Below are 143,714 nucleotides of genomic sequence, written 5' to 3'. Positions count from 1 at the left end.
CCACATTTCCGAATGACAAGCTGCCGACACGAAGTGCCCGATTCCTCCATCGACAAGACTGATCCCCGCACGAGTGCTGACATTATACTTCCCAGGTCTACTACTCACGTTTGTGCGGGTTCTTCTTTGCTTCCTTCTTTTTCTTCTTCAAGTGCTGCCGTACCTGAAATAATACTCTGCGTAAATCGCGATGACAACGTCGTCAAACTTCCAGAAATGAGCATCTACCTTCTTTTCTACTTTGTAGCGCTGCCGGCACGACACCCGCTTGCTCATTTTGTCTGAAAATGCATGAATGCAACCAATGAAATCCCAGATCAATAAATTTCATACAGTTCCGGGGTTTAACTCTTGACAAAGCAAAATAAAGCTGTGGCTTATTCCGGACTTACTCTTCATGTTAGGCATGTTTCCGTCGTCGTAACTACACCACCAACACTACACAACACTACACCAGTGTCTTGACAGGGTCCTTAGCACCTCCTGCCAGCAGAAGATCGGCTGTCCACGCAAATCGCAACAAGCGCTTCGCGATTTTAAACGTAGACAACTACAGCACTTCGCCAACTTCACTTTCACGTGGTGCTCCGCACTACGCAAACTTAAATCGACGGGCACGACGGGCACCGTGAAAAGAGCTGAACCTTGCTCCTTGTGCTATTTCGACGGATTACAACAGCAAAAATACGCCACTCACAAACACATTACTGTATTTACGTAACATTTTTTTTATACGTAAGAATTGTAAGTTACTACGTATTTGTGGTTTAAATTTGAGGCATCGTTTCTATCAGGTGGCGTTACTTACTGAGGCGCGCTTTTTGAACCAATTGGCGCAACCTTGGTTCTGTGCAGGTCGTCTGCGTCTTTATTTAAAGAGCGAGGAAAGAAAAATTATCTTTATATAAAATTACAGGCCGAATGAAACAGCCTGCGTGCGAGGCCCAGACGCAGCATGTGCTCCTGATATCAGCGCTTGTCCTGGTTTCCTTGCGCCTCGCTGTATCGCGAATTAGCCCAGTTTTCCAACTTTTTGTCCTACACTGTCCTACACTAGCCTTAACAGATGCTTATAGTGCTGCAAGTGCCACTGTGCAATGCGGTGACAGTATGCGGCGACAGTGACCGACTGTGATTGTGTATCTGTGCTCCTTTCTTTCTCTATATCTCTGCTTTCCTGTCACTTTACCTCTCCCTCCCCTCTCCCCCCGAGTAGGGTAGCATACAGGATCTTCCCATCTAGTTAACCTCCCGGCCTTTCCCCTTTCTTCTCTCTCTCTCTCTCTCTACACTGAGCCTCAATGTTTATATTTGTCAAACTTTACATACAATATATAATATATATATTTCATGCTGCGTCCACATTTTACTGCTTCCTCAATCTTTTCCACGTTATAATTTCGGATATCCCTTACTTTCTTCTTGTTGATCAGTTTTGACAGTATATATATATATATATATATATATATATATATATATATATATAATTTCGGATATCCCTTACTTTCTTCTTGTTGATCAGGGATATCCGAAATTATAACGTGGAAAAAATTGAGGAAGCAGTAAAATATGGACGCAGCATGAAATCAATGAGAAGAAAACTTGGCATACGACAAGGCAAATTGTATGCACTGAAAGATAAGCAGGGTAATATCATCAGCAATTTCTATGACATAGTAAAAGCAGCGGAAGAATTCTATACTGACCTGTACAGTCCCCAGAGCAGCCAAGCTACTTTCATTCGAAGTAGTGATGAACAGGATACAGAGGCTCCTTCTATAACTAGCGATGAAGTTAGAAGGGCCTTGCAAGATATGACCAGGGGAAAAGCTGCTGGAGAAGATGGAATAACAGTCGATTTAATCAAAGATGGAGGAGATATGCTATGAAAAGCTTGCGGCCCTTTATACGCAATGCCTCACGACTTCAAGTGTACCAGAAAGCTGGAAGAACGCCAACATTATACTCATCCATAAGAAGGGAGACGTTAAAGAATTGAAGAATTATAGACCCGTTAGCTTTCTTTCAGTATTGTATAAAATATTCACCAAGATAATTTCAAATAGAATCAGGGCAACACTTGACTTCAGCCAACCAAGAGAACAGGTTGGCTTCAGCAAGGGATATTCTACGATGGATCATATCCATGTCATCAATCAGGTAATAGAGAAATCTGCGGAGTACAATCAACCTCTCTATATGGTTCTTATAGCATTTGATTCAGTAGAGATACCAGTAGCCATAGAGGCATTATGTAATCAAGGAGTACAGGAGGCATACGTGAATATCTTGACAAATATCTACAAGGATTGCACAGCAACCTTGGTTCTCCACAAGAAAAATAGGCTGGGAAGGCTTAGGAGTGAGGATCAACGGCGAATATCTCAGCAACCTTCGGTTTGCAGATGACATTATCCTATTCAGCAACAATGGGGACGAATTACAGCAAATGATTGAGGACCTTAACCGAGAAAGTGTAAGAGTGGGGTTGAATATTAATATGCAGAAGTAGCCTGGCAAGGGAACAAGAATTCAGGATCGCCAGTCAGCCTCTTGAGCCTGTAAAAAGAGTAGTACGTTTATCTAGGTCAATTAGTCACAGGGGACCCTGATCACAAGAAGGAAATTACAGAAGAATAAAATTGGGTTGGAGTGCATACGGCAGGCATTGCCAAATCCTGATTGGGAGCTTACCACTGTCGTTAAAAAAAAAAATGTACAATCATTGCATTCTACCACCGGTGCTGACATATGGGGCAGAAACTTGGAGGTTAAGAAAGAAGCTCGAGGACAAGTTAAGGACCGCACAAAGCGATGGAACGAAAAATCTTAGGACTAACGTTAAGAGACAGGAAGACAGCGGTGTGGATCGGAGAACAAACGGGAATAGCCAATATTCTAGTTGACATTAAGCGGAAAAAATGGAGCTGGGCAGGCCATGTAATGCGTAGGATGGATAACCGGTGGACCATTAGAGTTACAGAATGGATACCAAGAGAAGGGAAGCGCAGTCGAGGACGGCAGAAAACTAGGTGGGGTGATGAAGTTAGGAAATTTGCAGGCACAAGTTGGAATCAGCTAGCGCAAGACAGGGGTAATTGGAGATCGCAGGGAGAGTCCTTCGTCCTGCACTGGACATAAATATAGGCTTAATATGTGTGTGTGTCAGAGAGAAAATAAATGAATGAAACAAATACACGTTTAACAACAACACATTCCGAAACACCGATGAATGCCGGGCCGCCGGCCGAAACGTTAGTAAAACAATGCAGTAGCGCACCCAGGATCTCTGCCAGGGGGGGTGACAGTTTGCCAATACCATCTAAACAGCACTAATTTCGATTTCTTTACGGGAAATTGTCAAAAAATGCGCTTTTTGCAAGTGTGCAGACGATTGCGCGTCTTACATCTTAGTTGCAGTACTCAAATGCGTAAGGAAAGAAAAGGGGTTAAAAAAAGGGGGGTTAAGTCGGCCTCAGGGGGGGGTTACAACCCCCGAATTCCCCCCCCCCCCCCCCCCCTTCGTCGGTGCGCCACTGAAACAATGGTATTTTTGTTGTTGCAAAGGTGTGAGTCTATATGTCATGATTATTTCTCCTGGTTCAGCGCACACTGTCCTAATCGACAGTGAGCGACAGTGTATATATATATATATATATATATATATATATATATATATATTCAAATAAAGAAAATATAGATCAACCGTCTTTTCTTATTTGGAAATGTGACTCAGACATGACCTATACCCGGGAACAAATTAAGCTAGCAAAATACCGAGCCCTCCGCCACGCCCGCCGTAAGACCAGTCTGGAAAGAGAGTGGCTTTAATAAGAAATGCTACTAAGCGTTAATAAGAGATCCAACGCACTCGACGGCACTTGGCACCCAACGCCTTCTCCGGCAGTTGCGAGGAGGATGCCGCATCGACTTGAAAGCTTAATTTTGAACACCCGGTATATTTAATGTGTACAAGAGTAATTTGTGCGTATATTTGATTTCTAAAATGCTCGTTGAATTTTGTCACTTGTGGCATATTGCACTTAGTATAATTTTGCGTAATGTTGTGAAATAACATCCTAATGGGTATCCCGAGTATTCCAAATGTCTTCTGCGGTTTTCCCGCGCGCTGCATTGTGTGCAGTTTTTGGTGTTGAGTCCTTTCTTCTTTGAAGCGGTACAAATAAAGTAACTATTCGATAAATATTAGCAAACGCAGTAACCTTATACTTATCAATAATCCTGACACTATTGACGACCGTTTAGAACTCGAAGAACTGTGGTGCGAAAAATTTCCTTCGGTTCGAACCGAATCGCAGCCAAACACGTCCTTGTGATGCGATCAATCGCAGATAGAGCACGGGCGAAATGTCTCCCCGGCGTCAATGGGCCCGTTCAAGTGACCGTTACCTTGTGTGACGAAGATAAAAAGCCCTGACGTCTGCGAAAAGAAACGCAATAGGCTCCACGACGCCTTCGCCAAACTTTGCAGTCGCTCGACTATCAGCGGACGCTGATCTTGAAACCACTACAAAGAGAGCGCATCACAGACACCGCCGGCCAGTAGATATCAAGCCGCCCAGACCTCAGCATCTCGTAAGTATAGCGCATCTTAGCGAGATGTCTCCGGAGAAAGTCGTACCGCCTGATGTACCAGATGCATTCCACAGGTTTATGCATATATACCTTTACTATTTTCATCTCGCACGCTTTTTTTTTTTCTATAAATAGACAAATCTTAGTTACTTTTTTTTCCACATCAATATAGCTGTTAGAGGTACTTCTGACAAATTTTGTGTCGGCTACCGCGGTTATCATCACATTTATTCTGAATATGCATCCTTGGTAGAAGTTACCGGAAAAGAAAAGCACATTTGTCCTCCCCAATTACGCGCGATACGTGTGAGTGGTCGTGCCGTCATTGTGCATGTCTTGCTGTCGTCGTGCGGCCATCGTACGCCGCAGTTGCGCCGTCATTGTCTGCGGGGAAGACAGCTACCGCCGTTTTATGCGGCATTTGATCGACCAATACTGTACAATTTGTTCTCTTTTAAATGGACGTCATGGACGTGACGTCATGGATTTTGACGGCGTCTGATAACATTTATACCGGTAAAGATGGGCTCCATTGCATTCTAAAGGAGCCAAAGACTGAAGTCTCGAGAACATTTACTGGGCCCCTTTTGGGGCCCTGTAATTAATGCAAGATATATACTTTGAAATCCATTTGAAATACTTTGAAATCATTTTCGCTTCTTGTAATCAACCCGCTGTAATGGTAATCAACCCATTATAACAAAATTAACGAAAATGGATTTTTTTTTTTTTTGTATAGAAACGTACGCAGTGAGTGCCTCAATTCGATCCTATAGCGAAAGGTTTGAAACGAAGTCACTTTTCTTTCTTTACTTGCAGGAGATCAAAATGTCCGCACGCATTGCAGCCGTGCTTTTGTTTGCAGGTAAGTTCAATATTCAGCTCATAAATGACATGTTGCATTGAAAAGATAGGTCCCAATTTATATAAACTCTTTTAAGGATTTGGCAAGCGTGGTGTTTATAAGCGGTAAATTTTATTGCGATTGTTAACGACGAGGAAATGAGATAAATAGTGCCCGTGTTGAGAGGGAATGCCGGTTGAAGGCGACCTTTGCGGCATTTCAGTAGCACGTATAAATACTTTCACAGAGACTAATTACTCAATGCGACGAATGCACGTAACCTAGATATTAAAACGCGACGAAGAATTCTCTACTGAAATTCGTGCAAATAACAAGTGACAAATTATGGGCGAACTAAAACGCGGTGCATCGTTAATCTTGCTTGCATTTACGAAAACTTTCCGCCCACTTCCCGTAAACTTTCAACCGGCAACATACACAAGAGAATCATTTGTTAAGTTCCTTATATAAAGATGTGTTGAACACTGCAGCGTATATGGGATTACGCGGATGGTCATATGAGTGAATGAGGTGAACTCTACAATTTCGGAGCCTTAATTTCCACAAAGTATCGCATTCGCTTATACCCTCGTTGACAGTCTCAAAGCAAGCCAACAAATGACAATGGACCATTCTCACGATTGGTCTGTGTTTTCTGTCCTTGTTGTGCCGTATACCTTTAGCAAACGGAATTAAACTGCACGCTGTCAATTTCATAACGGTTAGCACGCACAACTTTAGTTTTAAACAGGAAGCTCTAAATATAACCGATCCCGGTGGAAAAGCCAGGTATCACAAACGGACCTCCCTGAGGCTCCCTCAAGGGTTATAATCTTCCAAAACACCGGAGAAAGTGCTTGACCCTTGCGGTCCTATCAGATACATTGACCTGCGCTGTCACAAGTGGTGTGCTTGTGGTTTAAAGGTCTCTAAGCAATATTTTAGAAAGATACTCCAGAAGATTCCGCACTTAAGAGGAACTTCTCGTTTATTGCTCCCTTTCACTTCCAGACATAGGCACCGACTACGGGGGGGGGGGGGGGGGGGAGGGGGGGCGAGGGGAGGGGAGGGGAGGGCTCCGGGGCTCGAGCCCCCTCCGGAGTTTTCCCAAGGGGGGGGGGGGGGGGCTGAGCGCCCCCCCCCCCCCCCCCAGCGAAATGCGAAAACACCCGTGTACTTAGATTTAGGTGCACGTTAAAAACCCCAGGTGGTCCAAATTTGCGGAGTCCTCCACTACGGCGTGCCTCATAATCAGATCGTGGTTTTGGCCCGTAAAACCCCATAATTCAGTGGCGCACCGACGGGGGGGGGGGGGATTCGGGGGTTGTAACCCCCCCCCCCCCCCCCGAGGCCGACTTAACCCCCCCTTTTGTTTAACCCCTTTTCTTTCCTTACGTATTTGAGTGCTGCAACTAAGATGTAAGATGCGCAATCGTCTGCACACTCGCAAAAAGCGCATTTTTTGACAATTTCCCGTGAAAAAAAAATCGAAATTAGTGCTGTTTAGATGGTATTGGCAAACTGTCAACCCCCCCCCCCCCCCCCCCACCCTGGCAGAGATCCTGGATGCGCTACTGCCATAATTTGATTTTTAATTTTAAATTTACAAATTATAGCCATGGAGTTCGCAAGGCGGATGCACTAGGAACTAATTCTCAGGATGGTACCAGTTCCGAGATATTAATTCCCGAACATTGCGGAGAAATGCATTGGCGTTCCACTTACTTTTGTGCTTACCAGCCGTGGTTGCTTAGTAGCTGTGGTGTTGGGCTGCTAAGCATGAGGTCGCGGGATCAAATAACGGCTTCGGCGGCTGCATATCGATGGGGGCGAAATGCTAGAACAGCCGTATACTTTGATTTAGGTGCACGTTAAAGAACCCCAGGAGGTCTAAATTATTCTAGAGTCCTCCACTACGGCGTGCCTCATAATCAGATCGTGGTTTTGGCACGTAAAACCCCTTAATTTATTTATCTATTTATACTTTTGTGCTTCAATGCATAAAACGACGTTTTGTTAAGAAAGTGACTGGCACGCCAATGCATTTCTCCGCAAAGTTAGAGAATTAATATCTGGACACTGGTGTCAGCCTGATAATTAGTTCCAAGTGGATCCAAAGTCCACGGCAAGAATTCGTAAATTGCAACATGAGCCATAAGGTAATTAGCTAAAAACTTAATTGGTTAATTAGTCAATTATGCATTTCAATTTTTTGTGCAAATAATGCCCACCTCTTCAAGTAGACGAGCTCATGAACTAGAATTGTGCTAGCTGCCACAGGCAACCTTTAAACATTTTTGAAAGTGTTTGCTGAAACACCTTGTATATAGAATTCACTCAGTAACCGAAATGATTCCAAGCCGGATTCACTCGAAATCAGAATAAATAGAACTCTAGAAGTCATGCGCAACAGTGCAGTTTGGCCGGGAAGGCGAAGCAGTATTAGTGATAGCGAAGTATAAAACAATTGCACGAAGGAAGATTCTTACTGTGTAAATCCGTGTAACGACCGCACCCATCTAAGGGTCGCACCCAGAATTTGACAGCCAATATTTAAAAAAAAGACATCAAACCGAGAAGCAATCGCGTTCCCTGCGCTGATTCTGATCGGGCTCAACAGCAAGTTGTCGCGCGCAGCGTACTTTCGCTCGTCGCTACTGGATGTCGAGAGGAGGCGATCGCGGAGGTTTACGGTGGATTTCATACTCGTAGTTGGAAAAATGAGGTTAAATGTACTAGTCCCATGAAAGGCCCGTCAAAATCGCGACAGAAGAGTGCGGCCCTTACACGAGTCTATACCTTAGTTACAGTGGCCATATAAATTGTAGTAAACATTGATATAAAATTAAAATAGCAAGCATAGTGTAATGCACGGACCATGTAAACCTGTAAATACCTCACTGGATGACCTCGAGCACTCGCTTTCACAACGCAAGCTTTATGAAGAACGCCGGCAGCGGAGGCGAATGGTTCGTACAGCCGCGCGATTCACCGCAGCTCCGAAAATTAGATTCATCATCATTATCTGCCTATTTTTATGTCCACTACAGACGGCCTCTATCAGTGACCTGCAATGACCTCTGTCTCTTAACTCTGCAACACTAGGGACGCGGAAACACAGCCAAGCAAGGAATACAGTGCACATGAAGTTAGCAACCATCCCTGCTCGCCATTTATCATTGCACCCCGCAATTATATCATTATTATTATACCAACAATTAGATATGGCACGCGGGCCGCATAAGCGTCAGCCGCGCACAGTCATTCACAGCTACGGCAGGGCTAGAGGAGAATACGCGTGATCTCCTTCCCATCCGCGTTTGATTACGTGACCTACAACTAACTCGAATATTGAGCGCGCGGGAAGATAATGCCCATCAAGCCGCCATCCTTTTCAGCTCATTGTTACGTGCTTTTTCCCGCACCCAGTGTATGGGTCGCTCATTGGTATGGCTTTTAGATTTAATACGGAACATCACGGCGACGACAACGCCGAAAATTTGCCTGGAGTGTCGATTTAATTTCTTTCGCCAGAAAGCGACAAATACAAATTTTTTAGCAACGGGTGTATACATATATCCATACTCATGTATATGTGTACCTACCCATATACATGGGTAGGTACACATATACATGGGTAGGTTTCGGAATGAATTCACGAAGTTGCGTGCTCTTCGTGTACGTGTTTTCATCGCGCAGTTTGCGCGTGTGCAAGTCCCGGGCACATTGACTTCGTGTTGGACCAGCTCCTGTCGAGCGCCGGCGTCGACGTGCTTCCGCTTCCAGACATCTCATTCGACGTGGACAACCAGGGAAACTGGACGTTCTCGGGGTACGTCGAGTTCCACCTGCAAAACGGGACACTGGTCAACTTGCGCAGAAGGGTGAGTACATGGACACACCTCTATACCGACGCACCGAGTGCCGTCTGACAAACCTATATACAACCTTTTATAGGTTGTAATTTTGCCACAATACAAAAATCGTCACCATGAAATCTAGGTTCACTTCCTCTCTTTAACGCTTCGCGCCTAGGAATTTCGTGCCAGTAACACCATACGCTTGCAAGCTGTTCCTTTTGCATGGCGTTGATTCATGAACAAAATATTGATCTCTTTGACCGGATTGCACACTGAAGGGCGTGTATAAAAAATGGCGCTCTGGAAAATTCCTTTCACGGGAGTTACTGCTAGATTCCTATCATAACTACGTCTTCGAGAGTTCGCGCAAGAGTCACGTTCACCCTGAGTGGGCGACAGGACTCAAGTAAACGAAACCGATAAAGCTCGGCGTCAGTAGCGCACCCAGGATCTCTGCCAGGGGGGGTGGGGGGAGGGGAAAGCAAACACTTTGCATAGTATGCAATTTTCTCGCTTTAGTCAGATGAATCCAACAGCAAATGAAATGCGCTGTTGACACCGAGGATGATGAAATGAAACGTTGATGACACCAAGGATGATGATAGCCGCCGGGGTTGTTTAGTGGCTATGGTGTTGGGCTGCTGAGCACGAGGTCGCGGGATCGAATCCCGGCCACGGCGGCCGCATTTCGATGGGGGCGAAATGCGAAAACACCCGTGTACTTAGATTTAGGTGCACGTTAAAGAACCCCAGGAGGTCCAAATTTCCGGAGTCCCCCACTACGGCGTGTCTCATAATCAGATCGTGGTTTTGGCACGTAAAACCCCATAATTAAAAAAAAAAGATGATGACGATGTTTATTTTTTCAGCGTTTTACTCAAAGTCTTGAAAGAGCTTGATATAGGGCCAAGAAGCCGGTCTGCAGAGCAGTGCACGTGGTCATCCATTGAAGCTCTTACCTAAACGGTCGTGGCAGCAATGAGTGGTGGCATTGTCTGCGGAGGTCACTTAATATATTTTATGACCGATGGAGTGGGAGAACTCAGTAATGTACGTAATAGCGTGGATGGAGCACCAAAATAAAAATGTGTATGTTACAAGCTGTCACTCGTGCGTCGTCAGCGTGAACTCACTCGGATTAACTTGGCCTCAGGGGGGTGAGGTTAGAACCCCCGACCCCCCCTTCGGTGCGCCACTGCCCAGCGTACAGGAACTCGCGCAAGTGGCACTTGATTTGGAACAATATACACTATAAGAAAGGTATGCACCCTTTGGGGCCTATTTTACCCTAAAAGATATTCTGCATCATATCTTGTGTACATTTCCTTTTTTTTTTAACGCTGTGCGCCCGGTATACTTTCAGCTAAGCCTACGGTGGCTAGGCCACTAACGGCATGCGCGAATCAGCGCGAGGCGTCTTGCGCTGAAGTTTGAGGGATAGTAGCGGCGCCTGGTGGCGGCGAAAAACGTCATCTGGGTAGTACCAGCTTGGATAGTATTGAGCCCTGGCTGTGGCGAAGCACGTTTCTAGCCCGCGTTTTGCGTCGATTCGCACTTTTTTATGCCCTGTTTCGAGTGCGAAAAGGCTCGTCACTTCTCACAGACCATGGCGACCAGGCTGCGAGCTGGCCGCAGCCTATAGTTTTACGAAAACGGACTCTCCGTGTGCCGTACGTGAGACGTAATGCTGGAAGCAGAAGACATCGGCGACGCCGATCCGGAGAGACCTAGCTCAGCCTCGAAAAAGCGTCACTGTCGTTACTGCTGCGTCGTGGGCTGCCATGAACAAGAAGGCCGGAATCCAAACATCAGATTCTACCGTTTTCCTTCAAGGCCTCACGCTGCGGAGCGTCGGGCGCGCTGGATAACTGCAGTTCGTCGCGCTGGGTAAGCGAAATGGAAGACCGACATAGCAGCAGGCATGGCTGGTGATTCACGATTCGAGACCCGGCCACAGCGACAATTAACAATTCGACCGGTGCGAAGTGGTGAAGTGACCAGGTGTGTGCAAATGGCCACAAATGGTCGGGCTGATTCGGTGACAATTCACTACCCCACTACGAGCAGCACAGGTTAGAGAGTTGAATGTGCTCATCCTTGACCTCAAGCCAGCACGTTGAGGCAGCACAGCAAGGTAGTATTGATTACAGCACATCGATGTTCGAGCGCTCTCATTAAAAGCTACATATCAAGTGAGCAGTGCACGAGCGTGCGCTGCAGCGCGATTCGCAAGTGCGTACGTTACTGCGAGCTTATATGCATCGCATCAGTTATTTATCAATTGCTAGACAGATGGCCGCTACTACAGCGCAGGCATAACTACTTGTCTAGCGGCATGCAGGAGACCCGCCGTTTCGCGGCATGTCGAAAGACCGCTGCCGTCGCGGCGCGTACGATAGTGCGCTCGAGCAGTTCGTACACCGCGGCATGCTGAAGACCGCTGCCGTCGCGGCGCGTACCGTCGTGCGCTCGAGCAATTCCGTACACATGTCTGCTTATCGCTGCTGTGAATTCATTTATAGAAAGCATTTCCTCGCGTTTGTGCGCCTGAATCTAGCAGCGTGCAAACCTTACCTGAAGTTCAACTTCGCACGTGCGTGACTCGCTTCACTTGCGATTGACACCACGCGAAAACTTCGCCGCTTATTTCTTGAACGGCGTACACGCATTCGGCGTTGCATAATTTCTTACCTTTACGCAGCATGCCACCCATGGAAAAATCTTCGGCTCCCGATATTCGCTGCAAGCCGTGGTACAACACAACCGAAAGTGGCAGGTCCATATTGTAAACGTGCTTCCCGAAGCAGACGACCGAGCTTGGTACTACCCAGTTTCGGATTGAGGGCGCTTTTTAGCACCATTTTTGCAGCGCCCCCTGGGCAACGCAAGAGCAGAGCAGAGAGCTGAAGAAATAGTATGTAAGATAGATGACGATTGGTTATCTTTGAAACGAGTCAAGGTTCTGGTTTTCGCTTACACTACATATATAGACTATAATGACCCTCCTTATGGTGTAATTTTGTCACTAAATGGAGTACAACTGTTAAGAGTCTAGCGTATACATCCCACATGAAACAATTTTAGGACATCTATGCAGCCTTTAGGGTGCCATTTCGTAACAACCGTAATTAATCGTCATCAACCTGAAGTCTGTGTAGTTCATTTACGTACCGTCCAGTCAGCGTTCGATCCATGGCGCTCCTGACAGGAAAGTAGAAGGCACTGCGCGCAAAATTGATGGCAGTTAAAGTTGTGTGACAAAAGTGCTGGTTATGATGACGATGATGGTAATGAGGGGATTTACTGTTGAAACGGAGCGATGACATGTGCTACCACACTCCAGCATCCATTCTAGTTTTATGCAACTTTACCGTCATTATATTCCACTCCTTATTTTCTATGATAAGCGAATGGTTTATACGCTGTTCTGTGGTAATTTGCACAATTATTTGTTTCGGCGTCACTGTTCTTTCTCTGCTTATGTGACATCAATATTTCAAACATCCATTGCTTGTATTCACCGCACCATGTCTAAATACCCTATATATATATATATATATATATATATATATATATATATATATGGCCTCATGAAGAATGAGCAAGTTTCTATTTTTGGATATTAAGCACTAAGCCATGCTGAAAAGGTGTGCAATTGTCTCGACTAAATTTGCACAGCGTAAAACGATCTTTGCCGATGCAGGTACGACGAGTAGGTGACTGCGGCCTGCGCGGCGACCAGGATAACGGCTCCCCTTTTGTCGAGATTTGGTGCAACTTGAACGTCCGGGGTGTGGTCGCCCGTTACGAAGTCGAGGTCATCGCCGACGACCGATCGAACACAGTGGTCGCCGAACTGCTCGTCGACACCGGCAACATCTACTTCAAGCTCGAGGCGCGCCAGGACAACTGCACGGAATGTATGCGGCGCATATAACCTCTGAGCTATAGGGGATGATTACTCAATCCTGTCAGGTTTCGACACAACCATTTAATTTCGCGGCGTCTGAGTCAATTAAATCCGCTCGGAGTCCAAGTGAGTGAGTGAGTGAGTGAGTGAGTGAGTGAGTGAGTGAGTGAGTGAGTGAGTGAGTGAGTGAGTGAGTGAGTGAGTGAGTGAGTGAGTGAGTGAGTGAGTGAGTGAGTGAGTGAGTGAGTGAGTGAGTGAGTGAGTGAGTGAGTGAGTGAGTGAGTGAGTGAGTGAGTGAGTGAGTGAGTGAGTGAGTGAGCGAGCGAGCGAGCGAGCGAGCAGCACTCTCCAACAGTTCACAAGGTATTTGGCGCTATTTTTTTTTTTTTCAATGAATTCCAGAAATGGCTGTCACACAAATGGTAGAGGTTGTTTTTCTCTCTTTCGATACTTACATGTGCGTTTGAGGAGAGGTCCGGCCACCAATGTTTTTTTTGACAGGCACATTTTTGGAAAGAGTCCACAGGTTAAAAATAACGAACGTGCACCACCTTACAAATACTGAGAGCACAGGATTGTGCTGCGCGCCGCAAGAATTACCTTCGCGTATGAAAACACACTTAGCGTGGTTCGCTGTAAGGCAGGGACATATATAGCCACACGTGCTTCGAAAAATTATGTGTGTTAATGTAGTTTCCCTCTCGTTGTCTTCTTCACACGTGTGTGCGCAGGTTCGCAAATAACGGATTTCCAGGTGACCGAAGTTACAGCCCGGATGAAGCCTCTGGCACAGTACATGGACTACATCGCCGAAGTTGTGCAGAAATTCGAAAGTGAAGTAGTCTCTCGGGCACCGAGGCACATATCCTACGCATTTAGCACGGCTTACAAGCGGGCACTGGCTGAGAGGATCTCTCCGCTGAAAGCCACAGACTTCACGGATCTTGCCTAGACGAAAGCAGCAAAACCAAGTTTGAAATGTAATATGAAATGTAATAAACACACCGCTGAGATGGCGAATAAAGACACTGTATTTTACCATCACTGTTTCGCTGCGATTATATTTCCTTTGAATGTGGGTCAGTCTTACCATGATCGGAAAGATTGTAGGCCAGAAAGGACGCAAAAACGATATACCTTGAAATTCCCGACTATTTTTGCACCAGCTCCTTGTGACGTCATGCATTTCGACAACGCTTGTTCGGAGCCGAACATTGTACTTACGTATACGCAATTGCTAGTCGCACACATGGTATGGGCGCGAAACGGAATCCTTCACTTAGCTAATGATTATTTTAGCACCAAATAAGAACAAATGGTATATTTAATTAAAGCAAATCTTGAAGTTGTAAAAATCGTAGGGGTGTTCGAATAACGCTATATTTATTGCGACAGCAAATTGGACACTCCAGGCGCATTTCCGCCGCCGCCGTCGGCGTCGGCATGATGTTCCGTATATAGTCCAAGTGCGATAACATCGGTGCCGCGCCCCGTATGCTGCGTGCGTGACTGAAAGTGTGCGAGGGTGAGCCGAGGATGGGGGGCTTGATCACGCTCGATCTTGTGCAAGGGAGGAAGCACGCCGTCTTCCACTGCGCTCAACGCACCGCGGGGAGGGGGGTATGTTACTCTGGCGACGACTGAGCATGGCACGCCTGATCGCAGACGCTGGGCCCTACCCTGAAAGCAATCTACAGAGTCTATTCACGCCGATAGCTTCGCCGCTCAGTTCACGTTGAAGCGAGAGCTTGGAACACGAAGGCAATTCGCTTACGACTGCTGCCGCGCTTCCTCACGCCAGCGTTTTGGCAGCAAGTGTCTGCATGCAGTCATCGAGTGAGATGTGTTCATGTTTGCCTGTGCGCGCGTGATACCATGTTTGTTAATTTAGTTAGTATAAGCGAATGTTTACAACGTTTTACGGCCGATAAAACTACTATCCTTACTTTGTATAGCTGTCTAATAAATTGCTATCACAATCGATGCTTCGCCTTTCGGCGAAACTGAGGCATTTTTAATCGAATCGAATGCGAATATTTGAAAAACGATTTCCGAATATCGAAGCGAGTACCAAATATTTCCAAACTGTAATGTGGGAGTAGGACATGAAAAATGCCTGCAGTCCGTTTGGGGTGCAAAAGAAAAAACTATTTATTCTATTCGATACATCTCTAATGCAGGTGAACTGATCAGAAGCATGAAAGATGATCCGCATAGGCAGAAAGCTTTCATCATTCCGGGGGGGGGGGGGGGGGGTGCTGGGGCCCGACCAGCTTTCCGAAACCTACCCATATATATATATATATATATATATATATATATATATATATACCCTTTGCTAACAATTTTCTACTTCTCGCTTTATGGCGAAACCAATTATATCGACACTCCAGGCAAACTTTCGCTGTTGTCGTCGCCGTGATGTTCCGTATTAAATCCAAAATCCATATAAATGAGCGACCCATACACTGTGGGTGCGGGAAAAGCATGTAACAGTGAGCCGAAAAGGATGGCAGCTTGATGGGCATTATCTTCCCACGCGCTCAACATTCGGGTTAGTTGTAGGTCACGTAATCAAACGCGAATAGGAAGGAGAGCACGCGTCTTCTCCTCTAGCCTTGTCGTGCCTGTGAATGACTGTGCGCGGCTGATGCTTATGCGGCCCGCGTGCCATATCCCATTGTTGGTAATCATTGGTGGATGCAATGATAAGGATCGATCCTTATCATCATTAGCGCGCATGAAGTTAGCAGCCATCCCTGTTCGTCGACGAGCAGGGATGGCTGCTAACTTCATGCGCGCTGTCTTCCTTGTTGAGCTGTCTTTCCGCGCCCCTAGTGTTGCAGAGTTAAGAGACAGAGGTCATTGCAGATCACTGACAGAGGCCGTCTGTAGTGGACATAAAATAGGCAGATAATGATGATGAATCGAATTTTCGGAGTTGCGGTGAATCGCGCGGCTGTACGAATCGCTAGAATTTGTAAATTGCAACATGGGCCATAAGTTAATATGTTAAAAACCTAATTGGTGAATTTTGGTTTTTTAGTTGATTATTCATTTCAATTTTTTGTGCAAGTAATGTCCGCCTCTTCGAGTAGGCCAGCTCACGAACTAGAATTGTGCTATCTGCCACAGGCAACCTTTAAAAAAATTTTTGGAAGTGTTTGCTGAAACACTTCGTATTTATGGCCTCTGCATGCGAGAGGTGATAAATCCCATCCCATCGAATGCGTAAATGTTGTGAAGAATTAGAAAAGCTTCTTCTTTCTTTAGTAACAACTTGATGAGGGCTAGTTGGTTCATAGTTGAGCGAAGGTATGAAGTAACAGCGCGTAATGCGCTGTTACTAATAAACATTCAGTTGGCAGTCAGCGCTTGCAGTGGCGCACCGACGGGGGGGGGGGGGATTCGGGGGTTGTAACCCCCCCTTGAGGCCGACTTAACCCCCCCTTTTGTTTAACCCCTTTTCTTTCCTTACGCATTTGAGTACTGCAACTAAGATGTATAAGACGCGCAATTGTCTGCACACTCGCAAAAAGCGCATTTTTTGACAATTTTCCGTTAAGAAATCGAAATTAGTGCTGTTTAGATGGTATTGGCAAACTGTCAACCCCCCCCTGGCAGAGATCCTGGGTGCGCTACTGAGCGCTTGTCCTGTGGTCTTCGTTCCTTTCTCGTCCTTGTTCATTACGCGCTGTTACTTCATACTTTCTTTCTTTCTTTTCTTTTCTTTTTTTCGCTGGTCGTTAGCATTGCCTACGGCAAAGAGAATCAATATTGAGACACATATCACTCACGTGCTTTTCCCACGCCGTTGATAGACGACTCTGCCGAAGGGGTCACTGAAGCTAGCAGGTTTTTTTCAGGGCCAAAAAAGCACGCAAAGTAATTTGAAGTGAGGTGAACATACATCAACATATTCATTCTCTAGGCATAGGCTATCCATTTAGTTGGCTACCTCTTTCTCTTTCAAAAATATAACAAACTTTGTCCTGTGTATCCTATCGGTCTTCCTGTCGGTCTTCAAAAATTCCTCCTGTTCGCCCGGCCAGCATGCTTTAGGTAACTGTTGAAGGTGTTCCCGCGTCAGCTCTCATCGATACCGGTGCCGCCGTTTCTGTTCTTCGTAGTGATCTGTGTTCATGGTTACGGAAAGTAAAAACGCCTTATTTTGGACCTATTTTGCGTGGTGCTAATGATGCATTCATTCACCCCGACGGACAGTGTACTGCTTGTGATTTCATCGACGGCATTCGCCACCTCATTGAATTTATTGTCCTTCCAACGTGTATCCATGAACTTGTACTGGGTTGGGACTTCCTACATTCTGCTTCAGCCGTCATTTCACGCGTAGAGAGCAAGTTGTCCATATCACGGATACAGCGCTTGCACCTGTTACGGACTCTTCACCTTCACCCGTGAACTTGGCCCTCGCTGTAGACTACGTCCTGCGTCTTGGTCACAAAGACGTTGTAGCCGTAACATCCGGTCAGATCGCCGAGGGAGACGCTCTAGTCGCCCGTTCTTCCCGCTGTACTTCTCGCGGAATTCTCATTGCCGACTGTCTCGTCCGGTTTTCACGTGGCCGCGCCCTTCTGTCTGCCTGCAACACGACCCCAGATCCTGGGATGCTGCCCAAAGGGATGACTGTGGCAACCCTCGCCGACACTCAACCCATCTCTATATAGTCACGCTTTGCCCTTCTCAGCAGCACCAACCTCAGGTTTGGATGATTCTTGCGCTCCCCCAGCCGTCCCTGGTTCTGACCTAACAGCCGCGCAGTCCGAAGTATCCCTGACACACGGGCAAAAGTAAAGTCCTTTGCAGGACACCCCTTTTGTTACTCCGAATAAGGACCCTTTGCAGAAAGGAGTTGCGCCGATGACACACAGCAGCACACTAACTTCTTTAGATGGTTCCTCAAATGAACGCCGAAAAAAAAGAAGCGCTGCTTGTTAAAGCAGCAAGAGAGAAAATATTTACTATATAAGCTGCGCATGTCGATTACATGCGACTGTCCGTGTGTCAGGGGTATTACTGGTGGTCTTGGCGAAGCACAAAGCCTGTTTCGATAGCTGTTCCCCTGTGTTGAGCTAAACTTCTGTGGCTACACACCGCACCGAAACCGATGGTTCCGCTATAATAATACGACGACGCCCCTATCGTGTATCGCCGTCCGAACGGAAGGTCATTGAAAAACAGGTTGCTGACATAAAAAAGATGGCTTCGTTCGCTTTTGCGTCGATTATCGAGCGCTCAATAAGATCATACGCAAGGACGTATATTCAATACCTCGAATTGACGACGCTTCGGACACACTACAATAAGGGGCGGAGTATTTCTCCAGCCTTGATCTTCGATCAGGATATTGGCAAATTCCGATGAACGAGACTGACAAATAAAAGACCGCATTCGCTACACCAGACGGACTTTATGAATTTAACGTGATGCCTTTTGGCCTTTGTAACGCTCCCGCCACATTTGAGCGCATGATAGATAACGTACTTTGTGGACTAAAATGGAAGACCTGCCTCTGTTATCTGGACGATATTGTCATCTTTTCGTCTAACTTCAGCCAACACCTTCATCGATTAGACGAAGTTCTCACGTGCCTTGCAAATGTTGATCTCCAGATCAATACAAAAAAATGCAAATTTGCAAGCAAAACAATAAAAGTATTGGGCCACGTTGTCTCAAAAGATGGCATCCAGCCAGACACCGAAAATATTAGTGCTGTTCTCCAGTTTCCTCGCCCCCAACAGCAGAAAGATCTACGTAGTTTCCTCGGTTTGGCGTCATATTTTCGTCGATTTATACGCAACTTCGCTGCAATAGCAGCTCCTCTACACAAGCTACTGGTTACCGGTGCCTCTTTCACACGGACTAACGACTGAGAGTCGGCTTTTCAAGCTCTTAAGCAACATCTTACTTCCGGACCAGTGCTTCGCCACTTCGATGATGGAGCCCCCACCATACTCCATACTGACGCAAGCGCACAAGGTATTGCAGCAGTACTTCTGCAACGTAATGCAGCCTCTAAAGAGCAAGTCATAGCATATGCCAGCCGAACACTTTCTCCAGCTGAGCAGAGCTACACCATTACAGAGCAAGAGTGCCTGGCTATCGTTTGGTCTATTCTGCAGAAATTTCGCCCATACCTTTACGGCCGCCACTTCACTATCGTCACCGACCATCATGCTCTGTATTGGCTGTCATCAATGAAAAACATGTCAGGACGCTTAGGACGCTAGATACTCCGCTTGCAGGAATATGACTTTTTTACAATAAAATAATAACGTACAAGTCTGGAAAAAGTCATAATGATGCAGACGCATTGTCTCCTTGCCCACTCTCGCTCTCTCCCGGTAACGCGCCGTCGTCTTCCCCACCATGTCGTTCCGATGCTACGCCTGCCTCACACCAGCTCTTAATAATGCCCCTGGACCAAGTTACGCTTTCATCACGCTCTGATTTCGTCTTGCTTCAGTGGGCCGACTCCTACTGTCGACTCTCATGGATCGCCTTAGTGGGTTCGCCGAACCACCCAACAGCCACTTGCGACGCCAACTTCGACAATTCCGCCTTCAAGGTGGCGTGCTACACCGCTACGTTTACCACCCAACAGGTCACCGGTGGGTCCCAGTTCTACCTTGCTGCCTTCGCCTACGAGTATTATAGGCACTTCGTGACGACGTATCGGCTGGCCATTTAGGCTTCCACAAGACTTGCGACCGCATCACGAGTCGCTGCTTCTGGCCTGGCCTATCCACAACGGTGGCCAAATACGTTGCCTCTTGTGCGTCATGTCAGCACCGCAAACCCTCGACATCCCCTCCTGCCGGTTTACTACAACCTCTCCTTTGCCCGGACGCACCTTTTGAATTTTTTGGCATTGATATGGTCCCTTGCCTTTGACATCCTCCGGTAACCATTGGATTGTCACTTCGGTCGACCATTTAACAAGATATGCCGAGACTGCCCCTCTGCGATCCGGTACCGCTTCTGAGGTCGCTGACCTTTTCTTGCGCTCCATCGTCTTGCGCCAGGGGGCTCTTCGCGTTCTTCTGAGTGACCATGGCAATGCGTTTATTTCCCAAGTTCTCGAGGAAGTTATTCGGGCCGCTGATACCGTACACAAATCTCCTTCTACCTATCATCCGCAAACCAATGGCCTTACTGAACGCTTCCACCGTACGCTGTCTGACATGATTTCCATGTACGTCCGTCCTGACCACACTGACTGGGATAAAATTCTTCCTTTTGTGACATTCGCATATAATACTGCTATTCAACAGACTACCGCCTACAGCCCTTTCTTCCTTGTGTATGGACGATCTCCTTCCACCATATTCGACAGAGAATTCTTTTTAACACCTTCTTCGCCTAACGCGTCCCTTCCAGAAGATTTTGCTGCCCGAGTTGCACACTGCCGTCAAATCGCCCGGCAAAGCATGGAAGTTACCTCAAGCTGAGTGCAAACGTCGCTGCGACAACAAACGCCGCGACCTCCGTTTTCACCCTGGAGACCAAGTCCTGCTTTGGAATCCAGTCCGAACTCCAGGCCTCTGTGAGAAGTTCCTTCAATGCTACATTGGCCCATACACTGTTGTGCAACAAACATCTGCAGTGAACTACCTCGTCCGCCCAGTACACTCCGTCACTGACCGGCGCCGCCGGAATACCGAAATTGTTCACGTCTCGCGGATGAAGCCCTTCACTTCCCGTTTAGATAATCTCTAATCTGCGGCCAGGCTGGCCGCTTCCATGACAGGGGGAAGTTAGTGTAAGCACTATTAACGTACTTCGTCGTTTTTATTTGTACATAGTCATCCTCATCATCCCTGACCTTATACTTATTAGCGCATGAGCTGGGGCGTTTCCTTTTTGGAATAAAAAGCGCTTGACAGCTTGGTCGGTCTCGGTCTTATAATATTTAAATATATTGTGTCTGTGCATGGTGTTCTCAGCGGAAATTAAAAAAGAGAGATGTTGAAGTGGAGGAAACACGGATGAGGCAGCCGCCGCTTGTGCTTCTAATGCGCTTGTTCTCCTATTGTCCTAATTTGCCGAAATAAAGCGAAAGTATAAATTAAAAGGCGTGCACGTCCGTGCCAACAATGATGCCGTAAGCTTTTAGCCCAACAAAAGTGAAAAGGAAGAGGCAACGCAAAAGAATCCTCAAATTATGTGGGTAACAGAACACCGGTAATGACACTTTAGGGGCGGGGGGTAGTAGGCTACGGATGGAGAAATTCGATTTCATTCGGTTTCGATCGCGATCTAAAGGACCCCATGTGACTGGTACAGAAAAGCATAACGTATGACGTGTGTGACAACGTTACGTTGGGGCACGGTGTAAGAATAGTGTAAGACCTATTCTTAGGACCTATTCTTACACCGTGCGTTGGGGTACACTTATAGTTGGGGTATGATCATTTAACGGCCTCCAAGACCCAACGCTCTCGGCACGGCATATTTACTCTATGCTAGGGTGGCTAGAAGGGGAGGTGTGAATACCGGCGGCGCTTTCCTGCAGGCGCGCGTGACCCCCTTGCGCACCGATGCCACCAGGAGAAATATGGCGCTACCGCTCGCGGCGCGGGAAGCATAGCCGCGCCGGCCTGCCGGCCTCGCCTCGCCTCCGTGCCTTCGCCGTCAGTTTTGGTCTCGTCGCCTGTTTTGTGGTGTTTCTCGCGATACATAGCGTGTTGCACAGCGTCGTCGTGGCATTTCCAATTACCATCCTAGTATTATTCACGAGGCCTTTCACGCTAGCTCAATCTGATCACCACCGCCTTTTCTTCTTCTTTTTTTTTTTCCTGTTTCCTTAGGTTTATCGTTCGTGACTTTAGTAATGGAACTGCAGTCTTGATACCACGTCACATTCCTGCCCTCTCAGAAGATGCCGTGCCCACAGTACTTCCGAACTTGCCAAACTACATTAGAAGGACTCTGACGAAAGAAAGAAAACGAAGAGATGTCTCACACGCTCCACGGGTCCCAGGTTCGGCACGCAAACCACTCCGGTATAGGCAGTTCCGCCTACTATGACCCTGTATGCCTGGACTACATATTCGACTCTCTGAGTACGAATAAAGTATTATTATTATTATTATTATCTTACAAGAGAAGCGGCGCTTGTCTATTGACAAGACGGGGGAATACATGCCCACCGGCAGACGTGGAGGCTGTAAATATACAGCGGGATGGAATGCCCAGTCCAGTCGCAGAAGAATTGTTCATTGTCGAGCTTAAGCGACCTTTGGAACTGTGGTCAGTGCAAAAGTTTAAACAAAACATTGCTCGTTACTGGACTGCAGAGTTTGCATTGGACGAAATGCTGCGCCTGTTGTGTTAACCAAAATGGTAGTGTTCTTCATTGGAGAAGGACTTGCCAGGGCCGCTATTTTGTAGCGATGACTTTAAAGTAATAATGCCTTTTCGCGCTTTGTCAGTGGTCAGAGCGACGGTCCGCTCGCGTTATCAACGGGATCAGCCGGCCGTGAGCGGTGGATGATAAGACTATTCCAAAATAAGTCATAAGACATCGCTACAAAATCGCGGCCCAGCTGTAGCATCTACTTGGCTGGGCAGCTTCACAACGAAACCTTTGTGGAATCTAAAGAACAAACAGAAGGGACCTTGGGGGCCTTTTATATCTATCAGAACCATTCTACAAGCTGGTCAATTAATGCCCTTATTGAAAGAAAAGAAAGTCAAACTCACTCGTTTAATTGCATGCCAAAGCTGTGGCAAAGTTTATGCAGTTGATCAATTGGTGATGTGCCAAAAATTGGTTGCCTAGAGCATTCTGCTGCCCTGACAGCATCAGTTGTACGTTTTTATTGCGTAACAAGGATTCATTTTTTGCTTAAAGGTGTCATTCAGCAGGGCACTGAGAATAAACTAAAAGCACTGAAATATTGCGTATTGTAGATCAAATTTTCCCATAGTTGTTTTCCTCACTTAAATAAACTATTTTATGACCAGATCTGTTGCTGTCTGAAATCATAGTAAATTGCATATTTGAGCGTCGAAAGGACATGCTACACGTCTTCAAGCGCTGTCACAAAGTGGTTTGTACGTCGAGAAGTAATCGGGTAATGACTGCAGTTTACAGGTCGTACGTACGGCACGCTTAGGGTGATTACTGCTGACCTCGACGACGACGGTCGCATTTTGAGGGAGTCGAAATGCAAGGCACCTGTGTGCCGTAAGGTGTGAGTGCGCGTTAAAGAAACCGAAGTGGTCGAAATTATTCCAGAGCCCCCAGCCCCTATGATCCTGATCCGGAGGAAAAAAAAAAAAAAAAAACGCGTTTGAATCTATCGACGCAATGCGAACTGGGCCCGTAAAATCTCACAGGAGTAGTGATGTGGGCTGATAAAACGTTGATTTCATGGATAAAGACGTATATTCCATGACGCTCGCAGACAACGCGCGATACCCGAGGCTGGCGATGCGCTGATTTCGGATGCGTGCCTTCCCGATGGATGGATGGATGGATGGATGAGGCTGAACCCTTTAAATCGGGCGGTGGCATACGCCACCTAGCCATGGCTATTAACATAATTTGTACTTTGTGGTGGGTGAAATTTCACCCCTGCCTTAATTTTATCCACCAATCAGATAACCTCTGTTTGGTTATTTCTACCCGCTTAAAGTCTATTTTGCCTTCACTGTCCCTAAACCCCAATGCTTTGAAAAAATCAGCCCCGTTGCCTTGCACTGTAGGGTTAAGCCCCTTACAGAAAAGTACGAGGTGTTCAGCCGTTTCCTCTTCTTCTCCACACGCACAGCACAACGTGTCTATACCTTGGTACTTGACTCGGTACATCTTAGTCCGCAATACTCCCGTCCTGGCTTCAAACAACAAAGAGCTTCCCCTAGAATTATCGTAGATATTTTCTTTGGCAATTTCTTGCTTGAAAGTTCGGTATGTGCCCAGTGCTGATTTCGTCTGCATCCCTGTTTTCCACAGACCCCTCTCTGTTTCCTTAACCTTTTTCTTAACCGCTGTTTCCTGGTTTGCACCCCTCCTGCAGTCCAAATATTTGATTGACAGTTTTCTGGTCAGCTTCCTCCATTTTGTATCAACATTCCTCATGTACAAATAACTGAAAACTCTCCTTGCCCACCGCTTTTCTGCCATCTCTCTCAATCGCTCCTCAAATTCTATCTTGCTGCTGGCTTCCCGCGCCTCGGTCAACAGCGCCGCCCTGCGGCATCGGTGCGCTGAGGGGTCACGCTTGCGCCGCCGGTATTCACACCTCCCCTTCTAGCCACCCTATCTATGCGTCACGGCAGCCACGATCACCATCGGCATCAGTGCCCTGCTGCCTACGGATCTCTGGTGCACCCCTTGCGACCCGTGCAGTCCGGTGGTTCGGCTAGTTCGGCGCTAGAAAAGGACGTTTGTGCTATCAAGAAACTTTCTTTTTGCGTGTTTGTGAACATGGTGAGAAGTTTGCCCATGTGTTTTCTTTACTGCAGTTTGTGCTTAGAGTTGTGGCATGCTAGAGCACGAGAAAGCGGGTGTTTTTGACTGCTTGCTTCTCGGTTACGTTGACGAAACGTTCTTGCGTGTATAGTTTGCGTATGAACAAATTCAACCTGTTATTCATGTTTATGTAATATTTTTACAGTTGTTCTACTCGTTTTTCAAGTCCTTGGTCGGCAAGGATGTTGTCGTTGAGCTGAAAAACGACCTGAGGTGAGGCGTCTGTCAAGCTACCAACCATTTATGCGCTTTTGAAAGGGTTGTATTTATTTTTGTTTGTTTTCTTCTTGCCAGTATGTGCGGAACGCTCCACTCAGTGGACCAGTATCTAAACATAAAGCTCACAGACATCAGTGTGACTGAGCAGGACAAGTACCCCCACATGGTGAGTAACGTTCGCATATTGATCTTTCTCCGTGAAAGGGCGCGAACTATGACTGCACAGTTTGCTCGCACTGGTTGGTTGCCGCATGTCAGAGCTGACGCTGCTTTTGTGTGGCTAGCCAGGTATAGTTGATCAGTTGATCTTCCGCATGCGCGAAGGATACTGTAATGCGCCGTGTCACTTGCACATGGTAAAACAAGCCTTAATGGAGTATAGCTTAGACAAACAATACCTAAACGTCTATTCATTAAAATTGCCATAATAAGTAGGTGCAAATTTCAAAAAAAGTTGAATACCGAATGAATATCATAATAACATTAAAACACGTTCAATAAGCACCATCAGATATCAGCAAAAGTTGACTGCCATATGGATTACTTCAAGCAACACCATACTTTGAAAATCTCTTAGCATGACATGACATCCTTGATGTTGAGGAGAGAGTTAAAGAAGGCAGGAAGGTCAACCATTGTTGTGCTGTGTTGGCCAGCCGACACATGGGGAGGCGGGAAAGACAGATAAGAGTCATTGTGTACACAACCAGATTTTCACAGCAGTCATTGAGCCTTCTTAACAACTTTATCAAGCCCACTTCAAATTTTTCATAAGCTACTACTGCTTCCATGTGCAAGTTTTCCTGAGTTAATAACCCACTCCACATAGCAACATCGGCTCTTTATTACATCAATGCATCTAAAAAACTTTGTTGGTGATAGCAGTGTTCAGTGACGATTGGGAGCATTTGTTTGTGATGCCACTAGTATATATTGTGCTTATGTATTCGTTTTCATTGTCACATTTATATATGCTTTTTCAAGGTTATTGGCCATAGCTATTTAAGTTGCTGGCATTGTTACTTTGCTTACTACTTTAAATGGGAAGAAATGTGTGCTTTCAGCCACTTCACTTATGTCATTAACTAGATAAAGCACCACTAGATTACTAGTGACGATACAGTTTTAAAACTTTCGTTTATAGCATTTAAACCATTTTCAGCCCAATAAGCCAGGTTCGTCAGCAAACGAACAGGGCTAAAGAATTGTTCCTCTTTCCTCATTTTTTGCTTATTTTGTATATGAGCAATAACCAACCAGCCCCACTGTCAGCTTGCTACAGGCTCATCATATTCCTTTTATTTTTTTTTAGGATGGTGATCTTAGTAACAGTGGGCTCACGCAGTAAATCTGTGCTGGTCTATTTTAGTGCAAGTACCACTGACTTGGCATAGGTATGAAACAGTGAAGTGTTAAAAAAGAAAGGGAAAACATAATTTCTGCATTCTTTCTTTGTCAGACAGCGTGTGTGCTCATGTTACCAGCAAATATTTTTTATGCTGAAATGGTCATTTTGTCGTTCCAGCTCTCTGTCAAGAACTGCTTCATAAGAGGGTCCGTAGTGCGTTATGTTCAGCTGCCAGCAGATGAAGTGGACACACAGTTGCTCCAAGATGCTGCAAGGAAAGAAGCCTCGCAAAGCAAGCCATGAGTGGATGCATAGACATATGAAACGCGCAATGTTACCTTCATCTCTTTATTTTCATCATTTTATGTCATCATGCATTGTCACTACGATGTGTGCACAGTTGGTTTTGTTATTTGCTTAAGCTGTGTGTAAATAGAAAATCAAGAAAATAAACCTACTGCATGGGGCCCATGTTATGGAAGGAAATCACAAGTGCTGATTCTTGAAATCTGTGTTGTTCTGCAGATAAAAAGCAGCTTCAACTCCACAACTGTGGTGTTTGTTCAGTGGCTATGATCTGCTATTGAGCTTGAGGTCACAGGTTCAATTCCCAACATGATGACCACACTCATATGGGGGGCAGAATGCAGGAACACTCATATATTTAGATATAGGTGTACGTTGGACCCCTGGCAGTCAAAATTGATCCTAAGCCCTCCAATGCTGCATCTTTCATAGGCTAGGTTTCGCTACAGTCTGAATTCATTAGCTTCACGGCACGCAGCACATTTATCTTTGGTTCACTTGTCCTGTGTGCTGTTGCTGGTAGTTCTACTTGTTCTTTTGCGCACAGCGCTACTGATGTCGCTTGTAGCTTCCAGTATAAGCACATACTCACTTTACAAATGATTTGCATATCTGTTATGTAGAGGCATTAAGTTAAAAAATTTATGCACATCACTAACAGTTCGTCCACTTTGGGCTGTAAATGCTGAAGCCTGAGGTGCAAAGTGGATAGCGGATATTCTGCAACAGCCACAACACTAAAACATGCCTTTTAGCACCTCCTTTAATACCCATGACAGTGGCTTGGTGTTTTGCTGCTGAGCATGATGTTGTGGGTTAGATTCCTGACAGTGGCGGCTTCATTTTGATGAGGGTGGAATACAAGAACACCCGTGTACCATTCTTTGGGAAAGAACCTCAGATGGTCAAAATTAGTCCAAAGCCCTCCACTATGGCATCTGTCGCAACCCTCTGTGTATTTTCGATATGTTAAACCTCACAATTTTTTAGCCTCCCTCGTGAAAGTTTTGGAATGCATCTTGTATTGGAGGGTGCCTCCTGATAAATATCTTATTGTGAAATCTTTTTCAGTGTGAATTATCAGCAATCAAATGTTGCTTATGCTACATCCTTGTAGTCTTCTTTTATTTTTTCATATGAATGGCTCTTGAAGCTGTGAACTTTGTCATGCTTGTATCATCAGCGTGGCATCAAGAAGTAGTAGTTTAATGATTGGAAAATATAGAAAGGTCAGCTGGAAAATGGAGTATCTGGCCTGCTACTCTACGTAAGGGAAGGGGAAGAAAGAGGGTCACAATGGGGGATGATAATGGGAGGAACTAGGTGAAAGGACACATTGCATAAATGTTATCACAAGCGTGAGTCCGGGCCCATGTCGCCTAAGAAACGTGGCATCAAGTCTGTTGTGGTGTGACCCCATGTCACACTGCCTGATCTTGTAGTCCGTAGTATTGGTGAAGTGGTATCGTTCACCACCACAAGTTGTGCTGGCAGGCCCATTACTGGAGCATAGCCTCCTATATATTTCATGCCTGCCCATCGGCGCCGAGAACGCAGGGAACCGGTCGTTGCACCTAGTTCCGTCGCTCACCACCAGTTGGCGGTGCTACCCCAGAATAGAAATACAGGACGTTCTACCGCGGCGTGCGCTGTAGCATAACTATATATCACGTTATTTTTTTATCGATGCCGAATCTATCGTTTTACGACATCTGCAGGGTTTTAACGCCGACACAGACGCGTACAGGCCGCTGCGGAATTGCCTCTGCCGCAGAAAAAAAATATGATAAAAAGGGAAACCACATCTCTCATCAGCACTACTATGAAGCTTCATTTTCCTTCTGCTTATTATTGCATAAGTATTGTATGTCAGTGTGGAAAAAAACAATATCGGCTCTAATAACTGCACAATGAACACATTTATTGTCATCATTTGGATTTAAAGCTTGTGGAGCTTTCTTGACAGGGGCTTCTGTGAAAAAACTTTTGCGATGTCGTTCTTGTCCGTTACCTTCAGGGCAAAATTAGTGAATAGAGGGCGGAAGAACTTTGTCAGCATGATCTCCAACAGCTTCTCGTGATGGTCAGGCACTGAACACTTGAATAGTTCAAGCTCTCGCAGCACTTGAGCAGCATTCACGACAGTCTCCCTCAGCGGCTGCTTAAAATGTCTTCGCTTAACGAGCACTACTTCGACATACTTGTGCAAAGAGTTCAGCACAACTACGAGTTCGTCTGACGGATACAACAGACCGCCTCTGTCTTGAAGCCTAATCAGAGAATCTGACGGCGCCGAGGGCTTGGGCTTTGTCAGCAAACTGAGACATTCTTTGCAAGACACCCGCTCATTAACAGCTCTCGACAGGTATCCGCCAACCATCGCTAGTGCTGCACATTATGGCGAACGAAGAGTTTCTTTGTGTCGGGTAAGGTGGTTGACCAGCGCTGCTATCGCCTCTTTGGGAAATTCTTCGGATGGTTCTGGCGTGGTGCATACGCTCAGTTGCCGGCGTAGCGACGAGCACGAGCTTTCTTCCGTGTCCATCACGTTGCTGCTTTTCGATGTTGACGCAATGCCTGTCTTCAGAGACTTTTCTATTCCGCACAGAACTGCTCGTGCGTCTGTCTGGTCGTTGCTTCCAGCTGACCTCCTCAACCACCCAAAAAAAGATTCAATGGCGTCAGACGAGAACTTTCTAGTCAGAATAAATCGAAAGTGCATCTCTCTCAGCAAATATCTGACGCATTCCACGTTTGAGCGAGTGGTGATAAGCAAAGCTTCACATGTTTCTTTAGTGAGAAAATGTTTCACACTAGACTGGCACTTTAAGTCTTCCAGATATTGTACAAACTTTGTCTCCAGCCAGTGCAGACGCCCGTCATTTTCGCTGTCGAACTGTTTGAAGTCTGGGTTATTTTTGTGGACGTGCTGTGAACAATTGCTAATGTCCATCAGGACAAACCATCTGTGCATGGTTTCCATAAAGACCACCGTTTCTCCGACAGCCCCAAAACTAGCATCACAGGTGTGGCCCGCCTGTTCTTCCAATAACTTCAGCGCTGCCGTGACAGGAGGCGAGAGCAGCTGAACCGCTCTTTTGACATTCATTTTCTCAATATTGCTCGGGAAGACGTACTTCCTCGTGAGAAATCGAACAGGCTTAATGATGCTGTCTTGTTGCATCTTGTATAGCTCCTTCACGTATTTGGATGTTATGACGCCATCTCTACCAAGGTCACGTGCCAAGAATTGTGATCTCACGTTTTTGATCACATCACATTGATCAAAAGCCAAGAATAACTTGCGATCTGAGCTTTCAGGATGAGTTATACAGTGGACCATCTTTGCACCACACAGAATTTGAAACGCTGCCACATTAATCTTATGATTATCAGTGACGATGCGCACGACAAGAAAGCCGACGGATTCAATTTCCTTTAGCACGCGGCGCATAACTGTGTGAAGTTCTCCGCCAGTACAGTTCTTCGTGAAGAAGTACGCCACTGGAATTCTAAATCGAACTGAAAGTCCGTTCAGTACGAAGCACAGCAACGCATTCGCTAGCAAAGGCTCATTTGTGCTTTTCGGTGGAAGTACGTCTCCATAATCAACTTCACCGATGAAAGCGTCTTTTTGCTTGATGTACAGTAGCCGCTGCTTTATCCTCATTTCGTCAACTATGAGAGAGCACATGCGAGTCTGTGGCGAACTGTAATTGGCGAGTTCCGCGGACAGTCTTTCCTTTACCAGGTTAGTAATGCCGACTTCACCACCTGAAGATCCGAGGTAACGCTGCAGTGTACTTCGACTAGGCAGACGTAATATTCCTTCGCTCCTCATATGTTCGTACGCTCGTGTTGATATGTTGCGCATTACAACAGCATGACGTATAGTCAGTTCTGACCAAGTCGGCTTCACTTTGCAGTAATTTTTCACTTGTTCTAAGAGTACTGAAGCACCAAGGTCGTTTTCGTCAGCCTTTTTGGAGACTTCTAAAAATGCGCTGACGTTACAGTCTTCCTTCAGCTTCTGGAATTCTTCTTTGTACTTATACACACACTTTTTTAGTCCCTGTATCTGCGATTTGAGGTCACGTTCCCTACGTCTCCACTTCTGACGCTCAATGACTGAGACTGAGGTTCGGTAGGGCACCTGTGTTTGCACTGCTCGATGAACATTAATTTTGCATGTTGTGGCAGTCATACACGAGCTGCTTTCGGAAGGAGATTCCGCTTCACCTGCTTTCGCACTTCGCTGTTCGTCATTATTTGAAAGCGCATTGTCGCAATACGATTCTTCTGACACCTGCTCAAAATTTGCGCGTTTTCGTGCAGGAGCACAATCCAAAGAACCGCCCTCGCGTTTTTTTCAATGCTGCGTTACTCCTACTGGGTTTTATACATGGTTGCAAGTACGCTGGGTACTCGTCGAAAACACTGGGAACCACTCCTTTCTTCAGTTTTCTTATCTTGCACCCTTCTCTAAAATCAGACGCAACGAAGTGACGACTGCAGACTGTGGAGTAGCAGGAGGTGAAATTCGGAGTCCAATTGTCCCTAGATATAACTTTGAGCCACTTCCCTCGAAGTTCTTCATCGCTCGGAATTTCATGAAATGAAATGCCCGGGACCTTTCTCTTACTGTAGGAGGTGCACCCAGGCACACAACAATATGCCATACCACTGGGTATCAACTCGCAAAGCGCTCCATCAAATCACTTAAAGCAGCATAACTCACTCGCGACCACGATGTCTTCTTTCCGGCCAGAAGGCTCTCATTCGCGTTGCTGCTAGACGTCCTCAATGTGGCACCGACAGTAACCACATACACGGTCCTTCAATACCTTGCCGCCGCTCACCGCGACAATCGAAGGCAGAAGACAAGTTTTTTTTCCCCAACCGTGGACTGCTGCAGAAAGGTGGTGATCTCTCACCAAGCCAGCGAACTGTCGGCAAGCGAGGCAAATGCGTATTGTCTCGATTTGACACTAATGGAGACGCGCACACGCAATTTTTCGCGCCTTTAACCATGCATGGCGGCTAGCGAACTATTCTGGGGTAGCAGCGCCCCTAGCGGGCGACCTGCGAGGAGGTCAGGCAAGGAGGTTGAACGGCGCTCCGGGAGTGTGGGTAGAAGAGGAGGGCTGTCCTTCTCGATCCCTTCTTTCGCTCCCACTTACCCCTCCCCGTTGGCGCTGAGCCGTGCTCCCTCAAGGGCTGCAGAAGATAGCGCCAACCTTTCCCTTTCCCTCAAGAACCACTTATCTTATATCCGGGAGTGTTGGCGCTGAGCCGTGCTCCCTCAAGGGCTGCAGAAGATAGTGCCAACCTTTCCCTTTCCCTCAAGAACCACTTATCATCCGGGAGTGTCTGGCGCTGAGCCGTGCTCCCTCAAGGGCTGCAGAAGATAGCGCCAACCTTTCCCTTTCCCTCAAGAACCACTTATCCGGGAGTGATTGCGCGGGCACAGAAAGTATATAGGAGGCTATGACTGGAGTTCCCAGTAATGGTTAAAAAAAGTTTGATGCTGTGAATTCTTTGTATCTGTATGTTTTCTCAAAAATATAGGTAGGACATTAGGCAAAATAATAACTTGGTGGTGCAACCCATCACCCTGTTTCAAAGGGGACGCTCATATGGGGTCCAGGACCCCCTTCCCCATTTTTGATATCTGCCCCTGACCAGGTGGTGCTGTTACCTCATAGCTTCACCATCAGGATTTCCCTTTGTAACATTCAGAGCAAGTGTAATTCCCTGATTTAAATATTCCAGCAGAACCAGTCCCATGATGAATGTCAAGGTAAATGTGATCAGCATTAAATCAATGTAGCGACACACCATATTTCCACCACTGAAACTCGTCATGCATGAGGCGTGTACTTCAGCCGAACTGCTGTCGCGCTACTGGATTGGATTGAATTTATTGGCTTCGCCCTTTGTAACGGGCGGCCATCGCCTTGAAATAGTAGCGATGCCCAGGCGTGGCCTTGGTAGGTAACAAATATCAGGTATATGCACACATGAGCAGTCACACATACATTACTCACACTATCAATGTCAATATCAGACACACGCGAAGTTTGGCCGTTAATGTGTGCGCACTGCGGCCCACCACTCATTAAGTCGCTCTTGGGTCGTGGCCACTTCACCGCCGCCACCGTAGATGAAATGGGGGGGAGAGAAGCCGAGCGCTAGCTAAAGCCTATTTTTCAGAGGCTTTAGCGGTAGCGTGGTGCCATCTATAGGTGCTGGTGAGGCCCGCGCAGGGGTGCGACTGTTTTCACAACAAATCCGTGCAGGGGCGGGACCTCGCATCGATGACGTATCACCATTTTCTGTTTTTTTTTTTCCTCTCTGTTTGGCGGCGTTGGAACGGAGAACACGCTGGGCTGGTGGTGACTAGGCACAACTGTGGCTGCTGTTACAGTTTCCTCCCAAGGCGCTACGCGCGAGCCGGCGCGTTCAACACACTTCCCCATTCTAGCAACTGTAGCGATGGTATTCCTAAATAAACGCATCCGATCCAAATATAATCTCACTATCAGGGAGGGAGCAGTCTAGCCGACTGGAGCAGTATTTTTTTTTATTTGGGGTGTCGCTGCGCTCCGCAACACCCCAACGACCGCCGTTTCGCGTCGGTGCCCGGCACCGCGGCTTCCGCCGGGGCACAACCGACCGCGCCGCCAAACAGAGGAAAAAAAGAAAATGGTGATATGTAATCGAGGCGAGGCCCCGCCCCTGCACGGATTTGTTGTGAAAACAGTCGCACCCCCGCGCAGTGCAGGACCAAGTGTTCGATTGTCTCTTCGTCCGTATCACACACACTGCACATAGCGCTTCTCACGCTGTCGTCAAAGCGCCGGCGGTAAGCCAGAGTTCTGAGAGCTCCGGCTCGTGCCGCGAAGAGGAATCTGTTGGCTAAACTGTTGTCATAGAGGGGTTCCACACGGATTTCTTGTTTGTATTTTCAGTGTGGACTTCCCCTCCATGTCTCGCCGCCAAGTGTCAGCCTCCGTTTGTCGCACCAGGCAATGTTTATGGCACCAGGGTCTCGACTGCTTTGGCCCACTTTCGCTCGATCTCCTCCTGTACAGGGCTCGCGAAGAAGCCGTATTTCTTAGAGCTGCTGCAGCCTTTTCGTCCACCTGGTGCGGATGCCGTTGCGGTGTACGTAATCAAAACTAATTGGTGAGGGCTCGTGTGCATCCGCCTTTGAGGGGCAAATGCTGCTGCCTTCTAAAATTGTATCCGACTATAATCACCCACATAATCACCTCTACCCCGTGGACACGCTGCGTCATCTAGCGCCGCCGCCGCGAACTTTATGCGTGGCCTCCGAGATGCATTCTTGTTTGGGGTTCGTTCAAATGCTGAGGATTTTTGCCCCGCTGTCCACGCGCTTTCATGGCCCAGCGCCAAAGCGTAAAGCTGCTGTGCTTGGAGAACACGTGTGCCGTGGGTTCGGTTCCACCCAGCAATAGAAGAATATTAGAAGATTCGCTTTTTTTTTATGGAAGAGGCGGCGTGAACGGTTAGATATACGGCCGCACCCCATACATATATACCGCAACGTGGGTGATGTTCCTCAAGAATGCTAATCGCATTAAAATAAAATAATCTCTACAGAGCTAGTAACTATGATTAGGAAATGTAAAAACAGGAGTTAGGTTTTTCTTTTGAGCTGGACTGTGGTTTTATGAAAGGCGGGTGGCGGCGCTTCCTGAAGTTACCGCACCAGTTCGCCGTGACCAAAGTGCCAGGCCGGAACAAGTTAGCTTTCGGTAAACAAGGACCGCATTGTATTCCAAAAGAGCCAGAGTGAAAGTTGCAAAAGCTTTCGCGGTCCGGAAATGCTTTGAAATTCGCGATGTCATACAGACGTACTGGTGATAACGTTCCGGCGCGAAATTCAAGAGGGGAAGTTTGGCCTTCGTTTTCACCTGCCATAATCAACATTTTTGCGCCATATTATTGAAAATAGTGTTATAATACAATTAATAATTAGTATAAGCTACATTACTGATGCTTTTTAGTATCCCTTCAAAGAATGAGTGTCAATAATTGCTGCTGGGAATGGCCGGTGCACGCATCGGAATAATACTCGATCGATGACACCGCGCTGTTGACATCCCTCAAGAAGAAGAAATAAGGGGGGTAGGGGGGATCATAATAAACCCTCAGATATTTAGCATGAATACCATGAAACGACGGAACACGTACCATCGAGAGTGCAGGTAGCTCAGGTGTTTAACGATCCTTGGGATAGTGCGAGACTGGAACTAACCAAAAACTCCCTCCTCAATTAAAATCATTCATCAACACGGACCTTTATCTACATACTCTTTTCGTGGCAACATTGTCGTTGATCGGAGTAGCAAGTGTTCTAGATGCCTGTCGTCGTATGGTCTCAGAGGGCGCAGTTGGCGTTTCGGTTTCGGAACCTGTTTGCTAGCCCCATTGCCATAAACACTGTGCTGTGCGCTTCGCTTCGCTATGTCTGCTGCTGTGTGTGATTTGTGTCGCAGGAAGAGCGAGCTGTCGTGCATTTTGCGCAGATCAAAGACGCTTGATCGCTTTCGACTCGTCGCCATGTGTTGAGCAGCGTGCCACCCGAAGTGTGTCACTTGAAGTGTCGAATCGCTGTGTTGCTGAGCGCACGGTGCATCGCCAAGCAGCCGAGGAGGATGCCTTCGACGCGATGGTTGCGAGTCCTTGATGGACGCTGGCGCAATGAAACCCGTATGGCGCAGGCGTTTACTCCGCTGCTCTAGCGTCTGTGCAGCCGAGTCCACGACTCTGTGCTGGACTGGTTGGGACCGCGTGCAACGAAGATGTGTGTGCTCGTCGTTCGGGCCGAATCGAGATGACTGTAACGGAGCGCGCAGGCATTCGTCAGCTGCTGTTGTGTCTGATCACGTAAGGGCCTCGGGCCCCTACGCTAGCACGGCGAGCAGCAATGCAAAAGGAGGGTTCCCCCGTTTTTCTGCGGTACCACCAAGGTAGCGTACGCGGAGTCTCGTTCAGCCCCCGGGTAAGTTAATGCTAGCGTTGCTGTTCCTAACTCCAGTTTCCTGTAAGCACGCCTTGATTGCTGGGTCAGCTGTTTGAGGAACTGACACGTACCTTTTACAGCGATGCGTATTTAGCAACGTGCCAGTGTTTAGTTGATTTATAAAGCTGTTGGCCCAATCTGTCTACCGCACTTGCATAATTGAGTAGCATTGACAAGTGATTTAAGGTGCTTTTGTTTCGTCGGACGCGCGCTATGTTTCGCCAATATGTAAACAAATATATTTTGTTTCTGTAAACTAAAAATGGTACCCTCATTTTACTGGTACAGGTACTCCCGCTGGTAGAGAATACCAGGGGAGAGAGAAATTGCTACAATGCAGTCGCGTTTTGTCGTCGTATTGGTACTACCCACCTGTTAGCTTGCCCCCCCCCCCCCCCCTCCCTCTTCTTTCTTCTTGGTTTTATTTCTTTCTTTTTTTCTGTGATCGTTCGCGCAACGGTGTTTGCAAGGCAAAATTATGCCGGCAGTCAGCTTTGGAATTACGCCGCTACTTTCATACTTGCGTTCCCCTATAAGTAAGCAGTAAATAAGGGACAGTATTCCGAAACGTAAACATAAATATTTATTTTCATGCAGTAGTATTCCTGCATAACTGAGCCATTACGATTACATTTCTTTTTTTTTTTTTGCGATGGCATGTTTTCATTTTCATAAAGGAACTTGTGTTAGTTGATGGCGAGGAAACAAAACAATTAAATGCAAGTAAATTATTTTGATCTTAAAGAGGGAGTCTCATATAACATTTAAATGTTTTATATTTCGCTTAGGGGAACACTCCTTCCAGGCGTTCTGCACTGCTTGATACTGTCTTCACTGCATACTTACATGATTTGTTTCATTAAATGTTTCTTACTGCTGATACAGGACAGGTACTTGTTCTGCTCGGGTGCCTATGATGGAAAAGTCAATCTGTACACAGCACAGCATATGGAGCTGCTTATGTGTTACCAGGCAAGTATTAATTTCTGACAGTCGTTTCTTCCACTCCAGTCTCTTTACTTTAACTGAATTCAGTCTCAGATTAGCAGTACTATAGTTCATTATGAATGTGGAAGTTATCTTATTTAATAGTCATTGCTGTATTCCAGTTACATACTGGATCACTCAACTGCTGTGGCTGACTGTTTGATGCACATCTTTCTATAACAATAACTATTTGTTCACAGTGTGTATCTTATTATTTAGTGTAGTCCGTGATTCATTTGGCCGTTTCATGTTATTTCAAGCTGACTTAGAATATTTGTATGAATGAGGAGGAAATGCATATGTGTGGCAGAGTAATACCCTGAACTGTTGAATTGAAGGATTAATTGGGCTTGGAAATTAATCTTGCATGAGGTAGTTTAGGTTACAGCTTTAACATATCTTAGTGTATAATTTTATGTATGTCATGAGTGTGATGTAAAATTAAAATGTTAGGGTGTGTATTTTATGTGATTTACCTTTGTGACATCCAGATAGCATCCATGGGAATGACGCGCAACATCAATGCAGTTCGTTTCACCAGTGACGGCTCACGTGTAAGTGCAGAGGGATTTCATGCTGTTATCTTGTGCTTGGATAAAGTGTTGAATTTTAACATTTTGGTATGTTGTGCACATCTTTGTGGCAGAGCCTTACGAAAGGAACTATTTCATAAATCTGAGTTGATAGATAATCTAAGTGAATCTGAATTTATAGATCAGTGCTCCAAAATGTCTACTGTACCATTTCCCAATGAAAACAAATTTCGTAAGTGAGGATATTGCATAATTTGTGGTGGGATTTGCGACAGCATTGTAGAAATACGGAACACGATCCCAGTGATCTTATACCCGTGTCACACGGGCACGTTTGGAAGGCCTTCCAGTCGACGGCCTTCGAAACGCCACAACTCTATCGACTCAAAGGAGTTGTCGCGCTGCTACACGGCACATTTGAAAGGCCGTTGAGTGGTTCAGGCGTTTCTCGCAAAATTGTGTGGCGCTGCAGATCTTTATTTTCGTTTTCATGTCACCAAAAGTTAAACAACATTAAAAACACTTAGAAGCACTATGATTTCTTTTATGTTTGTTTATACGGCGAAATGGCAGCGATATGACGGCAGCCGGCAACACATGAAGTAGAGGGAGAGTGTACATGGAGGAAGGAATGAACACAAGCACGTCGCTGTTGTCGAGAGTATGTGCAGTTCACACATATCAAGTAGCAAAAATACTTTATTGAATAATTAATAACACTCACAGAATTTTTAGAGCATTTACGTTTGATTTGTTCTTTCTAACCATGAGTACGAGCACACTGTGAATGAGAGGGCATGTTCGTGCTGTTTCCGCTTCCGTAGCTCAAAGGCCATCGAGATTTCGATAGAGTTGTAGAGTGCTCCGTTGACTCGATAGACTATTGACTCGACGGCCTTCGAAACCGCTCGTGTAGCAGCTCGAACTTGACCTTTGAGTCAACTGACCATCGGTTGGAAGGCCTTCGAAACGCCCGTGTGACACGGGTATTAGTCTAGTTTGCAATTGGTAAACAGTGGCACATGAAACAGTATCACATGAAATATTTGTGTTTAATAATTTCTCACTAATGATATGAGGATCCAAACAAGACATAATATCATAGGAAGATGAAGGGTTTAAGTGATTAATAGTAGCCAAACAAGGCATGGCTGGAGCCCACATTTTAAAAAGACCTGTCTTTGTCATGCCCTGACAGGCACAGGTCTCCATGCCGAAACATTGGCTCTTGCCTGAGACACCTCTTTCGACCACTGTTTATCAATGGAACAGCGATGTTAGAATGTATTCCCAAGCAAAATGATCTGCTTAAATCACACTTATTATTTTTCTTGGAAACCTGCATAGCGACATTGTCAGCCCTAAAAATGTGAAAAATCAGTTTGAAGAGATGCATGCAAAATCTGCTCATTATTGTTGTGACTTTTCTGCTGTGCAGATTCTTGCTGCGACCACAGCCAGGAGGTTGGCTGTGATAGATGTGGAGCGTGGGGAGCAAGTTATGACCTATGACAATTGTGAGTACCTTTAACGAGGAGAGTGGCGGCAGTGTTTTTTTCTTTCTTCAAGCGGCCTTTTGCAGGACCCATTTGAATGACATTCATTGCTCAGCTGACGCAAGCCACTTGTAACATCATAGACATCAGGCTAGAGTGTCATTCATAGCCTGCACAGCTGCATGTAAATGGTTTAGATCAAACCTTTTTTCATCATACCATAGTGCTTCAGCATTAGTGGTCTCGACAGTCTTGTGGTGGGCCATTTGTCTGCAAGCTTCTCACAGTGTGTGCATAATCAGGTGGAACCTTCCTCAGATGCATAAAGGACAGCGAGACTACATAACACAGTCACCTACTAACAGATTTTGCTTCAGTTTGAGTGATGCTTTTTTTGCATGCAAAACTGCATGTAAGCAAGGCAATGTCCGTGGGCCGCTAACAGCTGTCTCAGCACCATGTCAGAGTACTTCGTTCATGCCAGTTCCTAAAGCTCCGCAATAAACTTTAGGTATCCTTGCATGCAAATCTGCCCGAATAAGCTGACTGAAAGGCCACCTGTGAGTGACAAGATAGAACTTTGCTTGAGGGCATTGTTGTCACATTTGCCTATACCAAAGAGAAAGTACTCAAAATGGCAGATCCTGCTGCAAAGAGCTGCTGATTGAAAAGGGTTGTTTAATTTACCTTGCCTTCTGTGCATAGGTTTTCACAACCTCCTTTCTTGTGCTTGAAGTGGTGGAATTTTGTGGACCTTGTGGCCAGTTTCTTTTGACCACAATTGAAGTGACGATCGGAGTATGTCTGCACTGTTAGCTGATTGATGTCTCTGGATCTGTGAGGATATTGGAACCAGGTGTTATTGAAGGAACTCTGAAACACTTGCATTACTAGTAGCTTCCATGTACACTGGAATCATTTCTGTCTCACCTGTGCTTTTAAGAGTCAATGGTGATATATTTATGCAGTGCAGGAACCACATTGTCTTTTTTTTAAGCTGTTTAAGCCAGCCGTAATTTGTGGTACATAGCAAGAAACTACCAAGAAAGAAAAGAAAATAAACTTTATTGCCGAGGCGGGATTTGAATTCGCGTACCCCCAGTCCCAAGGCGAGCATCATAACCACTAGGCTATACAGCCATGCCTGCAGAGCATGCATTTATGTGAACCATATGATTACCTTCGAGCGTCACCGTCTTCGTCCACAGCTGGCGCGTTCGTATGCTCGTGCTCTGCGAGGTGAAGAGGTTTTGTGCGCTATGAGAGCAAGAGAGAAACACATTCGCAGAGCGGGTCTCCTGGAATGCGGTATCGGTGTTGCAAGCTGCGCTATGCAATGCGCAGTGATGGCCGTAAGTCCGAGACGCGCGAAAAGAAATTATCATCATCATGAGTAACAAGATGATAAGTTCGTGCACACTTCCGGAAAATGCTGGGCTACGATTGCCCAGCTTTCGCTGTTTCAAGCGTTGCGTGGCCGAGGGCAAGGCTATTTCTTTCTTTCTTTCTTTTTTTTTTTTTTCACTGGATGTTTCATCTCATCATCTTTAAGCAGCATACTTGTCTTGCTGCATTAGCAAGTTTGTCCTAGACTTGCTGAGGTCCACACATTTGGAATTTTGAACTGACACTTCTTCCCAGTAACTTCTGCAACACAGATCACAGGGGCCAAATTGCCTTCCTTCAGCTGTAGCACATATTAAAGGTCTTCTGCTATTCAGAAATGCCACATTACTGTTATATGACTTAAGCTACAAAATAAGCCAATGGTTTCTGGAATCAAGGAAAACATAAATGAATTGAAATGTTTTCAAAGGGTGCAGAGCATCAGTGGCTTTTTATATATTTGTGATAAAAGGGAAGGGTAGAAGGGGGGCTGTCTGCAGATCCCAGATGCGGCATGTTTTGGTTGTGTAAGTGGTGGAGGCTCCTGCACGAAAATACCTTCATTATATCCAGTATTTGTTATAAGCATATATTTCTGACATTATAATATCACCAATTAACATTTTAGATTTACTTTGTTATATCCTATAATTCGTTCTTCGACGTTTGACTGTAAGTGAGTAAACAGACAGATAGATCAACGCAGCTGACACCTCCATTCTCCTATTACAGGTGCCTATGACACGAAGGACAGGGCAAGCCTGGCCGCTGACCCAATCTGCCCTAACATGGCCGTCTGCAGCTCGGCCAACGGAAAGGTGCAGATGAGATCCACATCATTGTCAGCCTGATAGAGGAGCATTACCAACCAGTGCCTCACAGCTTGTCATTTGAAAAGGCCCTGCTGTTGATCTAGTTCATTCTATAGCTAGTCCTTCTGCTACATTGACAGCTAAATAGAGAGTGACATGTGGCATAGGAACAGCATCCGAGGATCAAGAGAAGTTGCTTCATTTTTGTTCCTCCTTCATCATATGTTACATAAATTTTAATTTATTTAAGTTAGTTGATGTCCTAACTGTTGTTTCACGGTTCCTTTAGGTCGGACAATGAGGAGTACAAGATTTGACCAGAAGAGTAGATGAGAAATAGAAGATTGTTAGAGTGCTGACAGACTATAAAAATCGGCTAACAGTTTGGCAAGTTACTACCAGTGGATTGAAAAAGCTAATATCCGTAATGCTGTGCCTGTTATGACTCCCATTTTTTTCTGTGCAGGGGCTGACTCTGTTTGATCTTCGAATGCCACTGCCACTCGACTTTGTGTATGATGTAAGTCCTTCTTTATTCTAAATGATCACATTGGGACAACGATGGAAAGATATTGTCACAATGATATCTTTGTTATTAATATTGACTTGTGATGTAATATCATCACAATGTGACAATAGCTAATCATATCATCACATTGGGACGATATAGATGAATAAATGACACTATAAATGATAAATATGTAATGCGTAGGATGGATAACCGGTGGACCGTTAGAGTTACAGAATGGATACCAAGAGAATCGAAGTGCAGTCGAGGACAGCAGACAGCTAGGTGGAGTGATGAAGTTACGAAATTTGCAGGTGCAAGTTGAAATCAGCTAGCGCAAGACAGGGGTAATTGGAGATCGCAGGGAGAGGCCTTCGTCCTGCAGTAGACAAATATAGGCTGATGATGATAGAAATCTTACACAGTGCAAATACAAGGAATATTTTGGGTCTCCCTACTCCTGTAACAAGAGACGATGTGCCTAACAGATAACTACTGCTTGGTTTGCAGCTGCACGATAATGCCATCCGGGACCTGCTGTTCCTGCACAGTAGCTGGCCGTTTGTGCGTAGTCACCAGAGCACAGTGCTGTCACTCTCTGCTGATGGTGTCTGCAAGGTGAGCTGAGCACATGGCTGTTGCTGTCAAAGGGGCCCTGCCACACCTCTCCTTCAAAACTGAGAACACACACTGAAGTGAATGCCATGCCTTCCAACGAATATATTTCGTAGAATTTTTTAAAATGGCCTAATAAGAACGGGCACATAAGGAGTGCAATAATTACTTTCTCCCTTCCCCCTCAACACAATGTTCTCTCTCAGATGGTGTGGCACCAACAGCAATGCTTTCGCTCCGGAGTAATTTGTGGTCGTAAACAATTGGCCAATGACTGGCAACTGTGAGCTGTCATGCTGGTTATGATGTTGTTGACAGTGTCAAAAGGGAAGTGACCTCAAAAGCCCCAGGAAAAAAAAAAAAATCTATCTACTAGACTGTAGGCTCTCTCTGCTACATGTTCATGGTAGCATTGTCTTCAGAACGTGACTGTTTTCTTATCTTGTTAAAAAAAAGTGTTCCAGCGTTTTTCTAATCTGCAACTATCAACAATGGGTAATTACATCTGGCAGGGGCATATGAACAGTAAACAATTTTGAATGAAAAATCAAATATCTTGCTATTAAGTTTGGTACTCAAATCAAACAGTTAGTATTCACAATTTCAGACAGATATTTAATAGTACACACCGACGTAGCAATGATTGACAAGGAGATTTCAACGAAATGAGGAATTATCTCCCCTCTGAATTGCAAATTGGTGGGCCATAAATACAAAACAAACGAGCACAATTGTACAAATATCAGCCTCTTCAACTCGTAATTGATTAACCGAAACACAGAGCTGAAGGTAAGCAGCATTGGACTCTGTCAGTACTTGGGTTATGAGGGAGACCACCTGGAAACACGAGTGCTGATTGCACCCTTGTTTTATTTTCTTGGGGTAAAATGCAAAGATGCCCATGTACTGTGCATTGGGTAGACGGTAAAGAACCTCAGGTGGTCAAAATTACAGTGAAATCTCGATGATACGAATCTCACGGGGTCACGAAAAATATTCGTATTAGCCGAAATTCGTATCATGGAAACACAATTAAAGCTAGCTAAATTGAAGAGTCGGAGGTGAACTCACTCAGGCACGTGCACGTAAAAAGCATTTACAGTATAGATCACTTATAATGTAACTGTTTATAGTGCAGAAGTGGATACAACGCGGCCTTTTCCGACTCCCATTTACCCTCCCATAGAACTCCATGTATACGCATACCGCTTACAGTGCAGCCGCGCGAGACGAAATACCGGTTATAATGCGGCTTCCGCTGGAACATCTCGCCGACAAGGGCGGTAGCGAGCACGCTTCTCAACGAGGTGCGCCCACCGACGGGAGAGGAAATCAATAAAGGAGATGCGGAGGAGGAGCATGAGACGTGGAGCATGAGTCCAAGGGCGATATAATCGTCACCGCGCGCCGTATGTGCGAGTGAAAGTGCGCCTTTCGCACGGGGGACGGGCGCCTTCACGCACGGAGAGCAAACGCACAGCAGAGAGCACACGCGACTTCCGTCACGGCCAGGCGCTCCAGTCGAGCCTGGCCCTGCTTCCGTCGCGCGAAAGGCCGGGGGGGGGGGTATGGGAGGTAGGGAGGGGGGGGGGGCGACGCTGTGCTGCGGGGTACCAAATGCGTATCTTGCAACCGGGCGCAAGGGTAACTGGCGGCGCAATCTCCCACCGAAAGGAGCAAAGCGGGAAGGTAGCGCAGGAGGGAGGCAGGGAGGTGGGGGGGGGGCGGCTTCTACTCTGCCAACAAATGCGTTCTTGTACTTTGCGCCTGTGCCGGCTGTCGGGGTTGTCGCGCGCACCGTATCTTGAAAGCAATTGCCACACGGCTCTGACTTTTGTATGCGCAGTGCTTACGCCGCTCAGTTTCCGTTGAAGCGATAGACTGCACGAATCTGCGATCGCTGCGGCGGCCGCGCACAACAGCAAGAAAAGAGCCACCGCGTCAAACTCTTCGCACCCAGTCGCGGCCTCCGCGCTGTCCGCCGCCGCATCCGCGCCTCCGCACCAAAAGAGAAAGGGAGAAAGCGCGTGACTGCACGCTGTTCTTTTTCGCGGCCGTCGGTGGGGCGCCGTTTATTCGTATCAACCGACGTGGGTCGAAAATCGATTCGTAACAACCATTCTCTAGCACGTTGCAAAGTAATGGGGCTCAGCCGGGACCACAGAAAAATTCGTATCATCCGGAAATTTGTATTAGCCGTGATCGTATCATCGAGATTCCACTGTAATCTGGAGTCCCCCACTATGGCATGCCTCATAATCAGATTGTGGTTTTGGCACGTAAGACTCCAGAATGGAATTTTTAAGAACCAACTGGCACAATTCCACAAATATCAGAAAGGCTTGCACCATGCCCAGAAACCGCTAAAAAGGTTGTTTAAAGCTACTATGCAGTTCATGCTCGGTTGGGTACCATTTCTGTTTGATTTGTATTCTATTTGGTGTGTTTGATCTGTATTCAATCCAGTTTTTAAAAACCTCTGTTAGAACACTGTTGGACACAGAAAACTTGCACACCCAAGTCTGTATGTACGACTTACATTTTGATGGTAAAATGACCTTTCTTATTAAATTTTACTGTCATCTGCATGTTACTAATCAAACACTGAAGTTTTGTGTAGCTGTTGCAAGGAATTTCTTAACGGAAGCACATGAAATTTTTGCTCCTTGGAAGTTTCTTTCATGTAGGGGGGCATGAACATTATTATGGTGGTGGTGGTGGTGGTGAAACTTTATTTCCGAAAAGGGTCCTGAAGGAACATTATGACGGTGATGATTGTTTATTGGCATCCCCTTTGAAACGGTGCGGTGAGAAATAGTCACCCAGTCTGCTCGAGCTAATCAGGTATGCTATACATGATTTTCATTCTAGCATTTTTGTATACATCTCCTTAGTCTTCTTTCTCTTCATCAAAACTCCTCTATCTACCTTGTACCTTGTACCAATGCCTGTAACAGAGCCGGTTGTATCAATCAGCCACCATAGAACCGATGCTGTCATCTGGTAGTTCTATGCAATTGTACACATAGAATAGTGACATGAAAAGCGGCACCCTCACATGGTGCACAAAGGAGTGAACATTGCTCCTCTCCCCTGTTTCATCCAGGTGACCACGTTGGACGGCCGGTACTTGCACGGATTCGAAGTGGGCCACGGGGCGAACTCGGTGGCAGCTACACCAGAGGCCTATGGTTCGGCAGCCGAAGATGGCTTCCGCAGTGAGTGCTACCGTTTTTGTATTCAGGGGTTCTGCAATGGGTTATCTCGCAGATCACATCATTACCTTCAATCGCAACTTAATGTCTAGGTGCAACATGTTTCACTTACAACTGGGGGGGGGGGGGGGGGGGGCAGTGGCAACAGGGTAACTGAAGAGCTACCAAAGCCTGCTGTGCCCCTCTCTATCTTCCTCTGAACCTGTCCTGCTTGCATGTGAAATGAAAATATATTGTTCAATATACTTCTGTACTTTGCCTGCAGTATACTTTGTTAAGGGGGACTCTGCACTTCAAAATTATTTTCTATTTCTGGGTAGAATTTGATGAAACTCGCTGAAATTGTGCATTTTAATGTGCTAATTTAAGATATACATTCAGTTTTCTTGCAGAGTAAATAATGTTTTATAAATTACAAATTTTCAGTATCTTAACATAACTTGCTTGGAGGTGAGCTATTTACTAAACTATATGTGGTGTAATAAAGATTGACATGCAAAAATGATCAGGAACCAACAAAGAGTGCAAAACAGCAATAATAGTGTTCTAAGCCAATTTTATATCAAGTGAGAGCATGACAAACTTTTAAACGCATCTTTCATGATGAATCCCTACCAACTTGCTCAACTTTCTGTAGTTATGAACTTTTAAAGCAAGAACCCATAATAACACCCCAGGACAAATTATTACTTATTGAAAATTTCTGTAATATTATTTGTTCATATTATAGGCCTACTGCACTCTCTAATTTTCTACCTTTCTGACAGAAAAAATTATTGCGATAGGATAATTAGGAACCAGAGATATCATCGCGCCAGGACTGTGACACCATCAAAAATGCTGTCATGAGAAAATGAGAAAAAACATTTCACTACATGTTCTTAGTGATTGTGGCAAAGGCCAAATCAATCAAGGATAATGCAGGAGTCCAATCAAGCAAGAATAAATGCTATACACCAACCTGGAGCAAAAGAACATGGAGATATATATTTGGGCTAATTTCCGACTTCAAAGAGGTGTTTATGTTACCCTGTTTGATTTACCTAACCTTATGTTTATTACTACTTATTTTGCTTAGTGGTCTGCAGCCTGTGGTGCTGTAGCTATCAGTGTGAATGCTTTTTTTTTTTAAGCCTTCTGCCATTGTGTTGTGCAGGTGTGTTGCTGGTAGGGGGTGACACAGTATCGGGATACGTGCCAGACATCGGAGTCCAAGAGAGGCTGTGCGAACATGGCAAAAATTCCGTGTGGAAGCTTCGGTACACCTCAAACGGAGGCCTGCTATACACTGCCTGTAACGGCGGCATTGTCAGGAGGTGAGGTGGCATTTTCACAGTGTACCTATTAAACTGTTCCTGTAAATGTGGCTGGATGTTTCGAATAGACCCAAGTACTAGTGGCAGAAGCAACAAGAGCTGGAAGATGGACGAGTATATTTAGAGAGAGACCGATTTAAAAGCCAACTGCCACCGAATTTTGGACTGTGTAAAAGGTCATTTCAGATAGCTTAGATACAGAGTAGTCTCCCTGCAAAACACAATATTTGAAGTATGAGTGGATTCTTCATGAAAAGCTTGCAAGAATAGACATTTTCGATACTGGAACTGGAAAACAAACACCATGGGAAATGACAGATAACCTAGAATGTTAAGAGCTAGTGTGGTTTCTTGGCGTGACCTCTGAGATTAGGCGGTGCCGCGCCATGCTGAAAATCTTGGAGGCAATGGTCTGTTATCTGCGCCATGTCCACCAACCGCCAGGTGCGCACGCACATTGTCTGCTTTGGTGCTGTTTAATGGCTGTTAATAAGAAAACGAGACAATTACCAGCCCTGCGAGGATTTTTTGGATAGTATTCATTCTACTTATAACCAATTTAGCCAAAATGAAATTTCGTTCCAGTTGGCATCGTGACAAGAGTTCCTGGGAGAGGTCTTCATTTTGCAGCGGAATAAAAATTAACTCACATTGCCAATTGCAGAGGGTAGCCCACCTGTCTCGCACTGATACAGTAGATTTCCGTTAATCTGATTTTTTGGGTAATTCAATCCCGGCTGGCGCCCATGCATTTCTATGAGCTCAAACTTTCGTTATTTCTATTCTAAAATTGGTATTCACCGGGTAATTCGAATTTGACCAGTCAGGAAAATCTCTTGTCTTGTCGAAAATGGCCATTTTCGGCTCGTCCTAGGAAGATTTTCAAGCAATAACCACAGCTCACAATGTTTGATTACGGTATTTACCCGATTCTAATGCACGCCTTCTTTTAAAAAGAAAGTTGGGCCGAAAATTGCCTGCACGGTGCACGTGGACATGAAACCAAAACTGCCTTCACGATGTTTGCATGTTTTGCTGCATAACATGGATGTATTGCGGCAAATCTAAGTTTTAATAATTCCAGGTGGCAAAGCTAACTTTAGGAAACCAGCCACCACTGTGCAATAATTTTTCTTGTTAATAAATTGGGTGCACATTATATTTCAACATTGTTTAGAAGCTTTAATGTATATCTAAGTTAGTTTACTAGTTTGGACATGTAGAAAGTGGGCGTGCGTTTGATTTGGAGGCATGTTATAATCGGGTAAATACTGCCAAATGAATCGGCAGTTAACTTTCTGGCATTTTTCCTGCATCGTGTTTAATTGGACCCGCTGGATAATTCGATCTATTTCGTCGGTCCCGTCAGGGTCGAATTAAAGGAAGTGGACTGTATAATGAGTTATCAAACACAACAAACTAAATCTAAAATATTTCTTGACCATATCGGCATGTAACAACTACATGTTTATTGCGAATATCGGATATAACAAAAGTGTTTTTGTGTTGTATGTTGATGTGACTTCGTGTGACTACCTAGATGGAAAAATGGCGCGGTGGTACTTTGTATGCATATGAATACTGGGAAGTTGTGCCGTTTGACTGGCGAATTTGTCGGAGAGCCAGAACATGTTGAAGGCACGTCTTGTGAATAGTAGTCCATCTGTCACAGTCATCATGTGTCTACTAAGAACAGCATAGAATGTGCTGTTTGTTCTTTAATATTGAGCAGTAACAGTTTTATTGAAACATAAGCATTCATGCTGATGCGTACCTTTATGTTGAACATTGTGGGGTTTCAAGTGCTCTTGGTAACAAAGTAATTCAACAACACAGTAGTGCAAACACAGAAAGAGCATACATTTTACCTCCTATACAATAAGCCAGCTAGCCGAAATACATACACGGGATAGTTCCTCAATCAACACATGCTTGAGGAATTGAGTACGTCAAGCGCCCAGTTGAGGATGTTTGACGTACCATGCAAGGATACCGAGCAAATAATGTTTGCCCACGTCGGTGCAGCGGCTCAAAAGCCAAATAGAAAGCCTTTCATGGGATGGTCTTGTGAAGCACATGAAGTGAGCGTGCGGTTGGTCTGTGTATGCTGCCGTGCCACAGCCAGAAGAGGAAGCAAGTTCTCACACTGTAGCATCCACACCATCGGGTGGCGCTTGCATTGAAAAAGTCGCACCATCTGCCATCGCAGCTGTGGGCCAACTCCCACCACTATGTGTGTGCCACGCGGAAAATCTGAATGTCGAGATAAGAGAACCGTGCAAAGGAGACAAACATCAGAAGGCGCACGAGTCCCGTGGCCCCGTGAACAGAATCAGTGGTTGCCAAGGTTGAAGGAAAGACAAGAAGGTATGCACTTATTGTGCATTAGCTTCAATCATATGCTTCCACTTTCTTAATTTACATGCAGTACTGTGTTTGAGTAAGCATTAACGCAAGATTTATTAAGGGAGAACTAAGACTTGTAATGAAGATTTCTTTCCAACAAAGCTTTATTTGCACAGCTATGACCGTGCTTTATGGCAAATATTACTTTAGCTAAATTGGTTATAAATAAGTAGTACTATTCAAGCAACCTTGGCAAAGCTTCAGGGCTGGTAATTGTCAAATTTTCTTGTTGACAGCCTTTAAACAGCACCTAAGCAGATGACACGTGCACCTGGTGGTTAGTGGATATGACACAAATCCGAGACCATAAGGTTGGAGATTTTCAGCACCCCACCGGTGTTGCCTTATCTCGGAGGTCATGCCAAGCGCGCTTTTCTCAACGTTCAGTGTTCCTGCATCATGTCTGGCGAGTGGTAATGGTAGCATTTTATTTTTCACTTTTGGCTCGAAATAAATTAGTTTTTGCTAAGTTTTCATGACATGTCCACTTGTATTTAGAACAAACATGGAGACTGCGTTTCGTCTACACTATCTGAAACTGGGCTTTATAAGCTTTATAAAATTTCATTATAGTTGGCCTTAGGAAGTGTGCATTCATGGATTCTCCACATCTTCTTGTAGGTGTCACCAGACTGTGACATGCGGCTAAATTGTGCTTATTATGCAAGCGCTTGTCAATTCACCAAAGCTGAGCAGCATTTGTCTTGGTAAATATTTTGAGGCGGATGACCACCTGGGAATGTTGACTGTGTTGAGAGCTGCCCTTCGGATTGTTAAGGTGTTTATCTTGATCGAGACAGTTGCAGTGTACACAAGAGGTGGTCCCCCCTCCCATTTAGCAGACACCACCACCACCAGTGACCACTTCTCACTTGTGTGTTGTGTGCAGGTATCGGCGCTACCCTGACCAACACAAGTTCCTGGGCGAGGTGCTCTGGCACGAAGCGAACATTCAGGACATGGATCTGTCACTGTACGATGATTGTATCCTTTGATGAAGAGGCAGGATGTCTGCTTTGCAGGCTGTCATCATATGGCAGGCCCTGCATACTGATTAATGCATAAATATGAGTGCCAGGTGCACATGACTTCTTCAACGAAACCACTGGCTGATTTTTGTTCACAGACATAGCATTTTGCACTGGGCTCAGTTCAATACCGCATCGTTTGAGAGTATTACTTGCTTACTTTGTTCACAGTAAAGCAAAGTGCGTCTGTAGCAACACCACTCAAAAAACATTGCTTTTGCTGAAACGGAACGATTGGGCCATTTATCTGTAATGGAGCGTGCCTTTCAGCCTTTCACTGTATTGATGAGACAGATGATGTCACCGTTCCGTTGCATCCAGATTTGCACTTCTTGAATGCCATGGCTACGGATGACATACGCTCCAGCTTTATTGGGAACAGGCAAGTAATGCTTGCAAACATAGTATTAAACTGAACTCACTGCAAAATGCTAAATCTGTGTGAAATTCGAGTGGAAATAGGCCAGCGGAAGAGTCGTGTAAACATAGTGCAGTGGTGGGAATGCTGCTACAATTGCTCCTATCTACTACATTCCATTAAAGCTGCTACATGCATGCTACAAATGCGAGACACTGCTCCAAAGCTGCTCCAGGACGAGCTGTGTCGTGCAAGCTTGGAGGCCACAGCGAAGAGGAGTGGTGGTGAACGTCAGGTGGCAATCGTCACCAACTTATGTGAAGAGTGCCATTGCATCTCCTGTCATTCATACAGCTAAATGGGCTTAAGGGTCACTCAGCTAATCCAATCCAGTGCACGCTCGCGCATGTTCGTGGTCAGCCATTTCGAAACTTTGTGTGTCATATTTGCTGCTGGTGCATAGTTTAGGATGAAGTCCTGTTGGACCTAGTTGTGCGCACTCAGCCCGTCGCGTTTTAGGCATGTCCCACATTTATACTTCATACCGGTAGCGTGGCCTTGGTGGGAGATGTGTTCCTGAATCGACGACACACACTTTTCGCATTCAGTACGGCCGAAATGTACAGCTCAAACTGAAATTTACGCCCTTGCATGTTGTTAGCTGCTTTGCTGTGTCACGTTTATCTTTGTGCTTGTAACACAGCGGATTTGTACACTCTTAATCTTGTAATGCTAATCAAGCGTGAGTTGGGGACACTTTTTTGCCAGCTTGTTTTACGCATTATTTTTCGTCTTGCATAGCAGCCACGCTTCCTAGGCATGAATTTTGCTTTGCATAACACTTGGAAAGCCTGATTTGAAGACACTTTTTGCATGCTTACGTTAAGCGCGTTTCTGTCGATCAGTTTCATCACAACAATAATTTGCTCGTGAGTGGTTGCTTATGCAGATTATCTTCCTCGAGAATATTCGCAGTAATGTGCATTGGTACTTTAGAATCATTTTTGATGTGCAGGAATAGCGTCTGGCTGACAACCAATGACAATAATCATTGTCAACTGCTACAAAACCTGCTCCAAGTCATTTTTCCTGCTACAAAATCTGCTACGAAACACTCTTCACCATTCCCACCTACTGCTAGTTCTCTTATTTATGCAAGACTCAGCATGTGAAAAAAGAATGTATGGATACTGTACCTTGTGATTTTGCTTGTCTGTGCAGCCAACATATAACCCTGTAAGCACAGTCCAGCTTGTGTGAATAGATTATATAGATGGGATAGATTACAGCAACAGCTGTTAACTGCACAGTGAAGGAAGATCTGAATTGGGAACAAGACAAGTAATGTACGATTGTTTAGGCACCATACAAATTTATGCTTGATGCATAAGCCCAATATTGCCGATGTACATCTGCGTGATTCAGATCATCTATTCAGAAACTGGGTGCTCACACACTTGATTTCACCTGATGTAGTGTCATACACAAAAAAGATGCATTTTGTTCTCTACTTATCTCTTCCGCACACTCAGTAGCCTACATTGCATAGTATCATTGCCTGTTCATGAAAAGTTGTTCCCTTGACCAAGTCCGACAGACTTGATCACCGCATCCAAGGACCGCTCGGTGGGGGTACTTCCACTCGGCCCACCTAACCACGGCTGGACGGAGTACTGCGAGCTCTGCTGAGCGTGGTGGCAGCACAGCCTGATGTTTGTTGCTGTCGCAGCGAAGAGTGCACAAATTAAAGAAGCAAGAGACTTGTTGTCACTCTTCAATTTGTCACAGCTATGCTTACATTTCCATTTCACTTTATATCGGCAGAAGTTGACCAACTATACTCCATCTCGCAAGTAGTTTGCAGCACTTGCGAAGGTAAGAGGCATACACAGGTAATCTTGCGTGGTGGAATATAGGTCCGGGTGTAACTGTCTGTTTATTAGCAGGATTAGAGAGTTTTATCTTTCCTTGGTACATTTTTTTTTGTTTCAGCAGTACGTGACATGTTAGGACATTTGCGCATGCATGTCGCATACCATGAATTTTATTTAGCAGTTATTATGGCGGTGAGCAAACAACACGGCACGCATGAACACATATCAAGGGGCATTTAACCTTCCTATTGGCGAAGGAGTCCTGCAGCTTCCACAGTGCTGCGAACTTGCGAGATGGAGTATAGTTGGCGTCGTAGGATTGCTAAGGAAATTAGATATAATGGGACTGATAAGAGAATGCGGGAGACACTGTCAATTTTGTCTTAAGAGCAAAGGAACCAAGGAAATGCAGTGGAATCTCGTTGATAGGATTCTGCATAATACGTTTCTTTTTCTTTTCCTGATAATACGCTTTAATTGGATTATACGTTGGATGATACAATTTTCGGATGATACTTTATTTTCCAGTTCCCATGAGGATCGTATTAACGTAATTCCACTGTATATGCTTTGGTATGCATGAGCAGCATGCACCTTCAAACAAATACAAATTTACAGAAGTAACAGTCAAGCATTCAAGATTCATGCGAATTCATACTCTGTGCATTCAAAGCGATGCATCACTAATACAAATTTCCCGTGGGTTTATTCTTTCTTGTGTCTGCCTTCCATTGCTGCATTAAAATTTCTTAGCGTCCAACTTATTTGCCTAGCGTGGAAAGAAACATGCAGAAAAAGCACTTATCAGCGCTTCATTTACATCATGTCACTGTCAAGCACTCTGATAAAGTGAGCAGCACAAATGCGTGGGCATTACGGAATACCTTTCATTAAAATAAAGTAATGTGTTGGCATTCTGTCCCACTAGGGTAGTGCCAGAGAAGATGTCGTTTACAATACACTACCTGCTGCCTCTAGGCAGTGCTGTACTGCTCTCACATGGCAAACGGTGCATCATTCCTCTAAGAGCAATAATGTGGGTTTCTATACCTAGCGCTCAATAAAAACAGCCTTAACTTCTTGTACACGCCTCAAGGCCTGCCACGTGTTGCTTTCAACCATGAATTTCATGGAAATAAAGATAACCAGCCAACCAAAACACATATAGCTGAGACTGGATTTGTAACCTCGGCATGTCTTGTGTACAACTTCATCTGATGCAGAACAGAAGAGTAATCGTTGGGGCTGTTCGGTATTGCTCATGGTGCATTTAGGGTGGAAGCTTGGGCGTATTGGTCATCCATTGGAGAAAAAAAAAACTGCAAAAGAGACAGCGACACGAGCGAGTGATACGCACACAGCGCTGTCTTCATGAATAAACTGCTCCAAGTCAGTGCTGTGTGCGTGTCACTCTTGTGTCTGTCTTTTTTGCACTACTTTTTTTTTTTCCAGTGGTGCATTTATTAGGAAGCTAGTAATGTGTTCATATAATAGCCGAGAGTTAGAACACTGGCCTGGCAATATATTCTCAAAGTTGCAAAGCCTAAGGTTTGTTATGTAATTTTAGAACAGTCATGCTCATTTTGAGGAAATGTGTTTTCTAATGAGACTGAACAAGCATTGTAATGGTGCAAGCCTAATACTAACAGCAGTAGGCATCTCTTATTTTAACTAGCCTAACAATACGTTTTGATATTTTATCTATGCAGCAGAAGTTGCCATGCAATAGACCTTTTCAAGCAATTCCACAGTAGCCCACGGGTGCACTATGGAGAAAAAGTGTACGTCAAGCGAGGAGGCTCACCTGGGCGCCTGTTTGCTGCGTTGGTGCCGTAGGAGTACAAAAAAAAAAATATTGAGAGAGAACAAGGCACCGCGTCTTTTTTGACACTCCTCATGACTAAAGTACAGATGCTCACAAGAATCTACATTTGTATCTCTATCCAAGCAATGGGAAGGAAATAACGCAGTCTATGTGGTTATCACTGAGCTGCCGGCCTATCACGGAGATCTAAGCTCTGCCGTAAACATATCTATCACCTCCATCATTTAAAACTTCATTTACAGAATGCCGCATTGTCGGACCGTGCATAGAGACCGTGGCTTCCTAAATGAAAAGGTGTCTGTGCCTGTTCTGCTGCCACCGTGTTCTGATAAAAGAAGCGCATATACGTAGCGAGGTTTTAGAAATGGCCAGGTTGGGGGCTCGTGTATTCTTATTTGTAAAAAAAAAATTTTAAAAAGGAAAAAATATTTCGCCTTTAGTACTCCCATTCTTTTTCATGAGAAAACATTGTGCTAGGATTGAACTTATCGCCCGGCTGCTCCCAATATTACGTTCATGTGCCGCAATCCACCGAAGCTAGGTAGTAGCTCGCAATCACAATCTGAGCGGATTGGTCTCAAGTGATGTAGGTTGCTGCTTTGCGATGACAATGTTTTTGAAAGTCAATCTATTCAGCTGAACTACATAAAAAGTTAGTAAGGTGTCTTCCTTGCGTTTTTGGGCACATGCCATATGCAGCATGGTTCAGACATTAAACAACCAATCGCAGCTAACATCAGGGCACTTACGCAACACTGCGGAGCAGATAAAAAAATGTTAAATTTCACTCTCAGACGTGGCACTGGACATGAAATGGTGCGCTTTACATTACCGCACAACACTGAAAGAAATGAATAGTTTTTATTAAGGTATAAAAAATCGTGTCAGAAATTGAAATGAACTCCTTTCCCTCGACTTTGCATTAAAAAGTCAAATAATGTTCATTTGAAACAAACGGAATATTAAAGGCGGACCATAAACCAAGTTTACCTGACAGTTGCCTCTGCAACTGTGGAACATGCTGCTGGGTTTAGTATTCAATATGCACATTGTTTATGGCTTAGTATTCAATTTCCATGTCACCCAGGATTATTCTGCGTCAAAGGGTGTGCGCACTAAATACTAGGTGGAGGGGGTTCCCAGTTCCCAGTTCCGCCAGCAAAAAAATAGAAAAGGAAGAAAAAGCAGTGTTGCGTGGGAACACTGTACAGTTGGCATCACGAAGAGGCAAGTGATCGTCGCAGCTAAACAATAAACGAGACGTTCTTGTTTGAATTGGCCAGTAACATGTGCCACCTTGCCAAATTTGCTTCAGTTATTACTGCTGACAGGTGCTTGTACGGCGCAGGAGGAAAGCAAAAGTGTGATGCCCGTCTCCTGTAGCGTACACACATTTCCCACAAGCGTTTACATGGCTGTTGATGGCACTCGCATACCCAGAAAAGGTCTGTTGTATGGCCAGCAGACACTGCAAACATTCACAGGAAATGTATCACTGTTCAGTGTACTTTACCAGTGAAAAGACAGACAGCTGCCTGAAGTCATGTGTTTAATGAGGCTTCACAAAAACAAATGTTGGCAGTTATTAAAATAAAATGTGTGCCATTGTGGACAGTTAGAGCAGCAGACATGCAGCACTAACTGCCTCACTATTCACTGCGTGCAAACAGACAACAATGTAACAGCAAGGAACAAGATGTAAAACCAACTGCAGACCTTCAACCTGTGCACTGCATGTTACGTCGACAAGAGAGCCCTGTATAACCAGCCCCCCTGGCAAAACGGGTGTCGTTTTCACTCAAATTCCATACAGAGGTGTCATGTGATACTGTATTTTGTTTGATACCGTGCCCGGTTGTTGCACTTGATCATTTCATCTGGTATATGTATACCAGATGAAATGAAGTAGATGTCTGCAGCAATGCATGGCCAAACAAGTCACCTTTCCCCCTTTTTTTCAGTAGAAGCTACAATGGTGCCATATGACCTAGGAGAGCAAAGCATCCACCACAAAGAAGGAAATATGCATTGCAGATTTGCCCTCTTGGCAATAGGTGGCACTACCATTGCTTCCATAGTAGAATTACTATATGTGTTTTTGTGGGGAGAGGAGTCGCACGGAGATCCACCATCTTGTGCATCAAATAAAGGATGTTTGCGAGGGAAAGCCACACTTCATGTGTGTAGGAGCCAGGCTGCACAAAACACAATAACAGATAACAGCGCATTTAAACCACTTTATCTCAAACTCTCAAGCCTGCTTGATTGCATGGTTTCCTAGCCACAAGCAGAAATACCCCTTTGCATGCACTGATGTGTAGCCTAGCACAGGATCCTTCACCACACAAGTGTGGAGGTACCATTTGTCAACACGGATGCCAATCAACGAAACAGCAAACAAGATAAACATAAAAGGCACTTATGATACATTTGCCCTGAATGAACGAAAGAAGGAGATCAGTTTTGGAAGCAGTTGTCTGGGCATTTTTCGTTGGACAAGGAGCTGGAGCTGTCGTTGCCAATGTTTAGCTCTCCCTCAATGGCGACTTTCCCGCCGTGCACCATTGCATTTTGAACCATGTGATTGCGCCCAGCGAATGGTAGTGCAAACGACGCATGGAAAACAAATTATAACTCCACTCCCTATGTGAGCATACAATAACTCTATTCCATGAAAAAAAATTTACTTTGGCATCACGCAAGTGACATGTACTTTGTATTTATTCAGGGCAAAACAGTTAATTACTACTTACAAGCATGGTACCAAACAAACTGCACTATGAAATGCTACCTCTGTCTGAAATTTGAGCACAAATGAGCCAGCAGGTGCTAGTAGAGCTGTTCACACTCGGATTCCTTACAAACGCAACATTCATTGCAACATGTACATTTTCAACTGTAGAGTATAGAACTAGCCGGGTGGAGTACATAAATGGGTTTTGATTATAAAGAGGAAGCATAAGACACAAGTGAATGTATTCAGTTGTCCTGCGAGAACGCAAGACTAGCTTCCGTGATTAACAATCATCGGCAATAAATTACGTCAAGCAGCAAGAAGTAGTGTAGACAATCTGTTGGCATTGTAGCAAAGTTTTTGGCCACAGTTAGGAGGCATGACTTTGCAAGTCCATGCTTTCAAAAACAAACAAAAACAAGCTCTTGACACGTTTATCACACTTGCAAGCTGCTGCATCGTTCGTGACACATCAAGACAAAGCCTGGACCACATGGAGCACTGCACATGCGTCTGGTTATGCGTCTGCATCAGCTTGCACACCTTGAAATCACTATGTGCAGTCATACAACGTAATGCACAGAAATTCATGCACATGTTTGCACACACTAGATGTCAGTGTCTCTGCTCTCCAAAGCTCAAATCAGGCTGCAGCCATATATGCTGAGTGGCTAACTAGGGCAACAACTACTGAAAATAAATGGTACCTGGGTGGTTATGTAGAATCAGTAGCAGAATTTCAGGGCAGAATTACTCAAATATCATGGGAACAAAAACCGTGGACAAAATGCCGCTCGTTCATTCCCATAATTTTTGTGCAATTCTGTGCTAAAAGTCTGCTATGGCTTTGAAATTCCAACTCACCCAATTAAGTACCTTATTACGGTTGTGTAGAATCAAATTGAAGGGCACGATAATTTATGTTTTATCTCACTTGAGCAGCAAGTTCAAGTTTGTGCCTAAGCAGAAAGTAGTGTACCTATCAATCAGAATTTAGGAAAAAGGGAGTTCAAAAAGTTGGTATGGTTGACTTGATGGCTGAGTTGCCCTAGCTGGGGTTGTTATGTACGGTTTGAGTTGCCACAATGTTTCTACACTGAACACACTGCAATGTGGCTGTTGTAGTGCCAGGTAGACAGAACACACAAAACTGCATGAATCGCGAGGGTAGTTGCCCTTTTCAGAACCAGACACATACGAACCATAAGCCGTGTAAGCTGACGCAGGCATGTAGCCAGATGGGTAAGCAGTGCTCCGTGCGGGTTGAGCTTAAGGCACATCTATTTCACACTGCATAATGCAGACAAACATGTACAAACACACACAAAGTATTTTGCCACTCGTCTGGCAAGTGTACAGGGTGCTATAAAGTCGCAAAAATGAGGTGGTGCAGAACAGACTTCAGTCGACTAAAAGGCATCCAAAACAGCGACCTTACTCTGACACAAAAATGTACTGCTCTCGAAAAGAAAACAAGATGAATACAGTAGCAGAGCATAGCACTAAAAGGACAGTGCTACATAAAACAGGAACCAACCAAACCCTGAATAACTAAAGGAAAGCTGTGACCCAACATTAACAAAGACTACAGATCGTGCCCAGGAAGTCTGAAACAATACTTTACGCAAATGTAAACACAGATATATGCACATATGTTTACGTATCTACATATAAAATCGTATCTCTGACACAAAGCCATTGTTGCATGACAAATGGATCTGTCCACCAAAAAATTTACGGGAGAATTGAGTTCAGCACATCCACATTGTGGCAATGCAGACCTATCTGAATGATAAATGCGGTAGGGGAAAACGAAGAGAAAAAAACAATAAAATAAAAACAAATAACACCACACAAAATATCCATAATCGCATTGACTGGGTTTTGACTTGACCAGCATATTGCAGTTGATTCATGTTCTACTATGTTCACACATCAGTGAATAAGTGTGGTGGGAAAAAAGCACTACCATACCGAACTGCGTCGCTAATAATGGTGATTAAGATTTGTTTAACTAGCACCGGTATCTTGTACAATTCATTGTAAATGAAACAATGTCTTCTGCTCCAGTAGTGTGAGATGTACTCACAAAACCATCTAGAAATACTTGAAACTTATGTAGAACATGCCATCTCCAAACACTTTCAGTACTCTTGTGCTATGGCATTCTGGCTTACTGTTGTTAACCATGTTCTTTGGCAGTGCTGTTTTGTGAAAAAGGCACACAGGATCATTTGGTTTTCATTACCATGGCAGTGGAAGAAAAGGAAACAAGTCTATAGGACTGGAATATGACATGGTGGCCAACTTCACAAAAGCATAGTAAACTTACTACAAGAGCCATCCAGTAGGTACATTGAGGTGTCTGTGTACACTGTGGTCCTTGCAGAATTGCTGAGCACAAGTGCACATACAGTGCTGATGCTTGAAAGTAAAAAAAGTCACAGTTTCGCCTGACAGGTGAAGCATTGATTGCGGTAGCAACTTACTAAACAGCTATACAAAGTAAGGTTACTTGCTTTATTAGCTGCATAAACTGCTGTAAAGATTTGCTTAGCAACTAAATTAACAAGCATGCTGTCACGCGTGCATACGCAAACACAAACACATCTCACTCGATGACCACGGACACTCGCTGTCAGAATGCTGGCGCGATGAAGAGCTGCAGCAGTGGCGACCGAATTCCCGTTCGCGCTACCTCTCGCTTCAACGCGGACTAGGCGTGTGAAAACACAGCGCACATGAAGCTATCAGCTATTTAGGGTCAGCTAGCCTTCGAACCCACTGTAAATCGCCTCCAAGATAGGACACGTGCAGCAATGCTCAACCACCGCAGCTGCAGTAGAAGAGGAGATGCACACTAACCAGCCCCAGTAAACTTAGACTGGTCTCCAAATAAACTTAAGACCGCCTGGGGTTCATGATAGTGGACCTACGATCTAAGTTAATTCAATTGTGAGGTTTAACACCCTGAAACTATGCAGATGGTTGAGAGGGACACCATAGTGGAGGACTCCAGATTTATTTAGACCACCTGGGCCTTTTTATTGTGCACCTCAAAACACAAGCACATGAGCTTTTTTGCATACCTGTCCTCATCGGAATGCGGCTGCCACGGCCAGGAAACGAGCCCCCATCTTAGTGCTCAGCAAAACAATGCCACAACTACTAAGCCACTGTGACAAGTATATGTGTTCTGCCTCCAAGGTCACGTAGGATGAGAGTTGAACCCAAGTCCTTATTCCCAGCAGCAGAACACCATGGCTAAGCGGTAAGGCTGGATAGAATGGGCTCAAGGGTTTTTTTTTTCCATGCCTTTGGCCATGGTTGTAGTATGTAGTGTCAGGTAGTGTTAGAATCATCAATGTAATTAATTTTTAGGGACCTCCAAATCTTTCTCTGCGTGTTAAATCTGTTGTCGCATTACATTCATGAAGACTATGCTTATACAGCATCGGGTAAAGGGTAAAGACTTCATCAGAATACCAATAGCAGCCAGAGAGAGAAAGGCACTTTGTGAAAGCATATGTAAACATCTAGCTGGCAAACTGACACACTGACAATAAAAGCCAGCAAAACGTGAGCACCAACATTAAAGAAAGCAGGCTTCAGTGGTTGTGGACGGTTACAAAAAGAGGTATGCTTCGCTAGACGCAATTACTGGCTTGCCCAGTGAATGCAGAAAAAAAGGAAAAGAGAAAAAAAAAAAGGAGACGAGATTCTGCTGACTGAGAAGTGATCAAACGACATTAAGCAGCAAACATAAGTGATGTTTGAGCATGTCTTCGAGGAAAGAACTTAGCCTTCAACAATGTCTTTGCTTCACACCAGTAAAAATGTTTACAAGAAAGAAAGAAAAAAGTGTGATACACATAGTATCAATTAAATATGCATCGGTGAGGTGCCTCACTTTTTAGCCTAGGCACACTTTCCTGCATCAATTTGCTCAGATGTACAGTCAATGACCGATTTTTCGGACACGGTCCGATAATTTGGACACCTTCGCGGCACCGCCACTTACCCCATAGAGCCAATGCATAAGAACGTCTGAAATTTCGGACGCAAAGGCTCTTCGCCGTCCAATTTTCCAGACGTTCTGCCACGACCGCATGCCCGAAATTGCTTTCATCGAAGCCACTACGGCCACCATTTTGATTATCAAAGCCTTGAACCGGCGCTCTCGCATGCCGATCTGCTGGCAGCCGTAGCCACCACCGAGCTTCCTGTTGTTCAGTGCTATTACATTGAAAGAATTTGCCACTGTCAGCAACAGTGCTGACCCCGCCTTTGTAAGTAATCCTCGCTGATGGCTTTGAAGCACGGAGCGCTTGATGCACTGCATATTGCCAGTTTCTAAAAGTCAGCTTCGCCGCAATACAGCAGTGTTAAACGGTGAAGCATACAAAGAGTGGAAAGGGGCAACTGTCACGGGACACATGTACATATTTGTTAATTATGCATGCATGCACCCGCCTGTCACAGTAATAGCACCGATACACCTAATAAGTGTACAGGCAGGCCTTCAGAGCTATTTCGGACGTGGCTGTGGCGGTTTGAGCCCTCGGGGGCAGTAAAAGGCATGCATTCATTTTTTCGGAGTGCCCGATTTTTCGGACGTTTTCGCGACTCCTAGTCGAGCCCGAAAAATCGGACGTTGACTGTAGTGCAATGGTTTTAAGTTGCACAATCAAAGGCACTACAATTACAGCCTAAAAAAACAACTATGTGGAACATATTTCCAACATACTTTTGGTGTGGTTCCATCCAACATTCCATTTTATGCTTGTGATGACCTCACTATCCAGAGCTTTATTTTATTGGAGAGTATTGATGTGATAACACTATGGCAGGCATTTCAACCATAACAGCGCGGCTGTCACACAGTGTAAAAATGGTTAATCCGATGTTGGAACAACCACGCCAACAATCCATGGGAAATATTCACTATGGCTGATGCTTTAAAGCTAGTGGTCAAGCTGGCTTTTGAAGGCACACTTTTCGCTGCTTAGGAACAATTTACAGATAGAAATCCTGCTTTCTCTCAGGACTGCTCCACTGTCTCACATTGAGAACACAGCCACTGTGTACAACAGCTCGTTAAGAAAAAAACTGCTTAGCTTAGAAGTCTTGCATACTTCATTTTTCAGTGGTTTGACTCTCTGCAGTGGATATAAGCGATAAAATGAGCATTTTCTAAACACCATGTTCTATCCTCATTTGAGTGAGTGCAATATAAAAATAAAAAAGACAACGAAAAGATGTCAAACCAGCCTAATGATTACTTGCCAGGCAAACAACTCGAGTATGATATTTTTTATGAATTGGTGGTGCCATAAGCACAGAAATAATTCGACTGGACCATTTCGCTTCAACATCATTACTGAAGTATGAACAGAAAAGCTGTAACTAGAAGCAGTAGAGCTTGTTTGCAGTACACATTATAGCTGTCGAGTGACGGGCAAATCACATAACACAGACATTTACTAGCACCATATATACAGCCTGTATGACCACTCGTGGCTGCAAGATCACTGCCAGATAACCAGGTGGACAGCCACAAGACAGCATTACGTCTTCAGCCAAACAGAGACAAGAAAGACAGAGAAATGAAGTCTCAGTGGCCACCTAGGGGCATTTGCCAAGGCCGAAGCAACTGAAGCCTGTTACCAGAGGTGGGAAAGGATGGCGAGGACATTTTCGGTGGCTTGTTGTGTATCCATCGAATGCATGTTTGTGCAACAGGGCATCAGTGTGGCCTGCGACCTTCTTGTGATAGACACTGTCATTCAATTGCAACCCGTGTATAGGTGGGAAAGAAGGGTGCCAGCCGGGAGTTGCCAGGGGGAGCCACGTATGACCCCTCTGGGCGGCGCACTACGTAGCTGTTTTCGGGCACGGCGTAGATGACGTCTGCCTCTGGAAGAGTGACCACGGTGAGCTTCTCGCCTGTTCCAGGGGCCTCCTGTACATGGCTTCGTGCCTCGGGTAGCTGCACTGGCCCAGCTGCACTGCTGGGAGCAGCTGTGGTGGTGGGGGCGTTACTACTCTGGTTCTGTGGCACCTGAAATTGATGCAGAGGGTGCGGCAAGCCAGCTCAATAAGTGCTTCAAGCTGCACAAGCTTGCTTTCTTTCAATATGGCAAACAGTGCAGATGACAAGACAATAAATATAAAAGTACGTATATGTCCTTTTTGTAGCTCTCTTTTCCTATCGTATGCACTATTCACCATATTCAGCAACATAACGAGCAACAGAAACAAGCAGCCAAGGATTATTCATTTATCGAGTAAGGAGAAGAAAATGAAAAAAAGAGAGAGAGAGAGAGTAACTGCACCTCTACTAAAAGTATAAGCCAGCAGTTTCTTGCACATTATCACTTGCAATAAACATTCAAAGTGGCATGTGAACAATCAGCACATCAACTGTTGAGCTGAAGTCAAGCTCTATATCTAGCAGACTAGGCTGGATACGAGTTTTCAGGTCAATCCAAGCACATGCATAAATGTGCACACACTCGCATAAATAATGTGAACCACGACCACAGGGCTAGTATGTGGCCAGCTTACAATACTATTCTCAATACTATCCTACACAACCGTCACTGTGGCTCAAGTTCCTAAACTATTCCTTTTTGAAATGATGAAAACAAAGAGGATCTCCATACTGATAAAGCATTTTCTCTTTGGCATATTTGCCTTTTAGCCAAATTTTGTAGTACATTTGAGCAAAATTCTACGAGACATTTTTTTTTGTAGTTGAAACAGTATATGTCACACAGCTCTAGGAAAAGCTTGTTTATTACACTGGCAATGCTGCAAATGCAGCGGGCAAGTCCACAAAAAAGCTTTGCATGTACTGAACCCAAAAAGGTCAATAAACTATACGGTTCACGGCAGCCAGGTTTTGTCAGATATTTTATACTAACTACATACACATGAAAAACTTGCAAGCTTCTAATGTCACTTCACGGTCTGTTTACTTGATCTGTCTGTCACTGTGTCCGCATTGCACCCACCTGCTTGGCAGTGACATCCCTGTGGAAGGTGTCAAATGTGACAAGGCCAGAACCATTGCGGCACAGGTCGGGCACCGCCACACCCGCACAGACGCCTCCCAAGACATGGCATGTGTAGGTCAGCACCACCTTGGCCAGGATAACTGCAAACAGGGCTGCCAACGCAAAGCAAAACATGAGGAGAGTCAAATGCACATAAGCGGTATGATACATAGACATAGGTTGGCATATTTACTCATGAACACACTCGCTTCACAAACATGAGATAGAGCATTAGTGAGTGAGGAAATGTGTGAGTGGACGTGAGCATAAATGTGAGTGAGTGCCAGTGAGTGCTGATTAACGTGAGTATGAATGAAAGTCAGTGACGGTGACTGAGTGGGTGTGAGTATGAATGTGGGTGACATGTTGGCGGCTGTGTGTGCACATGAGTATGGGCGCCGGCAAGTGTGAATGGAAGTGACTATTACGCGAGTTAGTGCTGACTCATGTAGGTGCACATGAGTGTGAGTAAGTATCCGCTTATCCTGCCGACGTATGTGTATAGTAGAACAGAAAAGAAAGTGAAAAGGGGATTTAAGAAAACTCATTCAAGCAATTGAAAGAGGCTCTGAAGCAACAGTCCTAGCCTCTGGCACCAACACTATGAGCTCGAGTCTTGTGCTAGTGGGATGGCAATGCCTTGTACTGTTTGCATCTTCGTCTTTTACTGCGATAGCAATTATATGGACACTTCAACCGGATTTCTGCCGTTGGCGTCGCCGTCGCCGTGAGGTTCCGTATAGATAAAATCTTCGCCGCGCGCCGTATGCCCGAGCGGAAGCGTGCGGGGACGCGCGCTATCACGAAGAGCGAACGCACTCAATCTCCCACGTGCAAGCAAGGAAGCGGGAAGCCAGCGCCGAGGGAGCACTTCTACTCTGCCAACAACCGCGCTCGTCGCTCGCCCGCACCGTCTCTTATCTCCACACGGCTCTGACCTTTCTATGCGCTGTGCATTCGCCGCTCAGTTTCCGTTGAAGCGATAGATCTCATGCACCTTCGCCTAAGCTTTACCTTCACCCGCTGCGGCGTATGCGCTTGCTGCCAGCGTTTTGACAGTCGTCTGCAGTCATTCAGTGTGATCTATTCATGTTTGTTTGTGCGCGCTCACACCACGCTTGTTCATTCAGTTAGTAATAGTCGGGCCACATTTTCCAACGCATGCTACACATGCAATGCTGCCCGGATCGGCAGTGCAGCGCTACAGGTGTGTCCCTTCGCACGCGCTGCCCACGGGAAGCGCTTCTCATCAACACCACCGTTTCACACGCGCCTTCTCGTGGTCATGGAGTCTATCTCATGTCGGTCTACTTACGCCGCAGCACACCTGCTTACTTAATCAGCTCATGTTTACTACAATTCATATTGCTACCAAAGCCGCTCACCTTACTTCGTATGACATTGCTGTGTTGCTATCGCATTCATTGCTTCGCCCTTAGGGCTAAACTGTGCCATTTTTTTCACTACACTTACAAATTTTCTTTTGTGCTAATCTACAAGTGAGAAAACTTGTATTCATCTTAGGCTTTGCAAGACTGCAGTGCTAATGCAGCGGTTTGCCAAGTTTCAAAAGTGGAAACGGTTCAAAATAGCCTTGCGTGTGAACAAACTCCACCTAAATGTAAGTGTTAGTTTTCATTAAATTGTTGCTGTTATGCTCTCTGTGGCACAACAACAAAAAAAGTGATATAGTAACCATTACAGCTGCACAAACCTGATGGGCATAGAGGTCTAGTCTGGTTTGTTAATGATCAAGCGCCTTAAAGGGACCCTGATATGATTTTGTACAAACGTACTGAGTCGTTAGAGTAGGTCCTCCTGATCATTAATTGACGCATCTAAGCGCTCCACATAAAGCGTGTAATTTATTATAAGGTTTTAAAAAGGTACATCACTGCCGATCGCAGCACGCCAATCGGCTGAGTTTTCAGCCGCCCCTGACCAAGTGACGCGATTTGGCCATATGACGTCAGTAGGGCGAGCTATCCGATTGGCTGCCTAGGGCGCGTCATCGATTATTTTTCCAACATTATGGTGAAAAAATATTGTTCGTAATAGTTTAGATGTTAGTTAATTTGGTTCTATAAAAGGAAACTAACAGAAAGAGAATGAACAAGGACATGTATCACTACACTACTACCCTAAAAGCACTTCCGGCCAACAGCAAGTGTCATCTGCTTGTGTTACAACATGCTCCGTGTTGACGAGAGCTGCGCGGTCAGTGTTGGTCTTGTTCTTTCTTTTCGCAGGCACTATGGTTCGCCCTTGCATTCTGGGCTGCAAACGTAGCAATCGGCAACATGTCAAGCGGCAACATCGTGCCCTTCTGCAAGGCAGCAGACGAGCGTAGTGGCTGCAGCACATCGGACTGTCGGTATCCAAACGGCGCCAGAATCCACGCGTTTGCGGCCGTCACTTTACGTCGAAGGATTACTACCACAATATAGTTTAGCGTGTCCGGTATTCGGGTAAACGCAAGCACAAGTGTATTGGGCCTCTTACGTGATGAACGAAGGCGCAAACGTGAACTTCTTGCACGATGCAGCCACCCCCCCCCCCCCCCCCCTAGCGGCACAAAGCTCAACCAAACACAGAGCTAATATAGCATTAACCAAGTGTATTCTACTTTGTTGCTGGTGCAAATTTTCGGCAGGAGCGTAATCTTGAACACGTTGTCTTTTTATCTTTTACACTTGGTTACAGCAACATTAAGCTCTGTATTTGGTTGGTTAAGCTCTGCGTCACCAGATGGCTGACCGTGCATGCCGATCAGGCTGCTCACGTACATCTGCAAAGCTCCTTCATCACAGCGGTATGGAGGGGCTTATAGTTTAGCATTCTGCCTATTCGTAAAAACGCCCAGCTCAGCTGTGCTTACCGGAATACCGGACACGCTCGGCGCTGCGACAGAATGCATGTAACACACGCTGCTTGATCGCTCTCGCTGGGGATCGACGGCCAGGCGGCGAGCGGAGACGCAGGTTGGAGAGCCTTCAGTGCGCTGGCTCCAAGACAACCGGAAGTAGACGACATGACGTCACATCATGACGTAGAGCCAGCAAAGGCGGAACTTAGCCCCGATCACTAGGCGAACGAGTTGAGGAGAAAATGAATGGCTAGGGAGGAGGGTAACTTGTAATCGTCCGTAGCTCTCTTAATATAAGACGCTTCACTTAAATTGTGACGCGAATGTTTTACTGTAGCTGTACCCTACGCGTCTACAAAATTTTCAGAACCGTTTCAGGGATCCTTTAAAGTGCAAAAGAGGACACGAACAAGGCAAGTGGAGACAGGTTCACTTTGTGACCTCCAATGCGCTTGGATGCTCTTGCACAAACATGTCAGAGCAAACAAAACCACCACTGAGCTTTTGAGCATGCTACTAAAAGCAAAAATCGCATCTTTATGGAGCAACCACTGGTATGGTGTCCAAGCTTTTTGCGCTTGCTAAAGACACACCAAGATCCCAGTAACACACAGATTTGGATAATCCATGCCTGTTCACCTATCTAATGTTTCCACACTTATGCTGTCCATTGACAGGTTAACAAATTTGCCACACATACTTATTCCTATGAATGACACTAGCTAAATGTTTTTTGCTTAGTGAGCATATGCTGTGGGGTCTCACACGTGCTCTTGGGACATAGTAATGACAACACAGTAGTACAAACAATCAAAAGGGCATTTATTGCTCCTTTCATACAGTATTGCACCCGAGCCGAATTACTACGCCGATGAGTGCGCGACAAATCGAGGAAGTCTGACTCACTGCGACCGGATAGCGAGCAAATATGTTCGCCTGCATGCTAAACACCAACGCCTAGTCATTCACGTGTACGGTCACGCGAACGGTGGCGCGTTCGAACAATCAGAGTTCGTCCACTCCGGTGTCCTGCTCCTACCCTCGCGAGACGGTCTTGCGAAGCGTGGATCGGCGCACACGCGGAACGCCCGCATCGCTCACCGATGTCAATCCAAAGAGGAAGCGCCTTCTTTTTGTGCCCAAGTCACCCCGCCATTAGGTGGCATTAGCAGCGCAACACTTGCGTCATCTCTCGCAATACGCCGTAACCACACCGATCTCCGCCGCCGTAAAGCCACGCAGCGAAGCCGGATTACAGGATATGGGAGCCATGCGGGAAAAACAACATCAGGGGACACGTGAGTCGCGCATCCCCACAATACACATTAATGCCGAGCTATAGAGTGCTTTACAAGATAGGTAAAAACATCCTTTTTTTTTTCTTTGCAGAGGTGGAATGTACCAAGTACACCTTTCATCTTACTTTACTGTCAAGTAACGCCGCTCTGCTAAAGTTATGCATGTTTCCCCAGTCAAACCAAACATTCATAAAGTATTTGCAAATACTAATGATAGTAGCAAAAAGGACTTTATTTGTATGCATACAGGAGTCTCAGGATCTAGTTATGCAAGCAGTTACAAAGAGATTTGCTTTCACACAAGCCATGCATGTTGTCAGTGCTAGGGTATCATTACAGATACAATCAGTTGTACAAATTGTCACACTTGCCCCACCCATAAATTATACAGTCGAGCCTCATTATAACAAAGTTGCATATAACAATATATAGGATATAACGAAGTAAACATAGAATCTTTCTTGCTGATAATTTGCATGTAACAAATATAAGCTTATAACAAATTTTCGATAAAACAAAGGTATTTTTGTGACAGTTGCAACTTCATTATGCGGTTCAACTGTACATCCCTTTCATGATCAGCCACTGAGACAATGTTAGCACCAGGTTTACGATCACAGGCACAAAGTTTGCACCCTCCCAATAAGATTCAGAACACCAGAGCCCATACGCACAAGGTTGCTATAAGCACCATCAATGACTGGTCATCATCATGATGGCTGTCTCACTAAACCACTTATTGCTACTATCAGAGGTCGGTGCACAAATAATAGTCTATCGGGAAAAGTTGTTCAGCAAGAGAAGTGTTGTGAATACAGGCTCCAAGCTAAAAGGTGCTGCAGTTGCAATTGAGGCATGAGACAGAAGGAAGTAAGACCTACCTGTGGTCCTATCACCGGTGTAAGTGGCCAAGCATGTCACAACATTGAAGCTGACTACTGCCACCAGGAAGGACAGCAGAACATGCACCGCGACCAGGACTCTATTTGGGTGCCCTTGTGTTCGAACTCGACGCGGTGAGTATGCAGCCAGGGCGAAAGCACCAGATACCACGCATACGACACCCTGCAAAAATCGACATAATTGAGTCACTTACTTGCAACAGTCATGTCAGATGGCAGTGGTGTGGAAAGCATAGCGTACTACTACAGAATGAGCTTTTATAATTTTTGGAACCATGGTATTGAACCAAAGCTCAACTGAAAAGCGGAAATGAAATTAAGAAAATTGCAGAAATCAGAACTGGAATGTTCTTTTTTTTTTTTTTTCAATCTGGAACTAAACCCAAAAGAAACAATGGTTTTTGAGTCACGTCAGCCACCTTCTCTGGAGCTTACCACCCATGCATTGCCTGCACTTGTGGTTCAACCGTGCTACATCATTTGTTAATGCACGTGGGCTTACTGCCATTTTAGAAGTGGCAGCACCGTTATTGCAGTTTTTCAATGTTGCCTGTCAAAAGGCAGGGATATCAGTAATACATTTGTGACCACTTGGAAGTAACAACTGTCAATAGTTGCCTGGTTCTAGGAATCCTGTATAATCACTAAATGCGGGGGAAGTAACTTCTGGTCGCACTGGTATGTAAACTGAAGTAGGAGCGACATTAATGACATATTTATATCCCACTTTGAAGAATTCAAAATCGCGCTCGAGAAAGTAAAGCAGGAACAAGTACTTTTGAAGAACGAAAATGAACAGCTGCACGATGAACTAAATAAAAACCAGAAAGAGCTTACAGAGCTGAAAGAATACGGTCGTCAACAAAATCTCGAGATCAAGGGCCTGCCTAAAAAGCCAAACGAAAACCTAGCCGATGCAATGGTAGAAGCAGGAAAAAAACTGGGAATTCCTCTGATATGCGCAGACATCGATGTGATTCATCGTGTCCCAAGAAAAACAAAGAAAAGCCTAATGTAATCATCAAGTTCGCATCTCGCACAGATCGTGATACTGTATTGCAAGCAGCAAAAAAGAAAAAAACTTGGTCTAACAGACTTTGGCTTTGAAGGCACTGGGGCAGTTTACATCAACAAGCATCTATGCATAGAAAACAAAATTCTACTTGGAAAGGCTACGGCGCGTAAAAGGGGAAAAAACTGGAAGTTTACTTGGGTGGCAAATGGTAAAATTCTTGCTAGGAAAGCAGAGAATTCAAGTGTCGTACATATTGAAACTGAGGAAGATCTTTCGAAGATCTGCTAAGAATTCTTAACATGGCTTTGCATCAGTTACCACCCAGTAAACAAACTTACTCATTCGTACAGTGCAATGTACGGAGTTTGCACAAAAATATTGATAACCTCTGCTCCTTCCTAGCCACTAATTCATCTCAATTCGATTTTGTGACTGTATCCGAGACATGGCTGAAACCTGGCGAAGTCGAAAATATACCAGGCTACTCATTCTTTTCAAGGCCAAGGCTATCTCGCACGCGAGGTGGTGGTGTTGGTCTGTTCACAAAACGGGATATTAAGTGTTCTGTTGACCCACAGTTTTCATACTCTTTTTTTGCATGAATTTGATTTCCTCGTTGTAAAAACTACCACTGTAACTATTGTTGTTGTCTATCGTGCCCTTAACTAAAATACTGATAATTTTTTGCATCACTTTGAAGCTTTACTCCTTCACTTGACCAGCTCCAATAGAAAAATAGCAATATGTGGGGACTTCAACATTTGCTCATTTGCTCCATAAACAATCCAAACCATGAATACTTTACCCTTATCAGTTCCTATGGTTTTCATAATGTTATTACGACCCCTACCAGGGTCACTTCCTCATCGTCTCACGTCAATTGACCACATACTTTGCAATTTTGATACATCAAAAAACACTTGTCTTGTTTATGACACAGTAATTTCTGATCATTGTCCGACTGTAATCTTATTTCCGCGTGAACACGACACCTGCCAACAATTTGCGAGTTACCATAAAAAAATTGATATTGACGTTTTAAAACAACGCGTTTTAGAAATTAGCGATATAAGTCTGCACCGGACTGACACAAATCAGCAATATAGCTTATTAAGTAATAACTTGAGAGAGGCCATAGTGCAATCTACTGTCATCCGCGAGAAGGGGTACCACAAAAAGCCTATTTGTCCATGGATGACCTGTGCTATTTTGGAACTCATAAAAAGGAAAGACTATTGGCATACAAAAATCAAGCAAAACAGAGTTAACCCTTACTACGAAAAGTTCAGGATAGCCCGAAATAAGGTGACACAAATCACGCGTGCTCGTAAAAAGGAATACTATTCTCAACGACCCCCCCCCCCCCCCCCATTGCTAGAAATTCAAGAGACTCGAAAATTACTTGGCAGATTATAAACTCAATAATAAAACAACTCCTAACCAATACAGTATGTCCTACGCTCATGTGTCAGGAATATCGGCAGAATTAGTAGCGGCATCTTTCAACAATTACTTTTGTAGCATCGGCAAGGAAATTACGAATACATGCCGCGACGTTTCGCGTGATATTCTTCCTGATAGGGTGATCAATTCCTTTGGTTATGTCGAAATCACGGCAGCTGAGATCGTCACAGTAGTCAATACGATGCCATGTAAACATAGCACTGGATGTGATGAGGTATCTTCGTTTATATTAAAACAATATACAGAGATACTTTGCGTTCCATTGGAAAATATTTTTAATCGTGCATTTTACACAGCTAAGTACCCAGACCTTTCAAAGCTTGCTAATGTTGTTCTTATACACAAAAATGGAGACCGAAACCTTCCTGAAAATTATCGCCCAATATCTGTCCCGAGCACCATTAATACAGCTTTTGAAAAACTCATCGTGATACAGGCCATGAATTTTGTCAAAAGAGAATCATTGCTAAGACCGAGTCAGCATGGTTTCAGGAGCAAGAGGTCAATTGCCACCGCTATATTTCTTTCTCTGATATTGTAAACACCTACTTAAACAATAATATGATTGTATTAGGTTTGTTCATTGACATTAAAAAAAGGTTTCGATACTGTACATAAACTAGAACGTTACAGCTTCCGTGGTGTCTGTCTAGAATTTTTCAGGAGCTATCTCACCAATAGACAACAAAAGGTACGATTTCTCAATGTCGAATCAGATTTTTCTGAGGTCTCAACGGGAGTCCCTCAAGGATCAGTGTTGGGACCCATATTATTTTCATTATACGTGAACCATCTGCCGTAGATATTGCGTAATTTCACTCCTGTCATGTATGCAGATGACACTGCACTCATTTGCGCACATGAATCTACGCCTGAAGCTTTTCATATAGCTAACGAAGAAATGAAGCTTATCAGTAATTGGTTTCACGCTAATAAGCTGCTACTGAACGTAAAGAAGACAAGATATATGTTAATTCATTCTTCACACAAAGCTATAACTTTCGACTCATGCGTGCTTCAGGTAGAGGGAGAGCCCATTGAACGTGTGAATAGCATAACATATTTAGGTGTTGTAATAGACCATCATTTAAACTGGAAAATGCATATTGATTCGCTATGTAAAAAGCTCAGCAGTGTTTGCTTTGTGATATTTAAATGTCGCCAGTTTTTCGATGTACCGACTTTGAGAACCATCTATTTTGCTCTTTTTCATAGTCAGATATCATACTGTATAGAGTCGTGGGGCCATACGTATGAATCTTACCTAAGGCCATTTGTAGAGCTGCAGAAGCGAGCAATTTGTTCTCTGTCAAGTTCAAGTTATGCAGCCCCTACAAAGCCGTTTTTTTTAACAAATATCAAGTCATGCTCCTTAAACTGCTAATAAACTATAAAACTACAATTATGGTGTATAACTGTATAACTAACAATTGTCCACTTCACTGCTCATCATTCATGTCTTCCCGGTTCCCAACAAGAGGCTACGAAGCCGGGAACTTCCTGCAGCCTCTTGTAAAAAATGTATATGGCAAAAGGCGGCTTCCTAGCATTGGTTGTACTTTGTGGAACAGTCTTCCTGTACACGTAAAACAAAGTAAATACTTTTTGTTAAGCTGAAACACCATTACAAAGACCTGTATGAACATTGAATTATAATTACAATACAAGATGTCTGCTACCTGCATAAACACACAACTGTTGAAATTGATATTGTATAAATATAAATCTGTTATTATTCATGTATGGATCCAAACTAGCTTGATGCTAAGGATCCAGATGCTTCTCATGTATTTTCATCATTTTTGTATCCTTTTGGCAAAAAAAAAAAAAAAATATTGCTTCCGAGGCGTGCTTGCACAATCTTGTTTATTATAATTATTTGTAACCAGTTATGACATGAAGAACAGCCATGCATGCATTTTTTTTTTTCAATCTTTCTGTACAGCTCACAAGGACGGTCAATTTATCGTACAAAATAAATTTATGCTGTTTTCCTCGGCTGGGATAACGTAAAACTATTCCAATTGGTTCTTAATCCAAATTTGCCATTAGCCCTCTGTGATAGGTCAAAATTTTTTGTTCTGGTTATTCAGCTCAGCAGGAAACATTTAAGTTCAAGTGGAACTCTGGAGGAGAAAATGGTTCAAGCCGGTTTGAATCAGTTCATGCTTGAACCACAAAGAAATATACAAGGGAAATTACAGAGGTGAAAGCTACAATCAACGAAGGGGCGAAATTTGTCAGTGCACTGTCGTTTGTCCTATCACGTAAGAAATTTTCTTGTTGAATTCGACCGTGCGATAGGAAGCATCACGTGGCTGTTAGGTGATGTAAATAAATGAAGACAGAAATTTTCAATAAATATCAATTGCTAGAGCATTCCTGTTTGTTTATCCATGTGCCTTCCTGTGTGCATGTATTAGCAAGCACAACCCATACCACTATTGAATTATGAGAAACAAGATTGAAAAATTTAATGTACATTTAGGCAGGGAACGTTGGATAGTTCCAATACTTCGTGATATATGCATTGCTTCGTGATATATGCACCAACATGCGTATATGTGCATGGATGTCCTCCCATTAGGGTGTCATGTCACTCACAATTAAGAAGATCAAATAGTAGAGGGGATTGTCAAACTTGTTTTATTGGCTACGGAATAAGGATGCAGGCTTGTGTCACAGAGCTTGGACATGTTACATGTTTTGGGGTGTTGCCAAGTGATAGGTGAGAGAGTAGCAAGTGACATCCCTCTGATTGACATTGAAAGAAGGTATAACCACTACTGTGAATGGTTTCATTTCATTTTACACTCGAATATCACTCGCTTAGAAAGTTGCCAAGTTGAGTCAATCTATCACAGAAGCGCACAAGTGCACACCCAACTCTATTCATCAGCCTTTCAAAGGCCATTTGCTTTCACACGGCTTTCTAAGGAATAAAGCCGCATGTAAAGAGGAAAGTCATTACTATAGCGCGTTTACCCAGTGAAACTTTCAGTCCAAAGTCCTGCTCTTTTAGTTTGCGGACTTTTTATTTATTACGAAAATTTTGCGTCAAACACTTGCGAAACATGGAGGGCAAAAATCTCGACTTCGCGCTGAGCAAGTTACATTTAGGTGTGTCGCAGTGTAAAATGAAACTTTTTAGTTCGGTAGCGGACCACATACAATCGGAACAAAATTCCAAGGTGCCGGAACTCGCGACAAGGCCAGCCCTAGCAACAGGACGCGATCGTCGACGGCGTGTTCTGGCCATGTTTCGCGCATTTACAACAAAACGCGGTGCAAGATGACCGCGGGGCTGAGTGAGAGCTGTGCACGGGGCATCGCGGCGATTGTACTTACGCACGTTGGCGCTTTCCACGCAGCGCACGCGCGCGCGTGCGACGTACGGTAGTGCATGCGAACCGCGGTAGGATCGCGGACAACAAAAGGAGCGCGCCACTCACCTGCAAGAAGGAGGCTCCTGTGCGGTCTTTACACTTGTGGTCTAGCGTGAAGACAACGTCCGCGGCACCAACGGCCAGGAGGCCCAGACCGATGATGAGCTGGATGATGGCCAGCGTGAAACAGGCCACCCATCTTCGCGGGAGTCGTCCGCTTTTGGTCGTCGCGTGCTGTCCTTTAGCTTTCTCGCGGGACGCCATCTTCGTCGCGGCCGCCGAACTGGGCGTGGGTCCACCTCCCTCTGGTCCTGCTGCTCCTCTGGCATCTTTATTTTGGCAACTTTCACTCTTCTCGGGGGACCGTCTACAAATATAGCCGCGCCTTCCCAGCCTCCAACTCGGCGCCGCTCATGGCGGGAGTTCTTCAAATACAACCAGTTGTAAAAACGTGCTTCAAAATATAACCATTTTTTGTAACCTACTTTCGAATCTAACAGATGTACGCGTCCTCTATGGGCTGATTCAAAAGTTAAATTTCTTGCTAGACTTTCTAGAGTAGCAAAAAATCATTTATAATTGCCTCACAGGTCACGAGACAACCTATAAACCTTCAGGGCTTTTTCATACGGTGTGTTGGTTAGTGTGGCGTAAGAGTTTCGCTGAAGGCATGGTGATAGGACCACCACCGTAGCCACTGTCTCCTGGTAAAGCAGCTTCGCCGCATAGCGCTGCAGGGATTCCGGGCGCGCGAAGAGCGCTGAACACAGCGCAAACTTCCAACAGACCATGGTTTCGGGCAGCTTGGCGCACCTTTTCTTTTGTATGAACAGTTCAAAACTCAAAACAGCCTGCAGAGTGATTTGCGGGCGGCGCCTTTATACCTGCCGCTAACGTTCACGTGCGCCTCTCTCTAAACGCGTGCGCCAGCTCTCCGTCTTCGATAACAAACATGGGTTAATTTAAAGCGAAGACGCGGTCGCTCAACCTGTAGTGTTTTGAGGTGTGGAATGCATTTAAAAGTTCTCGTACCACAAGTGATTGTAATGGTGCATACCGTAATTAAACTACGCTGAAATCACGAGGACCGCGCTACGAGTAATTGATAACAGATTGATGATGACCACTCCGTTTCAAGAGTTTGCAGCACGAGAACAACTTGTCAGCGTGGCGGGGACTAACTAGCAGTTGCAATTTTATCGAATAAAGAACAAAATGGGTAATCCGTCCACAAGAACTGAAAAACATGAGAGAAGAGGGACAGCGCCAGAGAAATGCTTTCCACACGAGAAGTTATGTAACAATAAAATTGAAGTCACGCACAACTTGCACAATGCGCGAGTGGCATTTAATAGTTCTTGTTACGGTTATAATTTGTAGCTCACCGAAGTTTGTTACGGCTAATTTTATCCGAGAGCAAACGTTTTCAAGTATTTTTTAGCTGTGGATAGCATGATTTGCTGGTGCAATGCTGGCAACCAAAGTGAAGACAAAAGCCAATAAAAACAAGCCATAGACGGGTAGTAGACGTTGCCCGTCTCCTTTTTCCGCTGTTGTTTTCCGGAGCTGCATTTCTACCACAGATAAGCACAATACTGCCGCTCTGTATTCGCGTGCAAGGGACTCGGTTTGGCCGAAAGAAAAAAAGTAAAGCGAAATCCGCATTCATCGATGGCAGAGTGGCGTCAGGGCCGGCGACTAAGCTGACGCCCACGCAAGAGCGGCGGTGTCGGTGTTGCGCGGAGCGCGCCATGACGAGCTCGTGCTGCTTCTGACCGTCCCACGTTCCTTCAGGGGTCCGGCAGCGTCGAGTGCGCGCGCGCGCGACCGAGATCATGGCGAGCTATCGTCGCGCCCAGCAAGAACTGGACGACGATAGCCTGCGGAAAAAGTTGACCGGATTCGGCGAAGACGTCGGTCCGATCACAGACACTACGCGCGCTACGTACCAGCGACGGCTGTCGCAGCTTCAGCAGAACGGCACCAAGAGCAGCACCGCGCGAAGGAGCGGCAGCACCTCGTCGTCGGCGTACAGAAATCTGGCCGCGCTAAGCTCCGATGACAGCGACTACGACTCGGGCAGCGGTCAACGGAGCACGCGCCGCAGGTCCGCCGTGCCAGCGCGCAAAAAGACCGCGACAGCCCCCGAAAAGACGCCGCGGCGTTCGTTGCCCGCGTCGCCGCTCGAGCGGCCGGGCTTGCGGAGCCGCACCGTGCACACGTCTACTCGCGCTGATGACTTCTCGGACACGGATAGTGACCATGCACTGCCCTCGCGAGCACACTACCAGCTACCGCTGCAGACGTCGCCGCTTTATACTAGAACGACGCATTACCACCTGCCCCAGACGCCGCCGCCGTCGTCGTACAACAGCAGCGGCAGCCTTCTGGTACACAAATCTGACGGTGAGGGTGGTTCCGTTGTCGGAAGCGGCCCGTGAAACGACGATGTGCACGGAACGCATTGTTGCGTTACCACTGTGTGTGTGTGTGTTCGTTGTAGTGAACGCGATCCGTTCAATGCAATATTCGCTGTGTGACAGCCAAGCACAGCACTCTGGTTAGCGCGCCTGATGTGATAACATTGCAGAACACCGCATTTATTGTGTGTGGGTTTCAACAAAGGGAGGTTTTTCACATGCACACACATAAATATGTAAATTTGAATGCACAAAAGATATTGAATAGCTCTGAAGATTCACTTCGCCTGATCTTATTCAGGCTGCACTTCAGCAGATGAACATATTTAACTTCTGATGCTGCATTTGCACCTCCCGCTGTTAGAATAGGTTAAAATCTGACAAGTTATACACCCTGTATCATATAGAGATATGGTAAACTGCAGCTGATGATTGGTTGCTTATGTGGGGACTTCCAATCAAGTTCCTTTCAGACCCAGTGTCAGGTGCAGAGAGCCACGTCATGCAGTGTGGAGCACTTATCTACTTAATGGGCCCGTATTCATCACTAGTGAAGGGGCTGCTTCTGTATAATGCAAGTCGGTTTCTGGAAGCAACATGCACATTCGTATACATTTTCATGCCTTTTAAGGCATGCTAATTGTGCTGTGTGTGCATATGATGCAGTAATGACTCATGGGGATATGGGGCATCATCGGACTATCAAAAAAGATGCCTATGCACCTGCCAAAAAAGATTCGTATGGACACAAGCCCCCTACTGCACAAAAGTGTGGTGTTGAGTGTGAAAGAGTGTTCCAACATGATTAAAACGGAAGTTAGTCTCAAGGGCATGCAAGTTCTGCAAAAACTTTGACATCCATCAGCAAGGAACACATTTTTTTTTTCTCTCTGCAGAAGTGTTTGGCTGTTGGCTATGGAGTAATTGAAATGGAGTAGTTTTGGGTTTATTTCACCACCTAGGGTTTGTGCACCGTGTGCTCGGATGTTTGGATGTTGGTTCACACTTACACATTTTGCCATTATTGGAGCACAATGTCCTCAGCTAGAACTTACGGTCTGCCATAGCGGACTATGCTCAGCAGCAAGAATTCGTATCCTATGAGGGAGCATTCTGTATGTATATGATTACTGTTTAATCGAGCATGTTCAGCAGAACTGTAATAGGGGCTGCAAGAGGAGGCTTGCACTCAAACCACTTGCTGATGCATTGTTGCACCATCTTTTGTTTGTCACAGGTAACATCAGTGTCAAATTGTTGCACTGCTGTAGCTAGGCACAATTACTGGCCATGTTAGGCCTAGGTTCTTTGTTAGGTTCTCTGAAACAAGTAAATCATTGAATTAGAATGGCTTACACGTAGTGGCTTGGATATGGCTTTGACATTGATCCTTTAAACTGAACCTTGATCCGAGTACACTGACAGTTGCCAGGTCGGGGGGGGGGGTTTGGGGAGAACATTCTGTAGGCAGTATTTTTGGATTCTATAAGCTCTGAAGTCCCATTTATGCGTTTGTCCCATTTCCACGTTTTAAAAGGCCTGACAACTAATTTTTAAGAACCTAGTTTTTTATAGCGCAACGCAAAGCTCACCCTCACTAATGGTTACACCTGGAGCTGTTACTTTCAAAAGTGCGTAGATATTTTGTAAGCAGAACTTTTTCGATCTGAGAAGCCTCTAAAAAATTTGAGTCCCTCCTCCAGCAACACTGAGAAGTGAGAGCGATGCTGATAGCCTGCCCTGCGAATTGTGAAAGCCGCCCATTGCTCTGCTTTCACAGGAGTGAGTGCAACTGTGGTTAACCACCTATATTTTGCCCTTTTCAGTCACTTTTGAAAATAAAAAGCTGGTAGACTAAGTTTGCGTTGTTGTACTAGACCTTTATTATGTTTGTACCGCGTTTTCTCCCAAGTACGTCATGTGTGGCTGGCCCCTGGCGTCGTTATTCTGTCCATAGACGAAGCCAAGCCAAGTCATCGAAAACGAAACCACGCTTTTGCACATGACGCCAATTTTCTGCTCAGTACAGACGAAGGCTTATCTGCACATTGTAACTTAGAAAAAAACTTATAATAGAAAGAAGTGTACTGCATTTCAATATTAATAAAAAGAGCAGAAACCGCGTACACTAGTAGAAGGTCACGGGGTAGACCTCTTGTGCATCTTCATGTTTTTGCCATGTGGGGTGCCAAAGGTAATTTTTCGCAACCTTTTACTTCAGGATTAAAAATATAAATTCACGTTTAATGAGAAAAAACGGGGCTCGTTTTAGCCAATACGATAGACAATCTTTCCATCAGCAGAGTTATCTCAATTCATGTTCTGAGAGGTTGTCTGTCCCTCTAAATTGGACAGTTTGGTGGTGTGGTTTCCTATTTTTACAACACATACCTTAAAGCAAGCACTGCTCAGCCATGATGCGTGTGAAAATTTAGGACTTCAGCGTGTGAAAAGTGTAAGAGCCGCCATGGATATTGTCCCTAAGAGTTACTGAGCCATGCATTGACTCTTGAGAAGAAACCATAGCATCTTTGCTAGTGCTGTTTGCATTTTCAAGTAGTAGACCTTGTGTAGCCAATTAAGCAGAGACATGAGTGCTAGGTGAATGGCTGTGTGCAGTAGGATCACCTGCCTCCTACTGTGCTGTCTGGCTCAAGTATTTGCAGAAGCAGTATTGCACAAACTAAAGGCAACTGCCTGCATGCAGATAGATGAAAGCTTCTTGATCACTATTTCAAAAGCTGGTCAGTGTTACCAAGGTTTTGCTTGCATCAAACATTCAGAACATGCTTGGAAACTGCCATTGTGCTTTAAAGGAGCTCTGCAACACTGTTTGCAGACACAACCTTTTCTTTGTCATTCCAGACTTGACATCCTTATTTTGTCACTGCAAACATAGTAAGGTCCAGTGTAGCATGTGTAACACCTGTGTTAGTAACCTAGTCATGCAACATTGAACTGCAGGCAAACCCTGCCAATGTTGGTGTTCATGTTCAGGGACACCCAGGCAAGCCTCTGAAGGATGTAGTGACAGTAAAGAGTTTTAGATTGTACCTAAGATGTTAGAGAGCTTTAGCTTGTCTGTATATGTATACTCTTCATGGAATACCAGGCTGCCAGATACCTTTAAGTGATGCAGGGGAGTTGTTGGTGCTGCCATCTTCTGGCATAGAGTTAAAAACAAGTGAGGACACTGAGCTGGTTATCATGGTGACCAACCATATTCTACATAGCTGCTGGTGTAAAGCGCTGGCAACAAAATTGTCAACATGCCGGCAATTTTTATTTTTATTAGGACAAAAACATCTATATAGCACAAAAATGCATCTAGCACTTTAGGTGGACAAAGTACCGCAAGATGTTGCTGCTGCTGTCCACATCTCTTGCGACCCAGTGTTTCATAAAGGGTAATACATTTACAGGGAAGCTAAAACTCTCTTTTATTGTCGCTGTTTTACCGGAATACTGGGTGGAGCCAGACAGTGGCAGTGGCGATGATATCTCGTGGTGTTGTGTTCAACCACAATTTACAGTAGTATTATTGTGTTGTGCGACATTTGTTGGAGGAAAACGAAAAAAAGCATGGCACTAGGAATTCTGCATCACTCGGAATTCTACATCACTCGGAATTCTACATCACAGATGAGGAGGCTACAGTTGCACGATGTAATACGAGGTCAGCATTATTTAGTTGAATGCAGCAGCGCAAGGTCTGCAAGGTGTCGCCACAGCACTGGTGTTCATGGCGTCGTACCAATATTTTGGCTCAGTGGGAATGCTAATAGATATGAGAATGAAAGATCATGAATGACTGTAATGCAGGGAACGGTAAATAAAGGGCATTATAAGAGCCTCTTTAGAGGAACACTAAAAATGGAACTAAGGTGAGACTGCTAGAGCATTCTCACCAAATGCAACTTGCATTTTTTTCGCAGGATAAGTTTGATTATTAGTGAAGAAAATGAAAGGCCTGGCTTCTCATTTTGTATGTCATGCTCAGACTGCAGAGCCAATGATGTCGGCATCCCAACACAGATTTCATAGTATTTTTCCTTGTATGGGCCATTTCTGTGCAGGGAACAGTTTCTTTCAAAAAAGTTGCTAGGTTGAGCCGTTGCATACATTTGAGTGAAGTGTAATCTTACTGTAATAGTCGACTGACTAGCCCCGAGCAGGATGCTGTCAAAAGCCATGATGTCATATAGCATTGGTGCGGGACTGTCAGGGTGGAGGTCTTTCATTTCTTCATATTTCCAACCTTGGTCAAGCCTTGAGTCATGGTAAGACAGGCCTTTATCGGAATTCCTGGTGTAAAATTTACTGACTTTTGGTGTCCCTGTAAGGACTTTTGAAAGTCTGCCTCATGTTGCATCTGCACGCTTTTTTTCTCTCCGTTGCTTTGCCATGGCAAGCCTCGCAATGTACTGTGTTGTCTTGCTGTTTTGCAGAGACCAGTCGGGGCAATGGCTACACGGCACTTGCAGAGCCAAAGCCCCGATACCAGTGGGTCTCATTTGTGCTGGTGCTAGCTGCTGCCTGTTTCTTTGCGTTCCTGGCTGCTGCATACATGGGTGTGCGCTACCCATCTCAATCAGGTAAACTTGTATTCACCCTGCATCAACGTTGCATGATGTCCATAGGAGGACAACGGAGCCAGGAGTAAATCGAACGTCCTGATGTCAGCTGTTGTACCGGATCTTCTGCGCGGCTTAGCCTTTTTGTCGTCCCATTCAGCCCTCTTTGACTGCGCGTCTAGTGTCATACAGCTTGAGCTAAGGAGAGGGAGCGAAGTTTGATAGCCTGTAATAGTGAGCACAAATTCTTTTCAAGCAGTGTAGCTGTTGAAGTAGCTCCCATCTGCAAATTCTCGTGATCAGAAGTTTCGTGAGGTCATGAAACCCTTGGCTGGAATTCTACAATACACTGCAGGATGTGGCTTTCTGATGTGGACCTAAAAGTTAAATGTTAACTTGTTTGCCAGTCATCGGTTGTTGCACATTCAAGTACCTTGTGATGTATGAAAGCACATGCCTCTGTCTCTGTTTCAGTAAACACTTTCAGTAATTCTTGAAAAGAGGGCAGTAGAGATTAAGAGGGTATTTTTTTATTGACAGTTTATTTTTACTGGCAAATATAGGAAATTTTATGATAATCATTGATGAGTTTTTAGTTTAGATTCGATTCCAATAGTGGAGTACACGGCGAGTAATGATAGTTCCTTGTTCAAGCATTCAATTATGTCATCTATGTCCAATGTATTGCCATGTTTTTCCACTTTTGTATGTATTATATCTTTGCACCTATGTCAAGCACTTGATTTAAATTTTCTTCTCTTGTTTGTAACCACTCCTGCATGGGCCCGAGAAGGGCCTGCAGTATCTGTAAATAAATAAATAAATAAATTAAAAAGCTTTAATTCCTGTTTGCAACATGTTTAAATCATGGAATTGAAGCTTGCCAGCATTCTAGGCACACCCACTCTGGAGGAGTTCTGAGATTAGTACCAGTTTTTACAGATCTTTCCCCAAAATCTGCCACTAAACACATCATTGCATTGTTCTATGTATCTCAAAAAGCAGAAGGAAGGCTTTTCAACAAGCTATTAAGCTGTAGCGCCCACTGATGCCGCAACGCGGGGCGCTTTGGTCGGCGCTCTCAGTCGGTGCCTCAGCGCCGGCTGTCGAAGAAAAAAAAAAAAGAAGCGCAGCGCGTGCTTAGGGCACAAGCTCGGCACGCGCAGTGTCGTCCCAAAAGCCAGCCACACTGGTCGTCGCAGCCCCGTCGCTCGGCTCACCGCCTTCACCCTTCTGATCAGGGACGACGGCACGGCTCATACAGCCGCCATCACATCTCTCCTACAATGGTGACCCGGACCAACCATTCACCGGATTTGTACACGCTGCCGGCTGAGTGAGCCTCCGAGTCAGCGCACGAGCCTTGTCCCGTGACGACTCTGCTGCCTCCGACCGTGTCAGCTGTCGCTACACCGCAGCAGCAGCAGCGACCTTCTTCCCTGCCCTGCGCTCCCCGTCCTCTTCTTCGGCCAACTTGCCGTTGGGCCCTTCTAGCGACTACTCTGACATGCCGGACGTTGGAGGCTGGAAACAATCGTCGCACGACGCTGATAGGGCAGAAAGACTGACACCACCATCTCGCGACGCGAGTCGTGATGCTGTCTCACGCCCATCACCTCATCCTGTCCTTTGCGTCGTGCCCGCATTACAGCTCGCCAAGAAACATGACTCGGCTGCTGCTGCACCGGTTGTCACAGATTTTCCACAACCCACACCGGTGTCGTCATCGAGCGTCGTCCGACGACGCCTTCCTGGCTGTCTCAAGCGCCACTGATGCCCAAGGCCGTTGGCCGTGGCAAGACCGAGACACCGGCCAGCGCGTTCTGATCCACTTCCCGAGGCACAGTCGGCGTCGCACACAGTGACCTGCAGCTTGCGACGTCGACAGCGCGTGACCAAGTTGAATCCACCAGAGCTCACGCGTGTGCGCGGAGGCGTCTGCGTTCGCCCTGTCCGCGCCGGCGTGCTGTGTACCGCGCGTCCGCAGCGCCACTCGCAACCTCGTCCACCAGAGGGATTTGCTAGTCCCTTCAGCCTCCCACGTACTCGCACTACTTGGACTGCCCACGGACCTTTCTTGCATTTGGAAAAACTTGTTTATTCGCCGTTCCGTCTGGGCGGGGGGCCCTGTAGCGCCCACCGACTCCAGTGCCTCAGCGCCGGCTGTCGAAGAAAAAAAAAAAGAAGCGCAGCGCGTGCTCGGGGCGCAAGCTCGGCACGCGCAGTGTCGTTCCAAAAGCCAGCCACGCTGGTCGTCGCAGCCCCGTCGCTCGGCTCGCCTTGTTCGCCCTTCTGATCAGGGACGACGGCACGGCTCGTACAGCCGTCATCACGTCTCTCCTACAAAGCCATCAATACATTTCACAGAAATCTTGTGGATGGATATGTCAAATCTCTTGGAATACAAGTGCTGGCTTCAAGCCTTTGTGCGGTACTCAATGTTGGGTACATCATATAGGAATCAGTGCAGAAAGTAAATTTGTTATAAAATAAATAGAGTTCACATACAAAAAGTGTGTGCCATAATTCAACTGGATGCATACTAGTATCCTGGTGTCAGAGTGAAGTTTTAATTTTCTGTTTACACATGCGCATAATGGCAAACAAAGGATACACTGTGAAACGAACCAATGCAAGGGCAAGTAGATGCAAAAACCTCACTTATGTGACTGAATAGTCTCTGGACACGGACGTTTAGGCCAAGCCTTTCTTGAAGCACCGTGTCGAATCTCCACTATTACCAGGCACCTTTTAGTCACTGATGAGCGAACACATTGAGGAGGAGGGAATGAGAGAAATGAAGTGATTTAGTTTTGCAGTCAGTGGTCAAAAGTTTACAAGGCATGGGTTCTATGAAAAAGCTTGTTTTCCAAACAGTTTGTGCTTGCAGCCGGTAAAACCATACAACACTGTTTTGTTTGGATATACAAGTACAGGCTTGAAATCTAAATACCAGGCTGCGGAAATATGCTGCTTCGCAGATCCTGTGACCTGTAAACTTTTCGCACTAATATACTACTTCTCCTGTACTTTGATACTTTTCTGCAGAGAGCTGTATGCTGGCTCTTACACAAAGTAATCCTTCATTTTCCACATGCTGCAGGTCAGCTGCCTTCTGATGCCAAGGTGCAAGGCAAGCCACGTGCGGACGCACCTTTTAATGTCACACTCTGTGAGAACAACCGCGAGGTAGGTTCCATTACTAGACGTGTAGTATAGATGTATACTGGACTACAGGGAGATGTAAAGGAAAAGCAGTATTGGTGGTGACATCATGGTGCACTGTGTTGAAACAACATTGGGTAAACAAAAGAAGCCGGTGTTTGTAGCTATTATTGAGTGAACAAACAAACAAAAAAAAACAGTGTTTGTATCAAAAAACAAGTAACAGCGCAAGAAACAAGACATAAGAAGGAGATGGACGAAGCGCTATCATCCAGTACTTTGTGCACATTGTGCCAGTAATGTGCACACATCACATACATACAGATGTGTGATGAGGGAGAAGAAGAGGAGAGACCAGGTAACACACATGGCAAGAAAGAAAGGCATAATATTGAAAATCAAGATCACCAAATTCACTAAATGAGCGCTATCATCAATGTGCAAGAAAGGCGATTTCATTTGGTATCGAATGATATCGATGGCACACTCAGGCACATGTCTAAAATGTTTTCTGAGTTGGTCATTGACACAACGGCCAGTTTGGCTGTTGTAGCAACGACCGCATGAGACGGGGATTTCATATATACAGCATTGTGGTAGCAATGAAAAATTTTTTGTGTGTGTTTATCACACATGCGTGGCCACATGTCTTCTCGATTCACATTCTGGCACATACTGGACTACCTCGTCATGCTGTTACTCGTCTTGCACTGTTACTCGTTTTTTGATGCAACATGTACCAAATGGCCCAAGCACTTTTTTATAGTGTTTCTAACCAGCAATAGCTTTTCATGAATCACATATTTTCGCAGCTAGTGTTTACTGATTACGGTGGAGAGACTTGTAAGCATTTTGTAGTTCAGCATCACTCGGTGCTGAGCTTGTTAGGGATATATATGGAATGTTGTCAATGTGGAAATCGAGAACGCTTGGAAGTAGTGTACAGTATGAAGTATAAACTGTATCCTAGATCATAAAATAGTGTTGTATGCTTTGTAAATGAGCAGTAAACAGGTCTGCGTATTGTGTGTGGCTTGCAGAAACCCTGTATCTATGAAAACGACGTACCAGCAGCCTTAGAACTGGCTGGACGCATGCAGAAACTTCTGGGCCAGACTGCAGGTAAGAAGCATGATAATAATGTTGCATGTGATGAAGCTGAAGGGTGACTGTTACATCATAACATACACATATTCAAATAGACCTGTTGATTTTACTGGGTCACTCGTAAGAGTGTTCACATTTGTTTGGGCTTGCCAAAATTACAGATTTATCAAAAACTAAAGAGCTGTGGTAACTGAGCATATTTTCGGGCATTTGTCAGTTCTTTGACTTGGTAAAATTTTCAGGTGACCTAGCCTTGAGCATTCGAATAAATAACTCTAATTGAGGACAAGAACAGCTCAGAAACTATTAAAACAGCTGTTCAGCTTGCCCAAAGAGGGACGCGGCTTTCGCATCGCGAAAAATGGCTAAAAAATCTATTTTTTGAAAATCAAATTTTCAGTTTCTATAACTTTTATTCTATCTGATTCCGAAGTATCATCATTGAAAACCAAGTAGAAGTGCTCTAAAAAAATTGTTGTATCAGCCAAGGTGCCAAAAACTTTCGTGGAAATCGCGAAAGAACGGCGTTTTTCAAGCCACGATATCTCCGGAACGGCGCAGCCGAGCGCCGCCATCTTGGTCTCGTTGGAAAGCGCATTTCTCCGTCTTCAAATTTGCCGCTTCAGCTAGCTCCTCCATACGGAAACAAGCACACAAAAAGCAAATGATTGAAGGTCAGGCCGGAGCCACCGATTGGCCGTGCCCGCCACGTGACTCCAGCGCAGTTCGCCATTGGTCCGGTGCTCGCTCCGCGATGGCGTCGTCTGCACCGCTTGTTGCGGTCTCCTCGCGAGCTCTGGACAGTTTCCGTAATCTCGACGACTGTTAAAACGGGCGCTACGCGGACATCGCAGTAGCATGGCCGATCCCGCTTTTTGTGGACGTCTCAGACCCACGGCTAGGCATTCCGAGCATAGGCGAAGTGGACTTCGCGACCAAGCTTCGGGCACAGAATCCTCGGGCACGCGGCTAAGCCTTTCGCGCGTAGGTGTCTCCGACTCGGCGATCAAGCACATTGCGCGCGGACTTCTCGGATCCTTGCCGAAGCATTTCGTGCATCGGCGCCTCCGACTGCGCGACTAAGCACATCGAGCGTCGACTCCTCGAGCCCGTGGCTACGCATTTCGCGTGTCGGCACATCGCTCATCGAGTGTCGACTCCTCGTACCCGCGGCTAGGCACTTCGCGCGTCAGCATCTCGAGCGTCGACTCCCCGAGCCCGCGGCTAGGCATTTCGCGCGTCAGCACCTCGGACTGCGCGGCTAAGCTAATCAAGCATCGACTCCTCGAGCCCGCGGCTAGGCATTTCGCGCGTCGGCACATCACTCATCGAGTGTCGACTCCTCGGACCCGTGGCTAGCCACTTCGCGCGTCGGCATCGTGAGCGTCGACTCCTCTAGCCCGCGGCTAGGCATTTCGTGCGTTGGCACCTCGGACTGTGCGTCTAAGCTAATCAAGCGTCGACTCCTCGAGCCCGCGGCTAGCCACTTCGCGCGTCGGCATCGCGAGCGTCGACTCCCCGAGCCCCCACGGCTAGGCATTTCGCGCGTCGGCACCCCGGACTGCGCGTTTGAGCTCACCGAGCGTCTATTCTTTGGACCCGCGACCAGGCATTTCGCACATCGGCACCTCAGACCCGCGACTTAGCACATCGCGCGCTGACTCTATTATCGTATTGCCACGATATCTCGTACCAATACCTATCATACCACCCCTTCATAAAGAGAACCTCATCATGAGCTCTGTTCACTAGGCCACTTGGGCTGGCACAGACACCTGGCTGCAGAAGTGAGGCTTCATACAAAAGTACAGGCTGAAAAGCACCTAGCAGCTGCATTGCTGCCTATCTATCAGTGGCTCTCCTAACATCCATAGCCATTGTCAATGGAAGATGATACAGAACGCTGCTGAGAGCCTTCATTCAGTAACATGGTCGGTTCTACCAAAAGAAAACAATGCCTCACTGACTGTACTAGAGACTGATATCAATGAGGCGTCCTGCAGGTACAACGCTAAAACTACTGTATATTTATGCCCACATAGTTCTGCACCTCACTTGGTTTGAAACCCAGGCACCATGCTCTTTGTAGAGCAGCAGTAAAGAATGCCATACAAACATGAAAAAGGCAGAACGAAGGCACAGCAGACCAGAGGCCACATGTCCAAGAAGCCCCACATCACAAAACACGTCAAAGATGACAAATTTGGTGCGTTTTAGAGAACTGAAGAGAAGGTGAAACTTTGAGAGCCGTTTTCTCAAAACTGTTTTTTTGACTTTTTGCTCAGTTTCTGGAGCTGATTTCTTCGTTACCGTTTAGCCTATTTTGATTGTGTTTTTTTTGTCACGGTTCCTTTGACTACAGTGCAGGTCGAGACAGTCTCGCATTTTTATCTTGACTGTTTATAAATTTATGGTGTGGCTATTCGTTCACCCCAAAAGTGTGCTTGGTGCGAAGGTAACTTGAAAAATGACTATCTAAAAAATTTGTGTTGCGAAAAAAAAAAAAGTAAGACTGTCACGACCTCCAGCACACATTGAGCTATGCAGTCAATACTCAACGAGCCTTCCATCATGTTTTTTAAGCTCCCCAGGCCCTCCAGAAAGTTCAAGAGAGAAAAATTCTGCACAATAAAATGTTCTCAAGGTATCACTCTGAAACTTTTATGGAAGTATCAGGAAGACATTCTAAACATTTGTGCCAATTTTCATCAAAATCCATGAAGAAACAGGAAGTTGATTTTCAAAGCCACGTCCCCCCTTAATCTAGCAATATAATCAATGATCACAGCTGGTTTTTTCGCTGCTGTCACTCTATGCTTTCTAAGTATAGAGAATGTAATGTACAAATCATACCTCCAACTTGAAGCAGTCTCTTTGGATGAAACAGACAGCTTTTTTTTTTTTTTCCCCCGCTCGGTGCGGAGTGTTGCTTGACCCCTGACAAACATGAAAAGCGCTGAATGGCATTAGCATGGGGAAAGGCATCGCTACAAAATTACGGCCCAGGCCTATCTTTCTTTTTCACTTTCCAAAAGTTGAGGTTTGAAAGCCATGTGCATATTTCCTTGCAGGCAATTATGAGTGTGGCCAGACACCATACCGCTCCCTCACAAGTGCTACCTGCCTGGAGTTCCTGCGAGCCAACAGTGAAGCGCCCATTACTGTACGTTATTTGCTTGCACCTATTCTGTCGCTGCGACATCACAGGTTTTACAATGTTTTCACATGCATGGACTCCCTTGCTCGTGGTAGGTTACCAAAGATTGTCTGATTGAGTTCCTGCTTACTTTCAAAATACAATTTATCCTTTCTCTGTTGATAAGCTGATGTTGTCTAAATTCCATGACATGACAGGGACGTGGTGCAGAAATGTCAAAGTAGCATCGGCACCTGTCTTTCATTTTTACTTCTTGTCTTTGGCAGTTTTTTTTGTGAGACTTGCTGACATTGCATTCCATAAGAGTATTCCAGTCTAGCTTAACTTGTCCCGTGCCTAATCGTTCTGATAGAACAAACATGAATTTAACGAATTATTGTATATAACAAAGTAAATCTAAAATGTTTCTCAGTGATATCAGCATGAAACAAATGTAGTCTTATAATGAATGTCGGATATATAACGAAATTGTTGATGTGTTGGAGGCTACTTCATTATAACAAGGTTAGACTGTCCTGAACACTTCAAAGAATGTTATTAACTCTGTGTCTGCTCTTTTTATTTTTCTCTTCTTGTTTTCTTACAGGACACTGCCTTTCAAAACAGCTTGCTGTTGCTCTTTGAGAACCCTGCCTGGGGAATCAAGTAAGACTCTCTTGACTACCATATTTGGTCCTGAGGACTAACTTGAGGAGCTTATTTGCATTGTGCGTCGTACATGCATAGCAGTGATGGAACACCTGTGCCATTTGGGCCAAGCATAGTCCATTGCGTGACCCTGATCCAAAATGGCAATTTTATCGAAAAATTGCACCACACTTGTGCCAAAAGAAGCAATAAATCTCATTTTGTTGACGTGACCTTGCTATAAAACTAAATCATTATCATCATCATCTTGGAAGTCAACGGAGTGGCCATAGCCACAGATATAGCTGATGCCGTCGGTCATCCATTTGCTGCTTTCATGGTTTTGTTGCATATCTCTCCGGCAAAGGTTCATTGTACTGATGCTGTGCAGTTTTGTTTTTGCCATTTGTGCGGCAGTTTGGTACTCCTCATACCAGCATGGCATGGAGGATGTTGGATCAAGGAGGATGTTGGATCAAAAAGATGCCTCGGATAATATCTGGTTGAACATTCATCAGCATATTTGTTGACATTGCCACTTCATAAATAATCAATCTTTTTTCTTGCTCCCTTCAAGTGCACCGAATGTGCACCAACTTTTGCGCATTGAGATAGTAGAAATGGCTTTATACCATGCACAGGGAAAGCAATCCTGTTAAAATTAACAAGACTAGTTGGTAATTTTTATCCTGAATGCCTTATTGATGCACATAGAGCTGGCTCTGCTATATTTATTGACTATTTCAGCTAAATTTGAGATATCTGGTGTACAGATGTATGTTCGACACTACCAAAAGTGCTTGAATGAATCCGATTTTTACCTGCGCCAAAAGGACAAATTGTTCCATTATTATCTTAGGGAAGCTACCGTTTTCTTGTTTCTTGCAATCAGTTCATTTTATTATGTACAGTCAACTACTGTTAATTCGACCCCAAAGGGACTAACGAAATTGATCAAATTATCCAGCGGGTCTAATTAAACAAAATTAATAAAAAATTTCAAAACACTACTGATTCATTTGGCAGAGAGAGAGAGAGAAATACGTTTATTCAGTCATAAAAAAATAGAAAATTGTACTTGTATGAAAAGGCAACCCCAGTGGTCTTTCCGGTGAGGTGCCTAGAGGCAGTATTTTCTCGATTCTAACACCCTCGAATCAAACGCGCGCCCACTTTCTATGTGTACAAAGCAGAAAACTAACGTACAAATGATATTAAAGCTCCTAAACAAAGTAGAAATTTAATGCTGCGCACCCGAGGTTTTTGCATGAAAAATGGGCAAATATTTTTAATATGTGTTGCACAACGGTGGCCGGTTTTCTAAAGTCAGCTCTACCGCACGGTTTTTAAATTCAGCTTCACCGCAATACATCCGTGCTATGTGGTAAAACATTTGAACATCGCGAAGGCTGTTTTGGTATTGTGTTTGGCACCACGCAGGCAATTTGCGGCCCAATTTTCTTTAAAAAAAAAGGCTTTATCTGGCCGAAAATAGGTGCTTTCGACCAGAGCTTTCGACCAGAGATGGCATGTGTTTAATGCATTCATTGCCCCCTATCTCTTCTTGGCAGCGTCTGCTGAGGCAGACGCTGCCACTTAAAACCTCAGTGGGAAGTCCACTTGCCATGGAAAGTACACTCTACGTTATCAACCTTAAAAGGCCGCCCTCATCAAAGTTTCACATGTTGTATTTCCTGTTTAGGATCATAGGAGTGTCACTGCTGTTTACAAGCCGAACTGTCGCATTCCCGAACTATAAATCTCGATAAGCTGACTGCGTTACGTGGTTCCAATTTTCTATTAGGAAAAATGTTCTGTTTGGCTGTGGAATAAAATGAAGTACTGTGGACTTTCATTGACCTTGACAGCACCTATGAAATTGATTGAATTACTCGGCAGGTCGAATTAAAGAGGCACATGAAATGCCCAAACACACTGCTGCTTTGTTTGCTAGTATTTGCCCCATTTTAACGTGCCCCAAATTTGATGTTCACTGAAGTTTTTATAGGTTCGAAGCAGAAAACAGGCACAGAAATGACATTGGAGTTTCTAAACAAAGTATAAATATATTGTGGCCTAATCTTTAACAAGAAAAATGAACCATGCCCCCGATTCTGAAAATTCGAAAAAGATGAAACCAGCGAAGGTTTACCTTCACAAAATGCAAATTTATTTAAGCTAGATGCCCATCATCATAACCAGTAGACAGCACCTTATTGCTGTCTATGGACCACAACATGTGCTCAGTGCAGTCCATTGCATGTTTCATATTTTTAATTTATCAATCAACTCTGCTACAACTGCAAATAATGGGATGGTGGTCCACGCCTAGGCGCACCCACTCGCCAGTTCGTCCTGCAGTGCATGCAATTCTTGGGGACACTGAAAACATCTGATGCAACTTTGTTACCACTAGCTTAGCATGTGAAAAAATAACTTGTCTTTAGAATGAGCTTTTGTAATTTTTGTAAGCAAAAGCAAAAAGTGCTGCGTCGTTATTGCCATTCTACTTGAGAACTTGTTCTGTCATTATTTTGTGATGGCTCTGACAGTAGGCTGTTGCAAACGCAGTTGCAGTTTTTTACCTAATTGCATCGCACAGGCAATCTTGAGACTGATTTGCCTGAAAATAAAAGGTGTGCATTAGAAACAGGTAAATATGGTAATACAGTCCAATCTCGATAATTCGAACTCGAAGGGGCCCGGAAATTTGTTCGAATTAAAAGAAGTTCGAATTAAAGAAAGTACGTATTTTTGAAGTATTTGAGCACCATAGCACGATGCACGAATGGTGCGAGTCATGAAATATCGCAGCGCGCAACCGCCCACGCCGACCAATGCTCGGTTCCCGATAACGGCAGCAAACGAAACTTCAGGCGCGACGGGCGCGCGCGCGCGGAGATCGTCGGAAGGTGAGGAAGGAGGGCGGCAGGGAAGCGGATTTGGCCTCGGCAACTCCGCCGCTTCGGTGGCTCCCTCACCCTCTCTCTCAGATCCCTCGCAGCTCCCTCCCCTTCAACTGTCTCTGTGCGCGCCCACCGCCGCCCCCGTTACAGCCGGCCGGCGCAGGTTAGCCCACTCCCTAAAGTTTCGTTTTCTGCCGTTATCGGGAAGCGAGCGTTTGCCAGCGTGGGGGTGCCGGCGCCACCAGTCCAGCCGGCCCGGCGCCAGCTTAACCGCTCCCTGAAGTTTCATTGTCTGTCGTTATCGGTAAGCGAGCGTTTGTCGGCGTGGGGCAGTTTCGTTGGCCTGCCTGGGCCTCCGCCGCTGCATTAAGGGGTCTCTCAGCTTTTGCTTTATGGCGGTGTCGGAGCAATGCCGGTCGGAGGCTCCGCCGCGTTATTTGGCGCGCTGCTGAGAGCATTGTCGGTCTGCGGTATGTTCGAATTAAACGTCGCAAATGCTTTTGCATTCGAATTACCGAGCGTTTTCGCTAATTGAAATGCACATAACTTTGACGGGACCACAGCGTCAGTTCGAATAAACCGGCAGTTCGAATTAAGCGTGTTCGAATTAACGAGATTCGACTGTAATTCATTCTGAGCTGCCATTTTGTTGCTTGAACATCTTCCTTGGTCAGGCCAAAAATAGGCGTTTGTGGCTGAGGGTGACATATCTTCGATGCATTTACTTTGCCCTAGCGCCATCAAGACAAACGCTGAAGCTATAGATTGGGGTTAGAATTGGGGCCACCATTTGGGTCAGGCATGTTTGTGCCGACTAGTCAAGTTTGAATTATCCGGTGAAGGCCATTTTCAAGACCGAAATAATGCAAGCTTTAGCCGTATGGGCAGTAGGTGGGACCATTGGATGGGATCAAAGTAACCAAAAAATCGAATTAGCTGGAGTCATATTAATGAAAGTATATTGTAGTATGTTGTGATATGGTTAGTAGTGATCATGGAAACGGAGAGAGCCACTGTACTGGGACATCATGATGCATCCATATCTTGGGTAACAAACACGAAACTGGCTCATAGAAACAAGTGTTATAGTAAATTACTTAGGGTGCTTTAGCACTTTCCCGTGTTTTACCGCAGAAGCAGTCTTTGTCAATGTATCCTGCAAGCTTCCGTTGCACGAATGTTACAGAAATTCCATAATTGCCTAACATGGCGGCACCTGGCCTGCCTAGGCCTGCCCTCTTCAAACAGAATGGCTGATCATTTCTAACTCTTTTGCCCCTTTTACAGGCAGTGAATGTCTTGTAGACGTTCGCTGCACTTTATCTGACCTTGGCAGTAAAGCTCGGGCGTAATCTCAGCAGTCTTCTTGGTTCTTGATAGGTAGAGATGAAGGCCTATGATCATACACAGGCAGCTTGTGATGTAATTGCAACAGAATGGTGGTGCCATCTGTCACTGCCACAGCAAAACAAGCCAAAACATATTGTGTGGTGACAGATGGTGCCACCGTTCCATTGCAGAGAAATCGTCATCTTTTTATCCATGTCGCTGCATATCACATACATTTGCTATTGCCTTGGTGTTGCTTCAGGCAGCGTACACCAGCATATATGCTCCCCTCGCTTGTGCAACAAAGTTTCGACGCATCAAATCAGTTTTGTAAATATTTCATGGCTCCATAATGCATCCTACATGCGTGAGCTTCTCATCGCTCAACTTCACTTTATTCTTCAGTGATGTATGTGACAACCATGTATGCCTCCGTGAGGAGCATTGGCTGCATCGACGGCAAAGAATTCGATGGAGCTCACAGCTTTTGTGGTGACCTACTTTGGTTCAGAAGCTCAGAATTGAAATTGTCCTAAAGTTTTATTTCACTGATTTAGAGAGTTTGCAATTTCATTTAACAAAAAAAAATAAGAAATACGGAATTTCAATATCTGTGCTCTTTTAAGAGCCTGTCAGTGTCAGACTTAGACCTCCTGCTTGTAGTCTTGACCAGTGGAATGTGCTGCAGGCTTCTGGATTCTGATGGGCTGTTGCTGAGCACCTACACCCTGCCTGATGCTGTGTCAGCCCTGGAGGCCAACCGAGCGGTTAAGTCCTTCTGGTGCTGCCTGCGCCTCGCAGCGCACAGCTTTCTCAACCAGATCCTCATGGTTGCTTTTGGTAAGACAGAACTCCGCTTTTGTGTTGGATCATTTACATCGTTATGAAACCATCGTAATGGTGAAGCAGACAAACAGACAGGCATGCTGTGACTCAAACGAAATTTGTCGTGGTTGAGCGCCACATGGCACACACCATAACACGGCACGCTGGCTATTCGGCAACTGTTCCGCCATGCTCCGTGGCTCTGCTGTGTGAGCTATTTTGTTGGGCGCACACAGAGAGTGGCCAACAAACCTCACTGCGCCGGTTTGGCGTGGTCTGGGCAGATATGCCTGCGCGGCATGCTGCAGTGAAAGAGACGAGTGCGATGGTGATGGTGAGCCACTGCTTGCACACGACTGCGCGTGGTGGTGAGAAATACCGTAAAGCCTCGTTAATTCGGAAAAATCAGGTAAGTGGACTCGTCCTCTTGTCCTGGCAGGCATATGCATTATTTAATAGCATCCAACTCTCACTAATTGGACGTATTTGGCAACACACCGGTTATTTTGGACAAATCTTGGAGCATGGCAAGCACGGAGTGCGGCAAATGTGCAATGCAAAAGAGCAAATGTGGTGCCAGCGTCCAACCGAATTGAACCGGCCGAGTCCGCATCACCATAGTCATCAGCAGAAACCGTACGGGAACGACAAGAACGCCAGAACGCCTCATGCCTGCTTGCCCTTATAGTCTTTATTCTTGAGTTTACTGCTGTGCATGACACTGTGTTGGTCATATGCCTTCAGAACTGCGCAGTCACCATCCGTGATAGTGTCAATAGCGACCTGTTTCGTCCGCAGCAGTAGTTTCGTTTTGACTCAGTGCGTGCGTTGGCCATGTGCCTTCACAAGTGTGTGGTCATCATCCACGATTGTGTCGATAGTGACAGCGGTTTTGTCTGCAGCGGTTGTGCCAAATGGTAGTTTTGTTTCACGCAGTGCGCATATTGACTGCATGCATTCAGAACTGCATAGTCACCATCCACGATTACGTCAATAGCGACCGCAGTTTCGTCCACAGCAGTTGTGGCAAACGGTAATTTCATTTGACGCAGTGTTCATTTGCTGCAAGCATTCGGAACTGCGTAGCCATCATCGGTGATCGTGTCGCTATCACGGTTTTGTCCACAGCAGTTGCGGCGAGCAGTAGTTTCGTTTTGACTAGTGCGATGCAGCGGAAGTTGCCGAGGATAAAGACTAATTTTACCGCGGCCTGCATGCTGGCATCAAACCCGCCAGCGAAATTGCGATGGACAGACGATCTGTTGCCGACCAGTTCACTGGCGCAAAAATAATCGCAATGTATACACGCAGTAGTGAAAAGCATGTCTAGTTGGATGGAGATGCGGGTCTCAAGTCGCAGCTGCACTGCTAATGTCAAGTGGTCCATCGTCGTTGCGAGCGCTAACCAATCATGAGATGATGGGAATTGCAGCTTCCATGCTTATTTTATGTAAAATAGAAGCAAGGGTTGTGAATTTATCCAGTAAATAAAGGCACGTTGGTGTAGTAAGGCATTCATTTATTGCTTTCTTAACACCCTTGATAATTCGAGATTTGGTTAATTTTGAAATATTTTTCAGTCCCGTGAAATCCGAACTAACGAAGTTTTACTGTACCAGTGTTGCTTGACGGCTTATTCGATGTGAAAGTTTTAAACTTTTATGCCAAACTAGTGTCAAACCTCGCGGAAAGCAATATACTATGTGCATTTTTTGGTCTGGGATATTCACTGTATCTTATTGGGAGGACAATATTTCAATATTGCTTTGTAAAACAAGTGGATCTCTATGGAGATTTCAAGGGGAATTGCATTTACTTTATTATATCCATTATTTTGTTATATTGAGGTTCGAGCGTGGTTCAGGTTGATGGCAAGTATAGAGGACTATTACTGGTCACAAAGAAGATACAATGAAGTGGTGGTTAGCAGTGTTAACCTCATTGTTTAAAATATGTACTAACTGGAAATGCTTTCATAAAAAAAGCATGTTTGGATAGAGAGAGAGAACAGACAAATGAAAGCTGCACTAAGCAACTTACAACAGGCTATGCCAAATCTAAAATGAATTTTAAAGAAGAGGGAACCGCGCCAATGTGATAGGACCAGTTAGGGTAAGCTGTTTACATGTTTCTCTTTTGCTGTTTTGTTTTATTGTGACTGCAGTAATTGTGACCTTTGCGGCACTCTACGTGTGTGCGGTTTGGTACAAGGCACGGAGGGATCGCTGGCAGCAGCAGATCTACAATCTCACCGAAAAGATCACAGGTGGGTGACTCTAAGTATGTGTGTCACACAAGCAGAGTGCTGTTGTTGAGCAAGTGGTAGTTTAGGAGTTAAATCATGAAGCAAAAATTTAAGCTCTTCAGTCCAGGTGGACAAAGAGCAGATGCAGCACACATTTTCGGGGGAGAAGCATTCTGCTGAATTCTTTGCTCAAAATTGACTAAAGATGCAAGTGGTGATGTCAACTGTTGTAGACTGTCTAATGTCCTCTCTGCCATTTTCAGCCATCGTGAAGGAGCACGCAGAGCAGCCAAACTGCAGGGACCCTTTCCTTGCTCAAGTGCATGTACGGGACATGCTTATCAACCCTTCCCAACGGTACGTGCTTGAACATTCCAGTTCCAGGATATCCCCTTTACGTTTTAAGCATGTCACATGCGCAATGTTAAAGCTGTCATCTTGCGCCGTTGTTACGAACGACGACAGGCCGACATGTCTGTCGCAAACGTTCACTTTTTACTGCACTCCGTGACTCTCTCACCACACTGTCCATTCGCGCACACCACTCACACACTTTGCGCCACCTGCATCTTCCTTCCTCTCTCGCCGCGGCACTTGCGCCACCTGGTCTTTCCCCTGGCAACTACACTCATCCTACCATGTTGTACAGTAATACCTCGTTAACTTGAAATAGTAAAAACAGGAAAAAATTCTGAGATAGGTGGATTTTCAAGATAAGCACAGTTGCGGAAATTGTAGTGAAATGTCAAGTTCTTTCTAAAAAATTCACTACCAACCAGCTTCTTAATGAGAACTTCTAAAACGTGCAATGATAAGAACCTACTGCAGACCTTCATAAATAATTTATGCCGCTCTTTACAGCGAAACACATCAACTTAAATTAACAAAGCACACGTCACGCCAGTTTCGGCATGTATTTGCTGCCCACTAACCGGCAACACCAGGGAGACGTCGCTCAAAATCGTCGCTCTTTTGGGTTCGACATTTAGGAGACGAGCGAATGCAACAGCCATTTCCATCACATGGCTTGTCACCGTTGCACGTAAGATCACTTGCATGGGGTTTATACTTTATTCAGTGCAGACTGAACTTCGTAAGGCTGGTCTGCTTCGTGGTAGCACTTGGAACTAGAAAGGTGTCCTCGAGCTGCTCTACACATCGTATGAGCCAATCATTCCTGCCGCCGCACTCAACTTTATTTCGCAGCAAGCGAAACATGCTTCTTATTTCGGCTGATGTCGGCACCTCTCGAGGTCCTTCGTCGTCATCGCCATCATCTTCACCATCCCCTCCGTTTGTTGCCGTTCCAGCGATTTCAGCGTCAATAAATTCACCTGTCACCGGTTGATCCTGCTCGCATAGAGCGTACTTGTGCCGTGTGCGTTATGTAGAATAAAAGCAAAGCAGAAATCACACCTCTGATGGTAAATCACGAGTGTTGCACAAAGCGAACAAAACGGACTGCATCAAGCGCGCTACTTTGCAGGGCCTGCCTCTGCACACGTCTAACCTGTCACATGACGTGCCACATAGTTGCTTGACAAAGTTATTATGTTACTAGGTTCCGACTTCACAATCGGAGAAAGCGTCCGCTTTGTGGTAGGCGCGGCAGCCTCATGCGAAGCTTTTTAACCGGTCCGGCGGCGGAGTTTTTGTTCCAGTCTCGGTCAAGATTTCGAGATATCCGCAATTTGGCCCAAAAATACTTCGAGATAAAGGGCAATAAATACATGGCATGTATGGGAAATGGTTCGGTGCCGCGGAAAATTTCGACTTAGCCAATTTTTCTAGATGTGCAAGTTCAAGTTAACAAAGTATTACTGTACTTGCATATTGATGGTGTACTTACAATGCCTTTTTGTAATCGATCCTCAGCTGTCCACGTTGGTTATGTATCCAGGTGCTGCCACAGCCTCTTTTTATGCATATTATGTAGTAAACATTCTTGTATATTTTTTCATGACTGCTGCCTGTGCATTTTGAATGCCATTAACGTTAACTTTTGAGGATCAAATATGAAATCATAATTTATTCCAGTTTTCCAGTTTCTTGTGTGTTCTGTAATTACTGTCTTATTCCACAGGTCTGCTTGTATCCACTACACCATGCTAAAGGTGTTACATCATTAGTTGATGCTGACTGCAATGAAACAAGAGTAATTTGCGTTCGCCTCCATTTCTGCTGTTGGAAAAACTACAGGAAGCAGCTGAGCAGCCTGTGGCAGAGTGCGGTTGCATTCCTCGAGCGGAATGAATCACGCCTGCGCACGGAACGCCAGCAGATTGAGGGTGAGAGCTACCTGGTGTGGCGCTGGCTGGGGACGCCTTCCACACCGCGCTCCAAGGTGTGGCAGGGAAAAGCATTCGAAAGCCAGAGCGGGGTCATAGGTGCGCCCCTGGGACCCTCCTGTGTGCCGGCCACCTGCCTCAAGATTCGCCACATGTTCGACCCCGAAGTGTGAGTGTGTCATTGCATCCTCTGGCATTGTTTTCTCTATGAGGTTGGCAACTTGTTGGGAGGAAGCTAAGCTGATTACAGCCTAAGCTGTAATCAGCTTAGGCTCTAGGGCAAATAAGTAAAGTTGAACCTGGATATAATGAACATGGATATAGCGACTTATTGGATCTAACAAAGTAAATCAAAAATGTTTCTCATTGATATCAGCGTGTTACAAACATATGCCTATAATGAATATTAGACACAGTGGAACCCTGATTACAGTCAAACACGCATATATTGAACTCGCAATAAACGGGAATTAGTTCAATATATTGTGTATAAAGAACTTTTAAAGGGGCCCTGAGTCACATTTTATTGAAGTGGACAAAGGCATTTGAAGTTAAAATAGGCTATTTCAGCAATACTTTGCTACAAAACGTACTTCAATGCGTTCAGTAGAAGTGGAGTTATTGGCAATCAAGCATGGCTTTCGCGGTCAGAAACCAGACAGAGAGCTACTCATTGTTCCAACTTCTTCTTCTTCTTCTCGCAGTGCCCGCCTGCGCTCCTTTATTCGTCTTTTTCAACATACTCCCACCCCCCAGTAGCGTTGTCCAATTCAAGCGTGTACAATTTCTGCACTAGCCTTATTATAAACTTGCTATCTTGAGCTTTCACATGGCAGGCTTGGATGATTCCCTCTTGACCAGGGAAGACGTCCACGACTCGTCCCAGTGGCCAAAGACCTCTAGATATGTTAGGCTCCTCGATGAGTACTACATCATCTACTTGTAGACTGCTACTAGGATGCGATGGGTAGAGGTGAAGTGCCTGCAGCTCAAGGAGGTACTCTTTCTTCCATTGGATCCACAGGTGGTCCACAAGCTTCTGGCGCTATCGCAACTTCTTTATGAGGTCACGTCGCATAGCCTGAGCACTTCGAGCTTCGTCGTCACTGTTGGTTCGCTCTGGAGAGGCAAGAAATGAGCTCCCGACCAGAAAATGAGCAGGACATAGTGGAGAGGGCTCTCTAGCGTCCGTACACATATAGGTTAGGGGTCTTGGATTGATGACCGCTTCTACCTCCAGCAGTACAGTCTCAGTTTGTTCGCTGTTGAGCTTGCTCTTTCCCAGCACTTTACATAAAGATGACTTGACTGATGGCTACTGAGGGGCGGGAGAATACCAAGAGGGTCGAAATTTCGGGAAGCAGCCTTCAGAAGTGTACGTTTTGTGTCCGGCTGAGCTGAGGCTAAATATTGGGCTATTAATTATGAAAAAAATTTGAAGTAATCTGAAGTAATCAGTCTCGGTGTCCCATTGCATTCCCAAAACTGCAGTTGATTCCCTTGATGCACCTTCCACTTGCTCCTCCTGGTTGTCGAAAATGTTCTGTAGTTGCTGGTTATTGGTCATCCATTTTCTGAGATTCATGCTGGCATCTCGCATAATTGCCTTCAATCGCTCATAGATGCTCAGACCATCTTCGAATGTCTCCGCACCCACGAGTAAATCGTCTACATAAAAGTACTTCTTCAAAATAGAAGCAAGTGCTTTGTCCTCACAAGCGTTGTCCAATAGTCGCCATGAGCAAGAAAGGGTTGATGTTGATCTAAATGGTACCCGGGTCATGCGCCATTCGACAATGTTACTGTTTTGGCTGACGTGAATGGCATCAAACCAGAGAAACCGGAATACATCTCGGTCGGTCTCCTGTATCTCAATTTATAAGAATGCCTTCTCGATATCCGAGTTGATGGCGACCGGAAACCACCGAAAGCGAAGTAGTACTTGTAGTAACTCTGGATTGAGGTTCACCCCTTTATCCGGGCAGTCGTTGAGTGATGGGAAGCCTTGAGCGTGTGACGATGCATCAAACACGACCCGGAGCTTGGTGTTTAGCGATTCCTCACGTATAACTTCCCGACGTGGCATATAATAGGTAGCCCGTTCAATAGGAACATTCTTAGGTACCACTTCTGCTTGTCCTAGCTTCAGGTATTGTTGGATGACTACGTCGTATCGCTCCAATAATCCTTCATTCATTGATAGCCTCTTTTCCAGTTTTTGTAGAGGTGTGAGCGCGGTATCACGGTTGCTTCCAAGTAGCTGTTTCTGACCTTTCCAAGGCAGCGCCACGGTGTATCTGCCATTTTTCTTGTGAATTGTTCCTTGGAAGCGTGCAATGGACTCAGTAGAGGGAGAGTCGCCAGAATCTGTGATGCCCATTGTTTCGAGCTGCCAGAACGACTGTAGAATCTGCGAGGTTGTGTCATCGTTAGTAATAGTTTCAACTTGCAAAACACAGACCAATGCGTTAGCGTCGCAGTCAAGAAAGGCTTTTTGGCGACTCAGTCCGTGCAGTGTCCATCCGAATGTTGTGTTGATTGTGATCAGTCCTGGAATTTCTGTGCTTCTTGCAACTTCTCCCGTCATGATTTCCCAAAGATGGTCAGCTGCAATCAACAAGTTGAGGCCGTTCTCAGTCTCCACTTCAAGAAAATTCTTGTCGCCAGCAAAAAATTTGCCCTCACATCGCAGCTTCTGAATGAAGTTATCATCTGTCGGCGCAGCAATGCAGTGACAGATAACTGGAACTATAATTGCTTGAAAAATATGGATGTCGGAACAGTGTTGAGTACGCAGTGGTACTTCAACAACTTTACGTATTTCAGCAGAACTTGGGGATGCGTTGCCAAACGTGTTAAATGAAATTCTGGTTTCTTCCAGTACCTGCAGTTGTAGCTTTACAGCGAGATTTTCTGTGATGAATGATCTCTGACTGCCTCCATCCAGAATCCCTCTGATGTATCTGGACCTGTTATTTTTAATGACAAAAGCGCGAAAAGTCTGCGGGTACACTTCTTTGTCCCTCTTTGTGCAAGCATTTGTGGAATCTCTGTTGCAAAGCATTACTGATTGCGACGAGACTATCCCTGCTGTGCTACCCGAAGCTGCCGCTGTTCGCGAAGTTTCCGCTGTAGTGTCTTTCTTTCTGTAATTAGGGTCACACATACTCGAGGCGTGCCTTCCGTGACAAGCTGAGCACGTGAGTTTGACATGGCAAGACCACGCCTGGTGACCTCGTGATGTGCATCTGTAACAGCAGTTATCCTTAGCTAGCTTCTCTTTTTTGGAAACAAGAGATAAGTTGGCGTCACAGGCGCGTGTACCGTGCTTCTTAGATCGACAGAAGAAACACTCGCTCCAGCTGTATGATGCACTGTGCAGTATAGAAGCGATGCTGCTGCCTCGAGTTCTCTCAGCATAGTCATCGACAGATCATTGTGACGATGTGTTGCACTGCTCTCGGCTTTCCAACTCAACACGTGTGAACATGAGCAGCTCTTTTAACTCCGTTTCCAATGTTGCAGCTTCTAGTGCTGGCTCCGAGACGTTCGTATCAGACCCATGTTGTCTTAAAGTCTGACTCTGCTTTCCTTGCGTATATGCAAGAACGATCTCGTATCGCAGTGCCTTCTGTAAAATATCAATTGGCATTTCAGAGAAAGTGAGAGTGGGTACGTTTAGTGCAGTCACAGCGGATATTTAATTGCGCAGCATCATACAGCTGCCTGAGGCCGCATACGTCCCTTCCGGACATTACATGAGGTAGATGGCTAAGCGCTGTCAGGTGGTGCTGCACTATCCTTTAACGATCGCCAAAATGTTCTTTGAGAAGTTCTACGGCATCTGAGTAGCAAGCTTCACAAGTCGGTAAACACGCAATGGCCCCTGCTGCTTCCCCGGCAAGATAATGCTGTAAATAGAAAAACTTCGTCGTTGTCGATATAACGATGTTGAGATGAACAGTCTGTTCGAACTGCTCCCAGAAAGCTGCCCATTTGTGAATGTCGCCTTTAAGTGTTGGCGTATCAAGATTCGGTAGCTTTGGGCCAATTCTGGGCATAGCGTCAGGAACTGTCAGGGTTGCATTCTGAGGAGCAGACTCCGCTGTACTGTCCACGCGTCCCAAAGCGTCGATCTTGCACCGAATCTCGGCAAGCATGCTGATAGCTTGATCGTTGTATTCAGCAGCAGTTACGTATTCTGCTTCAAGCTCATCGTCGGCAATGTGCTCTTCGAGTGCATCGTTAAGTTTCGAGAGCTCGTTGTTGCTAGCAGATAGATGGTCGAAAATACCTGGAAGCTTGGGCTTGTCCACGGTAGGATCTGTAAGTAGCAACTGTGCTATCTGCAGAATCTTTGTATTCTGTGCTCGTCTAGCCGACCGCTTGGTCTTGAGGCAATCCATCCGATTAGCTCTTGATAGATGCCTGGTCTCCACGCCAATCATGAACAATGCATTATCCAGTCATTCTTCGCCACCCGCAGCGCGAAGTGGTGCAGTAGACGGCCCTTGGAGATGTGCGATGAAGGTAACGAGTCCGCACGGAGGTTTTCGGCACCAAAATGTAGAAAACTAACGACACGCAAAGAAACCAGACAGAGAGCTACTCATCGTTCCAACTTCTTCTTGCAGTGCCCACCTGCGCGCATTTATTCGTCTTTTTCTACAGGGCTAAACCTCTTTTTCTGCTGGAATGTTGGCAGCTTGCTTAGCCGCAGCGTGGGAAACCCAGCTTTTGGGGAAGTTTTGCTCTGGGAAGTTGGATATATTAGGAGTGGCTGCTATTTTTGTTATATTAGGAGTGGCTGCTATTTTTGTTCGACGTAACCATACTTATTGCTATATATTCTTGTAAGTTTACAGTGCTTAGAAATTGTTCGATATAAGGGATAATTCGATGGTAACGTGTCCGATGCAATCGAGTTCAACTGTGTACAACTTTCTCGGGACTGCGCGAAAAAAGTATAATTCGGGTGTCGTATAATCCGGCCAACAAAAATTTATCTAATTAAACTATAGGCTATTTAATACTCAGCAGGACTTGGAAACCAATACCTTCAACAAAGTAAATGCGAAAAGATACTGCTGTGCAGGTGCCCATCAGGCTTTATTGGAGGGATTTAGCGTGTTGTGTATCGCTATCTGTGTGCGCTAGCATACTAAAATGTTCTATTCTTACCTACATGCTTTAAAAAAAAATCAGTTCTTTAACTCCTTTTGAACCACGCAACAAGTATAGGGATGCAGACCTTGTCAAGCTTGAGCATGGCTTTTTATTTGCGTCCACGACAGTGTCCGTTTGATACTGAAATAAAAGTTGATTGATTGATTTATTGAAAAACTTTCTTTCAAGTACAGCAACATTCACAAGGAGGTCACCTATGGCATTGCCTGCACTGACAAATCACCAAATGTTGTCGATGCTACATAGCACATCCGTGAACATAGGCACAGGGATGGTAGCATCTGTTGAGTCATCCTCGTCCGAGGTGGCAGCCAGCAGTGTCGGCATGAGGCAATGCCTCCTTGCACATCTGATCTCGTGCGACGACTCATGTGAAACTGGGAAGTCAAGGACGGACACATGAGAAGTCTTGTGTGCTCACATGTAGACACAAAGTTCCGAACTGCATGCCTTCTGGTAGCTAATCGGTTTGATCTTCGCACATGCGTTCACACTTTGCATACCTGCTGGGCCGGTTGATTCTCGGGTGCTCAAAGTATACAGCCGACAGCACATTTGGCACTGTGCAAAGATAGCAAGCTTGGCACAGCGCCAAAAATGTTGTTGGTCATATACGCGGATTCGTCCAGTGCAGACTCATGTGAAATCTTGTGAAAGTCAAACTTTCTCTGAAAGTGATCGCCCGAGAATACCGCCCCTGGCCCCTGCTTTCATTGTCATTCCGTCTGTTTGCGTAGCACATGAGAATTGTTTCACTCTGTCATTATATTACCCTTTGTCAGAATGCTCTTCAATGATGATTCTGGAATTCCGGGTGATGCTAGCCTTCGTGGCTCCGTGCTGTTTCTCTCCGCTTCTTTGATAATCTTCAGCTTGTCCTCGAACATCAGCACTGTTTGTGTCTGCGACATCATGCATTGCAGTTGCCCGACACATTGGTGATAACTTACACAGAGACAATTCATTTCCTTGGCTGTCTGAGCGCTGTTAGCTCTGATCATGGCTGATAAAGAGAAAACATGGAGGACCCTTGTGACGAGAGCAGGGACTGCTGCTCACGCAAGGAGAAGGCAATGAAGTTGCTGCTGAGAGAAAGCGTGGAGGATCGCGGGTGGGCAGTCAGCAGAAAAACAGCGAGAGAGAGAAAGCGGAACGAGATGTCAATGAAAGGACAAAAACGGGCAGTGCTTGAGCGATGCGAAGAGGGGGAAGAGAATCGAACAATGAGATGGCAGCGAACGCAAGGGAAGGAGAAAGATCAGGAGGGAATCCGGAAACCACTTGGAGCTTTGCGCATACGAAGGGGTGCTCTACCCCCTCGTGACGGAGGGGACATCGCTGGAAGGAAGGAAGCTTCCGGAAGCTGGTGGCACTTCTCAGCGTCCGCTGTCAGGGTCACAGTTTCACACGTCGTCGTACGAGACGAGGCGTGCGTATCTTGCATCACATAATCAATATTTAATGCATTGTCTCTATGAAGAGTTCCTCGGTACTGCACTAATCCGTCGTAAAACTGGAAGTTGCAAAATCGAGGGATGCATAACCAGGATTTTATTGTATAACCATGGCCGCTCAATGGAAAGGAGGTGCGGCCTGCCGAGTGCACCTCTCCACTGTTGAAGGCGACAGTTCTTGTTCACTGTGCTGCATCGGCGGTGGCGCTGAACATTGGCGAAGAAGGAAAATGGCTCGCACCGCCAACCAGCCAGCCCAGGCACATTGAGTTCACTTTTCGGCGGCGGCAGTCGCCTCTCCTTGTGTTGACATTGTGGCTGTTTATGTGTAAGGACATGGTAAAATGTACCAGAGTTGTTGTCTTGGATGTTATAGCTATTAGAGGCAAGCGTGTTTTCTTCTGGCGACGGTAAAACCAGTACATTTTCACACTTTGAGCACGCGGTACATCAGTTGGCAAAGTTGTGTTTCTTGTTCTGTAGAACAATTTGACCCGACTTTGGCCCATTCAATGCCTGGATTGATGTACTTTCGTGTGACTCTAATCCATGTTTTCTGCTGTCCCCTGATCTTAGTGTAGCTATGTGACTGGACTTTTTTGTTGACTTTAGTGTACTTATGTGACTGGACTGTGTGTTACTGTGGTTTGGAGTTGACTTTTAGTTTTAGTGTGCTTAAGTGATTTATTTTTTTATATCTCTTTGTGAAAAGGAGTAGCCGGCGCCAATTAAAGGTGGCAACATCTCTTAAGCACCATATAAAAAAAAAGAAGAAAAAAAAAACAACAAACGTGCTCACTACTCTTTTTTGGCTACTCACTTAAATGCTCTATTCATGTGTGTTTACACCGTTGACTTCATCAATGCGGCGGCTTTACAAGTATGCTCAGTTGCTTTCCGTGTTGCGAAGGGAGCCCAGCTTTGGATACGCAACTAGGAATATAGCACGGTGTTGACATGCAATACAATGTTTTGTTGGTGCCGAGCACGGGCTAAAGATTTAATAGGTATCCATTTACGATGACGCAAGACTCACAGAATTAAAACTTTTTTATGTGAAAAATACTGTAGAAGAAGGTCCGCACAGTCGTCTTGCCTACGAATGCAGGACATTTGCGGGAGAGAGGTTTTTGTTCTCGCTCAATGAGTCTGCTGGTGCATTCCTCTTAGTATCTGCCATGAAGCTCGTTAAATCGAACGTTGTCTAGCATTCTTGCGCTTTCACGTGCTCTTGCAAGCTGCATCGTGTGTCCAGGCACTCGTCCGGACCAGAGACCCCATCTACATGTGGTGGTGTCGGGCGGAGCTCAAAGTCGCCTTCATTTTCAGCAAAGTTTGCATCAGAGCGGTGGACCACTTTGTTTTCTGAGCCTACACATTGCTCCTGCGAAGAGTCGCCTACTGTAGATGTGGCAGTGGCAGGCGGGACACGAACCAGTGATCTGCGTTTCTCCGAAGCTGCGGGCAGCATGTACGCAGGATATGACGAAAATTGGGTCGGCAGAGCTGCCGGCTGCAGCACCTTGTTTTTCAGTCCTACCTTTTAGTCGTCCTCCTTGAAATGAAGCAAACAAGCCACGGCCCAGGAGTTAGGCACCCACTGGCTTCCTTTGTCGTTGCCTTGTCGCAAAATGTTCAGTAGCCAGGCATCTTGGAGTTGTTCATTTGGGGGCAACTTGTGATAGGAATGGTCCGAGTTCCTCGCAGCATTTGATTTACATCGCGGCACACAACAGTTCTTTGGCGCTGCATTTACTGTGACACATTTGATCACTCCGCGTTGAAAACGTATAGCAAAACAGCGACCACGCTTTTTCGCCATGATTGCTACCCGGCGCACGGCTATCCTTCTCCCGCAGAAACGTTCGCCGATGTGCAGCGCCTCCAGCCAAAGCTGCGGCTGCATCAGAAAACACCGCTTGTCGCTCAGCCTATTGTCGGCAAGTGATGCGGCAGGCCGCACCTCTTTTCCATTGAGCAGCCGTGGTGTAACAAATGTATTTTCACATCGGCTGTGCCTTTTATACAAGGTTCAGCTAAATTTAGTGCATCTGCGCATTTTAACCTGGGCTGTGTTCAATGATACCGCAGGGAGTACGAAGATGACTGGCCCAAGCAGATTGAGAATGCGATCCTAGAGAAGTGCGAGGGCAATGCTGGCATCGTGCACATACATGTGGATACAGCATCCCGAGAGGTAAGCATGAGTTAGTGTAATGCAAACAGACTACCATTATGCAGTTACTGCATGACCTGTTGTGTGGCTTCAACTGGGACACAAAAGTCACTTGTCATAATCTGTAGCAACAGTAAGTGCTATTGCAAGGCCCATGTTTTGTAATGTTCCATTTAATTTTTGTTCTTTTCTTACTGTTTGTTGCGCTGAGTGGCTGATCTCTGTGATAGCAGCGCTGTGGCAGCATGCAAGCCAATGATGAACAGCGAAAACAATAAAAAAAAATTAAATGGATCGTTCCAAAAAATGGCTCCCAAATTGTAAATGAACGAGTTAAAGCAAAGACATACACTTGAACCTCGGCATTGTACTAGCACTCAACTGATTGCATCATTAGGGCATTAGGTACGTGAAGGTACAAAGACAATGGTTCCCAAATGGGAAGTTGCAATGAAATTTTTGTATCACTGTATATGCAGACGTGCTGTTTCATAAGTATCTGTAAACAATACAGCTGAGTTCTTAACGCAGATGCAGATCAAAATCTGAATACCACACTTTTAATAATTTTCTGTAACCACTCACATTTACAACTTGGGTTCTCCAGTACTCAAGACGGTAGTACAGGAGACTTCTGTTAGTTTCAGTTAATTAGATTTTTTGGCTAATTCAATTGCCACTGAAGGTCCTGGCCAGCACCCATGCATTTTTAAGGGCCTGAACTTTCGTTATTTCAATAATAAAGTTTGCCTTCACCGGATAATTTGAACTTGACCAGTCGGCATGCACACATGCGTGCATGCCGACTGTGACCTCTTTAGTGGCAGCATGTCTCGAAAAAGCTTAGGGTACAGTGAATGCATTGAACACACGTCATCCCCCTTGAAAAATGCCTATTCTCGGCTTGCTCTAGGAATATTTTTAAACAATAACTGTAGCTCGAGATGCCTGATTATGGCACTTACCCAATTCTAATCCGTGCCCTTCTTTTTTCCTAGGAAATCGGGCCAAAAATTGCCTGTGCAGTGAAATCTTATGCAAAACCAAAACTACATTCGTGGCGTTTGGTTGCTTTACCGCCTAACACAGCTCTATTGCAGCTAAGCAGACCTAATAAAGAAAGTAGCAGTTCACTTCAAAAAGCAAAGCATTCATTGCGATAGCGAAGTGTTAGACAACAACAGGCAGCAAGGCTCATAGTTTCATTGATCTTATAAATTGCAGTGAACATTCGCTTACTAATTATGTTACCAAACATGGTGCCGCGCGTTGCACGGGCAAACATGAGCTCATGTTAATTGATGACTGCGAACAATGACACTGATGAGATGAAGAGCGGCAGCAGTGGCGAGCAAATTGCCCTTCGGGCTCCCGCTTCAATTCGAAGTAGGTGTCGGAGAACATCAGCCCTCGGCAAGCTTAGCCTTTGTACCCACAGCAGATTACCGCCAAGATAGGGTGCATGTGGTCATGCCCAGGCGTGCCATTCACAGCCGCCCCCACCTACTAGCGTGCACTCACATCGCTGCTCCCGCCTTTGTGCATACGAGGCGACGGCGCGCATCCACCCCACCCCCTACCCTGCGTGCGCAAGGTGCCGCCGCACCAAGCCACTATCCTCCTCGGCTCTTTTTCGTACCTACAGCACACACGGTGCACGGCCACAACCTTATCGCACTTTGACTTTATATGGAACATCATGGTGATGCCGATGCCAACAGCGGAAATGCACCTGCGAATGTCCCTACAATTGCTATAGCAATAAAAAAAACGTGGCAAAGCTGACTTTAAAAAGCCACCATTGTGCTACAAATTGGTGTTAGAAGATTTAATGTCATTTCTACATTATTTTTCTACTTTGGGCTCATAGAAAGTGGGTGCACATTTGGTTCTGAGGCATGTTAGAATCTGGCAAATACTGCCAAATGAATCAGCAGTGTGCTTTGCCGTTTTTTCTGCATCTTATTCAATTTGACCCGCTGGATAATTTTATGGAAGTAGACTGTACAATACCCAGTTTCTGTAACAATTATTTTTCCAGTTAATTATTTTTTAACTTTCCCTACATCTTCCGTTCACATTCCAGCCTGCTACTGTTATTGGCCTTGTCATTATTCATTGCAAAATGCCAGCTGCCATGTTGTTTACTAAAAGCTTCGAGGGTAAAGAGAAAGGAAGATAATGAAAGGAAGACGATTCTAACAGCATTACCAAGTCTTGTTGCTGGGCTAGTTGGTTCATGGTATAAAGTAAAGTTGAAAAAGCGCAAAAATAGACACGAACAAGATGTGTCTTTTTTGTGCTCTTTTAATTTTACTTGCAGCATTATTTAATGTAAAGCTTCCGATCATCTTTTCTTCCCGAACAGGGCTGTGTCTACATGAAGTGTGCCAGCTTGGAGTCAGCAGGACAAGCATATCGTGCCCTTCATGGCTCATGGTTCGATGGTAAGTTTTATCTGTCCTCTTCTTTTTCTTTTCTACATTTTTAAATATAATGAACACAGATATAATAAATTATCAAATACGATGAAGTAAATCTAAAATTCATGAATTTCTTTAGCTGATAGGGCGTGTATGCTTAGAACAAATACAGTATACACTTAAACCTGGATATAACGAAATTGGTAAAATTTGCAATTTCCTTCGTTCAATGGAAATTGGTATTTTGAAATTCGACCTTTTATGCAAATACGTACAATCACCGAAATAAGTACAGCCAACCCCCCCCCCCCCTTCTCTCTTTCTCCTCCCCTTCTCGTGCACTCTTGCTTGTGCGGGAAGACAGTGCTCATCACGCCACCATCCTTCTCAACTCACCCTCGCATGCTTTCACTCACACCCAAAACGTATAGCGCACGGGATGCTATAGGATCTTATCGCACTTAACTTTATTGGAACATGATGCTGCTCCGCTTTTACGGCGCTCCTGTACGCTCAGCGTGCGATTTGAGTGGTGCGTTCACAATGAGGAGCTTGTAATTGAATCATTTGACCATTGAGGGAGTGACCTACTCAGAAAAGCACGTACAACAGTGGTGAACTCTTAAAATCTCTCGACACCATTGTCATACCAGCCAACTCTTACGAATATTCCGCAAAGAGCACGAATTTGGACCCGTCTTACAATTTTACGAATGCCGGCTCAATTTTTACGGAGAAGTGGTTATATTCGCGAAATATTTTTTTTAAATTTCTAATAAAGTCACACTGTTGCTGGTGGGCGGGGGGGGGCGCCACTTGCATAGGGACGCATAGAATGGGGGTGTGCGCCGTAACCTTTATTGTCTGCAGAGTAAGGACATTTTTTAATATGTGACGTTGCCTTCGTCATTGGGTCGTCCATGGCCGGAAGTCACTGGTTGTCGTTACTCTCAACATAGAGACCCACCTGTACGTAAGTGGCATCACCAGAGACGACGGCGATTTCGGGTCGATGCGGCAGGCACCGTTTCTGTATTGGAGGCTGTGGCTTGTCGTCACTCCTGTCACCTTCGCTAGGCATTTTTTCACGAGTATGACCTGTTTTGTGGGCATCGGGCGCAGTGCGACTCCGGCACTCCGGTGTTTCATAGCCGTAGCGGCTACGAAGTGTGATGGCATGCTTGAAGCCTCGTCTGTACTAGACTCTATCATCAGTACTTCCAAGTGTGTTTGAAGTTGTACTCCTCGGCAGAATTCCCGCGCCCCCCCCCCCCTCCCATTCGCGAGTTACGAATTTGAAAGTCTTGAGGTTGGCAGGTATGCATTGTTGACACAAAGCAAATTTTGAGAAATGAACTCTTGTTCTGCATGTCTTATCGCCATTTTTGCTGCTGCTCTTCATTGAAATGCGGTATGGCTTTGCCACAGTGGACTTTGAGTTGCTGTGAAAATGTAGTTAAGTGCCGAATTCACATAACCTGCACATGAGAACACAGTTTTTGCACTTGTATTATGTTGGTGCAAGTGCAGTACTCCTAAAGGTTGGCCTGACTGTTGGGCACACTCTAATTTTGCTACAGAACTAGCTCAGAGGACCATCTCATTTGGCTTGCTGAGGAGGCGGGTGCAGTTGAAGCCCAATATTCGATAAAAGTACAGACCCATAAGTACAGACAAGAGTCCCGCATTAAAGGAGCATAGCAGAATCATTCAGTGGAGGTTACTCAAGACGTAACATACTGCAATAAGCAATGACATTGAAATGAACAACAATACATGAAAAGGTAAATCAGTTGCAGTAATAAACTTTGAGTGGCAAAGTACCGTATTTTCCAGTCTATAAGTCGCAACTTTGCATAAGTCGCACCACCCTCAGAACATCAGATTTTTGAAAAAAAAAAATGTATATAAGATGCACCTGTTCATTTGATAAGCGATTAAGAAAAAAATTTGTGACGTTTCACTTCATGAACGCGGGTCCCGCGCAAGTGTATGGGTGCCATTTCTATATGATTGCAATAGCAATGATATGCACATTCCAGGCACACTTCTGCCGTTGCGGCCGCCGCGATGTTCCTTATTATAAAGTCCAAGGGCGACATCACCGTGCGCCGTATGCTGTATGTGAGAGTGAAAGCATGCATGGTGAGCTGAATCGCACACAAGGGAGAAAAGCGAGAAGGCAGCGCAGGATGGAGGGGGGTGACATCTTTCTCTATGCTTGCACTCTGGTAGCAACTGCGTAGTTGGCGCAGCAGCGCGCGCCTTATCTTGAAAGTGATCTGAAGATGCAATGACTGCGGGGTCTGGTGGACTCACGGTCGGCCTGCCACCACTTGCATTGCTGCGCCATCCTTCTCGCACGGCGCTCGGCAACTCAATCACAAGAAGAACCTGGTACCTCCGTAGCGCGCACACAAGCCATAGCAACTGCCAGAGGTGGTCAACCCAGCGCGCTTCACCTGGTCATAGCATCCAATACGATTTTGACAGCAGTTTTTTTGCAAGAAATCGTATATAAGTCGCACCATTCTTTAAGACGCACTGACAAAAAATTCAGAACAAAATATACGACTTGAACACTGTAAAATACGGTATGTGCTTAATAATTAATTTATCATCAGTTCTTGATTGATGGTAATGAAGAAAATAACGCATACGGTAAGTTATTCCACAGCATGATCTTTGGTAAGGCAGAGGTGAATGCATTTGCTGTAATTTTTTAAGGCCTTGGGAACCAAAGTGTTTTTGCTAGCAGCTAATCTGGTACACTTCCAATTTAGGGAAAGATTATGGTTAGCATTGCACCTGTGGCTTGTATTTAGCAAAATATTAGTGTTAAAGGAGTACTGGTACATGTTTCTGAAGTTGTAGGAACTCTACGTCATGCTTCTTGCACTTGGCAAGTATGAGGATTGGGAAACATGACATTTTGATTTGATGCTAAAGCCACTATCATCAACATTTTCATGACCCAGAGCAGAATTTGCTAATGTAGTGCAGCATTAGAGCTAGCTGCAATGGTGCTGCTCATAAAGATAATAGTGAATAAGCTTCTGCAAACATTTCTTCTGGTTGCACTTGGTACTTCACTCAGTACTGTGTATGGCAGCTGGACTGATTGCAGCAGGAGTGGAGCAGGCTGCTGTATCATGACGTCATTATGTATTCACCTCCTGGTAATCAAAGCTAGTTTGCAGAAACAGGTACATAATATAGGAAATTATTTAGAGCACTCTGATGCTTGCCAGTATATTTTCTAGGAATTAGATGTTCTAGACGTTCATTTAATGGAAAAAATGACGACTCGGAAACGTCGTGCCAGTACTCCTTTAACTACCAATCCCGAGCTATATTCATGCTAGTGTTTCGTACCACTATCGCCAAAGACTAGCCGTACTTGTCAAGGCCACAGCTTCTGCTGCTTTGCTCGCCGGAGATAAGCCACGTTGTCAACTCAGTTTGCATCATGCAATTGAGTTTCGGCACTTTCGAAACTTTCGATCTGTTCATATAATTATGTCGGCACCTCTCAGGTGTGCAAAGGGAAAGTTTGTTTCTCAGGTTAGATTACTTTCCTTTATATTTTGGGTCATTGTAAGAAATAAACCCCATATAAAATGTTTTTTTCTTTTTAATCCAGATGTAATACGCAACAATTTGTTGCAATAAAAAATATTGGTAAATTTTGTGTACCTTCTTACAAAAGTTGCTTTGCGGCACATCTTACAAAAAAACTTTGGAGTTAATTAAAGGAAGTTGAAACTGTGGCATGGCTGTTGATCTTCTGCAGGGAACCTGATCACAGTGAAGTACCTGCGGCTGGAGCGATACCACGATCGCTTTCCGGAGTCACGATACTGCCACTCTTCGCTCCGGCCTAGCAATTCATTAAGGCTCTCAATGGACAGCATCCCACCTGATCCCGATGAGGACACACTTTGAGGAAGGCACACCTGGTGACTTTTAGGCCGAACGACTAATTTACCACTCTTGCTTTGTTGCGGGCTTTTGGCAAGCGGTGCAGCTTGCCAGAGTTGCACAGAGCACAAAAAACTTTAAGCTTGATTATAATAATAAAAAATGATAATTAACAACTGAAATTTAGCAGTGTCTTCTTTGTATAAAGTGCCAGGGTGAAAAATATTAGGTCTGTTCGATTCACGTGTGGTTCACTGCACCATGTGCACCAACCAGCTCACGGTGCGCTACGCGACGGCCCCCATTTCTCCACCTCGTGCAACCCTTGAATGCAGTGTGGTGCAGGCAAGGTGCCACCTCAGTGCAGAGCCTCTGCACGGACTGGCGAGGTGGTGCAGCTGATATGTATTGTGCATGCAGGCAACGCTTGCAGAGGTGATGTTTAGTGACACAGTGGGCGCTTCCATTGGATGTGGAAATAGTCCTTAACCTCAAAACAATGTTTCAACACAGTTGTCACATTGTGTTCGGCACATCAAAATATGTTGTGGGCACTGGATTATCCACACTGTCAAGCAGAGCAAGCGACATCATTTGTAATCAGCACCATGGAGGTGTTTCAGGACCTCAGAAGCTCATGCTAAACTGCGGATAACTTTTTTGGCACTGGTGGCATGAATCACGCAGGGGTTCAAAGTTGCTGTTGCAGAGGGTCACCATGCATCCTATTTTATGTCCACTACAAGATGGTCCCTCCCAGCAATTCTTTAATCTGCCAACTCTATCTTATGCCTGCAAATTTCCTAATTTCATCATGCTCTTTGGTGGCCTTGACTTCGTTTACTTTCCCTTGGCACTCATTCCGTTACTGCTTATCACTCTACTAGCTATCTATTGGTTACTGGTTATCGGTCTACACATTACATGACCTACCCAGCCTGCATCTTCTTAGTCTATATTAGTACATCCTCTACCTGTTTCCTTTCTATTCCATTCTGTAATGTAAGACAGTAACTGAGCTTTACTGTGAGCATAAAAAAGCTCCAGTGGCAACAATAAAATGATATTAATGTTAGGCCCCTCTTGTTCTCATAATACTGCTTCTAGTATGTCTTGCATGACTTCCATGGCAAGCAACCAGTCAAATGTGCTATCAATGTTAAACCGATCCATTTTTGTCCCATTGCTCACTGCAAAGTTCTACCTTCTAGTCAAATTACTACTGGTTCTAACATATAGGTACTTTTTATTTCGAGTAAGCGGCCATGCATGACTAGTGCAATGGAAATGCTTTTGACTAGGGGTATAAGAATATTTAAACTATTGAATATTATATTTTTAATATTCACATTGGATTCGAAAACTACGTATTGGAAATTTTCAAATATTCGTATCTAGTCAAATATTCGAAACAAATCGAATATATTGCTGGCTGTGCAGGAGTAAACACAGTCCTTAGCATTTTTTTCTATTTAACCTAAGAATATGTATCTAAATTTGTGCCGAATTTTGTGATTTTGTGCTGCTGGCAAACTTTCACCTGTAACGCGCATTCAGCCACTGAATGCATAAACTGTGCGGGAAAGCCAGCCTCCCAGTAGCAAGGGGCACAGGTTTGCAGACAGCGCAGGTGCACTTAGAGCAGATTGAAAGGGGATGGGAGCAACTGTGCAAAAGAATTCAACTGCAATAAGAATGCTCTTTCCTCAGTATAGGTCCGATGGGCCGATCCTCAGTAGTGGTGCCCAAACACGTGGCCTCGCTGCAAATTTGCCAGCTCCCCGCTGCATGCCCACGTCACGCCACTATGCAGCGTATTGCAGCTTATTACAACAGGATAGAGCGATGGCCGATTAACTACCACAATAGGCGCCCGAACGAAACTCGGGACTTGCAGTATAGATCTCGCAGGCAATGGATGTTCTGCGATAGGCATCACCACAATGCCTGTGTGCATCGCGGTATGCTACGAGGCACTATTCCAAATGAGTACGGATGCATTACACGTGCTTACATAGAAGTTGTAATCAAAACATTTTTTTTGTTGAAGGTGCCTTCTCCCTTCCTCCTGTCGTATAATGTAGTATACCTCATTTTGCTGGTTACATCATATTCTTGCAAATGCAGTACCTCGAAAACAGTGAGTCGGTCAGATGTCTCACACAGAAAAACAACAGAAGGGGCTTGCTGCACAAGCTGTGCTGCAGAAGTGCTACTTGCATGTGGAGTGAAACAAAGGAAAAAGAAAGGACAGTGTTCCTTCAGTTCTTTTCTAAGCAATGGTCACTGCAAATTATACAGCCCCACTTCGTTTTGGTTGGTTCTGAGCACAGCCTTTGCCTTGCTCATTTGTGACTTTTGCAGCACCACACCCAGTCCTGAGCTTATTGCTTGACAGCAAATGCGATGAGTGATATCTGGCGCAGGGTCAAATGCCTCTGAGTTTACAGACATTTGATTTGTATAAGGCACAGGTTGGCAAGAACAGAGGTCTAGTAAAAATTACTCAATTTTTAAAATTAGCAGAGTCAAATACACCATCTTTTAGTATAACAGTTTACTAGTCTTAATTTTTTTACCGTTGATAATGTAACTGCCATTTTCCAAGATGTGACAATAAGTAAACTTGCTAATAAATGCATGTGCATATCATTATTCAATATTTGAAGCTAATTATTTGTATTTAATTAGTATTAGAAAATTTTGATATTCGCACACCCCTACTTTTGACCTTTTGCCTTTAAATCTAACTTTAGTCAGCATCTGTCCTGCTTCATTGTGGTTCTTCTCAGCCACATAAAATTTCATTAGATATTATTTGAATAAGAAAATTGGTCGACTGAGTTAAAGGTCTCATATAAACAGACACTCAAAATTAATAGGCCATGCTACATTTGCAGGTTGAACCTTTGAAATGTGGAACAGATCATTGTTAAAGGGTCCCTGAAACACTTTTTTATCTAACAGTGGTGGAATAGCTGCGCCAATTGTATCTAATTGTGCCAAGAGCAGACCAGTGCGCCTTCTCAAAAACTGCATTTTAGCGGGAAATTACGACGAGCCTGCACCAAAGAAGCATAAGACAGAAAGCTTCATTTCCTTCATGCTCCCTCACTAATAGAACTGAAACCATAACCTAAAGCCCGTCATCATTCCAATCTTGGAGGCCAATGGAATGATCATCATCCTGGATTTAGCCAATGCCGTCAGGTCTTCCATTTAGTGTTTTCGCTAGTTTGTTGCATTTCTCTCTGGCAGAGGTTCCAATGCACTACCACTGTGCAGTCTTGTGCTGCAGTTATGTATTCCTCCAACTAGTGTGGCACGAAGCTCACTAAAACAGGCTGTAGGATTAAAAAGAAGCCTCGGATAATCTCTGGTTGCGCATTGTTTGACATAGTTGTTCACGGTGCCACTTTAGAAATACTTTGTAATAGTAAATAAATACCCATACCCTGGCACATAAATTTGGTATTAGTTGGGGCTTTTCTTGCAACCCCCTGTACGATCAAAAGAGCAGATTGCATGGTTGTAATTTAAGCAGTCTTCACGTGACCCAACACAAAGTTATATCCTAGAGATATTGCATGTTAGAATTAAATAAGCCTCTGAACGTCTTCATTGTAACTTTGGTTTAGGCGTGCAAGACCTATAGGGCGTGGTCTTCCTTACATGGCCATGTTGCGCGATATATTATTCTTGCTCACTTGAAGCACGACGAACACGCAGATGGCTGTTGCAAGTCGAAATCATAGAAGCTGATTTATTTTGCAATATATGCAGATGGAAAGCCATTCTGTTAAACACTGTTTAAAACTAGTTTTGTTATTTTATCCCCAATGCTGCATTATTGTGCATTAAACCAGCTCTGCTATATTTATTGACTATTTGAAGTTGACATTGAGAGCATGCGCTGTACTTTCGACACTGCTCCAAATTAGCTTTTCACTTCTACTGAGGTCTGCACCATATGATCAAATGGCTGTTTCACCACTGATCTAATCATTAGAATGACATCGCTATTAAATTACCTTGCCTCGCAAACTCATGGCCCGAAAATTTTTTGAATCCTTCATACACACGTGAAGTTAAACGTAGTTTCGGACTGATAAACGGCTTTCTCCTTTCATTTCCACTAGCGTGCTGGAAGCTACACGGGAGACGACAATGGGTGCAAGGGAGCAATGCACCGCTGGCCCCGTCCAAAGGTTAAATGCAAGATGGCTCGTGGCGGCACCCTGTGGCGGCCGTGGTATCTATGCTACGACTTTCATCTTGGAGGCCACGCACAGCAGCGCGCAAATGGCCTCCGATGGAATGATGAAAGATGAAATGGTTTTTCTATCTTTTTGAGATCGCAGACATATATATTTCTGATTTATTTAACTCAAGTTATCAATAACTGTATTGCTGAGAATGTTCCTGAGATCACTAAATCAGTTGGTAGCTGTTGTGGGTCCAGCTGCTTGCGATGACGTTGCATTACGAGATTGTGGAAGCGAGAGCAAGTGGTATTTCACTACTTTTTACACGAGTGTGTAAGTTCCACGCTGTATGCAGTGCAATAATATTTGGCTCACATGTTGACAGGAGCCTCGTTAACAGATCAGCAACATTTTCTTGCTATGTTCAAGAAGTGTTTCAGGGCCCTTTTAGGAATACCTAGGGGCAAAGGTTTAATGCAACTGGTAAACATTGTGAAAGTGAAAGACGTGGTGCAATATTTTCAGATGCATAAAGCAATGAACTGTAAAGTGACAAAATGTGGTAGTGGCAGGCCAGGGCTAGTTATTTGTTGATTCTCAAGAAAGGAATTCTACAACATGTTAGGAATGAATTTAAGCTTGGCCAGTCTCCTTGGCTTCTCTTGCCAAAACAAGACCAAGATTGTGAGATGAAATCTCAGATTTCATGCAATCTTGTTCTCACAACCATCGTCGCTCGAGCATGAAGAAAATGAAAGCTGGAAAGTCAAGTCTTTGATTGTCTGCTGCAATTGTGGAGATGTGAATTGGCTGTTCTTGCAGAAACAGGACCAGTACTGTTGAGAAGATAGCAATATTTTGGTCTTCACTCAATCACGTCATCGCCTTCATGGTTTGGGTGTGAGAGAAAACGAAACAGAAACGTCTGGCCTTCGGTTGAAGTTTTCACTGGAAATAAAAGTCATCCCTTTCCTTTAATAAGCAGGGAGAATTCCAAAGCAGTAATCGGTAAAGCCAGGTTCTGTCTCTCTTCAAGAAAGCAATGTAAGCAGGTGCATACAAAGACTTTAGAAAGTGTCTTATTCATTATTCTCAACTCGGAATCAACTTCACGTGCAAGCGCCGTTGGTTGTGTACAGAAGGCGGATTTATGCATGAAAGCCCGGAGCACTGCGCTATTTGTAGAGATTTCCGCAGGAATGCTTGCTTGTAGCCCTTCTGGGTAAAAGGTTGCTAGAAATGCCCATGACACCACCATAGATAGCTGCTGTAGCCATGTAAGACATATAAAGACTGCTTTAACATTATTTATAACTGATATGCAGATTTATGACATGCCTTATTTATCACAACTGAAAGTTCTTGCCCCTGTAATGGTGTCTACATCATTCACAGCGAAATCATTCCACTTCCATAGTTATGGAAACACTGATTTCAGAGTTATTTCTGCTTTATGTTCATGCATCGCTTAAGAACCAGCCATGAGTGCTGGGGTTTGTGTTATTCACATCTTGCAAGCAGTACAATTGTAGTGGCAACAACCTTCCCATGAGTAGTCGAGCACCGTAGGTCTTCTGTACTGAAGCGTGCCAAAGGCTTCCTTTCCCACCTACCCCCACTTCGTCCTTCCTTGCAATTGCTATAATTCGCAAAGCAGTTTTTCCCCAGCAATAGATTGTTCTGCCCATTAAACAACAAATTTCCAGAGCTAAATGGCATTCTAGACTACAAGATCACAACACGTGGCCGACTTGGCAGAATATTACTGTCTGTCCGTTGATGTGGCAGTAGGGCGCCATACTGGGCTGGCATTATTCGGGGTGCAGCTGATGTGGCTGTTGCAACGGTGACTGTAGTGGTATTGCCAGTGGTAGCTGAGGTCGACGAAGATTGCACATTCTGGTTTGGGCTTGCTGACTTGGTGGATTCGTTTCCGTGCAAGTGATTGTGCTCTGAAATGAAAGCAAAAGCTTGCACAATGGTTCACAGTGCTGACTGCTTCAAGTTTCAACTGAACCTATCCCAAAAATGTGAGCATTTGCAACCCTATCCAAGCATTTTCAATTTACATATGCAGCCGACTTCTGTTAATTCGACCCTGACAGGACCGACAAGATTAATCGAATTATCCGGCGGGTCAAATTAAACAGGATGCAGAAAAAACACCAAAAAGCACGCCACTGTAACATGTCCCGGAACCAAATGCGTGTCCACTTTCTACGTGTTTAAAGTATAAAACTGACATCGAAATTACATTAAAACTCATAAACAAAGTAGAAATCAAATGCGCACCCGTTTTTCTTTAGCAAAAAAAATGGCCAAGGGTCTAATATGTTGCACAATGGCAGCCGGTTTCCTACACTCAGCTTCGCCGCAATACATAATGTTATGTAGCAAAGCGTACAACTGCCACGAAGGCGATTTTGGTTTTGTCTCCGATTACACCGTGCAGGCAATTTACGGCCCAGTTTTCTCGGAAAAAGAAAATTTACGCATTAGAATGGGGTAAATATCGTAATCAGTCATTTTAAGCTACAGTTGTTGCTTGAAAACCTTCCTAGGGCAGGCTGAAAGTAGGCGTTCTCAACGGGAGATAACATATGTTCAACGGATTCACTGTCCCCTAAGCTCTGCCGAGACATGCTGCCACTAAAGGAGCAGCTATTGGAGTCACCATAGGGGTCACACGCGTGAATGCTGACTGGTGAAGTTTGAATTATTTGGCAAAGGCCAATTTTAGGATTGAAATAACAATGTTTGAGCCCACAGATTTACATGAGCGCCGACCAGGACCTGCGGTCGGAATAGAAATAACCGAAAATCGAATTAACCAAAGTCCAATTAATGGCAGTCTACTGTGTAATCAGGTCAGTATTGTGATTGTAGACTTTGGTCATGATCACAGCTGGCTACCACAGAATTCAACAAACACGAAAGCGATTTCAGTATTGTGAAATGCGCAAGTGGTGTGTCTGACTTCTGGAGCTCTGACCTTTGGGCATATGAAAATTTTGTTAATTGTGCACATTGGTAACATTTCAGTCCACTAACTGAACTTCCTTTAGTGGCTGTTAGTGCCAGTATTCTCGAATGTTAGCGTGACTTTCTGCAATAAGCAAATGCATGCAAGTGTACCGCTCCTGGCATTATGCTCAAACATGCATTCAGCATCAAGCATGGTACAAAGAGAACTCGCCTGCAGGTACCGAGAAAGAGTAGATGGTGATGCAGAAGCAAGCCACCAACACAAAGGTAAGTAGTGCAGCCACAACAATGAAGCGAGATTTGGGGATGGAGATGATGTCTTGGTGGCCTGGTTTGGAGTGCACCACACTGCAGAGAAAAGCACAACTGAAGTTTGGGGTTTTATCGACTCACAAAGCCTGCCAAGCATGTAATGCCCTGTGCCACAATGTGCACTGAATAGTGCCATGGCACAAGTGGCGGGAGCAGCTGTGATATGCACTGTGCCTTGTCTTGTTCCCTCTTCACCTTACGGTGTTTCCTTGCAGTGTTCTGCTACAATACATACATAAGAACTAGCTCAACTTTCAATGCTTCTATGGCTCTCACTTACACAAAAGCAATCACGATGAAAACAAACTGTCATAGTATTGAAAGCAAATTCATTTTACGGACAGAGATAGACAGAGATATTTCTTTCTAAGGACATAGTTGAGAGTGTACTTATATTGAAGATTCCATGCTATGCCCTAAAACACTCGTTGGAGGGTCTTGCCATTCCATGCATCAGAGTTGTGCATTCAAATGATCTACATATAACACAGGGAGTGAATTTTGACATGCAAATCATGCAGTGCTTTCTGGCTGGGACAGAAGCTATTGCCGACGTTAAAGACGGGAGCAGGCATTCACCAATTGGCTCTGTTCACATTATGCTTGTACCATGTGGTTCAACCTTACTATCTTATTATGTGAAGGCATGCTCGTTCAGTGTATTATGGATACCTACAGTATTCCAATATAAGGCAGGGATTTTTTTTACCATGCTCGTTCAGTGTATTATGGATACCTACAGTATTCGAATATAAGGCAGGGTTTTTTTACCAGAATATTTAGTCTCGAAATCACCCTCCGGCTTATACGCAAATTTTGTATTTAGGTGTGGCTTCACAGCAACATGAATTTCGCCGTGTAGTGTGGCTTCACGGCAGCGCGATTTTCACCTTATAGTGCGGCTTTACGACAGCGTGCGCCGCGATGCCGTGAAGCCACACTATAAGGTGATATTTCTTTTTCTTGGGTCCTCCAACTGGCACCCTCACCTTATAATCGTGACCGCCTTATAATCGAATAAATACGGTAACTTTGTTTCTTTGATTTATTACATGCAGTTCACTGAGACAATTTTGAAACATGGTTGCGTGAATAAACTGGTACTGAGCTCGAAATTTACTGACGATTTGATTGCAACACGCATTTGTAAACATTTTCTAGCACTGGCATTTTTGGAGCCTAGTGTGTCAAAGTGTACCTATTTAGTCGTGTATGCAACCCATTCACAAGCAACAAATGCATGAAAGAATGAAGCCTTTCTTCATAGTCATGCCACGATAAATAAATAAGTCGGCATAATTTACTGTCATAGTTGAACATCAATTTAGCAAAATTTACTGTTGTATATTTCAAAAATTCATTGATCCTATCTTTATTGCAGATTTATTTTACCACGATTTAGCAAGGTAGTTTTGCATCACAATTTATACCTAACAAAGTGCTCGTTCATTGCATGCATGTGCCAGCACATTGAAGAAAAAAAATCTTGCCGAGAAGAACTTCAGAACTTTCACGCATCGTTGCTCATGATGATGTTGCTGTCAAGTGGATGGCAAGCAGTGTGCACTGCTGTGCCATCTGTCGCCCTAGCACAAAATTTTGGATCCCACCTATTTTCTGCCATAAAGCTTTATTGTGCCCATTATATATGCCTCCGTGACATGGGAGAACAGAACTAGGACAGAGCTTCATGTTGCCGTGTTGATCCATGTTACAGGGCTAAACCTATAATTCCCAACATATACGCTGTGCTGCATATATGTTAGTAATATCTGCTTTGCTGATTTCGTCAAAATGATGCTTAAAGAAATCTCACTTACCCCCTTTCTTGTCTAGTGATTCCTGTAGGATTAACTTCACTAGAGCTGAAATTTGGGCTAGTTGGCCATTCATGATTGTTAAACAAGGGACAAACATAGAGACACATGTTATAGATATGTGTGTGTGTGTGTGTGTGTGTGTGTGTGTGTGCACGTGCGTGCGTGCGTGTCTCTTTACGTTTGTCCCTTACTTTTTATGTACTGGTATTTGACGATTCCACAAATATTTAAATATAGAGCAAAAAAAAAACACGAAAGTAATCTTAGAAATCTGAGTGTCAGCAACTCTAATTACCAATTACATAACATGTCGATTTAGTGCCATAGATAAACGTGGTCTACTTCATATTTTGCAAATGTCCATACGTTGCATCCTACTGAGGTTCGGACTTGACTTCAGCGGCACAATAATGGTCTTCAAACATTTTGTCACCATACTTCACACAGTTATGAAAGTGAATTAAGAGCTTTGGAGAATCATTCAGTGCCTCCAATGCCTTTATTTGTTGCCAATTTATGAGAAAAGCCTTTGATATGTTGTCAAGAACTGCAAAGAAATTTTTTCTTTATTTGTGCTGTTTTTTCGCATTCAGGTGCACATAGCATAGATTTCTTACTTCAGTGATCAAATTCGGACCAGAAAGGGTTAAGCACGGGAAACTACGCTATTAGTCACGCTTTTGAGAGTGAGTTTTGAGTTGTGAATAGTTCAGAAAAACAATTACTAATTAATTATTTACTATACTAATTAAGTACTAACTGAAGTAACATTTCATAGTTGTTTTTTTGGTGTGTGTGTGTGCAAATGCACTCTTTATGGCCAAAAGTGAAAGTGCACAAAGTGAACCATGTTTTGGCATTACAGGGTTTAAGGAATACTTACACACATTTTTGAGTTGTAAAACCTCTACCACACATATCTCATGCATGTAAAAAGATGATACTTAGAAAATATAAAGGTTGGGAAACATAAGATATTATAATTTAATACTGGTCTCAAAATGCTGGAACTTACATTGACATTATAATGATGTCATGACATAGAAAAGATTTGCTGATGTTGTGTAGCACTAAAACGCTAGGTATGTTGACATTGCTCGAAGTACAAATTCACTAGACAGCTGCACTTCTGGCTGTCCTCTTGTGTGGCTGCCGCAGTGACTGCAGAAAAAGAGTGAGCTAATGTAATCGCGATGTCATGACGCCCCCGCTACGGTGGCTAGATGGGTAGGTGTGCCGACCGCCGCTTCTGGAGCGTAGTTCACCGCTTCTCCGCATCATGACGCAAAATTGGCGCTGCGGACAGTAGAAAGGTTCAGCGGCGCGCGTCGTCTGCTACAGGGGGCTGGCGGACTGGCGGCGAGCAAAAAAAATAAAGCCCGTATTGGAATAGTTGTATGTCATCTGTTCGTGTCAGTTTCAAAGGTGAAGAGCTCCGCATCTCTCGTACTGTTTGTAAGTTCCTAAGCGATGTGGAATGTTCCAGGTAGGAAAGATGACCGGCGAGATTAGCGGCGGCGTTGCTCCACCAAAGAAGACCACCAAGGAGACCTACTGCTTCGTTCCAAACTGCAAGTCGGGCTCTAAATTTGTGAGAAAGACAGCGGAATTGTTCCGCTGTCTGACAGCGGAAATGTTCGCCCCGGGCTGCTCAGTAGCTTGCTCAGTATCGGCGAAGTTTATGAGCAAGCCGTACACCGAAAAGCGTACGTCGATGAGCTCCTCGACATTGGAAATTTGCAAGCCGCACATGAGGTGCTCAGCGCCTGCGACATCGAGCAGCGCTGCGCTGCTACAGGGAAAAGAAAAGTGACTCGATGCTTATATTCTATATAGCAGGCTATGTAGCAAGAAAGTTCCTGCAAAGAACCAAGTGCTGCGATTGCTCAGGGACATTACTGAATTCAACAGAATGAGTAGGTCAGGGCTGTTGCTCCCTTCTGAAGCACTAAAAAACTGGTAGCATCGCTCGAAAACGCCTTCAAGCTGTGCTTCAGTTTAAATATGAGTTACGAAGGAACAGTATCGCCGACTTTGCATCCTTTCTGCAGCTGAATCCTCCGAATATGATCGGCTGTGAGCGGCACAAGAAAGAGCTAACAAAAGATGTTGTGAAATTCTATTCAATTATGCTCCTTTACTTTCTTGTCAAGGACAAGAACATGGGGCGTGAAAGCAACAGGGAGAAGAAGAATCACCTGAAGCGGAGGCGTGTGCTGTGAATAAATTAATGTTATGATGTGGTGGACCAACGTTGAGACGTTGCTGGCGCGCTAGGCTATTTATGTTGGTGCATCTGCTGACTAAAGTTATGAGAGCGTTTCTTGTATTTTAAATATATTCTTGAATGTAGCCCAAGACGTATTGCTTTATTTTATTGGAACCAAACAGTGAACCATGTGCACTTACCAACACAATTCGTCTCGTAACAACTTAAATACCGTAACTGAGGCAGCAATAAACATAATAGCTAGATTTCTCGCAATTGAAACATAAGAAATTACTAAATTTCACGTAAACACGTTTCCATATACCGTATAAAACCACTGCAGTATTGTGTTATGCATGGAAAAAAATGCATCTACGTATTTAATGCAATGGGCTGGAGCGCCGCATTTGTACCAATAAATGTGACCAATCGCCAAGCTAGAAAATTTACTTCAGCATTTCGTTTTTTCTGACTAGACGACAACAACAAGTTCCTCATTCTGGCTTGGCCTACACTGCTCAGAACGGTATTATAACGCGCACTTCAAAGATACAATCAGAGGCAAGCGATACTATCAGACACGCAGCTCGTCTACACAGCGCAGCCACCGTTGCGCGCCGCTGAACCTTTCTACTGTCCGCAGCGCCAATTTTGCGTCATGATGCGGAGAAGTGGTGAACTACGCTCGGTCGGCACACCTACCCATCTAGCCACCGTACCCCCGCCTTCTGCGTAGTGAAGCTGAAACTGGTATACGGAAGCATTCATTACAATAAACCATTAAGGCCCTCTGATGCTTCCTAATATTTTTTCTAGGGTTTAGAGGATTCAATCCCTCAACTACCACAAAAGGAAAGATAAGCTGAAAACGCACTAAAGCGTAATCATAGAAGAAAAATAAATACAGTTAAACCTGCTTTATAACGAGCCTCCATATAACGAATTCCTGGATATAACGAAGTTTTTCTATTCCCCGACGTTACTCCATAGAAGCACACAGTAGCGCACCCAGGATCTCTGCCAGGGGAAGGGGGGGGGGGGGGTGACAGTTTGCCGAAACCATCTAAACAGCAGCTGATTCCAATTTCTTCATGGGAAATTGTCAAAAAATGCGCTTTTTGCGAGTGTGCAGACAATCGCGCATCTTACATCTTAGCTGCAGTACTCAAATGCGCAAGGAAAGAAAAGGGATTAAACAAAAAGGGGGGTTAAGTCGGCCTCAGGGGGGGGGGGTTACAACCCCCCCCCCCCCCCCCCCCCCCCCGTCGGTGCGCCACTGGAAGCACATGTATTTGAGACCTCTACGTAACGAAGTGGCAGCGGGAGACCCCTTCGAAATACCGAATTTTCTCAACCGACAACCTAGAGATTTCGCCCCAAATTTTGTCATTTTTGCGCGAGCAGCAACCGGAAGCACCTTCTCCGCCGCGACGGAATGCCAAGCGACGGCGTCGCGCTTGGCGCGCTCGAATTCACGGAGACTGCGAGGCGAGAGCGAGCGCACTGTGCGTAGCGTGCGGTGCGCGAGGCGGGCCTGCATCCGTCGACCAGACCCGGCGATCTTGCCGCCGCGGGCGTGACCTTTCCCTCTCCCTTCATTCAAACCTGATCCCGCCGCTTGCTGCAGCTGGCCTAGCCCGTCAAGCCGGCACTCTCCTTTTCCTGTTGATTTTGCGAAGGAAAAAAAAAACGTTTTTTTTTTTTCAGCGCGCTGGTTACTGCGAAAGTCTCTGCACTTCACTAACCTGACACTAGGTGACACTATACGACGCTATGATAAGGATGCTAGAACCGTAGGTAACGTGCAACTCCCAGAAGCGCTTGGTTTCAAAGTGGAAGGAAACATAAACAGATCAGCCGTAGAGATCAGCAAGAGACGATTGGAGTACTGGTGGAAAAAAAGCAGGGAAAAGATGGATACGACCTGATCTCTTAAAATCATAGGCAGCGGCACAAGGTAAATTTTTGAAAAAGAAAAATAATAATGAGAGGTATACAAAAATGCTAGATAAAGCACATGTATAGTATACCTGATTAAATCGAGCAGGCTAGGTGACTATTTGTCGCCGCCCCGTTTCAAAGGGGATGCCAATAAATCATCATCATCATCATGCCATCGTGTCGCTCGCTCTTCGTTTCCGACGCCTCGCGCTTGTGCGAAACGACACGCGTCCACGCATCCAGTACCTGGGCCGCAATTTTGTAGCGATGCCTTATGACTTATTCTATACTAGTCTTATCATCCACCGCTCACGGCCGGCTGATCCCGTTGATAACGCGAGCGGACCGTCGCTCTGACCACTGACAAAGGCATCGCTACAAAATATGTGACATTCCAAGGATAAGTACTTCGACGAAGAAACGCAAGATATTGACCTTGTCTGCAGTTCGCTTTGAAGATAAGCCCGCGCGGGCGCACACTTTCCACATCGCAGATCGCTTTCAAGATACGGCGGCCGCTGCCGAAGTAAACGCCTCCCTTTTTCGCCTCCCCCGCCGTGCCTAGCGCGGAAGCGCGCTTCCCCCCCTTCTCCCGCGCGCGCGCAAAATTAAGTCGACTGACTCACGCACACACAGGTACGGCGCGCGGCGACGATGTTGCCGTGTTTGGACTTTACACGGAACCTCAAAGCGACGTCCACGGTGACGGCAAAAATGCGCTTCGCTATAAAATGTGCTTCTGCGCGGTTACTACTCCCACGGCAAACCGACGGCGACATAAAAAGTGGCGCCAACTACTTCCCTCCTCCGTTCTACTGTCGCGCTCGGCGCGGCTAAAGCCCCTCCATACGCGTTTTAGCAGAAGCGGCGGTGGCGCGTGGATGGTCCAGGGGCTTTAGGCGCGGCCAGCGCGATCGAAGCGCGATATCGACAGTGGCGCCGCCTACGTCGGGCCTGCCGTGGTAGACGACAGATAACGCGCTACCAGAGGAAATCCGCGGAAAACTTCGATCGCGCCCTGCGGAGCAGTTTCTGAGGCGCGATTTTGCTTCGTCAGTCAGTAACTGGCCTTAATAATGCCGTTTTGGAAGTAGCAACGCGACGGTGCGAGACGGCGCAAATACCAAGTGTGCAGCAAGCGTTTGCGCTCGCGGGATGTTAAACAACAACAACAACAAAAAAAAGAAAGCATTTTGCCCTCGCCTTGTCGGTTGCGGCAACTTAAGGCGCAGCAGCATGCCATCACAACGAAGTTCGTGTCCCTAACACGTTTGATCTGTTTGTGCGTACAGCACTTTCGTCGCACAGGCCCGAGAATGGCGGTCGGAGCGCGCTGGAAAGAAAAAATGTACAAAAGCGCAGCGCCTGCTTCCACGTGACACGGATTAGCCAATAGGGGAGCGGAGGAGGCAGGGGCGACAGGAGGCGGCGAGAAGGAAACGCCGGGGTGAGCGCGGTGGCGGGAAGATCTTAAGAATGGTGCTACTTTTTATATATAGGGGTTTTAACGGCGACAGCGAATTCGCATCCCCTACCGGCAGCCTATCCACGTTACTGGGAACTCATCTCGAAGGCCATGCTTTTCTGCGCGGCAGTCGGCAACAGCTGTACGAGCAGGAAATACGTCATGGTGGCCATGTTGTAAGTTCACTATCGCTGGCATGGAGGAAATCGCTGGAGGGCGTCGCAACTCGAGAATCGAACGTCTGCGTACATTTTGCCCATTTTGTGCCTGTGCGTGTAGAACAACAAAAATAGTACGCACTAACCGTTTGGTGGCCAATGAGGGACTATGGCTCAAGCGGTCAGCCAATACATGGGGTTCAATGGGGGCTGGGTGGGGGAATCTTCGGATATAGTGCCTGGAATATACTTACTTCGGGACTACAAAACCGCAATTACGGATTAAGCGGGTACGTATTAACGAGGTTTGACTGTACTATTCTTACTTCGTATAGCTGTCTGCTAATTTGCTGTCACAATCGATGTTTCGCCTTTCGGGCGAAACTGGGACTTTTTTGTTCATCGCAACTTTAGTGTATTGGGAGTAAATCTTGGGCGATAGTACACACGGTAAGCGTTTTTTTTTTTCGAATTTTCTTGTCGAACCTGCATATAACGAAATCCTCTTTATAACGAAGTTTTTAGGGAATTTAACTGTATCTGTAGGTGTTAAATTCGTGAGCTCAAGTTTTTCTTTTCTTTTTTTTTTTTCTTTTTTTTTCACTGTGGATAGCATGGTGTGGTGAGTCTGCCTTCTGCAGAAGTGTGATGTTAGAGACGTACCACTGTCTTTGACTGATCTCAAAGGCCACAGTGCATATTGTTTCCAATGACAGCTAGTGCCGTTGATGATTCTCATCACTATATTTAACTGGCTCACATGCTTCCCCAATTCAGCCAATGAGACCGCACTCCTTAGTCAGGGATTGCCTCCAGAGAGAGATGAAATTCAGAATGGCCTCAGTTTGTGCAGAAGCAAGAGCATACATTACCTAACCATGGAGCTGTCGCGCTGCAGGCTTCGTTCTGATAGCGATCGATGCGTCGTGCACGAGTGATTCACTGTCATGAGGACCTCTATGCTCGTCGGAAAGCTGGTAGGAAAGTGACTGCAGGAGAGACAAACAGGCAGACAAGCAAATGAAGCATACTCATGGCAAGTGGTTCGTTACATCAATTGTAAACTTAAGAAAAAGAACTGAGTGACGACTGCTAGGTATTGTACCAGCAAAAGAAACAGTGACTGCAGTAAGCATTGACAAAACATGTCAATGGTTAAAGGGACACTAAATCAGTTTTGAATGTTAATTACTATTTCAAAGCTATTTTCGTTAACTTTGGGATAAGCGCTTGATTAATAGAAGAGACAATGAAGGCAAAACAGCAAATTTGAAGTTTTGTTCCGGAACCACAGCGGCTGGCGTGTCTGTGTAACGGCGTCACGGACTTCAAAGCTTTTTTTTTTTTTTTTTTTTATTGGACCGTTGTTGCTCAGTAAAGTTCTTGAAACTTGCCAATTTCAACACTTGGCTCCCTTACAATACAAATACAATGCAATCCATATTTGCCAATAAAATATTAACTAAGCCTGAGCAGAGACCATAAAAATCAGCGACGTCACAGTGAGGTGGCATGAGAATTTCAAGGCAGCCGTGCCAACCGTCCTTCGTTTTTGTGTATTTGCTGACTTACCAAGACTCGTGTCGTAGTAAGAGTGGCTTTCTTTTGATATATTAAAAGGGCAGTGTATCGATACAGTGGTACTTATTTTAACCTCATTTTAACCTAAAGAAGTGCTTGAAGGCACTTTCAGTTACCAGATAGGTGGCTGTTATTTTCTGACAAGCACAGACACACAAACATTTCTAGTACAGTATTAATGGACATATTGCTAGCAAAAATGGTACACATAAATGAAGGCCAGTGGCGTACCAACTACTTCTCGAGTGGGGGGTACAAACTGCAAACGATCTCGCGACTAGTGTCAAGCGTCAAGTGTCAAGTGAGTTTTCGCTACACATTGCGCTTAAAATTCTCCAATTTTCACGCAATTTCAAATCCGTATCTCGTGCAGTTGTTTTAGAAGTCTGGGAAACTATTCAACTAAGGCTTCAACAAATATATATATATATATATATATATATATATATATATATATATATATATATATATATATATATATTTGGAATTACTATTACAATAAGTGAAAAGCCTGGGAATGCGTCTGTCCGTTATTTTTATATTCACCAGACAGATATAGCTATATCTATATCCACGTATAACTATATAAAATCTCAAGATGATGCAGGAACGAAAGGCAGTGAGCGTCCAGGGCACGTAAGAAAATGCAAATTTGTTACAATTTTACTAATTAAACAAAGAATTGTACTTGCTGTTTAGGTCTACAGCACAAATGTATCACTAGTTAAGGTAATAGTATTGCCGAGGTTACGTACAAAGAAATACAGTCAACATAAATGAGTTGCAATATTCACAAGAAAAAAAGACAGCAGATGTGTGCGACCTTGGAGAATTACAACCAAATTTCCAGCCAAGCTGTTTCTTTCAAACAATTCAAATTAAAATTTCAGTTTCCTGTAATTATATCGCGTTGTTTTAAAAATTGCCTGTATATGGGCCGTATTCTGAAACGTTCCACTTGGGCGATATTTCGACTAGGCGAAAGTCGCGTTCAATAAGTCAACCGGCTGCTTACCCGTGACGTCAGCATGCACTACCAACACGCGCTCTCGAACGCTTCGCAAAACACACGAGAGGGCATACCGTGCGAGTGCAGAGCGGCTCGGGTGTGTTTTCGAATGTATATCGCCCGCAGTACGGCACATACGTGTTAGTTTTTTCAATACATGTCGGGAGCACCCACTGACACTGTGACGTCAAAGTGACGTACACCCAAATGGAATTTTGCCCAAATGGAATGTTTCAGAATACGGCCTATGTGGCTGTTCTGTTTGAAATCTGGCTTGCATGTAGGTATTGCTTTGGAGCACTTCCTGGAAATTTTTAAAAAGCCATTCATTCATTATACACATGTTAATTCGCCATAACATTTGCCATGGTGTACTCCCTCACTCCATGCTCCCCCTCCCAAATTTCTTTAGATTTGATATCGGTTGTGTTCACAGTCCTCCCAGGGCAGCAGGATAAATTCTGCAAACGCATTCAGAAAGCTCCGGACCACTTACTTGCGCAATTTACTACAATATCAGAATTAGTCCCCTGTCTTTGAAGTTTATACCCCTGTCAAGCGGGCAAGTTAAGTGCACTTAATTACGGAGAGTGTCATTCGGTTTAAGTGCACTTTGCCAAATCTAAACGTCGCAAGTGGAGTGTCACTCGCAGAAGAGTACTCCGGTCGAAGTGCGTTCACGGAACGCACTTTGCTGGCCGAGTGCGTAGCCTCGCCGCGAGCGGTTTCAATGGTACAAAATGTAAGGCATAAAAAAAAAGGACACAGAAGTTCATTTTAGTGGTTGAACAGCTCTTGCGCACAGATAATAGCCTAAAACTCGCTCATATTCTATTCTAGTAGGATAAAATGCCGCCTCATCGCACGACGATATATGTCGTTCTGGATTGGCTAGGCATTTTTTGACCGGCATTGACTTGCCACTAATTTTTCTTAGCCGGCATTGGCTTGCCACTCTTATAATAAAAAAAAATCTTTTCGATTTTTGTTAAAAAACACGGGTTAAGTTTCTTTTTATTAATAATACAACGTAAAACAATCACTTTGTATAAATACTTTTCTTATTAATCTACATCTTCACAAAACGCGCTCGTAGTCTGTCGGCATTTTTTTTTTTTTTTTTTTATGCGAGTGCGCTCTGTTTTCCCGTTTAGAACCGCGTAGACTAAAGTGTCACTCAAGGTCCCGAAGTGCACTCCCCGTAAGTGGTGGTCCCACTCCGGCGGCACGAGCCCCTCGTTTTCAGTACTTTTAGACTAACCGTGGTGGCTCTTCTACTTAGGATATAAAGTTGTGGTATATACCATAAAAAGCTTAATTCTTGTAGATTCTAACTATATATAATATAAGGAAATTGATTGATGTGATTTAGTAATAAATATTCAAGAACAAGCATAAGATACATGATTTTTGCGAACTGTGTCTCAGTTGTGACCATATTTAGAAGAAACTACCGCACTTACTGCATTGCGGCTCGCTCTGTAGCTTTAAGACATATTTATCTAGTTCCTAGACGTTGCAAAATAATTTTGAATTTTTACTTTTTCGATAATTTGCTTTTGAAGATTGCCAAATATCGCAATTTCCTGTTGTAAACAGCCCGGCAACTACATGCTCAAGGAAGCTTAGAGCTCAAGGCATTTCCATTTAGGACACAAAATTTCATTCATGTACTTTTATTACTTTTAAACCGCAGCTTCGTAGCTTTAGTACCTTCCCGCAAAAATGGGCAAAAATAAAACCATAATTCCAAATATTGCTTAATTTCGGCCGCATTATTAGGAAAACTAATGAAGTTAATGAATGAAATTTTGCGTCTTAAATGAAAATTCCTTGAACTCTACTTTATCCAAAATTTAGCTTCCTTGAGCATGTAGTTGTCGGGCTGTTTACAACAGAAGATCGCGATATTTGGCAATTTTCAAAAGCAAATTATCGAAAAAGTAAAAATTCAAAATTATTTTGCTACGTCTAGGAACTAGATAAATATGTCCTAAAGGTACAGAGCAAGCTGCAATGCAGTAAGTGTGGTAGTTTCTTCTAAATATGGCCACAACTGAGACACAGTTCGCAAGAACCATGTATCTCATGCTTGTTCTTGAACATTTATTTCTTAATCACATCAATAAATTTCCTTGTATTATATATAGTTGGAATCTAGAAGAATTAATCTTTGTTATGGTATATACGACAACTTTATATCCTAAGTAGAAGAGCCACCACGGTTGCTCCAAAAGTGCTGAAAACGGGGGGGCTCGTGCCGCCGGAGTGGGACCGCCACCTTAACTTGCCCGCTTGACGGGGGTATTACTTGCATAGTGCCCATACCGTGCCCTTTATTTTCGCCAAATATAAACAATGTCTCTTGTTTAGTTCACCGAGGACATCACTGAAACCAACTATAGGAACGTCTTAAACGCATGAAAAATAATGGGAAAGAACGACGGCTCAGTAATTATTTGCAACGTTTATAACTAGACCCTGAAAGTAAAAATTTTGTCGCACATAGCACTTACCTTACTCCCCACCCCTTTCCACGAAATATAATTTTGTTGTAACCATCAGCTATGTCGGGACATTGGGAAACATAGCTGAAAGCGGCCATATCACATGCTCTAACGCTTGAATATGATTTTTTTTTTTTTTTACGAAGACTCCGTTTGACCCAACCCCATTTAACTCCGCACAGATATTTTTTTTTATAGCGTACCACCAATTTTTGCTAAATTTGGTTTTGGTGGCATTTACAGTTCTGCCAGGGCAGTGGGCTCAATTATGCCCTGCTCGTTAGACAGGCTCATAACACTCTAGAGTGCTTGCATACATAATTTATTGCAAAAGTCCCAATTACCCATCTATTTTTAACTTTACCTCCACATCAAACTTTACCTCAGGGTCACAAAACTGAAAGAAGCTGCTTTCTTTAGTTCAATGAAGACACCAGGCGAACCCAGTATATCGCGCATGAAAAAGTTAAAGGCAAAAAATGAGGGTTCGATAAATATTCGTAACGCTTCTAAATAAGCCAGAAACGTTAGAACTCCCTGACATTGTAGTTAAAACGCTGCCTATTCTGTCAAAGTATAAAATATCTGAAATGCAGAGTTCTCTTAGGGACATTGTGAAACCTAGCTAATAACAACAGCGTGATATTTCCGAATACTTGCTTACAGTTTTTTTTTTTAAGCTGTATTTGGTCAACACGCATTTACCATCGCACATAAACTTGACGTATTGTTCCCCCTATGTTCGCACAATTTTACCTCAGTTGTAGTTGTAATTATGACAGCGCAGCCGTATATTCTATCGGAAAAGGCGAATTTAACCTACTCATTTTATACATTGCCAATATCCAGATATAAACAAGACGACATGTTTAGCTCACGGAGGACACCGGAGAAACAAACTATGCCACTCGAATGATGCACGAAAACACATGGAAAAACGAGGGCTTAGTAATTATCTGGAACACTTGCATTTAAAGCAGGAAACTGAGTTTTCGCTACACATTGCGCTTAAAATTCTCCTATTTTCACGGAATTTCAAATCCATATCTCGTGCAGTTGTTTTAGAAGTCTGGGAAACTATTCAACTAAGGCTTCAACACGTATACGTACTATTCAACACGTACGACTTCATTTAAAAGGTCAAAGGGACAAGAGCCGACCTCGACGAAGTTTTAGTTTCTTTTGACGTGGTATCACGAGCGTACCGATAGACATGGCCGTGGATGTTTTCGTCGCCGCCCTCGACAAGGACCCGACGTTGCCTGACAGATCCCCCATCGAGGTGCATGATCAAGCTAGGCTACTCAAGTTTTGCCTTTAAAACACATACTTCACGTTCCAAAAAAAAAAAAAAGAAAACATTTTATCGGCAAGTCCACGGAGCGGTAATGGGGGCGTCGATTTCGGTCACAGTCGCTAACTTAACAATGGAGGCTATCGAAGCTATATATAGGGCGCTGTCCTCGTTTACACCGACACCGAAGGTCTTCTTCAAGTACGTCGACGACTGTTTCAGTGTTTTGCAATGACAGAACCTTGACCTTTTCACGGCTCACCTGAACAGTATGAACACAGCAATTAGGTTCACCGTAGAAGTGTAATCTGAAGACCAACTGCCATTCTTGGACACCCTTGTGCAACGCGAAGGACAAAATCTGTTGTTCGAAGTGTTTAGGAAGCAGACTCACACTGGTCGCTACCTCAACTATGCATCGGTGCATCCTGCTTCGCAAAAGAGGTCTGTGGTCGGTTCTCTTCTTCGTCGGGCGAAAAATGTGTGCGCTGCAGCAAAAGACTGCATGGCGGACAATGCACTCGTGTGGCGTGAATTGACGGCTTGTGGTTACCCTGAGCACTTCATTGCCTCAGTAATTAAGAAATTAAATTATGGGGTTTTACGTGACAAAACCACGATCTGATTATGAGGCACGCCGTAGTGCATGGGGGACTCCGGAAATTTGGACCACCTGGGGTTCTTTAACCTGCACCTAAATCTAAGTACACGGGTGTTTTCGCATTTCGCCTCCATCGAAATGCGGCGGCCGTGGCCGGGATTCGATCCCGCGACCTCGTGCTCAGCAGCCCAACACCATAGCTACTGAGCAACCACAGCGCGTCATTGACTCAGTAGAGCGCCAGCTGGCTTGTGCAGTACCCACCCATCCTGGACCCCCCCCCCCCCCCCCCCCCAAAAAAAAAAAAAAAAAAAAAAAAAAACGGGCTGCGATACCCTACGTCCCAGGCGCAAGCGAGACCCTTTCACGAGTTCTACGCTCATATATGCAATACAGGCTGCCCACGTTCCCTCCCGGAAACCCAGGCACGAACTCGTGCGCGTAAAAGACCGGCCCTTTGGAAAAGGACAAGTTCCCAGGTGTGGTGTACGTCATTCCGTGTGCAGACTGTCAATATGTCTACGTCGGAGAAACTGGCAACTTCAAAAAAAAAAAAAAAAAAAGGCTTCAACAGCACAGGAATGACGTCTAAAAACGACACGTTGCGTCGAATGCCCTAGCCGAACACTGCGCAACTACGCCACACACGATTAACTGGGACAAATCTCACGTGGTCGCCAGGGAACCAAATCATTCCACGCGTCTTTATCTTGAATCCTTAATCATCCAAACCATGGCATACACTCTTAATCGCAACGAAGGAAATCTGCCGGCCATGCATGCCAAATGCCTTGGTCGTGTCTTGAGCCGCCCATAAAAAGGGCGCAAGCTCTGCCGCATGCTTCATCTGTGAACAAGGCTCCCGTGGGGGAGCCGAAACGTTAATGTATTTTTTTTAATATACCCACCGTGGTTGCTCAGTGGCTATGGTGTTGGGCTGCTGTGCACGAGGTCGCGGGATCAAATCCCGGCCACGGCGGCCGCATTTCGATGGGGGCGAAATGTGAAAACACCCGTGTACTTAGATTTAGGTGTACGTAAAGAACCCCAGGTGGTCTAAATTTCCGGTGTGTCTCATAATCAGGTCGCGGTTTTGGCACGTAAGACCCCATAATTTAACTTAATTTAAATAAATGCATTTTTAAACCTTTTTTGGTCGGTGTCTCGATCTCCTCCTTTTAAAATTTAGCTTCAGCTGTAGTTTTGTTGGACTTTGTTGGACTTTCCAGCGTACAGCCGAAAGTACCACTGTCAAAAGTGGGGTGGGGGCAAATGGTGTACTTTGCCCCCCCCCCCCCCCCCCCCACTTGTGACAGTGGGGGGGAGTGCTCCCTTGCGCCCCTGGTAGATACGCTCATGATGAAGGCAGTGCCTGGTATATTCGTTAAACGGAGAGCTAGTAGAATGTTTGGTGAGGACAGCATTCATTCAACTGTCTTTAAAAAAGATATGAACGAGAGTTACATGGTCAATATTCATACTACTGCAATTGGTTCAGCAAAATTGTTCGTACCATTAACATCACTTCTAACACTTTGGACCTGCTATTACATGAAAACGGAAGTTTTTTTTTTTTTTTTTTTTTCATGTGCAGACATTGTGATTGCACTGTAATCTTCACAAACAAGGGTTGCTGTGTGCTTCACAGTGTTCAGTGTTTTTTGTCTCTACAAAAATGTATTTTTGCAGCTGGACATCTTGAAGGGCTTTTACTGCGTAAGCAGTGGCAGCATAGCAGTCTCCATCATATTACAGGCGAACCTCGATATAACAAACACCGATATAATTAGGTAAACCTAGAACATTTCTGTCTGATATCAGCAAGTAACGAATATATGCTTATAACAAATATCAGGGATAACGAAGGTAATTATTAAGCGTGTGCTAATATTCGAATTATTTGAATAACGAGTCGAATGTATCCTATTCATTCGGTGTTCGAATCGAATAGTCACTATTAGTAAATGCGAATACGTTTCGAATACTTTTAGAATATTTCAGAACGTCAACTGCGCCAAAATAAACATAAAATTTGAGCAAAAGTGAGGTACATTTTACCCCCGCGGGCATACGATATAAATAAAACATGAGAACTTGCGTAGTGCAGCAGGTTACATAACTTAGATAGCGATACTTTAAAGGCTGTACAGCGATCATTCGCACTCTCTGAAGAGCCCCATGCACACGAAGAAACTACTTCTTTGCTTCCGATGTCCCATTTGTGCTTTTAATAAACAATGCTCCATAATGTGCTGTGTAATGACAGAAACTTGCTAACCTTGATAATATTGCGATGTGAACATCGTTTTTTAATGATTATAATAGCGGATGTTCCATATTCGAGAACCTATTCAAAAAGTATTTGATTCGATTCGCTTCTGGCACTATTCGATTTGTATTCGATTCGGTCTCAAAAGTCACTATTTGCACAGCCCTAGTAATTATGTGTTGAGCGCAATTTTGTTATAATGACGTTAGACTTTAATGCATGTGCTGAGTATCACGGTTTGGCAACATTTTGCAAGTGCAGTCGGTGCCATAGCAATGGAGAAAAAAAAGCTCACCTTCGGCTGCATGGAGTCGTCTCTTTCATGCAACAGATGTCGTTGCTTTTGTGGGCAAGTGCCTTGCTGTCATCATCCTTGTGGACTTTGACGTCTTTGTCTTTGTGCACCTTGCCATCCTTGTCCTTGACCTTCATGGAGATCTTACAGTTGCCCGAACAGAGCTGGCCAAGCAGGGCATCAAGTGACTGAACGCCTATGGCTCTAGCAGGGCTCTGTGTGAGAACCCTGGATGGCGAGTGGCTGGACATTGTCTCTTGGTTGTGGCAGCCCGGGAATGCCAGCCTGCAGGAACCATGTTTGCCACATCTGCCAACATGAGCATGAGCAGATTTTCAAACTCTCATTTTAAAAGTTGGGCAGAAACCATTGAAAGATGACTATCAAAGTCAAACTTCCCGGTAGGCCTGCTAAGATATGCTGCTGGCGACAAATATTGGTTAACTCTACTGGTTAAATGCTATGAGACGTGTGAATGCTGTGACAATGCACTGCTGCCAGGATCGGCCCACATTGCAAACAACATTAAAACGCTTGCAAGGACATATATTGTGCACTGGTGTCAGTACTGACCCACCAAGTTGCCACCTTTGATGAAACAGTCTCCGGGATCGGTCCAGCTTACTCCGCCAGACAGTCATCCATACAAAGTGGAGGGAAAATCTAAAGAAAGCTTTGCTTTCTTTAGATTGACTGGACAGGGGCAAATCATCTCTAATTGGTTGTGCAGAAATAACCAGCAGGAACCAAGTGATGGCTGTCACTTTCTAAAGGGCAGTTGTAGATCTCCAGCACTGTCAAATGCTAATCCCTTGAATGGTAAAGGCTGGAAGGCCCATTTGCCACTGAATCTAGAGTCGCAGGTTTTCCTTGTCGTACTGGACTGCCCAGGATTGCCTGAGATGTTGAGTATGCCATTGTTCATTGGCTGAAAGCAGCAGCTCGGGCAGTCATGGGGAGTCCGGGATGACAAATTGAAGACCCCCACTGGAACTAAATCCAGTGCAGTTTTCACCAGGTGGACCCTTGCGGAATTTCATTTAAGGGAGATCGAGCAAGGCCTTGGTGCTCCTCGTAATGTTTCCTTGTCAGCTGCGTTTAACACATACATGTAAGTTGGATGTGTACTCAGCACACATGCGGTGTGCATATTGTATGTGTAACGATGTATATATTTCGTAAATATAGCAAGCTCGCAATGTGGTCCCGCTATTTCGGGGCCACATTGCTGCCCTGCGCAATCGCGGCACTCTTCTTAAGCCACAATCGTGCTTTGTTGAATACTATACTATGGGGACCTCTGGGTGCATACGCACCGGGCTCTTTCAGCGGGACACAACGACCGTGTTTTGCTGGGCTGCTGCGGGGGCTGACAGGACGCGGGTCTGGGCGGCACGGCAGGTACCTCGGATCTATCCGTACAGCCCTCCTGTTGCTGCTGGTGGGCCACAGCGCGGCTCTGCTGCTTGGCCCTGGTGCTCAGGTCTTCTTCTGGCAGTGAAATGCGGACCCGTGGGCCGTATCCACCGCTGGCTGCCGCTGTCGGCTTGTTTGGTGGCGGCGACGTAGTGGCGGAAGCGGAATTCTCCGACGAGCAGTTGTTCCCGCTGCTGTTGTTGGGTTTCGTCGCCAATTTCGGCGCGCCGCCCGAGCTGCTGTTGTTGCTGGCCACGGCGAGTCGTCGGTTGCCGCGCACCTGCTGCTGCGAGTGGCTCTCATGGCCAGCGTCGTACTCGGCGTCCAGCAGCCCAGCCTCGTCGTCCTTGCTTCGCCGTCGGCCGCGGTACCACTGCACCCGATCGTCGCCACATTTTATTTAGCAATAAAGGATACTCTAGGTGATAGCCTGTACAGTCTAACCGCGTGTGAACCAGCATATATAATGAACTATCGGCTATAGTGAAGAGAAACACCAACCATTGCACCCGATAGCCGCCAGTCTATTCGGCAATAAAATGTACTCGTAACAGCTACAGGTGATAACCTGCAGTCGAACCTCATAGTGAACCCGCGTATAGTGAAGAGAAACGCCCTGGGTCCCGATTACACTCAGATAGGCGGCCATGTATATTTTTTCACTGATCTAGTGAAGATATATATTATATTAATAAAGATAAAGATGTCTCTGCTACATAGTTATGCCATTGAAAAAAAAAAGATTGTAATAAGGCAGACAGGGGGGCCCTGGCAATGAAGGAGTAAACCTGACCGCACTCACCATGGTTTCAGCACACTTTTTAAGTAAGATTGCACGACAATTAATTCGTACGTGCATTCGTTGTATATTATTCTTGTCAGGGTGGTCACCATGCTTGCCCACGAGAGAAACGGCAGCAGCACAACAGATCCAATAATGTGAACGAACGAATGACTGCTAAGGTATGGAAAATGTAATGCTGCCATACCTTGCTGAGAGGATTCCTGAAGAGATGCTCTTCGCCGGCGTTTTCGCTGCGGCATTCAACGCTGCGACAGCGCCGCGAATGTCCCCTGCGAGGCTCCTTCATGTTAGAAGGCGGTGTTGCGGATTCGAGGCCACTATGATGACAGCGGGCAATTCCGAAAGTCCAGCAGTTTCTACGCCGAAGCGTAGCTTCTGGCTTTGTCGGAATCGCCCCTTGAAGTAGACCGCGCGCGCCATAGGGCTCCGCGTTTCGGTTTCGTTGTCTTCTAGCAAATGACGTCCAGTCAACGAAGAAAGTAAGTCGCGCATTTCGTTCGCTAAACAAAGTGAAACAGACGCACGAGAGAGTAAACATGTGTTATTGAGGATATTCACCTCTGTGCACAACAGTTTGATGCATTCTGTCTTGTACTGAGAATGACGCCCCGTGCCAAACCCGTGTTTCGGTTTCGTTTTTGTAAAGCGCTTCCACTGCTTGGTACGATTTTTTTTTTTAATTCTATTGCCCACTACCGGCTTTATTATGTTGCTATTGCCTTAATTTCTGAGAGAGGGAAAACTTGAGGTTCAGTGCCTAGTGGTTACGCTGAAATAACGTCCCTAGATGAAATCTGGGCGCCGTAGTAATTATAGATCTGAGCCATACCCACCGTTACTAGAAAGAGGTGATCTAGTAACGTTGGCCATACCATAGCCAACTATATAAACGTTGCCATAGCCCACCGTTTCAGTAGGTCATAGCCTCTGAGTAGAGTGTACAAGACAATGGCCTAGTACTACAGTAAGTATATATTCTAGGCACTGTACTAGTACACTCTACCTCTGAGTACATAGTTTAGAGCATAAAGTAGGAACCGCATGCACGCGACCTTGCGCGCGGCAGCGACAAGCGACGCGATGGAGATGGCTGTCGCGGTCGCACGTCGCGCTAACCTCCGTGGAGTGAAAAAGCGACGAACTTTCGGCGGCGGCCGCCCGCTGCCCGACGTCAAAAAAAAAAAAAAAAAAAGAAAAAAAAAAAAAAAAAACTTGCTGTTCGCCGCCGATCCACTCTTTCCAGATATTCGCCGCCCAGCGAACCGCCGCCGCCGGCGCGACGACATCCGTGATCTAGGAGAAGCTCTGTTGTTTGAAGCCAGGACGGGAGTATTGCGGACTAAGATGTAACGAGTCAAGTACCAAGGTATAGACACGTTGTGCGGTGCATGTGGAGAGGAAGAGCAAATGGCTGAACACCTCAAGGAGGTTGAAAAAAAAAAAAAAAGAATGTCACAGTTTCGCCCTAAGGGCGAAGCAATGAAAGCGATAGCAACACAGCAATGTCATACGAAGTAAGGTGAGCGGCCTTGGTAGCAATATGAATTGTAGTAAACATGAGCTGATTAAGTAAGCAGGTGTGCTGCGGCGTAAGTAGACCGACATGAAGAGAGACTCGATGACCACGAGAAGGCGCGTGTGAAACGGTGGTGTTGATGAGAAGCGCTTACCGGGGGCAGCGCGTGCGAAGGGACACACCTGTAGTGCTGCACTGCCGATCTGGGCAGCATTGCATGTGTAGCGTGCGTTGGAAAATGTGGCCCGACTATTACTAACTGAATGAACAAGCGTGGTGTGAGCGCGCACAAACAAACATGAATAGATCACACTGAATGACTGCAGCCAACGACTGTCAAAACGCTGGCAGCGAGCGCATACGCCGCGCAGCGGGCGAAGGTACGTGCGGTCTATCGCTTCAACGGAAACTGAGCGGCGAATGCACGGCGCATAAAGGTCCGAGCCGTGTGGAGATAAGAGACGGTGCGGTCAAACGAACGACGAGCGCGGTTGTTGGCAGCGTAGAAGTGCGCCCCCCCCCCCCCCCTCCGGCGCTGGCTTCCCGCTTCCTTGCTTGCGCGTGGGAGAGATAAGAGACTGTGCGGACGAGCGACGAGCGCGGTTGTTGGCAGAGAAGTGCCCCCCCCCCCCCCCCCTGCTCCCTCCGGCGCTGGCTTTCCGCTTCCTTGCTTGCGCGTGGGAGATGAGTGCGTTCGCTCTCCGTGATAGCGCGCGTCCCCGCACGCTTCCGCTGGGGCATACGGCGCGCAGCGAAGATTTTATCTATACGGAACCTCACGGCGACGGCGACGGCAGAAATCCAG

General features: G+C 45.1%; 7 protein-coding genes across 8 annotated transcripts in view; 4 read left to right on the top strand and 3 right to left on the bottom strand.

Moving 5' to 3' along the window:
• The window catches only part of LOC119431180 (guanine nucleotide-binding protein-like 3 homolog), a 15,381-nt gene extending 14,753 nt beyond the window's left edge, over positions 1-628 (bottom strand). Inside the window, exons 1-3 of the mRNA XM_037698652.2 lie at positions 393-628; positions 229-281; positions 109-163 (exon numbers count right to left, since the gene is read on the bottom strand). Coding sequence (XP_037554580.1) covers positions 109-163; positions 229-281; positions 393-408 — 124 coding nt within the window. The 5' untranslated portion in view covers positions 409-628. The remainder of the gene's footprint in view (positions 1-108; positions 164-228; positions 282-392) is intronic.
• A 3,857-nt stretch (positions 629-4,485) lies between these two features.
• LOC119465891 (uncharacterized) lies at positions 4,486-14,234 on the top strand. The gene is made up of 5 exons (XM_049657845.1): positions 4,486-4,596; positions 5,416-5,461; positions 9,140-9,324; positions 13,004-13,220; positions 13,942-14,234. The coding sequence occupies exons 2-5, from the start codon at positions 5,425-5,427 to the stop codon at positions 14,160-14,162; spliced, it is 660 nt and encodes a 219-aa protein (XP_049513802.1). The 5' UTR covers positions 4,486-4,596; positions 5,416-5,424; the 3' UTR covers positions 14,163-14,234.
• A 10,295-nt stretch (positions 14,235-24,529) lies between these two features.
• LOC119465890 (U6 snRNA-associated Sm-like protein LSm2) lies at positions 24,530-26,827 on the top strand. Its single transcript, XM_037726363.2, has 4 exons — positions 24,530-24,668; positions 24,856-24,923; positions 25,005-25,095; positions 26,455-26,827. The coding sequence occupies exons 1-4, from the start codon at positions 24,666-24,668 to the stop codon at positions 26,578-26,580; spliced, it is 288 nt and encodes a 95-aa protein (XP_037582291.1). The 5' UTR covers positions 24,530-24,665; the 3' UTR covers positions 26,581-26,827.
• Positions 26,828-35,046: 8,219 nt separating this feature from the next.
• On the top strand, positions 35,047-52,058 carry LOC119466243 (uncharacterized). Of its 2 annotated transcripts, none has more exons than XM_049657839.1 (11): positions 35,047-35,614; positions 36,521-36,611; positions 37,118-37,176; positions 38,594-38,672; positions 40,770-40,855; positions 41,316-41,369; positions 41,868-41,975; positions 45,079-45,190; positions 46,344-46,503; positions 49,799-49,893; positions 51,893-52,058. In XM_049657839.1, the coding sequence occupies exons 1-11, from the start codon at positions 35,540-35,542 to the stop codon at positions 51,982-51,984; spliced, it is 1,011 nt and encodes a 336-aa protein (XP_049513796.1). In that variant the 5' UTR covers positions 35,047-35,539; the 3' UTR covers positions 51,985-52,058. The 2 variants fall into 2 exon arrangements, with proteins under 2 accessions (XP_049513796.1, XP_037582655.1); XM_037726727.2 differs by having other exon boundaries at positions 35,048-35,614; positions 36,521-36,607; positions 37,114-37,176.
• Positions 52,059-55,529: 3,471 nt separating this feature from the next.
• On the bottom strand, positions 55,530-75,352 carry LOC119466244 (uncharacterized). The gene is made up of 4 exons (XM_037726728.2): positions 74,784-75,352; positions 68,832-69,015; positions 63,745-63,899; positions 55,530-62,789 (listed from the first exon to the last, which is right to left on the bottom strand). The coding sequence occupies exons 1-4, from the start codon at positions 74,979-74,981 to the stop codon at positions 62,511-62,513; spliced, it is 816 nt and encodes a 271-aa protein (XP_037582656.1). The 5' UTR covers positions 74,982-75,352; the 3' UTR covers positions 55,530-62,510.
• An 871-nt stretch (positions 75,353-76,223) lies between these two features.
• LOC119430954 (inner nuclear membrane protein Man1) lies at positions 76,224-114,703 on the top strand. Its single transcript, XM_037698422.2, has 13 exons — positions 76,224-77,123; positions 81,586-81,732; positions 84,815-84,900; positions 85,917-85,998; positions 89,055-89,146; positions 89,727-89,785; positions 94,691-94,842; positions 96,992-97,093; positions 97,336-97,429; positions 99,272-99,529; positions 108,093-108,198; positions 110,546-110,624; positions 114,394-114,703. Exons 1-13 carry the CDS (start codon positions 76,553-76,555, stop codon positions 114,543-114,545), a joined length of 1,980 nt encoding a protein of 659 aa, XP_037554350.1. The 5' UTR covers positions 76,224-76,552; the 3' UTR covers positions 114,546-114,703.
• Positions 114,704-118,714: 4,011 nt separating this feature from the next.
• On the bottom strand, positions 118,715-141,996 carry LOC119431329 (uncharacterized). Its single transcript, XM_037698815.2, has 6 exons — positions 141,578-141,996; positions 140,489-140,961; positions 139,173-139,457; positions 130,489-130,605; positions 121,923-122,059; positions 118,715-120,678 (listed from the first exon to the last, which is right to left on the bottom strand). The coding sequence occupies exons 1-6, from the start codon at positions 141,929-141,931 to the stop codon at positions 120,452-120,454; spliced, it is 1,593 nt and encodes a 530-aa protein (XP_037554743.1). The 5' UTR covers positions 141,932-141,996; the 3' UTR covers positions 118,715-120,451.
• Between the last annotated feature and the right edge of the window lie 1,718 nt (positions 141,997-143,714).

This window comes from Dermacentor silvarum, chromosome 10 (assembly GCF_013339745.2).
Source record: "Dermacentor silvarum isolate Dsil-2018 chromosome 10, BIME_Dsil_1.4, whole genome shotgun sequence".
NCBI classification, from domain to species: Eukaryota; Metazoa; Arthropoda; class Arachnida; order Ixodida; family Ixodidae; genus Dermacentor; species Dermacentor silvarum.
Note: the sequence above shows the minus strand (reverse complement) of the source record. Positions and strands in the feature narration are given on the sequence as shown.

Excerpts from the sequence above, each read along its gene's own strand:
- LOC119465891 (XM_049657845.1), top strand. The coding sequence starts at position 5,425 with ATGTCCGCACGCATTGCAGCCGTGCTTTTGTTTGCAG. Across the intron at positions 5,462-9,139 it reads AGCCGTGCTTTTGTTTGCAG|TTTGCGCGTGTGCAAGTCCC; the intron begins GTAAGTTCAATA and ends TTCATCGCGCAG. Across the intron at positions 9,325-13,003 it reads TGGTCAACTTGCGCAGAAGG|GTACGACGAGTAGGTGACTG; the intron begins GTGAGTACATGG and ends TTGCCGATGCAG.
- LOC119465890 (XM_037726363.2), top strand. Across the intron at positions 24,924-25,004 it reads GAGCTGAAAAACGACCTGAG|TATGTGCGGAACGCTCCACT; the intron begins GTGAGGCGTCTG and ends TCTTCTTGCCAG. Across the intron at positions 25,096-26,454 it reads AGGACAAGTACCCCCACATG|CTCTCTGTCAAGAACTGCTT; the intron begins GTGAGTAACGTT and ends TTGTCGTTCCAG.
- LOC119466243 (XM_049657839.1), top strand. The coding sequence starts at position 35,540 with ATGCAAAAGGAGGGTTCCCCCGTTTTTCTGCGGTACCACCAAGGTAGC. Across the intron at positions 36,612-37,117 it reads GCTTATGTGTTACCAGGCAA|CATCCATGGGAATGACGCGC; the intron begins GTATTAATTTCT and ends ACATCCAGATAG. Across the intron at positions 45,191-46,343 it reads AGCCGAAGATGGCTTCCGCA|GTGTGTTGCTGGTAGGGGGT; the intron begins GTGAGTGCTACC and ends TGTGTTGTGCAG.
- LOC119466244 (XM_037726728.2), bottom strand. The coding sequence starts at position 74,981 with ATGGCGTCCCGCGAGAAAGCTAAAGGACAGCACGCGACGACCAAAAGC. Across the intron at positions 69,016-74,783 it reads CAGGAGCCTCCTTCTTGCAG|GGTGTCGTATGCGTGGTATC; the intron begins GTGAGTGGCGCG and ends CGATTTTTGCAG. Across the intron at positions 63,900-68,831 it reads CACCGGTGATAGGACCACAG|CCCTGTTTGCAGTTATCCTG; the intron begins GTAGGTCTTACT and ends TTGCGTTGGCAG.
- LOC119430954 (XM_037698422.2), top strand. The coding sequence starts at position 76,553 with ATGGCGAGCTATCGTCGCGCCCAGCAAGAACTGGACGACGATAGCCTG. Across the intron at positions 85,999-89,054 it reads ACTTCTGGGCCAGACTGCAG|GCAATTATGAGTGTGGCCAG; the intron begins GTAAGAAGCATG and ends ATTTCCTTGCAG. Across the intron at positions 89,147-89,726 it reads ACAGTGAAGCGCCCATTACT|GACACTGCCTTTCAAAACAG; the intron begins GTACGTTATTTG and ends GTTTTCTTACAG.
- LOC119431329 (XM_037698815.2), bottom strand. The coding sequence starts at position 141,931 with ATGTTTACTCTCTCGTGCGTCTGTTTCACTTTGTTTAGCGAACGAAAT. Across the intron at positions 122,060-130,488 it reads CGCGACAGCTCCATGGTTAG|TGTGGTGCACTCCAAACCAG; the intron begins GTAATGTATGCT and ends TTTTCTCTGCAG. Across the intron at positions 120,679-121,922 it reads CTCTTTCTCGGTACCTGCAG|AGCACAATCACTTGCACGGA; the intron begins GCGAGTTCTCTT and ends CTTTCATTTCAG.